Source organism: Trichomycterus rosablanca, chromosome 7, assembly GCF_030014385.1.
Source record: "Trichomycterus rosablanca isolate fTriRos1 chromosome 7, fTriRos1.hap1, whole genome shotgun sequence".
Lineage (NCBI taxonomy): Eukaryota > Metazoa > Chordata > Actinopteri > Siluriformes > Trichomycteridae > Trichomycterus > Trichomycterus rosablanca.
The window spans coordinates 29,829,944-29,974,122 of NC_085994.1; the positions used below are offsets into that span (position 1 = coordinate 29,829,944).

Below are 144,179 nucleotides of genomic sequence, written 5' to 3' on the forward strand. Positions count from 1 at the left end.
GCTATACGGCACACCAGGAAAGAAGTTTCACAAAATTTCTGAACTCCCCGTTTTAATATGTGCAAGCAACGGAATATCCATGCCTTCCTAAACTCAGACCAGCTCATGCCAAGCAAAACTCTTAGCTAACCACTACCAACAAGCTAGCTAACGCTAACTAACCTTATCCCGCGCGTTATCACGCCACCAGCGTTACATAACGCAAAATATAAAACTTGCCGTAAAGCACGTTGAGTATTTACCAGAACTATAAATAATTAGCTGACTGTGTGGATCTGAAGAACTTTGGATGCACTTTCCTCATTGGGATTTATTTCTCCTCCACAGACATGAACGCAGGTGAGGCAGCGCTGTGATTGGTTAAATGCTGCGTTCGATCGCTCTGGAAAGTTTACTTTTCCTGGGAAACTCGGATGTTTCACCTCAAGCTTGAATTCGTATTTTTGAGATTTGAATCTGAGAGATCTGAATTTTTTTTATCTGAATTTTTAAAATCTGAAAATTGCAAGTTGTAATTTTGAAATGAAATTTTTTCAACAGCAAATTTCACCACCTCACAAGTTCAAATCACAAAAAAAGCATTGTTAAAATTAAAATTTATAAATTACGCCATTAAATATTTCAAATTTATAAAATTCAGATTGAAATATTTCAAATTTATAAATTACGCCATTAAATATTTCAAATTTATAAAATTCAGATTGAAATATTTCAAATGTATAAATTACGCCATTAAATATTTCAAATTTATAAAATTCAGATTCAGATACTTATGGCAGCGTTTGAGCTCCATAGAGGACTTACTGTTATTGATTTCAAATATGCTTCTATAAAGTACTGAGTAAAAGGTCTGAACAATTGGTATGAAAAATATCAGAATTTAAACCTGTGAAATCATGTTTTTACTTCTGAGATAATTGGTGTATCTATTCAAAAGCAAATACACAACACAAAGTTTGCAAAAAGTCAGGAGGTCTAAATGCTTGTTTAAGATCACTGTTTTTAAATTCATGCTTCAGAGGTGTTTAGGGATTTCACCAGATACAGCCCATTGTTATTATTAAAGAATCTGTGACTAAATGGCACAGCTGTAAACCAATATTTGATGTCTGCATTATAAATTGGCATGTTTCTGTAATGAATATACCTACAATGGCTTATGCGTAGTTCACACTACACGATTTTTCGCTCACCGACAGGCCGCCGCTAGATGTGCCGGCTCGGAAGCAACTCGGCGTTCGCTTGGGGATCGAAACTTGGCTCTCGATCGCTATGTGTGAACTGCTCACCGACTTCGATCCAAGTGGCTCGCCGAGCGCTCGCAGACTCATCTGGACCAGTCGGTGAGTCAAAATCCTGTAGTATGAAAAGCATTGCGAGCAGGTTGCGAGTGGCAGCGAGTGCTATGTCGAACTACAGCCAATGAGAATGCAAGATACGGGGTGAGGGGAAATCGGGGGAGGAGTTGTATAACGTGGGACAGGCATAATATGATTTCTATCAGAATACATCGGCACACACACAAGCTTTACAGTATTTGTGATCTTATCGTCCACGCCAAACCATAACACCAATAATGCATTGCAAAAATATTTATTAACCTCCAACTCACTACAGAACAGGCAATCCCTGCTGGTTGCGTAGCCCAATCCACTCTGATTCATTTATTTTTCCTACTTGCTTTTTACTCTGCACATCAGCGCACAAACAACTTTGATCATTTCTTGCGTGTGTTTTTGTGACAATACGTAGTTTGGGAGACCAGACAGACTCATCTGCGATTTCTCCAGATGGTAGATCGTGTAAGTCGTGGAAAATCCTTGTCAATAAATGTTAGTTGCTTTGTATGGTAATATCATGGGTAAATTGAACATCTGTAAAGGCACCATTAATAGTGAGGGATATATCTTCATTGTTGAGCACCATTTGCTGCCATCTAGTTGTTTGTTTTATGGACATCTTTGCTTGTTTAAGACAATATCAAGCCACACTCTACACATCACAGCTTGGCTTTGAAGTAAAAGACTGCTAGACTGGCTTGCTTGCATTCTCTAACAACTTTAGAATAATTATGTATGTACAAGATTTAAATTTTTTTTTTTTTTACTCTTAACATTTTGGAATTGGATTTGTAAATAAAACAGCTAATTTACATTATTATTATTAGCCGTAGCCTAGTGGTAAAGGTACAGGACTAGTAATCAAAAGGTTGCTGGTTCAAGCCCCACCACTGCCAGGCAAGGACGGATTAAGGATAGTCTGGGCCCCTGGGCAAAGAGTTGCCCAGGGCCCCACCCCCCCATAGGCACAGTCAAAAAAAGTCTAAGTGCTATGTAGACATTTGGAAAGGTTGACTGTAAATTCAAATTTATCATGGTTTTGAGCATTTTACTACGACATTTTTCTTTTTCTGTTATGAATGATTTGTATTGTATCAATTCATCTGCCAGGCTCATGTTCAGATCTGAAGGATATGCTGCAGCGAGTGAGTTAGCCTTTAAAGTGAGCTCACTGTTGGACATATTGTCAGGCATGAAAAGAACATCAAATAACTCAGTTAAGTGTGTGTATGCATTCAAACTGCTTGAAATTGCTTGTCTTAAACTTAAATAATTGCTAAATTGCTAAATTAATTTGTGTCTCTGCGCTTAAGAGAAATTGAACATAATAATTTTGAAACAATACAAATTCAGAAACATTAAGTAAGGGCCTGAATCGCATATTTGCAACAAAACGTCTGTTATGAAATATGGTAGCTTGCCTGGCAATTTGTAGGTCCCTAGAAAGTCAAGGAGCCATGGTAAACGACTTCTATGGAAGTCAAGGGCCCCATAGCAGGGGCCCTTGTGATCAAGGGCCCTCTAATGGTATGCCATGCTCTTCTCTAGGGCCCCCTGGTAGGGGCTCTCATAACCAGGGCCCTCTAAAAATATGCCCCCCTCTTTCCTAGGACCCCTAATAGCCAGAAGTCGAAGTCAGAGCAGTGCCACAACGCCTCATCCATTTTCATAAGGGGCCCAAAAGCATGGCTAGGGCCCCCAAAAGCATGGCTAGGGCCCAAAAGCATGGCTAGGGGCCCCAAAAGCATGGCTAGGGCCCCCAAGAGGCCCTGGGGTCAAAGTCCCTAATAGTCAGAGGATCCTTAAAATGGAGGGCCCTCGGAAATAAAAATATATTGTATCATAAATGTTGATAGGCATCGCAAAATGTTTTGGGCCAGGGCCTCAAGGGCCCCTGGGCGCTGGCCCCACTGGCCCGGTCAGTAATCCAGCCATGCTGCCAGGTTGCTGCTGTTGAGCCCTTGAGCAAGGCCCTTAACCCTCAGTTGCTCAGACTGTATACTGTAACTGTAATATAAGTCCCTTTGGATAAAGGCGTCTGCTAAATGCCAAAAATGTAAATGTATTATTATTATTATTATACCTTGTGGTGAAAGACTTGGGTTTGGGAAATCCCAAAGAGCAAGAATTTGACTCATTATTAGAAATAGCACATGACCAAAGCTGGATGACATGCTGGCACAGCGGGTAGTGTGGGTGTTGCACAGCACCAAATTTGTGGCATAGTAAGTTGAAATCTCACCTCTAGGTCACTGTCTGTAAAACGTTTGATTTAAGTTAAAATTTCCTGCAGGTATAAGTAAATAAGTAAATAGGTATGCATGTTTTGTCCTGCGATAATCGGACATCCTGTGTATTCCTTACAGACTGTTTAAAAATTTCTGCTCAGATTAAGTGGTTATTGAAAATAAATAAAATAATTATTTAGAAGAGCTGAATTATTTGCTAAAGGAGAAGGAACCAGGAGTCAGGTTTATGCTATGAAATCACTGGGCAAAGACTGAACAACCTACCCTTTATTGAGTGTCAATTAAGTTTTTGTTGATTCATGTTCTGCTCAAGTTTTTTATGTTATCGTTTAAAATACAATACAATGAAAAGGAATCTGCCCTTCCTGATTTTGTCACACTAAATAGTTTATCTTCATAAAACAAGGAGTAACAAGGACACATCTCATTTAAAAGATTATATTATGAAATAAAAAAACAGAAAAAATCTAACAGCTTCTATAGACTGGATGTCTTAAACCTAAATGAAACATGTCCTACTATTTCATGTTAAAATGACTGCTGTGAAAAAGGTCTATTGCATCATGTTTGTGCAAGACATGCTTGAGCATTACATAAACCTGTTGTATGAGTTTAATTAATTGGAAGCTTGTTAATATGTTTAAGACCAACTTTCATTCACATAGTTCATTCAAAATGCCAAAGATCACAAAATTTGACATAAAGTCATAATTTTGCATCAGCAAAGCTAAATAATCATATTTCATTTATAAGAAAAAATATCAAAATCAAAAATTATTAAAATGGTGTGGCGTACAGATGTTTTAATTATGTTTGCTTGAAGTCAAAGTGGCACCTCTGCACAAGTAACTCCTAATTTATGGTAGACTTGTCTTTTGTGGTGCTTGCATTATATGTGATTATCTCAGAGTAAATTTGTCTGAATTAAGTGAGAGTTTGGGGTTTGTTTTTGACTGTGACCATTGTATGTACAAGTATTTAGAACGCCTTTATTTGTCATATATAGATATACAGGTGTACAGTACAACGTAATTCTTTCTTTGCGTATCCCAGCTTGTTTTGGAAGCTGGGGTCAGAGCGCATGGTCAGCCATCGTACGGCGCCCCTGGAGCATAGAGGGTTAAGAGCCTTACTCAAGGGCCCAACAGTGGCTGGGATTCGAACTCTCAGCCTTTCAGTTGATAGCCCAGTGGATGGAGCTTTGGACTAACACTGTCCCAATTGTATTTTTTATAAAAAAAATTTTAGAACGCCTTTCTTTCTTTGTCATATATACAGTGTATCACAAAAGTGAGTACACCCCTCACATTTCTGCAGATATTTAAGTATATCTTTTCATGGGACAACACTGACAAAATGACACTTTGACACAATGAAAAGTAATCTGTGTGCAGCTTATATAACAGTGTAAATTTATTCTTCCCTCAAAATAACTCAATATACAGCCATTAATGTCTAAACCACCGGCAACAAAAGTGAGTACACCCCTTAGTGAAAGTTCCTGAAGTGTCAATATTTTGTGTGGCCACCATTATTTCCCAGAACTGCCTTAACTCTCCTGGGCATGGAGTTTACCAGAGCTTCACAGGTTGCCACTGGAATGCTTTTCCACTCCTCCATGACGACATCACGGAGCTGGCGGATATTCGAGACTTTGCGCTCCTCCACCTTCCGCTTGAGGATGCCCCAAAGATGTTCTATTGGGTTTAGGTCTGGAGACATGCTTGGCCAGTCCATCACCTTTACCCTCAGCCTCTTCAATAAAGCAGTGGTCGTCTTAGAGGTGTGTTTGGGGTCATTATCATGCTGGAACACTGCCTTGCGACCCAGTTTCCGGAGGGAGGGGATCATGCTCTGCTTCAGTATTTCACAGTACATATTGGAGTTCATGTGTCCCTCAATGAAATGTAACTCCCCAACACCTGCTGCACTCATGCAGCCCCAGACCATGGCATTCCCACCACCATGCTTGACTGTAGGCATGACACACTTATCTTTGTACTCCTCACCTGATTGCCGCCACACATGCTTGAGACCATCTGAACCAAACAAATTAATCTTGGTCTCATCAGACCATAGGACATGGTTCCAGTAATCCATGTCCTTTGTTGACATGTCTTCAGCAAACTGTTTGCGGGCTTTCTTGTGTAGAGACTTCAGAAGAGGCTTCCTTCTGGGGTGACAGCCATGCAGACCAATTTGATGTAGTGTGCGGCGTATGGTCTGAGCACTGACAGGCTGACCCCCCACCTTTTCAATCTCTGCAGCAATGCTGACAGCACTCCTGCGCCTATCTTTCAAAGACAGCAGTTGGATGTGATGCTGAGCACGTGCACTCAGCTTCTTTGAACGACCAACGCGAGGTCTGTTCTGAGTGGACCCTGCTCTTTTAAAACGCTGGATGATCTTGGCCACTGTGCTGCAGCTCAGTTTTAGGGTGTTGGCAATCTTCTTGTAGCCTTGGCCATCTTCATGTAGCGCAACAATTCGTCTTTTAAGATCCTCAGAGAGTTCTTTGCCATGAGGTGCCATGTTGGAACTTTCAGTGACCAGTATGAGAGAGTGTGAGAGCTGTACTACTAAATTGAACACACCTGCTCCCTATGCACACCTGAGACCTAGTAACACTAACAAATCACATGACATTTTGGAGGGAAAATGACAAGCAGTGCTCAATTTGGACATTTAGGGGTGTAGTCTCTTAGGGGTGTACTCACTTTTGTTGCCGGTGGTTTAGACATTAATGGCTGTATATTGAGTTATTTTGAGGGAAGAATAAATTTACACTGTTATATAAGCTGCACACAGACTACTTTTCATTGTGTCAAAGTGTCATTTTGTCAGTGTTGTCCCATGAAAAGATATACTTAAATATCTGCAGAAATGTGAGGGGTGTACTCACTTTTGTGATACACTGTACATATACAGATGTGTGTATATGTATATATATATATATACTACAGTATATTTAAAGCAGGACCCACTTCTTAAAATCAGTAAACTAAAAACATTATGATGTTGAAATGATGTAATGTATGAATGTGTCGCTTCTATCTATCATAGATATTACATTATATAATCATTTTAATAATCTTTATACATAGTAAATAATCTATATACATACAGTACATATGCAACTTTTATTAGTTATAGTTAGGGCACTAGTAACAATCATGAAAAATCATTCTAAAAATGATAACTTTAGCATTTTTTAAAACTTTATTTTTTTATAAATGTTTATGATAGTTTTTGTTAGGGGAGGTAACATAATTTTTTTGTCTCTTACTGGGTGCGACTAGGGTAGGGTGGGGGTAGCAATGAGAGCCACCATTTATGTACTAGAGAAGACCGAACTATATCAAAGAACCAGGCCTATTGCTGCATACGCTCTATCTCTCTCTCTCCCTCCATCAAAATGCCTCAGCCATATGCGGCACATTAGAGTAATTGAGGAGCAATGGGAACAGGCGTGAGGTGATATCTCTCTTTTTTTCTTTTGCTTGCTGTTCTGTCTGTATTTCTGGGTCTCTTGCTCTTTCTCCCTTTTTTGACTTATACTCAAGGGGATAGGAACTAACTCACGAACTCTGTTAGTCATTCATCCACTTCCTCACAGATGTTTCATCATTTTCAGATTACATTTTTCCCCGATATAACTTTTTCATTATTTCCTTTTCTTTTCTTTTAACTGAATTGCCAGGCTTGAGTGGAACAAAGCGATCAATTAGCTCCTTTCAAGTTAGATCAAAGCAGTTTGGCCCCATGTCCAGACATTTACACAAAGTTTGCACCAATTAAAATACTGAGGATTCTGCCCCCACTATCCCTCCACCCCTGCACACATGCCATGCACATAAATAGAAATGGTAAACAAAATATTTTTTGTTTATTTATTACACACCGCGTAGTAACAATTGTTTTATTAACCCAGTTTTTTTCTTGTAAGACTCTTCTATAACACTAAAGGGGGGATATGAGATTATATGGGATTGTATTTTAAATGGGACTTCAATGGAAGAATATGGCAAGGTTGGATTGAGGAAAGGATGTGGGGCAAAATCTCAGGCTACAGACAGGTGCAGTGACCTTGTCCACCTCTGGAGGTGCCACTTGCAGTTTATTGGACATTTATGGCCGGCCAGTGCTTTTTAACTTGGCCACCTGGATGCAATAAGTGTATGGCTGCTAAGCTCAGTTTCTTCATAGGAAACGCTCTGCAATTCCCAAGTGTGCTGGGTCTTGTTAAGATGTTTATTATGCTGAAAGTGGTCCGGAGGGAATGTATTGACAGGTACACAGGATTGTTTTAAAGGGAGCTTGTTTTCTTGTTCCTTGTAACATTTCCCCTGAGAATATTATCTTTTTTTATTTGAATGAAACCACAGTAAGTATAAAATGGAATCATTTCTTATGCCTTAATTGTTTATTTTTTATTGCATTATTTGATCTTTAGTTTCAGTATGTGTTGGCTTTGGAGAAAAAGTAAATAAGTTTAATTACTTTAGTGGGCCAGGGCAGTTTTACAATTATAATGATCATTTTATTAATGTAGGGTATTAAACCTTAATATCACATAAAGAGGAGTATGTTTTGTATGCATATAAAAACATAATTACAACAATGTAACTAAGCTATTTAAATGTACATGTATATTGTACCTGTGTACATGTTAACATCATGTTCAGAATATTTGTTTATTATAATTGACACTGAATTAATTAATAAGGTTATGGTACAAAATGAATCAGGTCATCCTGATCAGAGTTTTGCTTGCTCTAGGGCCCATCCCAGAAACACTAGACACAACCAGAGATGAGACCCTGGAGAAGGTACCAATCAATGGTAGGGTTTCACTAAGGACTATGGTAGACTAAGGAACAGCTTCTTTCCAGAGCTGTGGCCTCCATCACACACCACAGAACTGAAAAAGACTGAGCACACACACAAACACAGGACTATGGGTCACACACGGACTATGCAGCATTTGCTCACACAGTCAGTATTTAATATTTAAAGCTACAAATGTAAATTTACTTAAGAGTGTAAGGATTTTTATTTTTATCTTATTTTTTAGAGTGTAAATAATTTTTGTGATTTTACTACTACTGTCTTTTCTCTACTGCTGCTACTCTATTGGAAAGTTGCCATTCGAAACTTCATTGTACCTGTGTATGGTGACAATAACGATTCTATTCTATTCACACTCAAACTTAAGAAAAAGTCCCTTAGTTTGTACAAATGCATTAATTACTAAGAACATATAAGACGACTCTCTGTGACTCTCTATACATTATAACAAGACATATCGATCACTGTTTGGACAGTAATGACCTTGGGAGCCTTTTTTATTGAATACACTGGGACCACCAGGTCAGCAGATGTAGGGAGCAGTGTGTTTGATGATGGGAATCTCTATCACTCTGTGTATTGTTCAGGCTTGCCTTCGACAACTGTTGTTGTATAGACCTTTAGCTGTAACCAGCCGAGCAGCATCTGGGTTAATGGTACTTGGATACAAATAGTGTGTTCAACCTTTTGTTTATAGCACCAGAATAATTAAGCAATTTCTTAGCATTTATACAGTGTATCACAAAAGTGAGTACACCCCTCACATTTCTGCAGATATTTAAGTATATCTTTTCATGTGACAACACTGACAAAATGACACTTTGACACAATGAAAAGTCGTCTGTGTGCAGCTTATATAACAGTGTAAATTCATTCTTCCCTCAAAATAACTCAATATACAGCCATTAATGTCTAAACCACCGGCAACAAAAGTGAGTACACCCCTTAGTGAAAGTTCCTGAAGTGTCAATATTTTGTGTGGCCACCATTATTTCCCAGAACTGCCTTAACTCTCCTGGGCATGGAGTTTATCAGAGCTTCACAGGTTGCCACTGGAATGCTTTTCCACTCCTCCATGACGACATCACGGAGCTGGCGGATATTCGAGACTTTGCGCTCCTCCACCTTCCGCTTGAGGATGCCCCAAAGATGTTCTATTGGGTTTAGGTCTGGAGACATGCTTGGCCAGTCCATCACCTTTACCCTCAGCCTCTTCAATAAAGCAGTGGTCGTCTTAGAGGTGTGTTTGGGGTCATTATCATGCTGGAACACTGCCCTGCGACCCAGTTTCCGGAGGGAGGGGATCATGCTCTGCTTCAGTATTTCACAGTACATATTGGAGTTCATGTGTCCCTCAATGAAATGTAACTCCCCAACACCTGCTGCACTCATGCAGCCCCAGACCATGGCATTCCCACCACCATGCTTGACTGTAGGCATGACACACTTATCTTTGTACTCCTCACCTGATTGCCGCCACACATGCTTGAGACCATCTGAACCAAACAAATTAATCTTGGTCTCATCAGACCATAGGACATGGTTCCAGTAATCCATGTCCTTTGTTGACATGTCTTCAGCAAACTGTTTGCGGGCTTTCTTGTGTAGAGACTTCAGAAGAGGCTTCCTTCTGGGGTGACAGCCATGCAGACCAATTTGATGTAGTGTGCGGCGTATGGTCTGAGCACTGACAGGCTGACCCCCCACCTTTTCAATCTCTGCAGCAATGCTGACAGCACTCCTGCGCCTATCTTTCAAAGACAGCAGTTGGATGTGACGCTGAGCACGTGCACTCAGCTTCTTTGGACGACCAACGCGAGGTCTGTTCTGAGTGGACCCTGCTCTTTTAAAACGCTGGATGATCTTGGCCACTGTGCTGCAGCTCAGTTTCAGGGTGTTGGCAATCTTCTTGTAGCCTTGGCCATCTTCATGTAGCGCAACAATTCGTCTTTTAAGATCCTCAGAGAGTTCTTTGCCATGAGGTGCCATGTTGGAACTTTCAGTGACCAGTATGAGAGAGTGTGAGAGCTGTACTACTAAATTGAACACACCTGCTCCCTATGCACACCTGAGACCTAGTAACACTAACGAGTCACATGACATTTTGGAGGGAAAATGACAAGCAGTGCTCAATTTGGACATTTAGGGGTGTAGTCTCTTAGGGGTGTACTCACTTTTGTTGCCGGTGGTTTAGACATTAATGGCTGTATATTGAGTTATTTTGAGGGAAGAATAAATTTACACTGTTATATAAGCTGCACACAGACTACTTTTCATTGTGTCAAAGTGTCATTTTGTCAGTGTTGTCCCATGAAAAGATATACTTAAATATCTGCAGAAATGTGAGGGGTGTACTCACTTTTGTGATACACTGTATGTGTTATATAACATGCACTTCACACACACACACACACACACACACACACACACTCACACGCACTCACTCTCACACACACACACATTATACAATAACTATATCTAGCCAGCACTGCATATGAATCAAGCTGGGTCTAATATCTACTGGAATAGTCTCCTTCTATAGAATTTCTATTATCTTTACTACAGTATAATTTTCCACCATAGCTTATCATGTCTTAAACATTTTTGAAAACAGTGTGGATTTTTAGTGTACTTGTAAAATACTGTAAAACTAAAAGAGGAGGATTTATGCTATGCTAGGTTTATGCTATGAAATTAATTTGTCAATTAATTTCTTGTTTCATATTCTGCTCAAGTTTTTTATGTTATAATTTAAAATACAATACATGTTTTGTATAAGTTTAATTAATTGGAAGCTTGCTAATATGTTTAAGACCAACTTTCAGTCACGTATTTCCATTCAAAAGATCACAAAATTTGACAAACACAAAGTCAAGGCCCCTCTCAAAGTGAAATCGGCAAACAAACTGGATACTCAACATCTGGTATTCAAGCTGTTAAAAAGAAACTTCAAGAATCAGGAGAGGCCTTTTTTTGATTAGAGACCAAGTCCAGCAAGGACAGTCGGCAAGTGGACTCTTCTACAGTCCAAAGAAGCTGGATTAGGAATGGTGTTTTTGGAAGGGGTGGCTGCCAGGGAACTACTTTTACAGAAAGGGAACAGGGTGAAAAGAAATGAAACATGAAAAAAAAAAACATGAAGGCTAGAACAGGATGTCTTAGGATAGATTGTTCAACAATTCAGAATGACACAAATTATTTATAAATAGAGAAATTTTATTGTGTAATTTTAACCTGCAAAATTTCCCCAGAATCTGTGAAAATGACTAGTCCAGTTCACTCATGCACATTTGTAATTAAAGTTTGAAAATGGATCTGGAGATTTTACTCAATTGTCCATAATCAAAGGTACATACAGTATTTTAATAAATATATAAAATAAATAAAATGCATACAATCAGCAGCTCATGGTAAACAATGCACCTTATATCTCTGTATAGAGTGCTATAAGGCCAACACTAATAAGAAAATTCATTAAAATGCACATTTATTATGTATCTATTTATTTATAGTTTATATCTATTTATTTTATGTATTTTATTGTGGTAAACATATCACTTCTCTTGTTTTAATCAATAGCTGTTCTGTAAAAACGTACATAGTTTGGCATATTTTCTACACAGCTCTATAGCTATTCGCATAATATAGTTAGCTTTATAAAATACATTTGTATGTAGAAACGGCTTTTCTCATGACATATAATCTTCAGAATTTAATCTTTAAAATTATGCTGGAATAAAAAAAACACCTGAAGGCTGCAACAGGATGTATTTAAATCAGGTTGTTCATCAATACTAAATGTCACAAATTATCTATAAATAGAGAAATTTTATTGTGTAATTTTAACCTGCAAAGATTACACCAAAATAATATGCAAAACTAACAAAATGGGAAAATAACCCAAGTGTGACAAACACATCTGTATATGTATTTCTCAAGGAAAACTGTACAATAAGAAACAATGTAAATTGTGTTAATAGAAAAACAACTGAGAACACATGCACACTCATTTCCCGTTCTTCGAAAATAATGAAAAAGCACAATTCTGATTAGCAAACCTGGATGTTTTTCACTTGAACAAATTATTAATTAGACCATCTTTTAACTAATTACAAAATGCAATAACGAATACTCTGCAAACATTTGAGCATTCCTCACTGGAAGTGTTTTTCAGCTCTTTTAGCTTCAAAAGGAAAACAGACATTTGCCAAAACTCTGTAACTTTTTCCATATGATAAATTCAAGAAAAACTTTTGAACTGTTACATAAAGTTACAAATGTTACATTATAACCAATGGTTAAAAACAACATAAATACATAAGAAACTGATGTAGCTCATTTATTTTATTTATTTATTTTTCTTTAATGAAAAGGGTAAAACTAGAGAAAGAACTATCAAGATGCATACATGGTCACAGTATTCTTTGTGAACTATGAAAAATATTACTAAAATGTATCTCAAATGTGCAGATATTTTAAAGCTATATTGTGTCTTGCATTAAAGCTGCTATCACTTTGCCACTTCATCAACATTGCCTTTTTTAAAGCATTAATAATTTTATTAGCTGAAAAGAACTAAAGGTATAAACTATAAAACGTTTGCTTTTATTCTGCTTTATGCATTTATTTAGTTATGCATTAATTTATTCATTCATTTATTCATTCACTCTTGGGTTATATTAAATCACACAGACCTTGTCAGAAACACAAAATCTGTAAAAATGACTAGTACAGTTCACTCATGCACATTTGTAATTAATGTTTGAAAATGAATCAGGAGATTTTCCTCAGTTATCCATAATCACAAGTACATATTTTAATAAATATATAAAATAAATAAAATGCATACAATCAGCAGCTCATGGTAAACAATGCACCTTATATCTCTGTATAGAGTGCTATAAGGCCAACACTAATAGGAAAATACCATTAAAAATTAACATTTATTATGTATCTATTTATTTATTGTTTATCTATTTATTGTACAGTATATTTAGACTGTAATGTAATGTAATATTTTATAAAAATGCTTATTTATACTTTAATTTTGTTTAATTTTTGGCATACATTTAAAAATTAAAAGATATAGGCATTTTAGGCAACTTTAAAAGTTATTGTTCACAAAATTTGTTTATGCATTTTATATTTATCAAACACAGATTATGCAAATAGCTATAGAGCTGTGTAAAAAAATATGCCAAACTGTACGTTTTTACAAACCGCTTACTGAATAAAATAAGAGAAGTGGTATGTTTATTTACTTATGATAGAATTTAAAGTTAAAACTACAATTCCCAATTTCCATCTTACTGACACAAAGACTTTATAGACTACAGACTATACAGTATTTATAGACTAAATACGATAGTAAAAATGCAGTTGTATGCTTGTTGATTTTAAAAGGTTACAGTTTAAACTGTGGTTTATTACTTATAGATGTGAGGAGGATTATTATATAATAATAAAAGCTGACTAATGGCTCATGCAGTTTATGAGATTTATTTGACAACTGTTGGTCAGAAGGTCTATGAACTTTCAAGCAGTAATCCAGTTGACTCCATTGGGATATATACAGAGGGGGCCAAAAATGTATACACACTTTAATAGATCTTATCTATGGACTTTTTCAAAGTAGAATTATGGTAGCAGATGCTGATGCATGTCTTACCAAAAAAAGGCTAGCAAGGCCTGCAGCCCTCTTGGATGTTTAAATGAGTTCTTTTTTTAACTTTCTGAAATTTTGGTATTTTCCCAAAGCCTTAGAACTAGCTATTTTAATGACTTTGTTTCTTATTTGTTTTTATTTTCATGTAGTGTGCTGCTAGTTAAGACATTTTAGCCTACACATTGCTGTATTTCTATTTAAGTGAGGTTTAGATTAATTACAGCTGGTGGTAATCAAGACCTTGGTGTGCCTTGTCTTTTTGAACCCACTTATCATTAAATGGGTATTTGGTTGATAAATAACCCAAGGGAGCATATTTTTACAGTCGTACATGGATAACCTTTTTTTCTTTAATAATTTAAGGATAATTGCATTAGTTGAGAAAATGTCATTTAACATTTACTTGGGTTATTTTTATTTGTTTGTTGTTTCATTTTCATGTTTTACAACCATTTTTTCGTGGTTAGGGTTGCAGTGGATCCTGTTTCCCCAGAATTACTGGGAGCAATTTAACACACACCGGACAGGATGTCAATCCATCGCAGGGTCATGGCCAGCACCTTAGACATAGCCAGTCATGTCTGTATAGATGCCTGCCTGATTGGCCCCTGCAGTAGTGGGCTAGTTTATAAATTCCTTGCCAGGTCTTGCTTAATTCAAGAGTTCAGCTGCTGAACAGTCTGTGGTGGCCAGTGTCTGATTCTCCTCTTTATGCACCATACATTTTCAATAGGAGACAGATCTGGGCTGCATACACACATTTGTTTATATTTACAAAATATAGTTGTTAGTCCGTGGAACATTTGGAAATGTTTTCATTGTGACGTGATGTTAAACAGTTATATAACTGAAAAAGACCAGTCACTCACTTTTATTGCTTTTTACAAAATGTCCCAACAAAAGAAATGGGGATTGTAGTTTTTTGCTTTTGTTTGTTTGCTTTTACACTAAAAAAAACAGTGCATAATCAAAAGCTGACCCAATTAAGCCCTATATTGAACATATAATGTGTGTTATTTGCTGTAATTAATAGCTGTATTTTTTAATGTATATCATGAGAAAATTAATCACAAAAAATGTAGTTTCATGACATTTTATATTTTTTACCAAGTGTTTGTTTATGCATTTTATATTTATCAAACAAATTATGCGAATAACTATAGAGCTGTGTGAAAAATGGCACACTATGTACATTTTTACAAAAGAACTATTGATTAAAACAAGAGAAATTTAACCTAAAACTACAATTCCCAATTTCCATCTTACTGACAAATACTATAGACTACAGTATTTATAAACTAAGTATGATGGTAAAAAAACAGTTGTATGCTTGTTGATTTTAAAAGGTTACAGTTTAAATTGCGGTTTATTATAAAGTTAAGAATTATTATTATTATTGTATAATAATAAAATCTGACTAATGAGATTTACTTGACAACTGTTGGTCAGAAGGTCTATGAACTTTTAAGCAGTAATCCAAGTGACTCCATTGGGATATGTATACACACTGTAATAGATGTTATCTCTCTCTCTCTCTCTCTCTTTTTCTCTCTCTCTCTCTCTCTCTCTCTCTCTCTCTCTCTCTCTCTCTCTCTCTCTCTCTATATATATATATATATATATATATATATACACACACACATATATATATATATATATATATATATATACATATATATAATATATATGATAACTGTTCATTATTTAACTATTAACAATTACATTTTAAAAGATAATACAAAAAATATTATTTATTATCATGTATTTGGTCAACTCGTGTGCTTTATCTTAATTTATTCATGTATTTATTTTTTAGTTAGTGGTAATATTTTAAGTGTGTAGAACTATAGTATGACGTAGTTGTTCGTCGTGGTAAGCACATCACTACCCACAAGGTGGCGACATTTACTCTTATCTAACCGTGATCTTTAGAGACGGAACATATTTTTCCTTGATTTTAAAATTGTACCAACGACGTCCTGAATATAGAATAAAGATAAAGATTTGCCTTATATACTACTAAATTCATCACTGTCTACAAAACAAATACTAAAAAAGGAAAAGAAAAGCGACATTAAATTAAAACTACATCTAAATAACAGCCATATAAATAATTTGAGTAACAAAGAAAACAGCAAAGTAAATATTTGACGATCGCAGGAGAATCTGGGGAGAACTGGGTGTAAGTCTTTATGTGGTTTAAGCTAGATGAAGTGCACTGCGCTTTTGTGTTGGAGAAATCGTTGACAAACGCAAAGCTTCACAGAAACGGTCATTAAAAGATCAAAGTGCATTTAGACATCAAAGTTAGCTGCTAGCGCAAATGACTGTAGGTGTGTTCTGGCCACTATTATTCAACAAGACTTGAAGTCTCAACCTGTTCCTTTTTCTACAAGCTGCGTTTTCCTAAAATGTTTTTTAATGTTTTAGTGTTGGCAACGGTCTTACAGAGTTAATATAAACACACAATATTCATCATGTTAGTACGAATTATGAAATAAATCAATAAAAGTTGTGATTATTTGCATATCAGTATCGAATATTAAACTATAAACATGTAATACGTCAGCAAAAAATATCGAGTATATTGTCCAGTGGTAAGTGGTAAGTGTTGTTAGCACGATAGACTGGTCGTTTTCTCCTATAATATATATGTATATATATATATTTATATATATATATATAGGAGAAAACTATCTATCTATCTATCTATCTATCTATCTATCTATCTATCTATCTATCTATCTATCTATCTATCTATCTATCTATCTATATTGTATGAATAAATTAGGCTACTAAAGACATCGTCGCCTTGCCAAAAGTTACTATCAATCTAGAATTTAGCCTTAAATTATACTTAATCACGCGCAATTGTGCAATAATAATAATTATTATTATTAAAAAGAATAAAATATTACAAAAACAAATAATATAAATAATAATAAAAACAATTAATATTATTAATTATATTATTATTGTTGTTATTGTTGGTATAATTATTATTTACATTATTACGATTGCGGTCCGGCACCACTCGGTTAAGAAGAAATAATAATAAACAACAAAACAGTTGGTATGAATAAGTTAATTAATTAAGCGTGCGTGTTTTTTTGTTTGTTTGTTTTTGTTGTTTTTGGGGGTTTTTTATTTATTAAAGTTGGCCCCATGCGATGTTTATTTGTGGAAAAGGGAGGTGCCCACGTGCCAAACACCTGTGGCATAGGTTCACACATAAAATGTGTTCTCTTGAATTTTGAAGTTTCATCGTAGGTATTTTGCGCAATTGTATGAAAAAATGCGCGCAAGAGCGTCTATGTTTTAATGCCATCGCTTTTTAAGCCAATGTGTTACAAATGACGAATCCTAACTTTCCATTTAAAAAATCTCAAGCTATTGTGAAGTATTTGCATTGATTGTTTTAATGTCTATCCACTGAGGCCTGTCTTTATGAAACACTTCGTAAACCATTGAGTGTTCCAAAACCCAGGCCAAATCCCTCTACACTGCTAAATACAAGTCGCATTGCACAATGTCTGACCTAATTCAACACGGCTTGTAACAATGATTTTTCCCGGCCCTTTTTTGTGTTGTTTTTGGTGAAGAATTTTGAATAGGCTTGGAAAACTGTAAGCGAAACCTTGCCTGTGCTTTCCTGACACATTGCTTTTTCTCAGACATTATTATTATTATTATTATTATTATTATTATAATAATAATAATTATTATTATTATAGCAATATGTTTCTATATACCTAGTATAGTTTCTATAGCCACTGAGGTCACTACAGTAAGCACAGTATGTTAATTGTAACCTACATTAACGCTTCGCATTAATAGTGTATAATTTAAACGCCAGGGGGCGTCTTAAACAACCCGAAGCCAAAGCGGCTTTTGAAAAATGGAGCGACTCCGTGTTTCATCCAGATACAATATCATCCAGATAAGAAGACTTATAACATCAAGGCGAATTTTCACTCTGTTTACTAATGCACTAGTGCATGAGTATAATTATTTTTTGTTTATTTGGATTCTGATTATTAATATTATACTTGTTATCAGTTTGTATTTTTATAGTTGTTTTTGCTATTGTTGTTGCTGCTCTTGCTGCCGATGCTACTGTTGTTGTTTGTGTTTTCGTTGTTGCTTTTGTTGTCCTATTTCAAATATTATTTATTCGTTCCAGTTTTTGCTCTAATTTTGCCCACCCTTTTTATATGACGTCTAAAGAATAATAAACTAATATTAACTTATACTAACGAACTAAATAACAATCTATAGTAATAATAATAACAATAATAATAATAAGCAATGTTATTTAAAATGTTATATACGCTTATCTTCCATACCCTTAGCTGATTTTTGATCATTGATTTAATGACCTACAGTACAGTATTTGCATTTTGTGGGTCGGATTGTCCGTTTATAGCATATCAAATAGAGTAGCTGAACTGTGAAAGGGAGACTAACATGGATGTATTGGGGAGACGTGTTGTGATGGGCCGTGTGTGATGGTTGTAATGGTAGTATGTATGTAAGGAATAGAGTACAATGGGAAGAGTGTTGGTATAAGTGCGATCTGTAGAAAGTTTGATCGTATTGTGCGATGATTATCGGAGTTTGATGGATAGAGAGTGTGCTAAATTTTGTTGTTTTCTTCATTTATTATGTGTAGGGTAAATTAACAGGGTAATAAGGTAATGGTTTAATTAGAACCCAGTAGTTCCTTTTTATTTGAGGTAGTTGAGTCGAAATTGAACTTTGCTATTTGGGCTTTAATTAAGTTACTTAAATAATTTAACTAATTATAGCAATTAACCCTACATATTTATTTTTATTGGATCAATTTAAAATAATTGTTCTACTGTATGAAATCAGTAAGTGACAATATTTCTATCTTTAGATGAAAACGTAAATTTTTAAGCTTAATTTTTTGTTGCTTTTGTCTGTTTGTTTTAATTTACAAGTCTATTTAGAAATGCGTTACGAATTGTTACATAATTAATTATATAACGAATAAACTAATTATAATGAGTTGATACACATGCGCGTGGAAAAATACTAAATACTTTTATGATAGCTAATGTATATTTAACCTGTACATAAACATTTATAACGCGTTTATTGTCATGTTATTTAGCAGTAACAACAGAAGACCAAGCGCCGATCCATTTTTCTTGTACCCTCATTTAGAAGACCTGATTGGCAGGTGCATCGGATACAGGAGGTCAGAAGGATCGAGGCTTCCTATCGCACACAAAGGCTGAAAGCTATAGCGAATAGTCCAGGCGATGCTCCACTACCTTATATCAAAGCGTGTCTCCAGAGCAGAAAAGATACAGCCTTCTCAGTGCTTCAAATAAATCTTATCATCTTATTAAATACTTCTTCTTATTAATAATAATAATAATAGTAATTATAATAATATTAATAATAATAATAATAGATGTTATTTTTATAATATGATGATTATTATTGTTATTGATATCAGTAGTAGAAGTAGTAGGAGGAGGAGTACGACTACTACTACTGATAATAATAACAGTAATAATAATAATAATAATAATAATAATAATAGATGTTATTTTTATAATACGATGATTATTATTGTTATTGATATCAGTAGTAGAAGTAGTAGGAGGAGAAAGGAGTACGACTACTACTGATAATAACAACAACAGTAATAATAATAATAATAATAATAATATAGATGTTATTTTTATAATATGATGATTATTATTGTTATTGATATCAGTAGTAGAAGTAGTAGGAGGAGAAAGGAGTACGACTACTACTACTGATAATAACAACAACAACAGTAATAATAATAATAATAATAATATAGATGTTATTTTTATAATATGATGATTATTATTGTTATTGATATCAGTAGTAGAAGTAGGAGGAGAAGGAGGAGTACGACTACTACTACTGATAATAATAACAACAACAAGAACAGTAATAATAATAATAATATTAATAATAATAATAGTAATATTTCATTAATTTATTTAAATGTTTTGGTTTTTCCAAAGTTGTTTTGCAGAGCTTTTTTTTTTTAATACACGCACTGTTTTTTTAACTTGAGAGAGGGGGTTTTATAAATATATTACAATGTATTTGGCATATGATGACAAAGAATAAAAACACACTTGGTTATTTCCCTTTAGCGTGTATGTACCAATTAGTTTATTTTCTTTTTCTTTCTCATTCTAGTTTAATTTTTTCGTGTGTATATCATTTTATTTTCTTTCTTGCTTTAAAGTTTTATAATTGTATTAAGTACCCATCATGTATTTATTTATTCATTCATTTATTTATTCGTTTATTTATTCATTCAAAAAACAAACGTTTTACCTGTACCACTTTAGCGCACTTTCCGTCTTCTGTTCGGTCTGCGCGTTTGGAGGCGGACCGGCTGTCGTTTTAACTCGGCACCAATCCCGTGCTGAAGACAGTAAATAGGCTGAGGAGTGACGCGGCCACAAAGGGGAGGGCGTATTCCTTCACTTCTCTCGCGGTTTAGGGCTTTCCTCAGCGCCAGGGGTCTGAATTGCACACAGTTCGCATTGTGGCATATCAAAAACATTTCTTTGGATTTACTTATTTCTTTCATGCTTTTTTGGCGTGTCGAGACAACTTTGCGTGCGCAGTACAGAACGGGAAGTTCCCTCATTTGCAGCTTACGAGAACGCGGCCGGGATTCAAACTCGTGCAGAAAGCGTCTCGTCTCCCTCAGCCAAAATTAACAGGTGATTATCAACGCGTGCTTTTTAAGGCTCACCTTTCTGGCTCTGCCTTTTTTGCCCGAGTCAGATTTTGATGGAGCAGATATCAACAATGGCGTGTCTACTATGCTGAGAAGTTTTAAAAGTTGGCAATTTAGCTACATGCACGTTGAGATTATCTGTGCTAACCATTGACATTGTGGGCTTTTTTGGAAATTTGAAGCTAGGAAAGGACTGATAGTATTTTATGGATATTGCAACAGGTCCTGAAACACTGGAGAGACGCATCTCTGCGGGAAAAGTGTATGAACGTCCAAATATGCTGGACGGTATCAAAATTGAAGACCATCCGCTCCGGGCGAGACCAGCCACACTTGGAGTTATGCTAGGTGAGTGTTCGCAGGCTGTTACGTGGAAAAGGTTATCCCTGATGCATGGTTATGGGATCTGCTTTGCAGAAGAAGTGCAGTTTATTTATATTTCAGTGCTGTCATTTTTTTGCCGTATATTCAGAGCGTTCTTTAGCATCACACAGCCGATAATAAAAATGCATGGAGCTTTTAACTATCCTAATAAGCCTAATACACGCATCGCTGATAGAATTAAATCAATTGAAATAACCACATACTTTTACTGCACTACAGTTGACACACATCGTACCTGTAATATACAAAACGAGTTATGACATATTCATACCTGAATATTTTAGATAATGTAGCCAAATCATACACACCAAACTTTTTGGAACAGTGTACGTAAACTAATTAAAATTCAAATATATTTTTTTATTTTAAAAGTTTTTGATGTTGCTCTTTTTTTAAGATATTTTTGGTTATGTATCTTTAAACGCCATCTTTATTTAGAAATTGAATGTAGATTTGTTTTATATTAATTGCAACGTTTCATTGTTATTAGTATTAGTATTATTGTTGTTAGTAGTAGTATTGTTATTATTATTGTTGCTGTTGTTATTGTTATTATTAGTAGTAGTAATATTAGTGTTACTGTTGTTGTTAGTATTGTTATTATTATTGTTATTATTATTATCAGTAGTAGTAGTAGCAGGGTTTAATATTGGTTGTTATTACACTTAAAACATGTTGCATGCATTTTCCGTTTTTAGATTTTTCTCCTAATCGATGGACTGACGAATAAATTTAAAACAATAAAATTCTGTTTTTTGCACATGCAGGCTCAGACTGCCTCCAGCAAGCGTTATGTGAGGGCTGCCAGCGGCCCATTGCCGACCGTTTTCTGATGCGCGTCAACGAGTCGTCGTGGCACGAAGAGTGTTTGCAGTGCGCCGTGTGTCAGCAGCCGCTCACCACCAGCTGCTACTCTCGAGACAGAAAACTCTATTGCAAACACGACTACCAACAGTAAGCACAAATGGTTATCATATTGATAGAAATATCATACCATAACTTGCATAGTGTTTTACTCCTATCTTGATTTATTCTATCTTGATGTTTTCCTCCGCATTTAGTGATCTGTATATAATTTATTGTTTATGTATCTGGGTGTTTTCACTACATGCCTACATGCCTTAATTTAATAAAAGTAATTACTACGAATCAGACGTACTGATACAGAGCTAAAGTTGTTGATTCTTCTTGGCTGACAAAGCTCAGGCCTAATTTCTAGTCAATTTGTTATTTATTTTATTTTAGTCATGTGCTATTTATTCATTCATTATTATTATTATTATTAATCATTTTATTTTATTATTCATATATTTTCACGTGTGGTGATTTCTTTTTCCACGTGTGTGTATTTATGCAAACAAACAGAAGGCTTATGTTTTAATTTTAAATGGAAGACTTGAGGTTTTGTGTCAGGGGACAACTGCCCTTAAAACGCAGAAGTCCCATTTAATCAAGTTTTTTCTTACTAAGTAGGTCTTAACTAGTTTGGGACCATTTTAAAAAGCAGTGATTAGATTATATATTGTTTTTAAAATAAAAAATAAACATGAATTCTAATTTAATAACATTGGTTGAATTTTGTTATATTATGTAAAGAAAAACTATTATTGACATTTATCAAAACTTGTTTTTGTACAGAAATTATATAGCTATAGAGTACTAAATTATTGGACGATGTTGCACTTTTATTTTTTTTTGTCACCATTCCAGTCATTTAGAAACACAGATTGCAACTTTAGAATTTGCTCATTTGAAAACCATTTCTTGCCTGCCTCAGGTAATCTTGAACAATCACGTATTTGGTTTTTGAAATCCTATAAATCTGTTTATTTTGTGCAGGCCAACAACCTCCCATACTGCTACTACGGCTACTACTATACTACTACTAATCCTAATAATAATAATAATTCTATGTCGGCATAGAAAGTTTTGAAAGTCCCTTTGATTAGTGTTTTTTTTATAATAAATGCATAAGTTATAAGTGATTAAGTAACCAAAACAGCTCCTATTTTATATAAAATTAATAACGGCTTACTGACAACTTAGTCGAAATCTGTTTTGCCTGCTAGCATTTTAGCACATTAGGTGTCTCTGCAATGTCAATGAATTTTTAATAGTTGTAGTTGTACAGTGTATTTATAGATTTTGGTATAATTTTTAATTACTCTATATATATATAATAAGTGTGTCGTTGGAGAAAGTATCATATAACCTATACAATGCCATTCTTTCTAAAACTAGGGTGACAACAAACGGTACATCCACAAAACTGGTTTTGGTTAGGTTTAAATTTTCGCGTTGGGTCGTGAAATACTGTAAGAGAGAGCTGCAATTAAACATCTAAAATAATAATAATTGTTATTATTATTATAATAATGATAATTTTTTTAATTATTATAATTATAATCGCGCTGGTATCCAATGCTATGAACCTGTCGGTCTGGCGTCTACCTACAGGCATGATTGGCTATGTTTGAGGAGGGGAAACGCATTTCTGCGTTGAATTGGCGTCCTGTTTGGGGCGTGTTACCGCATTGTGCCTAGTAATTACGGGAAACAGGACCCAATTTATCAGGATAAAAGCGGTAGTAAAAGATGAAAATTAGACGGAAAATGTAAATAAAATAATAACAATAATAACAATAATGCAGTGGTAGCTTGCCGGTTAAGGTAGTGATGTATTAATTGGAAGGTCGCTTGTTTTAGCCTCATCACCACCATCGTTGGTCTTTTAAACAAGGTCCTTAACCATCAGTTGTTTAGATTATATCTAGTCACAATTATAAGTCGCTATGAATAAAAAATGCCGAAAATTAATTAATGAGAAACGTAAATGATAAGGCAAAAATATTTAGTTAAAAAAGAGACGTATGTTAAAAAGTTTTTCTTTTTAATGTTAATTAATTGCAAACATTTTAAAATATTTGAATCAATATGTATATGAATCGTGTTTTGTATTAAATTTAAAAAGAGAAATAAATTAACAGAAAAAATGAAAAAATGACGAGTAAGAAAATTATTGAACATAATAAAGAGAAACATATGACAAACATTTATTGCTTAATACAATAATACATACTTATTTTAAGTATCGATTCTTTGATTTCCGACATATTTCAGCACAACCCCAAATTCGTGCCATGCACCTTACTTTGCTGTTTATTTCTCTTGAAGTTGTGGGTTAAATTGTTAGGAATTTCCAGTTGTGACCCAGTATCACGTTATTTGACATTGCATTCTAGATGTTCGACAATATATTTTATAATGTAGTTTTGCTGTATGTTAGGCATCATGTAAAAAGATAATTATAACAAGTGTGATGGGCAGTCTGGAAAAAAAAAGATTAATGAATTATGGGGATTGCAGGGTGCATAATCTGTGGATTTTCGTTACATGCAGGTTGCCACATTTATTAGATTTTAATTTATGTCTGTCACGGATTTACCTGGAACTTTTTTTTAAATATCAGGCAACATGCATTGGACTATATTTTGTATATCCTGTAAATTTGTAGTTAGCCATCCTCCCAGCATTGCGAGTGAGAATCTAAGAGCTAAATATTTTATCCAGGTAATACTAGCAGTGTGTGAATATATCCAGTTTTGCTCCTGAACCGTACGAATTTGGATTGGAAGCCTTTTTTGGTGCTCTACGCCGTGTTTGCTATATATTTCCATGAACATGCGTATAAAAACGACTTGCACTGTTTACCGAATAGTTGGTTTGTCATTTAAGTTGGGCCCGCATAAAAAAAATAGAATGATTAAGTTTATTAAAAACAGATTTTTGAAAAGTACACATCATTACGCTTTCTGTAACCAGCCATTAATACAGTTTCATAATCTGTCTGTCGGGCTGGTTGCTAATTGTCGTTCAGGCAGAACACGCTACAGGTGTGGTCTCATAAGCTTCTATCATTTATAGCCGCAGCTTATTTGTTTATTCTATCCGCGCTGATGGACTACTTAGTGATGTAATTGGCACCTTTTTGACTTTTATTACATTCATTTAGGTTGTAGGCTTGTCAGCCGGCAGAGCGCCTGTGGCTCAGAGAAATGCGTCCTGGCCGTAATGACATACCAGCATCAAACTGATTCCCACCCTTTAATCATCAAGCCATAAATCACAACAGTGAGCAAAGGTTCATATTTATATTTCTGTAACTGCTCTTTAAAACACCGAGCCGAGATTCACACTCTGGGAATTTTGCAGACAGCTTACACATCAGCTCAACTGTTAAAAGGGCGCATTTTTTAAAAAGAAGAGATTTGGATATGTCACAAATTTCCATATTTTTTTCAAATGGTTTCTATTATTATTATTATTATTATTATTATTATTATTGATGTCAAGCGTCACTACACAGAGCCTGCTGATCACTGATCATTAGCATCTACCATGAACCTTCAGATTTACTCCTCCAGTCTTTGTTACACCTGCATACTGAATTATTATTATTATTATTATTATGTTGTTTTATTATTGTATTATATTATTATATATTGTTATTATTATAATTGTTATTCTTATTCTTATTGTTGTTATTTTATTATTATTATTATTATTATTGTTATTATTATGATTATTATTACTTTATTTGTTTTACAATTAAAATAAATAAATACAATAGGAAAGAAATATGTCTCCAATAATAAAATACATTATAACTACTACTACAACTACTAATAATAATTACAATAATTTGTAGTCTATATTAGCTTTTTATATGGCATAACCTGGTACTGTTTGGTGTTGGTGTAGTTGGAGTGAACTTGTGAGATTCAGAAGCAATTTTGCTAAAAGTGTAAAGTTGTAAATGTGGTTCCCTGGTGTGCTGATGGGTATGTTTTAATGCTGAGGGAGTGTCCTCCTGCCATGTGTTGTTTTTTAATTAGCCCTGCTTGGCACGAGGGATGCGCCGTTTGCGCTGACAAGAGTGGATTTAGGAGCTGTATTTGTTGGATCACCACAGCTCTGGATCCTCCCAAATCACCAGGACCCAGTGTGTGTTAAACACAACATTTTACCCACAATTCCTTTACTGCCTAGTGATATGACAAGCCTATTTTTGAGTATTTTTCAATGCATGCTGTTAGTGAATACGTTCTTTGATATACAGTATGAGATACTTTTAATACTAGTACCATTTACCACCAGTGATGTTAAACAAAGTTTTACAATGAAAGTGGTTGTGGGGGGCTGTGGCTGAATGAATATGCATAAAGATTTTCAGCAGATATGCTTTAATGAACAAACCTAGTGTAAGTAATGCAAGTAAGTTGCTGTAGCTTGTCTTAGCTCAATGCTCTGCTTTAAGCTATGGTTGAGGCTCAGTCTGTTTCACTCTTTCTATTTCCACATCAGCCCAGTTTGTCCTAGCTGCATTAAAATAATGCAGTCATCTTGCAGCATTCGACTGATGTGGCTGACTGATTTGGCCTAAATAAGATTTTATTTTTCATGGAGATGGAGGGTAGTGCTAGATATATTCATGAGATTTGGCAGTTATAACCCCCCATACATTACAGAACTAGTGTTTGCCTGAGTGTTTATGGAATGGGTCTTCTGAAAGATATTGTTATTGTATTATTTTTAAGTTAGTTTGCTAGTAAATATTGGTCACGTAGATTAAGTGGAATTTTGTTTTATGCATGTACAGACATGCTGGTTTTAAATTTTCTTTCTAAATGTAGTATAATGTATTGTTAAAATATTATACAATGAATTCTCTTATAATTTAAAACTGATTGACATGCTATAGTTTGGTAAAACAATCAATTGCCAAATCTTCTTACAATTATTTTTCTTCATCATGTCCTCATATGACTGTAAACTTGAGCACCTTCCAAAACTTGAGCACCTTCCTTTTTTTCATAAGGTACTGTAAAATGTACAGGGTATCTGGCAAGTGAGGCCCAGCATTCCAACTCTAGCTGAGGTTTTGGTTGGTGCAGTGCTAATGGTGTCGTCTACTCCAAGGCTTTTCACAGGGACACTAGAAAGAACTTACACGTGGGTGTCAAGTGGTGCCAAGGCCATGTAAACTGGCCAGGGCTCACTCTAGCACCCAACTCCAAAATTTTGCCAGCATGCACATGCAGGTGCCGCTCATCGGGATGTGTTTCAATTCCAAATAGAGTCTCATTGTTTGGCACCTCAGGAGAATGACCTGTGGCATTCTCACACTGTACTTAACAGCTTTGATGTACAAACATGCTCAAAGACACATGAAAGAGTCGATACAAAATCTTAAACAGCAAATGACACATTTACTTTTTATCAAATAGTTGATAAATCCAGTTCTTAAAAAGTTTTAGTTTCCTTTTTAACCCATTTTGAACAGGCTATTCAAAATATTTGTGAGCTTTGAATTGCAAAAGTAATCTGGACACTGCCTTAGGTGTAAATTATGAACTTCGTGACTGACTGAATTAGAACAGATCAAACAAGTGTTTTTACTCTTTTGTCTTTTGCCCTCTTCTTCGGTCTGTCCATATCATAATAAGATTAGATTCTCAGCAGTAGAAGTGACTGGCCTGAGTGACAGAGATCTGCCCCTGTATCCTAGGCTGTCTCACTAAGCCCTTGGCTGCTTTGTGTTGAGTGGAGGGTCTGGCGGAAGCTGTATACCCTAATCCCTTTAGTTGTGTCCGAGGAGAAAAGAGGCAAGAATGAGCTGGAATGGCAAAGTCTTCTGGAATGGCACTGTACTGGTTCTGCCTTCTGAGCCCTCTCATAGCCAAGTAAGCATGAAAGGGATCTAATTAGACACACACACACACAAACACACACACACACACACATACATACATTACATAACATTTTGCCTACAATTTATAACTAAAATGAGCAAATCCTTTCTATAGTTATTGTCTGAGAAGTTTTACTTATTTATCCTGCATTCATATGCTTTTGTCTGCATACACTGGGGTGAGTATGTGATGGTTCTGTAGTTTTTCCAAGTTTGTCTTAGATTTACCATGATCTTGATTAGGGTAAGTCCATTACTAAACAATAATAAATCGAATACGGATATTTGTTGCATACACTTTTCATTAAGAAAATTATTCTAAGCATACAGTGCTGGCCAAAAGTATTGGCACCCCTGCAATTCTGTCAGATAATACTCAATTTCTTCCAGAAAATGATTGCAATTACAAATGCTTTGATATTAAAATGTTCATTTAATTTGTCTTCAATGGAAAACCACAAAAAGAATTGTCAAAAAGCCAAATTGGATATAATTCCACACCAAACATAAAAAAGGGGGTGGACAAAAGTATTGGCACCCTTTGAAAAATCATGTGATGCTTCTCTAATTTGTGTAATTAACAGCACCTGTTACTTACCTGTGGCACATAACAGGTGGTGGCAATAACTAAATCACACTTGCAGCCAGTTAAAATGGATTAAAGTTGACTCAACCTCTGTCCTGTGTCCTTGTGTGTACCACATTGAGCATGGAGAAAAGAAAGAAGACCAAAGAACTGTCTGAGGACTTGAGAAGCAAAATTGTGAGGAAGCATGGGCAATCTCAAGGCTACAAGTCCATCTCCAAAGACCTGAATGTTCCTGTGTCTACCGTGCGCAGTGTCATCAAGAAGTTTAAAGCCCATGGCACTGTGGCTAACCTCCCTAGATGTGGACGGAAAAGAAAAATTGACGTCAGATTTCAACGAAAGATTGTGCGGATGGTGGATAAAGAACCTCGACTAACATCCAAACAAGTTCAAGCTGCCCTGCAGTCCGAGGGTACAACAGTGTCAACCCGTACTATCCGTCGGCGTCTGAATGAAAAGGGACTCTATGGTAGGATACCCAGGAAGACCCCACTTCTGACCCAGAGACATAAAAAAGCCAGGCTGGAGTTTGCCAAAACTTACCTGAGAAAGCCAAAAACGTTTTGGAAGAATGTTCTCTGGTCAGATGAGACAAAAGTAGAGGCATCAACATAGAGTTTACAGGAAAAAAAACGAGGCCTTCAAAGAAAAGAACACGGTCCCTACAGTCAAACATGGCGGAGGTTCCCTGATGTTTTGGGGTTGCTTTGCTGCCTCTGGCACTGGACTGCTTGACCGTGTGCATGGCATTATGAAGTCTGAAGACTACCAACAAATTTTGCAGCATAATGTAGGGCCCAGTGTGAGAAAGCTGGGTCTCCCTCAGAGGTCATGGGTCTTCCAGCAGGACAATGACCCAAAACACACTTCAAAAAGCACTAGAAAATGGTTTGAGAGAAAGCACTGGAGACTTCTAAAGTGGCCAGCAATGAGTCCAGACCTGAATCCCGTAGAACACCTGTGGAGAGATCTCAAAATTGCAGTTTGGAGAAGGCACCCTTCAAATCTCAGGGACCTGGAGCAGTTTGCCAAAGAAGAATGGTCTAAAATTCCAGCAGGGCATTGTAAGACACTCATTGATGGTTACCGGAAGCGGTTGTTCGCAGTTATTTTGTCTAAAGGTTGTGCTACCAAGTATTAGGCTGAGGGTGCCAATACTTTTGTCCGGCCCATTTTTGGAGTTTTGTGTAAAATGATAATTGATTTGACTTTTTTTTCATTCTCTTTTGTGTTTTTTCATTGCAAGCAAAATAAATGAAGATATTAATACCAAAGCATTTGTGATTGCAATCATTTTCTGGAAGAAATTGAGTATTATCTGACAGAATTGCAGGGGTGCCAATACTTTTGGCCAGCACTGTATATGTAGTCGTGTATGGCCTGAAAAGAGCAGTGTCCCTGACTGGAATAACTGGAATAACACTTTTTCTGCTTTGTGGATTCGGGGGTTCCTTTGCCAGGTACTTTACTACTGCTGAAGGCAATTCTGATTCAAAAGCACCAAAAAAGTTGGGACGGTAAAGCATTTTCTGTTTCAAAATTCACCCCACCACAAAATTTGTCTCTACTGGGGACAGGTCAGGGACTGCAGACAGGTCATCCAGTACCCATTAACCACTTCTTCTGCAGCCATTCCTTTGTAATGTGTGCAGCATGTGGTCTTGCAGAAAAATGCATGGACGTCGCTGGAGAAGATCTTGTCTTGAAGGCAGCATGTGTGGCTCTAAAATGTTAATGTTCTTTTCTGCATTAATGCTGCCATCACAGAAGTGTAAATGACCTTTGCCAAGGGCACTGACAAAACCCCATACCATGACAGACCCTGACTTTTGGACTTGTTGCTGATAGCAGTCGGGATGGTCCTTTCCGTCATTCGTTCAGAGCACAGGGCATTCATTTTTTCTGAAATACTGATTCATTTAACCACAATACACATTTTCACTGTGTGATGGTCCATCCTAGATGCCTCTGTGCCCAGAAAACTCAACGCGTCTTCTTGACTCGGTTAACATAAGGCTTCTTACGTGCACAGTAAAGTTTTTAAGTGGCATTTGTGAATTTAACTTAACTTTGTGTTGTAGTATGTTGTGTTGACAAAGGTTTGCGTGGAGATTCCTCCAGATTCCTTGAATTGTTCAATGATATTATGCATTGTAGAGGGAGAAATTCTGAAGTCCATTTCAATCTTTCTTTGAGAAACATTTAATAATTAATTTAAACATTAATAATTTTCTCTTGCTCCTCGAAGACTTTTGTGGATACTGCTTTTGTTTCTAATTTTTGTTTTTTAAAAAGTTAATTATAATCACCTGTTTGAAAGGCAAAAATGGGTGCATATTAACAAATGAAATTAAGTTGCCCAGAGAAAACATGTAATATCTTGAGTCAAAGTAAATGAAAGAAGCATTTTCTAATTTGGGGTTGTAAAACAAAAAACAAAAAAAACTTTTTTATTATGTGCTGATGCTAAGTAACTGTAGGTCTCTTTTACACACATTGTTTAAAACATTAATATGTTATATGTTGTTCACACATTTTTAAAAGAATACAGGTGTAGACTGCAAGCAGGCTAGTCTAGAATCATTGGTCACTGACACCGTCATTCCATGCCATGATAGTGTTGGATGTTGGATTTTGAGCTTAACATTGGTAAGCAATCAGGCTTGGCTTTTTTTTATTAGGGATGCATAGAATACGACATCTATTATTATGAATAACAGAATAAAAGGTGAATTTATAAAACCACAGCACACTTTTTAGTTTGGACAACTGTTTTGAATGTCTTTTCAGGTGAACAGGTAAAAGGTGATGCTATTATGAGTGGGTACAAAAAAAAGCTTTAAAAGAAGATGATCATCAAGGACTGTTAAGCAATTCAAAGCATATCAAAAGCACAAATGTGAAAAAAAAAAATCTATTTTCACAACTACAACAGCTGGTGTCCTTAGTTTCCAATGAATTACAAAGAAAGGTCTTGTGTATTATGTAGTTATTATTTCATACAAAGACAGATATACTTCAACATTCTGTTGTAGTTACTTGTTCTGTTGTAGCTGCTAAAAATAATGCAATGTTAATAGTTATGAAAATATGCCAAATAACCGTTGGTTTTAATCTATTATGGTTATTGTTACATCCCTATACAACAAACCTTAACTACAACCAAAGGCATAGTAATTCTTGTTAGTAAAAACAAGACATCTAAGAAGTGCCAAAAAGTCATGCACTGTCCATTCGAAAAAACATCAGTTCCCAGCATGCATGTATCCAGGGCCAAATCCTGAACCTTAACCTCAACAGGCCATCAAGATATCTAACTTTACCCCCATCTCAGCCTGGGGAAGTGGAGGTGGTAGGAGGTTTAATAACTGAAAGAACAACATTTGGATCAGTGAGAATCCTGCAACCCCCAACCCCTCTAACCCTAACTCGCCTCTTCTTTACTTGGCGGGATTTAGGGGATCACTGCCAATCGACCCATCACTAACTGACCTAGGAAAAACAAACGCGAGCGCAAGAACGAAGTGGATTGTGTTTCAGCGTCTCCTGGTCTCAGCGGGACAGGGCACCCCCCTGTGAGTGACTAACATGATTTGTACTGTGGATCGGCCAACCCGTGGCAGCTTCAAAAAGCAGGAAAGGGAAATACTCTGAAAATAGAGAGTTTGGGAGGAGTGGAGGAGTCAACAGGAGGCAGAGTGATGGGAGGAGAAAAGCAGGATGAGTAAGAGAGGGATGAGATGAGGCCATACACCAGTGATGAGCAGTTTTACAACAATACAGATGTTGGATTTACCTAAGCTCTTGGCTGGAGATTTAGAAGAACAAAACAGACCAGTAAAAGATAACACACTCATGATTAAAGTCATGGTTTAAACCTAGATTTTTTTTGTTTTGTTTTGCAGTAAATTAAAGAATTTGTCAAATAAAAAAAAAAGCTTGATGTTTTATCACTTGCTGTATTTTTCACGGTGATCAAAATAATAGGAAGGAATAAAGGTAGATGAGTGTCCGTCCTGCCTGTTTGTCAATATATTTCCAAAACAGCCGCTATAAATCTTCCAGTAGTGACTGGCAATGCAAATGATCTGCTTGTCTCAGGTTAAAACTGGATGCAAAGATGGGATATTGAATACACCTGATTGTAAGAAAAAAAAAAAGAAAAATTTGTAATGCCATATTAGTAATTAACTAATTATTTTTTGAAGTGGCAAATCTACAGTAAGTCTGTAACCACAGGATTAGACAAACACAAATAAATGTGTTGGCTCCTTAACATGCTTAACTAACTTAATAATGAATAATTTTTTTGCTCATAGTTGCTTGTTGTTTTTTCAGGATTTTCACTTTTTAAAATGTATGTTAAATATTTTCAGTCTTGATCTTATAAAAGAGGCATAATATTTACTCATTTTTAGTGCCAAAGTGTTAGGGCCAGATAATTTATTGCAGGTATACTGGTGGCTGATTTTGTTAGAAAATTTACATTTACTTACACTGATCAGTCATAACATTAAAACCACCTCCTTGTTTCTACACACACTGTCCATTTTATCAGCTCCACTTACCATATAGAAGCACTTTGTAGTTCTACAATTACTGACTGTAGTCCATCTATTTCTCTGCATGCTTTGTTAGCCCCCTTTCATGCTGTTCTTCAATGGTCATGACCCCCACAGGACCTACACAGAGTAGGTATTATTTGGGTGGTGGATGATTCTCAGCACTGCAGTGACAATGACATGGTGGTGGTGTGTTAGTGTGTGTTGTGCTGGAATGAAGTAGATCAGACACAGCAGCGCTGCTGGAGTTTTTAAATACTGTGTCCACTCACTGTCCACTCTATTAGACACTCCTACCTAGTTGGTCCACCTTGTAGATGTAAAGTCAGAGACAATCGCTCATCTATTGTGGCTGTTTGAGTTGGTCATCTTCTAGACCTTCATCAGTGGTCACAGGACGCTGCCCACAGGGCACTGTTGGCTGGATATTTTTGGTTGGTGGACTATTCTCAGTCCAGCAGTGACAGTGAGGTGTTTAAAAAGTCCATCAGCGCTGCCAGTGTCTACAGCGCTGCCAGCGCTACCACCACCATGTTAGTGTCGCTGCAGTGCTGAGTACTACAAAGTGCTTCTATATGGTAAGTGGAGCTGATAAAATGGACAATGTGTGTAGAAACAAGGAGGTGGTTTTAATGTTATGACTGATCAGTGTATTTCTCATGTCAATAGACGAGAATATGTAAGTATGACATTGAACAGTATACTAATATATTTCAGTTTGAATGAATTAAATGGTTAAAACACTCAAAACTCACTACATAAAATCATCATCTAGAAAAAAATTTCAAAGAATTTCCAAATGGCACCATGATGTCGGAATGGCTTTTAAATGGCTGCTGTGTACAGAGACTGAGCCAACTCCCCTCAGCATGGCTGTCTCACTCCTGCTGTTTCTGTGGAGTGTCTAAGCATACCCTCCTCTCGAGGTGGGCCTCTGTGTGTTTTCAGGCATGAGGAGTGTTCCTTTAGTAGGCAGAAAGCCACGCTGACCCCCGTAGACCCTGAACATGAAACCAGATCCGTTGTGTGTCGTTCCAAGCTCAGCTGGAACGGCGGTTGTGCCGTGACCCAAGCTGCTTAGCGTGGCGTGTGGCAGGCTCCTCTCAGTCCACTATTCAGTTCAATTCAAAGAGCTTTGTAAGAATGACTGTTACAGTAGTTACAGTATTACCAAAGCATTGAAAAGCAAATATTTTAAAGAAAATATAAAGGAAGAGAAAGCAGGTGTGCATAACCAGTAAACACTATCTCTGTAAAGATCCATCAGGGCTGTGTCTGTGTTTGGATGTATTAGTCAGTGTCTCTTAGATTGTTGCAGGGATATACATACTATGCTGCCAGAGTGCTGCTTTCCTTCTTTAATCCCAACACAATGGTTAGTTTCTCAGTGTTGCTGAGAGAGTACAATTTAGGATGAATTTAAAAAGTAGATTTCCTGCATGTGAGTGTATTTTGGACGCTTTTAAGTGCAGCTTTGTCTCTGTAGTGTCGTACATAATGTACACACTGTTTGCTCTGTAGGACGCCAGGATTTCTTATAGCATCCTGTCTCGATGGCCAGCTTGTGTGCACAGACTTTGTGTTTTGTCAGTGGGATTCTGTGTATAATATTAGTCACTGTACTCAGGTAATCTGCTACCGTGTACTGTCACATTGTATTTTACTCTGTGCTGGGGTTTGAGTTCTCCACAGGCTGATGTACCTTTTTAAGGTGCTATAATTTGGTTGATTCTGATTGATTTAAGTGGAGGCTGGTTCTGATGCAGTGCGATGTCAGTGTTTGTTTATTTGGTGTTGGTTTGTGATTGTGTGTTTCTGGTGTGTGTGTGTGTGTGTGTGCACTGTATCTGTATGGTTGTGCGGCGTCTTTGTGTATTTGTGTTGTGTCTGTGTGTTCATAGATTGGTGGTATGCGTTTGTGTAGTGTCTGTGTATTGTGCAGTGTCTGTGTGTTTGTAGATTGTATGTGTCTATGTAGTGTCTCTCTGTGTTTGTGTAGTGTGTGTGCTTGTGTAGTGTATGTGTGTGTTTGTGTAGTGTCTGTCAGTGTGTAGTGTATGTGTGTGTTTGTGTAGTGTCTGGCAGTGTGTAGTGTCTGTCTGTATGTGTCATGTCCTTGTGCTTCTGCAGTGTGTGTTTGTGTAGTCTGTGAGTGTGTAGTGTATGTGCATGTCTGTGTGTGTCATATCCTTGTTTTTGCAGTGTGTTTGTGTAGTGTCTGTGACTGTAGTGCCTCTGTTTTATGTACTGTCTGTGTGTGTTTGTGTATTCTGTATGTGTGTAGTGCCTGTGTGTGTTTGTGTATTCTGTATGTGTGTAGTGACTGTGTGTGTCTGTGCAGTGTTTGTGTAGTGTCTGTGAGTGTGTAGTGCCTCTGTTTTATGTAGTGACTGTGTGTGTATGTGCAGTGTCTGTGTTTGTGTAGTGTCTGTGACTGTGTAGTACCTCTGTTTATGTAGTGTCTGTGTGTGTTTGTGTATTATGTATGTGCGTAGTGTCTGTGTGTGTCTGTGTTTGTGTAGGGTCTGTGAGTGTGTAGTGCCTCTGTTTTTATGTAGTGTCTGTGACTGTGTAGTACCTCTGTTTTTATGTAGTGTATGTGTGTGTTTGTGTATTCTGTATTTGTGTAGTGTCTGTGTGTGTCTGTGCACTGTGTGTTTGTGTAGGGTCTGTGATTGTGTAGTACCTCTGTTTTTTATGTAGTGTCTGTGACTGTGTAGTAGGGGTGGGCGATATTGCCCTAAAATAATATCACGATATTTCAGGTTATTTTTGCGATAACGATATTTTTGGCGATATAACAAAACACTGAAAACTATTTTATTTATTTCAAGAAAACACTATTGCAAAAATTTATTAAGAATTATTTATTTATTTAGAATTAATATAAGTTTCAAACACTTCGTAGAAAAATGTAAGAAGTATGTAAGAATTACGCACACTTTTCTGTATTTTGTCTTTCCAATAAAAATAATGTAACATAATGTAGTGGCGGAGTCAGACAATTTTCATAGTGCTGGCCAGACTGAGACCATTGCTCACACACAGGGGTGGCACAGAAACGGACACCTTCTTATGTGGTCACTCACTCATTTACCTATACAGGCAGTGAGTGCCATGTAGAATTACATCACGAAGACCCGCATAATAATAATAATACGCTTTTTTTCTTTTCATTTTCCCTGACAAGTGAAAAACCAAAATATAGCAACCTTAACATAATGAGGAAGAAAGATATTCCTTTGCAATACTTGATCATTTGGCTGCCAACTTGTGTGTAATGATGACACTCGGTTGAACCCCAGAACATGCCAGTGTGAATGCATGGAGAACTAATTTTAATTTTCTTTCAACAATATGATACAGACTGACCAACACTATTAAGCCAAATCAGCATTGAAAATTGACTTTACTTGTAAAAACATTCTTCAATGCTGGAGCTTCTTAAAACGGAATATTTTCTTTTAAATAGAAGTGTTATTTAACTGCTATTAAATTGTTTTCCAACAAAAGCCGCCCAATATGGCGGATAACCGCCCAATCTGGCAACACTGGAACGCGCAGAGCCAGGTGGCGCCTTTACTCATAGCGCGCCACAATTACTACTAAGTACAGTAATAGTATTAGTACTAAGTAATAGTAGTACTACTTCTGTGTTGGTGGTTGATATTAATGTTGAGAGTATTCTTGCACTGTTTGGTGGAGGTGCGCTGTTGAATTGCGTCCCTGTGTGAACCTGCGTGCAGAAATACTTCCGCAAAAAGTTGCCAGCAAAGCGGTGGTTGGGGTTTGGGTTGCCAAAGATTAATTTATTATGGAGTTGGTGTTTTTGGAACGAGCTCCTCCACTGCAGAGCCGCTTTCCGCCATACTCGTTACTGTACCCAAATGACCCACGTAACGAACGTACGCCATTTGCGTAGCTGCGTGACGTAATTACGTAAACAACGCAGAATATCTCTATTATCACGATATGGGATTTTTTTATCGTTTTAAAAATTATACCGGTATTATCGTAAACGATACGATATAGCACACCCCTACTGTGTAGTACCTCTGTTTTTATGTAGTGTATGTTTGTGTATTCTGTATTTGTGTAGTGTCTGTGTGTGTCTGTGCACTGTGTGTGTTTGTGTAGGGTCTGTGACTAGTACCTCTGTTTTTTATGTAGTGTCTGTGACTGTGCAGTACCTCTGTTTTTATGTAGTGTATGTGTGTGTTTGTGTATGTGTGTAGTGTCTGTGTGTCAGTGCAGTGTCTGTGTGTTTGTGTGACTGTGAGTGTGTAGTGCCTCTGTTTTATGTAGTGACTGTGTGTGTCTGTGCAGTGTCTGTGTGATTGTGTAGTGTCTGAGTGTGTGGTGCCTCTGTTTTTATGTAGAGCCTGTGTGTGTCTGTGCAGGGAATGTGTTTGTGTAGTGAACCTGCTTTTTAAATGAAACCAGTATTTAATAGATCTTTTCTGATTTTTGATTATTAGCGGGTATCTGCCTTATTCTGCTCTGTGCGTTGTGTTTTTGTGCACTGGAATACTTACAGAATTTCTTGTGCATAGTTTCAGAAGGGTGTTTGTCCCCTATTCAGTCTGCCTGTGTAAGTGCAAAAAAGAAAGGACACTGAGCCAAATCACCTGCAGCATTATGTACATCTAAAAGAAAAAAAACTCTAACTGCACACTAAGCAGGATGCTGACAGGACGCTGTAAACTACCTTATTGTAATACTCCCTTTACACACTATTGTGAGCTATGTTTACAGAAAAAAGTAAGGATTTTACCATACAATTTTTTTCTTTTTATACCAGTATTTACTAACAAAAAACAAACATCAGCTTGACTATAAAGAAAAAAGTATATGTTTCTGTAGAATATGTAAGTTAGAATAACATTTCTGTATACATTTAACTGATATTTCTTTTTTATATACCTAAAATAATTCAATCAGGGACAAATTATAACATAAATTGACCTACCAAAAGCCCTAGAATAGCTTTAGTGCATTTTGGCATATACACTATATGGACAAAAATATTCGGACATGCCTTTTAATTTTGGAATTCATGTGTCTCAGCTACAGCAATTACTAAGAAGTGGAATAAATCAATTATATAAAGGAAATTGTATGCCTTCAACTTTACAAGAGTTTATGAAATGCCTTTTCCTGTCCCAGCATTACTGTGCCCCATGCACAAAGCAAGGTCAAAAAACACATGAAGAAAAGCTTGGATTAAAGCAGTGGTCTGCACAGAGATCTGACCACAGCCCAACTGGCCAGCTTTGGAATTAACTGGAACATCAATTTAGGCTTTCTTGACCAACATCTATGCCCAGCCATAAAAATGCTCTTTTGACTGAATGGGCACAAATTCCCACAGACATAATTCAACATTTGTGGAAGGTGGCATTGTCATTATGGAAGCGACCATCAGAATAAGGGACTTGGGTGGCACAGTGGTCTTTTGTGCTAGAACATCGGCTGGCAGGCAGGGCATACATAAACTTGAAGTGACCTGTGATGGATTGGCTCCCTGTCCATGTGATTTTTACCTTGAGTCCAATGTTTTGTGGTGGAACCAGACCATTCACGACCCTGACCAGGAAAAAACATTTCTCATATCTACTCAGTCGGAATAGATTTTTATTTTATTTTCGATTTTAAAAGGCACTGAATCCTCTTACTATAAGTGGTCATGCATTTGGACCTATAACGTTCATATAATATGTGCCACATATGAACCTAACCATGCAGTTGTGGAATATGGTGCACTATTAAAACATTATCCATTTGAGCAGCAGACATGTCAGTAAATTTTCAGCAGTAAATAGTCACACAGATTTTTTTCTCTTGCCATTTTGATATAAAATTAAGGTAAACTTGGCAGCACAACTGTATATCATTGTGCGTGTGTGAGTGCTATTACGTCAGTTTTGCAGTCACTGAACAGAACGCTGGTACATACTGTCTGTAGTGTTCGTCTTAGAGTAGTGTGATGACAGGGTAGTGTGACACAAAAAAACACCACCACCACCACAAAAGTACCCACTACCTAAATCTGTGTTTCTGTTACTCTTTGAATAAGAACTGCATTCTGATTGTGATGTTTGACAATCACATTATCAAATAAAGCTTGGCTATACACATTAAATACCCTGGTTCCTTAAAGATGTCAAGGAATACGGAGCCTATAACAGGAGTAAAGATCTGTACTGTTTCAGTAGTACATTTAAGCTTTATGCTATAAGATAGTGGGGTAAAGCTTAAAAGTAAGTTAAGATTTTACCTCGTATATCCTTTTAATGTATTTTTGCTATTGCTATTTGGGCGCCTCTCTTTGACTCCACCTCTTTGTTTCGGAAACATGAGTAAAAATCTGTCTTGCACCCCCCCCTAGGGAAAAGAACATTAGTTGAAGTATGTTTCTAATCCTTATAAACATTCTCCATAGTCAGCCATGAAATATAAGTTTTGTACCACACTATTCACCATATGTTTTTCTTTTTCTCCACAAGCATTTTTCAAACATGGATTCACTATGTTCACTGCTGTGCATTATAATATTATAGGGTTCAAATTTACCACATCACTGAGACACTATGACTAGAATACCCCTGCCATCTCTCTCTCGCTCTCTCTCTCTCTCTCTCTCTGTGTGTGTGTGTGTGTGTGTGTTCTGTAATAATGAAATATTGTACCAGTTCTGTATTAGTAGATGCATCAGTATTGGAACTATACTTACTTAACTTAGATAAAATGACTTTTGGCAATATAGGATGCTATTGTCATCAAGCTGACTATCAGAATGCAGTGTGAGATCAGCATCGTATGGGTGTATTAAAAATTAAGTAAGGTTGCTAATCTCTAGATGTTGGCTCTGTCTGCCTTTTTAAGTTCCAACGTTTCTGCGTGACCAATCCAAACTCTTTCCTTTTTCCACAAGGCATTTATTTTTACTTCTTTTTTTGGCCGCTACCGTTAGAGGTTGCCACAGCAGATCATTCATCTCCATCTTCACCTGTCCTGAACATCCTCCTCTGTCACACCAACCACCTGCATTTCCTCCCACACCACATTCATAAATCTCCTTTTTGGCCTTCCTCTCCTCTTTCCTTCTCCCCTTTCAGTTTCAATATATCGCATGTGATGCAGAAACTAAGGATTCTGCTTCATGCAATTCAGTAAAAAGTAAGTTGGCAACATGGGTATGAACTCCTGTTAGTGATGGTCATTAATTGAAAGTTAGGTCTGTGTACAACTTTGGTTATATGCAATACATTCTTGACCGCAAAACCAGAACTTCTTAGACGTCATATTGACAACGGTGTAGCAATGACCCAGTTGTTGTGTTGCCTGATTTTCTCTGCACTGGAGCCAAAATATTTTAGAGCATGAGGTCAGCACAGTTCACGAGTTGTTCTGCTTATTGTTATATGTCATTCTCCCATCAGCAGTGACCAGCAGCCCCTGATGTGCCCATAACATTTAATAGTGCTTTGGCAACCGCAAATGGAAAATCTTACTTTGCCCCTGCAATCAATGATTGTGCGCATATCAAGTTGCATTTCTTGGAAGTTTTTTTTTTTTTTTTTTATTATTTATGCTTCTATGTTATTTATTGTAATTATTTACCCCTTTTGGCTTTGATATGTGGCTTTAAACAGAAAATTAAGTGACTACATATTCAATCTATGGAAAATTTGAGAAAAGGCACAGTGTCTCTGGTTGGTTAGTGAGAACGTTGTATTGTCACTTATGTGTCTGAAGATTTAGAGAATAGTCCCTGTGCATACACAAGTCTGTTTACATATATTTCAACAGGTTTTAGATTTAAAATTTGCTTTACATCACTCACTGAGATACTCAGATTGCAATTAGTTGTATCATTGTGTCATCTTTATGGCAGAGTATTTGGCAATATGCCCACTAGTTTTTGATGACAGTTGTACTGTTGTTTATGTACAACGTTGCAGAGTGTGTTGGTTGCTAGCCCGAATACGCAAGTCTCATGTCAAAGCTGTCTTCCTCCCAGGAGAAGGTTGCCCTGCAGTGGTGAACTGCCAGAGGCTGGTGAGTAATTGCAAAAGCGGTTGACATTTCAAAGCCATGGTTGAATCACAGGGCTGCAAAATGCAGCCTGGTAATTCTGCCACGCTGATGACATTTTAGAATGCTAGGGGAGCCATTTTAAATACTGTTGCGCTGATCACAAATGGCACAGACATAGAAAAATAGAGAAAACAATTTCATCATGATTTTCTCAATATTGGAAACCGAAATTAAAGGTGTTCATCATCGCTTCTGGAACAGGTGACAAACTGCTAGCAGTTTGATGTAAAGAGCAAGCCATGTGATTTGTCTGATTCATGATTTGATCGGGATCCTCTGTGATTTTTCACACAGACGTCTTGCTTCAAAACCAGGAGGTGCTAAAGTTAGGAGAAGGTCTGTGTTTGTGTAAGACTAATAAGACCAGCAGAATTAACGAGCCACAAAAAGCAAATGTATGGATACATTCAAACCAAACAGTGATTTTATTTGGTTGGTTGTTTTACTTCCTCACTGTGGGTAATCAGGTGGTCTTAAGCTTTATGACTTGTGCCAGAGGATGATTGGTGAAGAGCATCCATTTCTAATATATCACTTTTAATTTCTGTCCAGAGGTGGACAGAATGACAAACAAGGTAAATCAGATAAAAGTATCCAATAAGAACAATAATTAAGTATTACAATCCTGAACAGAAAGAGAATACAATAATCATAATTTAGGCATTACATTTATTGTTTCCATTGTATTTATTTACTGTAATTCAGCATGTCTACTATACCAGTGTGCATTTTTAAACACTCGTTGAATCAACATGCCCAAGAGAACACCACTTACAATTCTACCAAAGAGAAAAACAATAAGGAGCAACATTTATTATTAAAGTAAATAATTGTTTTCATAAATGTAAGAGTAAAAGGTATCCTAATAAAAAATACACTAACAAGTACAATTAAAGAAACCTATTTAGTAAGTTCTTGTAATTTGGTAACTCTAGCACAATACCCATCAACCCATGTACCCATATATGGCTGTAAGTAAACAGCTCTGATTGGCTAATAAATAAAACTTGAATAAATGTGTGATATATAAAAAGTGAGCTTTGTTTAGGCTGTTAAATTAAGCATGAGTGGGAGGAGAGATGTTCAGATGAATGGTTGTGAAGCCCTTTAAAACCTTCGGTTCATGTGCAGTAATTCATCAGGAACACTCTCAGTTTTAAATGATATTTATTACTTTGGAGATAAGTGTGGAAACAAGCCAGCTCTCTACTGATCTATGAGGTGTGTGAATGTTGCCGGGTTGTGTGGTAACGTGTTATAAGGCCTTAGAAGTGACCCACGGGTCACGCCTCAGTTCTGACACTTGCTATCTGCATTCCTAAGGTCGTGATCTCTCGCACCTTATTTTGTTCCACGGGATTTCTTTTTCTTGATAAAACTTACAATGACTTGATTCATTGCATTGAATGAAAGTATGCTTCACATTATGCAATTACACTCATTACAGATCACTGTAAGTATTAGAGCAGGTCCCCACCCAAAACATTCATTAGGTGTTACCTGAGAACTTGTATACTGAAAAGGTATTAGTAGGGTCTTCCCCATGCTGATGATACACACATGGGTGTGTGGTGCCTGAACATTCCAGAACCAAGTATGTTCATTCCTAGCCCGAGGGGGGTGCAGAAGAAGAGCTGCTTTGATGTTTGTGATGATTTTCCTTTTATTTTCTCTTTTTTTGCACGCTCTGCCCTATCTCCTGTTTTTCTTTTCTTCTCATGTTATTTTTGGCCCTACCCATTTGTCACCTGTACTAAAATGATGAGGATGACAGATTACTGTTCTTTATGCTCACATGGCTTTGTTTTGTAAGGATTAATGGCACGACAAGTGCTTTGCTTTATCCAAGCAAAAAAAAAGACAAATTGTGGCATAAATTAGACGCAACTGACTTGCCAAAGTTATTTTGGAGCATCGCCAAATTTTTTATATGAATTTTAAAATTACATTTGATTTACCGTATGGAACAAGGAATTATGCAAACAGGAATATGCCGATACACTGGTTGTATGTTCAAGAATATGCTGATAAAGAGGCTACAAAGACTTAGTCTGGGTAATCTGAGCTGTATACCAGCAATTAAATAAACATAGTGCCACAGCCTTTATTGCTTCATTTTAACTATTATATTTGTTAATTCAAAGGTTAAAACACTTTTTTTCTTGCTGTGTCTTTTTGATTGACATGCCCATACACACACACACACACACACACACACGCACACACACTCCTTTGTATTATTCATTTGACCTGTGCTAAGATGCTCTGGTGGGACACTGAGCCACGTTTAGCCACATCTGCGTCTCCAGAGCCACAGGCTGGCTCCCTCAGTGCCCACACCAGAGCCTCCATTATTAGCTTTGGATCTGGGTAGAGTGAAGGCCGTCTTTTTTCACCCCGAGGGAGATCTGGAGCAGAAATGAGAGATGAAGACAGGCAGGAGTGGTGGGAAGATGGTGGCTGCATGTTCTGTAATTACTCCATTGATATTCATTCCACAATAATGCTGTCAACGCTCATTTGCATAAAGAAACGCTACCCCCTCTCCCAGGGGCAGATGAGCTGGGGCATATGAACCAAAAGCCACAAGACTTCCATGTGGGTGTGTTCTCTGCTCTTTTTCGTCTTGTATGTCGTCAGAAAAATTGTATCCTGAATGGTCTATAAAGTCCTATATTGGAACATTCCGGTAGCTTAGTATGTTTTAAAATGTGTTTTAAAATCTCTTATCCAAGTAAGGATTGGTGCACAGTATAGGACCAATGTATATCTGCACTGAAGAAGTTTTGCCATTTGTAAGATCTAAAAAGGTAAAGCAGTGTATGTGTTAGAATTAGAATATTTCTTTCATTGTGCAAGGCTTTAAGGATGTTTATTTAATATCACTGATTTTTTGCTTGGTGCTGATGTGATGAGTACTGGTCATTTGCTGTCTCTGCAGTATTGAGACAGGCCTCGGAGCCAGGCCCTCTGTTTTCACATCATTTATTGCTGTCAGAAGTTAGACTTGGGGACAAAAAGAGAAAGTGTGATGATTAGAGGGTAAAGAGAGACAAACAGAAAACAAGGGAAACTAGAGAAAGTGTTCTGGTGTGCTGTGGAGAGAATAAAATAGAGAATAGAGAAAAGTCCTCAGGGACCTACAGAAGCGAAACATAGACAGTTTAGTCAAATCTGAGCTCCTGAATATTTAATAGAGCCGGGGGTGTTTATTTAGTCAGCCTGTCGATTTTTAGTGCTCTGTCAATACCAGGTTCATACACCGAGCCCTGATGATATTTAGTGTCTCTGTTCCCTAGGGTCCAGACGCTAAATGCAATTATGGACCCCCTCTCTCCCCTTTCCACCAGTGCAATGTGTTTGATATTTTTACTGATCTAATTTGCAATCTGGTAGTTTATTGTTTGGCATTTTAGTGGCGCTCAAGTGGTGAGGCAAATTTGATTTTACCTCATAATTCTTTATAACGCCATTAAAGCAGTTAGCAGGCTGAAGTAGGTCTTAAATAAAAATGTGGAGAATCTGTCTGTAGATGGGCACATTTTTGCTTTTATTGCCCTACCCCGACTTTAATTTTAGTCATTCAATTTTTAATTCAATTGTCTTTTTTTAATGTGAATATTGCACAATTCTAAAACTGCAAATAGATGAGAATAAATATAAAAATAAAACAGTTAATTTGGCAAACTGTATCGTACTGTATTGAATTGTACTTTATACCACAGGAAGAACCTTAAAATTCTAGCCTAATCATGATTTCCATTACATAACAGTTTGTGTAATGCTGGCTAGCCATGCTAGCTCTCATCACACTAGGGTCATTTAGCAGAAGCGTTATATAGCTAATATGCAGGGCTCTTGTAATGGATCAGTTAGCTGATGATGGATGAGAGGCAAGCTCTCTGAGCCTGGGCCATTTCTCACAAGAGTCTGTCAGATTTTTAAATTGATGAGCATGATTAGCATTGAAACCAGAGATCAGGTTGATGTGGTGGCTTGCTCAAATAGCAGACAGACAGACAGACAGAGACAGATAATCTATCTTATTTAAGATAACTTTATATTTAATGCAACATTGTACATATTAAAACTGTAGCCATTTATTTTAAAGATAATATAAACCCTCTTTTTAACCACATAGAATTCTATATTAGATAGGATTTTAAGTTTTAAAACATAAAACCTGAGATTTTGTAAAACTCATCAGATCATTAAGGAAAGTGAATTGAAACCTTTTTAATCTGCATGCAACACAACTAATAAAAATCATGCTTTAATATAATACTTATTTTGGTATGATTTAAAATTCCATAATAAAGAATACACTTTAATATACTGCATGGTCAGTAGCCACTTCACATATACTGTTGTTTGTATGCAATTTCTGACCATAGTCCATCTGTTTCTTTACGTACTTTTTAACCTTCTTTAACTCTGTTCTTCAATGGTCAGGACCACCACAGAGCAGGTATTATTTAGGTGGTGGATTATTCTCAGCACTGCAGTGACACTGACATGGTGGTGGTGTGTTAGTGTGTGTTGTGCTGGTATGAGTGGATCAGACACAGCAGCGCTGCTGGAGTTTTTAAATACCATGTCCACTCTATTAGACACTCCTACCTAGTTGGTCCACCTTGTAGATGTAAAGTCGGAGACGATCACTCATCTATTGCTGCTGTTTAAGTTGGTCATCTTCTAGACCTTCATCAGTGGTCACAGGACGCTGCCCACAGGGCGCTATTGGCTGGATATTTTACGTGGGCCACATCACAGCAGTACAAGTGCATTTTTCAAAACATCTACACATCAGTGCTGGTGTGTGTTTGTGTGTGTGTGTACATGTGTGTGACTTAACCTGTTCTCACCTGATACATACCTGCCATTGCTTGAAGGATTAACTAGGTGTAATTGAAGGCCTCTTTGTTTATGGCTATTTTAACACCTTGAGGTAAGAGTCAGCCTTTGGAACTCTGTGTTCAGATGTATTGTGAGCGTGGCTTTTCAAAAGCTTTTTTAAGCACCTACCACATGATGCTGCCATTCATCGCTATAACACTGAAATACAATGAAAGGTGGGGAGAGTAAAAAGATAGTATAACGGCTGCCAAAACAACAAAAGCACCACAAAATTGTACAAATATTATATGTCAATGCACCTTTTTGTTGTATTTTAGCCTCCAGTCCTTACGTTTTCATTCTTGGATTTTCAGAGACACTGTAAATCATTTGAAAGGATTATCCAATAAAACTGCTAAAGCTCTGTTTTGTTATGACAATCAGCACAAAAATATGGTTGGTCTGTTTGAGTTCCAGACAGGGAGGAACACAAATGGGTGTTCCTGCTTAAGTTTTATGAGGGCAAAATAGTGCTTGTCTTTTAAATATAGTAAAATAATCTAGAAACCGCATTTCCGGAAACGTTGGGACGTTTTGTGAAATGCAGTTAAAGCAAGAATCTGTGAGTTGTTCATTCTATTTACCTTTTATTTAACTCACAAAATACAAAGAAAAGATTTACAGTGTTTTTACTGACCAACTTGATTTGTAATTTTAAACAGAATGTGATGCATGCTACACTGGAAAAAGCTGGGACAGAGGCATGTTTACTACTGTGTTACATCACCTTTCTATTAATTAAATTTTTGTATTGTTTGAGAATTGAGGCTATTGTCAAAATTTGACACTTGATACAAGACTTCATATAACATTTCTCCTATGTGATGTACCATACATTTTCAATAATAGAGAAATATGGACTGCAGGCAGGCCAGTTAAGCACATGCACTCTGTCTCTGTCTGCCATGGTTGAAGCATGTGCAGATTGAGACATGGCATTTTCTCACACAGCACAAGCATTCATCCACTGTCTTTCCATTTGAAATAAGTTTGGGCACAAAGAGATCTCTTGGTGTTTGTACATAGAATTAATGTATGGCTTTTTTATGGCATACAATTCCTGATGCAGCAGCAGTTGCTTGATAGAGGGCTCTAAGGTCACAGACTGTAGTTTCTGGCCTTGCACCTACATGGACTGAGAGTTCTCTGGAGTTCCTGGATCTATTCACAATATTATGTACGGTTAATAGTGATTATGGTTATTATTATTTGGAATTGTGAATTGTTCTTTTTAAACCCTCACTAAGTGTGCAAGGTTTTGGTGTATCTAATCATGATACTGTACCTTTACCTGTTATCCATTCATCTGCTTATTTTAGACTGTTTGAAAATACTGTAACACACATTTCATTCATATTTTGCCCTTGTCACAACTTGTTTCAGGCATTATGTTTAAAATACATATTTATTGGAACAGTGGTAGCCTAGTTGGTAGGGCTTTGAACTATCAACTAAAAGGTATGTGTATATATGACAAAAAAGGCATTCTATTCTCTTCTATTATAAAAACACAATTTAATTGGTCAGGCAAAACAATAAAAGTCATTTCTTTGTACATTTGACAATTAATTAAAGTTTTAAAAGATAAAGTTTAAAAACAAAGTACAGATTTTACAGACATAATAAAATTTAATAAAAAGAGCTTAGCAATTGTTACTGCTTAGAAATTATACCACCTCTATTACTTTTATTAACTTTTATTATAGTAGCAAAGGTTAACAGCATCTACAATCACTATAACAATTTTGTGCTGTTTAATTACTTTAATTACTAAAGTATTAAAGTCAGATTTATTTCTTATTAGCATCAAACTCAACTAAAAGCAGCAAGGAAGGACAAAAGAAAGAAAGCAATGTTTATTGTGATTTACCTTCCATACTGTCACATACTTATTTACTTCCTTCTGTCCATAGCTTTTCATTTTACCTAATATTTTTAGCCCCAACCAGCACTTTTGACTTCTTAAACAGGGATGACAATTAGAACAAGCCAAGATCCAGAAAAGCAGAGGCCCAGGTTTCCTTTTGGCAGAGCGTCTCCTTGTCGGAGCAAGCTGACGGCAAAATGGAAGCAGATGTTGGCTTGCGCGTCTCCCAGCGGGGCCTCCGGTGCCCAGTGCCATGCCCACATCTCTTTCTTTACACAGTGACACACGCCATGCTGGGATGTCACTCGTGCTGGGAGCTTTGGTTTCCTGCAAAATGAGAAATATTTAGCTTCATTCTGGGGTTTCGGAGCCCGACAGCTGTTTTAGAATTAGGAACATGCAAGGATTTGTCTGATTCTTGTTTTCTGTCTTGACTCATATTGTGAAACCTCCCAGGTCATTGCGGTCTGTACCTCTATTCTATAACTTGGATTCCTTGATTATGGGTATACCCCTTATGATTTCTGTTATTTTTTCTGCACATCTTCTCATTTATTCCAGTATTTTTCTTCTATCTAAACCACTCTCCGAAAGCTACTTTTAGCACTAATTTTATCTTACTGCTATTTCTAAGGAATATGATCACATTAGTGAAAGGGAAACTGTCATGTACAAAGAAACAAATAAATAATCAGGGCAAGTTACCCTGGTCCTTTCAGATGTATTCTGAATTTGTTGTTAAGCTAGCTGTGATATGAACAATTGCTGTTATTATACATTATTATATTGTTTTGGCCATTATATAAAATTTCTTTTCTGCTAGTAGCCTATGACTTTTTCTGGACATTTGTTCTGTCTCCTGATAGTACATATTGACAGCGAAAACAAATAAAGGAAGGAGGACAGTGTGAAGGGAGAAATAAGTGGGAAAGAATGAAGGACATGGGGAGGAATCATGAGCCAGTAGAGCTCTATTGATTTGTTTAACAAATTAGCAATGATGATGGCAGGTGCGGTCGCTGTGGCTGGCTGATGGGGTCAGTACGTCGTATGGTTGCTAACAGACAGAATATTGTTCTGAGCTCTGATCTCTTCATACCCACACAATGGCTTTGGGGGGACCCCTGGGAAATAAGCAGTGTCTCTGAGTCCCTCTTGCGCACACACACACACACACACACACACACACACGCACACGCTACTCATCGGTATCACTTTTAAAATTAACTCCCGGTAAGCTTAAGTGCTCTTGCTTTGTAATTATTCTGCTCCACCCTCTTATTACTTCACGCCTATAATCTTTCTGCCCCCTGACGATCCCTTTGCTCTGTCACTTTTTCTGACTGACATTTGCCTTTTGAACTGGGAATTAAATTAGCTTCACTGACCTGAGAGCTGTGTAGACATGATGGACATGGGGAATACAACTTGATTTCTGTGTTGCTGTCCCTCTCCCTAATCTAGCTGTCCGTCAAATACAGTGGTGCCAATAACCATGCATGTTACTGTTGCTCAACATGAATGGAGATGTCTGAATCATAAACTAATTGCCCTTTTGACCAGGATTTATTAAAGTGGATCGGTTAAAACACTTATACAAACTATATTTAAGTATCCACAGTACAAACACAACTATTACTTATGCATTATTATTTCAGTAATAGTAATACAATTTTTTTACTTATTGACAATGTTGTCCAAATAGTTATAACAAGGAAGTTGCTGAATAAATTAAGTACACTGAATTCAAGTTGCTGATCTGCAGTTCAGGCCCCAAATTTGTGAATCAAATGTCAAATTCATCTGACATATTTAAACTAAATTCCAATGAACTGGTTTGTTAATTAAATAGAATGTAGAACATTTGTTATCTTGTGTTATTTAAAATGGTCTGTGTACTCTAACTGATCATATTGAGTTTATATAATAGGGTTTGTAAACGATTTGGATCCCCTCAAAGAATCAATAAAATTAATTGTATGTAAAGGAAATGAAAAATTGCATGTTTTTTTTGTATTAATTAATACAAATATATAAAAAAATCTACAAATGTTATTTATCACAAAATAGTCATATCCCAAATCCTATGTAAAAACATTACCTACTATGAGCTTTTTTTTTTCTTTTTTTTACAAAAGAAACCAGTGAAAACAACCCCACAGTGGGAAGGCTGCTTAAATGTGTGATGTTTCTTTTTTTAAGAGCTTTTATCTTTGCATGATATATAGGGCTGTCTGGACTAGCTGGCTCAAAATGCTGCAATAATATATATATATATCCACCTCTTTGTTTCCACACTTAATGTCCATTTTATCAGCTCCACTTACCATATAGAAGCACTTTGTAGTTCTACAATTACTGTCTGTAGTTCATCTGTTTCTCTACATACCTTTTTAGACTGCTTTCACCCTGTTCTTCAATGGTCAGGACCCCCACAGGACCACCACAGAGCATGTATTATTTAAGTGGTGAATGATTCTCAGCACTGCAGTGACAATGACATGGTGGTGGTGTGTTAGTGTGTGTTGTGCTGGTATGAGGTAGATCACACACAGCAGTGCTGCTGGAGTTTTTAAATACTGTGTCCACTCTATTAGACACTCCTACCTAGTTGGTCCACCTTGTAGAAGTAAAGTCAGAGATGATCGCTCATCTATTGCTGCTGTTTGAGTTGGTCATCTTCTAGACCTTCATCAGTGGTCACAGGACGCTGCCCATGGAGCGCTGTTGGCTGGATATGTTTTTGGTTGGTGGACTATTCTCAGTCCAGCAGTGACCCATCAGCATGCTGTGACCATTGAAGAACAGGGTGAAATCAGGCTAAAAAATTATGTAGAGAAATAGGTGGACTACAGTCAGTAATTGTAGAACTACAAAGTGCTTCTATATGGTAAGTGGAGCTGATAAAATGGACAGTGTGTATAGAAACAAGAAGGTGGTTTTAATGTTATGGCTGATCAGTGTTCCTTCAGTGTTACACTGTTAAATGATTAGAATTCAGTTACCCCAACAAAATGTTGATTCATCTTCAATACCCAGACATGCCCTCAGTCCATCATAGGCAATTACACATTCAGCAACTCATTCAAACTCACTCAAAACTAGAGGCAGTATGCGTCCAATTTACTGGTGAACATGAAAATTAAATTCCACATAAAAAAATAACTGGTGGTGAAGACCATCTACACCATCTACTGGCTTAAGGAAAACAAACAAACAAACAGAGCTAATAATGTATTCTAAAATTACATTTTTAATTGTATTAAATACTTCTATCGCTATATTCACACTGCTATACAAATATGTTTGTTATATTACAGATAAAATAGTTTATTGCCCCTTTGTAATTATTATTTTTGTTATTCATTATAAGTCTGTGTAAGTTGTGGTCTCAAAAATATCCAACACAGTGATGTGATACTGTGGGACCATTTCTTGTCTCTAGGTAGGCCAATTTACTTTTTGCCTAAGCTGCATAAACAGTATGTTCAAACGTTACATCTTGTATTGTTAAAATGGTTACTAACCCATTCCAATATGGTCTATAGAGGGCTAATCACCCCAACAGCTTTCTCCCTTTGGGCCCTATTAGAAAGTAAACACACGAACGTACACCGATATAAAAATACACACAGCCAGAAACCCTAATGATATGTCAGCAATTTAGATCATTACCAGTGGAGAGATAAACCAAAGTGTGAATTTCAGGTAATTGGATCTGCAGTGTGGCAGCACTTCCCTTAACATAAGCAGCGCTGGGTTACGTTTCGTTTCCTCTTGACTCCAATGGGCAATCAATGATAGAATGAGTGACATTACAAGAGGTTTCTTAAGTGCTCCTCTTCAAACCCTTAGGGTGATGAGTAGATGGTTGAAAAGGGCTTTTCAACACAGGTTTAAAAGCTTAGCATAACCCCAATGCAAATCAGATATAAGTAAAAAAATTACATTGGGAATACATAGGATACAGACCGTGTCGCAAAAAGACCAACTCTCCAGATTAGACAGAGTGAGTCAGGTCATAGAATGGATGATATGCACCATTTTTTTGTTCTTTTTATTGCCATGAGAATCTCATGAAGGTCAGATTAATTTTAATTGTGTAAAGTTAATATACCTGATTCTGGCAGGCTGACCCATGATTTTTTTTACTGTTTGTTTATTTGCATGTTTTTACAATCCAGTAAAGTTGGAACACTTTCTAAAAATGCAATAAAAACTAAAAACTGTTATATGTTAAACTGCTTGAACTTTTGAAGTACAGTGATAAAAGTATAAAGAAAATATTTTCCCTGTTTTCACTGACAAACCTAATTGTATTTTGTATATATAAAAAGTAGAAACATGTTCTGTGATCAGACCAGTCCACATTTCTGCTTGTTTTTAGTAAAAACAGACATTGAATTCTATGTGCCAAACATAAAAGACCATACAGACATCCAACAAAAGTGCAAAAAATAGCATCTGTAATGGCATGGGGTCGTATCAGTGCCCATTGCATGGGAGATCAGCATATATATGAAGATAAGATAAGATAAAATTCCTTTACTGGTCATCATGGAGGAAATTCGAATGTTACAGCAGCTCAAGTACAGTGCAAGTGCAGTAAATAGAGTAAATAAAATAGAGTAGAATAAAATAAAAAAAATAAGGAAATTACTATTATACAACAGTATGGTAATTACTACAATATAATAAAAATGCTATATATTCTATATGTAAATATATACATATGTGTGAATAATGAAGCATAGAGTCCAGTGCTGGGAAAAAGGTTAGGGGAGATCTTTTATTGTAGGGGGGGGGGCTGGCTCATCAGTGTGAGGACAGCCTGTGTATTCTAAAATTAAGGTGTCATTGATGCAAAGGCTTATATTTTGGAGAGACATGCTGCTCGTCTTTTCCTAGAAACTCCATGTGTATTTTAGCAGGACAATTCCAGGCCATATTCTACATGACTTACAACAGCGTGGTTTTGTAGACAAAGCTGACTGAAGTCCAGATCTATCTCCAATTAAAAATGTATGCCACATCATAAAGAGGAGAATCAAACAATGGCGAGCACTGATTGTTGAGCTGCTCAAGTCTTGTATACAGCAAGAATGGGCAAAAATTTCACCTGCAAAACTGCAACAGTTAGTATCTTCAATTCCTTTATGATGGGAACAGTGTAAATAAGAGAAAATATAATGTAACCCAGTGGTAAACATGTCTTTTACCAGCGTTTTGTGTGTTGCAGGCATTGGTTTCTAAATTTGCTCATAATTAATAAACAAATAATTGAATAATATCCATCTCTGAAAATACTAAAAATCTTTTATTTGTCTTTATGTCTGGTAAATAAATGGTCAAGTGAATTAACAAATCACAGGTTTCCATTCTTAATGCATTTTTAGAAAGTGTGGGTTCACACTTCTGTGTGCCAGATAAAATAGAACATATTAGCTGTCAAGCAAAAACATCACTCAGCTTGAAACACTGCCAGTACAATCACACATTTAATGTTGCTTTGTTTATTTACAATAGTTCCTGCCTTTTTATTGGAGGCTGTAACTACAATCAAGGTCAGATTTTTTAGCTTTTTAATTAGATGAGCGGGAGGCTAATTGAATCAATTTCATTATCCGCAGGTCTAAAAATCAAGAGGCACTGTTGAAAATAAGGTTAGTCTGCCTCTCATCCATCATGCTCCTAACCGACCAATTTACAGCCCTGACTTTTGCATGCCACATTATTAGCTTGTCATAAATGTTTAGTTTAGGAATCCTTGAACGCATGCGTGCTTTTATCACATTAGTTTCTAGCTTCATGTCAGCCTTTTTTGGCCCAAGATAAAGCACGTCAGTAATAATTATATTACCACACCATAGATATACTGTTAAAATGACCTCTATTTATACCTAGCTGCAAATTCAACCTAATTAAGAATACTTGTATGTTTTCCGAACAAAGCCTTTTTAAATGGGACCATTTAAAAATTTTACTAAGGGCTTTAGGGCATGTCATTTTTGTTGGTTAATTTATTATTAGATGAGACTATTATGTTACTATGTTATTTGATTCCAAAATTTTGCATACACTTTTTATACCTAGATCTTAACTGTTACATAGTCCATACATGTAATGTCCATACAACACACACATTATTATTATTATTACTATTTTTATTATTATTATTACTACTATTATTATTATTATTATTATTATTATTATTATTATTATTACTAATAATACTATTATTATTATTATTACTAATAATACTATTATTATTACTAATAATACTATTATTATTATTATTATTACTGTTTTCATTATTATTATTATTACTACTACTATTATTATTATTATTATTATTATTATTATTATTATTATTTTATTGCTTATATCCACTATATAATTTTCTTATAGAGGCACATTCAAGGCCATTAGATTTACAGACATTTACAGATATTATTTATATTAATTCATATTACTACTCCACATTCCCAAAAGCATTTGGAAACAATTTCACATTAATGGTCTACTTAGCAACACATGGCTCTTGTCCTCCACATTCGCCTTAAAGTGAATTAGCAAGCAGGAATTGCAGAGTGGGTGATCAAGAGTGAAGAAAAGTGGTGATTTGTTGCTGGCATAAATTACAGCCTGTGGTCAGAGACAGAGAGTAAGAGAGAGGGCACAAGAGAAATCCACATTTGAGGCATGGCTGTATCACTCAAAGTTTACTCACACTAAATTGAGTTAAAATAATGGCCTCTTTTTCATTGAGGTCTCCACAAAATACATGGAGGCAGGTCATTTCAAAGACTGGCCAAGGGGCAAAAGACAGTGCACATGACAGTGCATTCAGTGGTGTCTCTGTGCAGCAGTATCTACAGACAGACACCGGTGGATGAGTTCTGGATTTGGGGTTATGGACAAGGCCTTAAGGCACTGTCATTCCACTGTTTTTCGCCATTTTAAAGGATGATGATAGCCCTGGGTCAGCTGTTGGTATGTGTAAAGGCTTTTATCCGCCCTCTTTAAATCTCTCTACTAGAGCTGTAGCTGGGTCTTCTGCAGTGGTGCATTAATTATTAGATATGTGTATATCTTCAATCCAGTTTTTGCACCAGCAGAAACCAAAGAAGCAAAGTAAGTGTATAACATCAACCATGACGACATCCATGGGCATGTCATGTTGAAAAGGAAGGAGAATATTTTCTTATTACTAATAGTTCATCCATGCTTGCTTTTTTGATAAACACAAACTGCACAAATTCCTGAAGGTTTTGTATGCACTTCACCAGCTTCTTACTACTGGTGCATTGTGTAACACCCTCCATTGATGATGCATCTTTGGTTCTACTAAAAACTGATGCAAACATGGGCCAGTTCTCTAAATAGCACCAAGATTCTAAGAAACCCTAATGAAACTATTTCAAGATCCAAAGCATTATTTTGGTAGAAAGAGGCTATGTCTGATGCAAATGTTTGGGCATGTGTAGCCACTTTTATGAGTGTGCTTGTGTGTGTCTGTGTGTGTGTTTTGTATGTGTGTGAGAGGGGAATGTTTTCCCTGTCCTCTAAATCCCTCGTCATTACTCATTGTGTGTCCTGGAGTACTGCCTCTGCATTGTACCAGCAGCTGCTTTTAACACCGGCTGCGCGTGTGAATAAAAGCCCACTCCTGTGCACACAATACACAGCCAGAGTGTGTAAAATTGCCCTGTGAATGCACACTCCCTCACCCAAAGGGTGTCTAATCATACAATGAATATGCACACACTCCCTCGCTCGGAGTCAGTGAAGTCAGGAAAGGTAGCGTGCTTTCTGTTTAACAATAAATAAAAGATGGCATATCTGAAGAGTGTACACACACACACACACACACACACACACAGTGTGCTGTGGATGCACAATGTGCTTTAGCCAGCTGGTGGGATGTCACAGGGTCTACAACACTCAGTTGTTAAATAACAAATTAACATGTGGCTGTTAAGTCTTAAAGCTATAGTGCATACTACAAACTACTGGTATGTTCCAAACACTGCAAACATTATTTTATCAAGCTTCATGAAGTTTTATAGTTGTGATATGATTATTAATAATTATATTGAAATTTAATGATCCCTAGTAAATATACCATAAATATGAATATAGATATTTATACAATATAAATTCACAATACACATTTGAATTTGTAAAAACTGATAAGCAGAAAAGCATCTTAGAATGCACTTAATGACAAACCTTGAGGCGGATGGGGTTTAAGAAGAGAATGCCACTTTAGGTTTTACTTTTGCCTCTACTCTTGTTTTTGTCTGTGACTTGCAAATAGTAAGGTCAGAATTTTGTCTGACTTTAGTTAAACCACTGTAGCCCATCTACCTAAATTTTTAATGTGTATTCATTAGAAGCTTTTATGTTCACCTACGTTGTAGAAAATGTTAATAGGAATTGCAGTAGTGTTCCAGTACCAGTCTGCCCATTCTTCCCTGACCTCTGGCATTCTCTCATGCAGAATTGATGCTTACTTGATATGATTTGTTTTTTTATTATTTTTTTATTTTTTGAAAAATCTAACTAAATAATTATATGACTAAGCAGGTGTACAGATGTTATGCACCATCTGTACTTCTACTTTATTTTTTTTATTGTATTAACAATGAGACGAAGTGACAAAAGAGAGGACATCGTGAGCTGCCTTAAGGCAAGCAATGCTTTTAGACGTGTAGATGTGGTTAATTGTAAATAGACTTGAAGTCACATTGGATGAATACAAATGTGTAAATAAGTCCCAGTATTATGGGGATCATCATGTTCTGGAAAATAAATATAGAATCTTTGAGATAAAACATGTTGTGCAGGTTTTAACAAGCAGGTTACATCTCATTTTTGGTTGCGCTTACAGAACAATGTCTAGACATCGGCCCATATTTTGTGAGGTCTACCACAGAGATGAAAAGATATTCAAGTATTTAAAAGAAAGTATATATATATATATATATATAAACATAAACAATGTATATAATACAATAATATAATAAATTATATATATAAATAAATAAATAAATTAGTAGGTTTTATTTTGGCTTCTTAGTTAACATTTACATTTAGAGTACTTTTCATTGGGATTACACTTAAAAACCTAAACATATTATGTATTAGTAAACTTCTAAAGGTTTATAAAAGATTTAGTTTAGACAATAAAGTGTTAAACAACATTTATGTAGAATTTTGTGAGTTAAGCATTGCAAAAATGATTGAGCTAGATATTTGCTACTCTTTCTACTGTGTGTGTGTGTGTGTGTGTGTGTGTGTGTGTGTGTGTGTGTGTGTGTGTGTGTGTGTGTGTGTGTGTGTGTGTGTTATGGATTCACTTTTTGGGATGAAACAGAAAGCCTCTGGTGTAGAGTAGACTGGACGGGTGGTCTTTTCTTTTGGCACGTGCCCCATCCCAAGAGACATGTGATAGCCATGTTTTCTTGCTTTCTTGCCAGTTTGTGCCAGGGGGGGGCTTTCATCTTGCCTTACCAGAGCCAACTAGGAGGCATTTTTCTACAAGATTCCATAAAAAGTCATGACAAGATTATTATTTTTTTTAATAAGTAAATGTGGCATATTGTTAAGGAATTTCTTACATGCTGGATTACATTAATTATTCACTTGGTATTTGCTACAGTACTAACTTTTCAGGCCATTTTCTATTGCAGGCCATTTTTCTGGCTTTTGCGGCTTTGGACTATTGTTCTAACTTATTATTACAATATGGTTGCTTATGTCCAAAATTATGAACATTGAGCCAAAAAGTAACAAAATATCTTAAACTAAAAATGGTTAGAAATGTTGCTGTTAAACTGACATCTTATCGTGGAGTTCGCATGTTATTGGAGCTCAAAACATTAACATGTCTATTGCTTTCTTTACCTAATGTATTACAGGGCGTAAGCTAATTTTCTGGAGTTGGACTATGTAGAATTAATGCAAAGAGACTTCCCCTCATACATCAGTTACTGGTGAATTTACCCATTTTTGGACCATTTCAGTACTGCTTACTGCTACTGTTTAAACAGTATACCGAGATAAACCATAAACAGACAGCTTTGGTAGTAATGGCTGCATTATTGAAGTGATCAGAGAAGTGTTTTCAGTGTGTGTGGGCAAGTTCTTATCTTTTCCCCATGTGCATTCCAGCATCCGTCCACTTTTCATTTTTTTTTTTTTACCAGTGTTGCCATGGTGACATGCCCACATTTTTGCACCAGCTCCACAGACATCCGCAGACATCTTTATTTGGCTAGTGTAACTTCATTGCACAATGAAACACGCTATTCAGCACAACACCTTCTAATCTGGTACTGAGCTCTATCCAGAGCGACTGATCACTAATTCAAATATAGTTTAGGTATGCTAATCTTGATGTTAATTCCAAGTCTTTGGGTTTAAAACATCTTGTGAACAAAAAAGCCTTGTTTGTTTTTCACTTTCTTTGTCAGTTCTCCCCCTTGCACATTCCTTTACGGTGTCCTCTATGATGTTTAAAAAGGGATTTTTTGCAGCTAAATGACCTAGGAAGACTTTAATATCTTATAATGAAGAAACGGCATTGTCGTGTATTTTTTATTCCTTTACATAGTATTGACAAATTAATGTAAACTCAAAATAATTGACAGTAATTAATGTTTTATTATGGGCAAAATGTGGACAAAATATTTCAATTACTTTTGTTTTTATAATTTGAAATACTTTAATGCATATACTTATTTAAAACTATAAAAATAAGCAAAACACTAGAAGCAGCCAGAATTACAGTTAGACAAAAAGAGCTGCTCTAGAATCATCTTTGTTCTTACATCCCTCACAAAACTTTATTGCTAAAAAGAAGCTTTAAAATTTTAAAATCTGTCTGATGGATTGTAATAACCTTGTGAAATTAAATACATTTAAAAAACTTCATAATTGCTACCTCAGATTTTTGAAGGTGTAATTGCCAGCAGCAGTTTTGTTAAAAGTACCGTTTTGCAAAAAAATACAAAAATGCTTTGCAGTATCTGTAAATGTTTCCCCTATCAATTTATTTTTAAACATATTTTGCATATGGTTAGAAATACAATAATGTGTGTAAATTGGAATTGGATATATGCAATGAACGAAAAGAAAAGAAACCATGAGTACATGTTTTGCCTGTATATAAGTAAGTAAGTCAACTGCATAGGACACCGCTATGCTCTGAGTGCCACGGGGGTCATTGTGACATTGCATTTTATGGTTTTAAAACAAAGCTTTTCTTTCTTTTTCTTTAAATATTAAGATCACCTAATCAGCCACAGCCATCAGTGTCTATTTTAATATCACCAGTTTAATATCCACAGTAGCTATAGGCTTTGACCTGAACCCCTGTGCTAGCTTTCCTTACCCTGTGCCTATGACCATTGAAACCTAGTTTCCCAGACACCATCATGACAATTTGTGCTTGCTAAGTCTGGTACATCCGTCATAGAGCAATGTGTGCTCTCCCCACACTGGGATGCAAGGAGGTCTACTTGTTTAACTCATTTATCTCCAGTCTGCCTGATGGTGCTGCTATGGCAACAAGGCTTTGCGCAAATTAATCTTAAACCGATCTAAGAGCATTGATTTAGGAACACCATTCAAAATAAAGATATTTAAGATGTATTTTGTTCAGGTGCTATTAAAAAATATGGATTGTTGTCGATTTATGAGATATTTTTAATTATATGCAAGTTCCTTTTTTCTTAAATTTTATGGAATATTTCAGTCTTAAATTGTCTAGATTTGGTATGGCCATGCCACATATGTGGGTGCATAATTTAAGTTCACAATGTTATGTCAAGTAGTGCAAAAAAATAAAATAAAATAAATATTAAATAAATAAAAACTAAAATAAATATTGTTACTAAAATATGACAACCCTATTTTTTTTTCTTGTAGGGACTGGGTCCCACAGACTGCAGTATCCCTACTAAAGTATAATACAGTACCAAACAAAATTATTTAACCCCAGTTGCAAATTAGGTTTATTAGGAAAATGTACTTTCAGTTGTTTGCAATAAAGAAGTACAATTGGAATAGCTCAACACAACTAATATAACAAGTGGTTTCTCCAAATTAAACACAACCTACCACTTTTACTGACCAGAATTATTCATCCATGTGAATAGAATTCTTTATAAGAGCACACATTTGCAAATCTGGTGATTTGAGGGAGGTGATTGCCACATGTAAACCCAAGAAGAAGTTAACTGGGGCTAGAATTCTACAGGAAAGCTGCCCAAAGCTGGTGTCTGACTATCCATCATGTTTGCAACAGGTCCTAACCTTAAAAGGGTGCTCTAGTAGGTACTAAAGAAGCTTGTAATGGAGGTTGAATAATTCTGAGACTGAAGTAGTGATCGAAAGTGCCAGTTTGTGGTGAAATTGGAGAAATTGTTATATTAGTTTAAATTGTTCATTTTGAATGGTTGCAAACAGCTGACAGTTTGGAATTTTGCTAATAAACCTAATTTGCTACAGGGTTAAACATTTTTGATTGCAACTGTATAAGTCCATTTCAGACCTTACATAGGGCACCACCTTAGATTAGATAGATAGATAGATGGATGGACGGACGGACGGACGGACGGACGGATATATGATAGATAGATACTTTATTTATCCCGAGGAAATTAAAGGTCTCCAGTAGTTTAACAAGCAAAAGAAGAGAAACTAATACAAATAAAGTAAGTAAATAGGGTGTAGCAAATGTACAACACCCTATAATAGATAAAGCCAAACACAAATGTAATGAGAGAGTAAAATGAATAATATATAAAAAATATAAAAAAGTATATTTTTGTTATTACAAATTGACCAAGGTAAAAAGTAAATGTATTCTTCTAAGAATAACATGAAAACAAAAGTTTAGCACACTGTGTGCCCCCTTTTTTTCTTGTCCTCTTTCTGCCTTTCTCCACCTCTGTCTACCTCCTGTGCTCGAAACTACCATGGGCCTCTTCAGCAGTTCTTCACGGGTCAAGAGTCCGACTGTTGACTTTATAACTCTACCGAGCCTGCCATTTCACAGCTAGCTACCGACTTTTAACAGGTCTATTAAATGAGAATTTGCCACTTCTTAGCCAGACGATGACAAGACAGCGAAGGAAGGGGGTCCACCAGTTTGGGATGTACTTGTCAAGGTTGCTGAAATATACTACGTTAAATGGGGCTGCTATTGCATAGCTGAAAGATGGGGGAGTGCAAACTGACTTTTACAGCCACATATTCTTTCTGCCTGTGCTGGTTTCTTATTAATAGTCGTCTTGTATGTCGTCCTTCTATTACAGCTTATATTGAAGTTATATGGAGTGAGAACTAAATGTCAAACTTGAGGAATGAGACTGAGTGTGGGGAGATATCTGTAAATAATTTTGCCTTGCCATATAGGCTAATAGTATCATCAAATTAATTATACTGGAGACCCAAACACTAATCCAAACCCATATTACCTGTGTAATAATTTATAGCGTCACTAGAAGCATACGCATCAAATCTCACAGTGTCATCCATAACTCTGTAACTCCATACAAAATCCATTTCCAAAAAGTTGGGACATTTTGTAAAATGCAGTACAAAAGAATCTGTGATTTGTTAATTCTGATGAATCTGAATTAAACTGATGAAAAGAAGAGAAGAATATATATATATATATATATATATTCTTATTTTAAAAAATGTTCTACTCTTCTCAATCAGTCAATTAAGTGAGTTTTAAAAGCAGCAAAGCAAACAGATGCAGCTGAGCTGAGGTTATCTTTACATTGGTTAAGCCTACAACACAGAGACCGACTCTTGATTTTAAGATTAGCTTAAATCTCTGTTAGATAAACAGAACCTCCAACCTTAGTGTACTAGCTTCCAAATAATGATGGGTCATCCCTGCTAATTAAAAATTTTGGTAAACACTCGTCTCTTTCACACATCACTAAAGACTCTGAGGAACAGAGATGGTGGAAGCTTACTTATACACCTACAAACACAGCAAAGCTTTTCTCCAGCCTCTTCTCCACATTTTTCCCTCTGTAATCCACAACCTATTTATCCTGGGTAAACTTCTCAAGATGGACAGGGTATGGCTGTGGGTGATGAGGGGCAATCTCCTATTGCTCCTGTATGGAGCTAAGGAATTTTTCATTAGTGAACAGCTGGGTCACAAGTGGCCCCAAAGCCATCTTAATATTGTGCGGGGCCACAGATTAGGCCCTGCTGAAAAGGATGTTCTTTACCGGATCTGCCTTTGCATATTTAAAGAGCCTTTACTTAAGAACACCATATACTGCTTTTTTTACTTTTATTATATATATTTTTAAATATCTATATGAGTTAAACCAGTGTAATATAAAAGAATGTTATTTAACATATGTATGTACAGTATCATTACACTTAAGTAAGTGTTGAATGCACGGCCATATAGAGTACATCTGATGGTTATTAGTCTCACTTTAAACATATCTAGCTAGTTCAAAGGGCTAAGTTAGGGATGGAAATCTGCTTGATGTTCTACTTGTCACCGAAAGCCAAACGTCTGTTAGATATCATTCAGATTGGCCTTGAAGGCTGTAGAGTTATTAGCATTATTAAACAGGTATGGTACTGTGATTTAATAGTGTTCTCTCTCTCTCTCTCGCCCTCTCTTTCTTTCTCTTTAGTATCTATATAGCTATCTCCTTCTCTATTTGGTGTTGACTCATTATATTATATATATTTTTTATATTTTCAACCATATTGTGACCTTATGCTGTTTTACTAAAGTATGCTTAGCCAAAAAGTAATTTTCACTCCCTCGCTTTTTACCTCTGTCTCGGGTCCTCTCTTATATGAAGTGCACATGCATGTAAAGATGTCTAGTCTCCAGCAGGGCAGCAGAGGAGATGGGTATTACTACAGGCTTAGGTGACAGGGCCGGAGGAGGGTGATGAAAAGCAGAGTAGATGGCTGAAAAGCAGCCTCAGCCTCAACTCAACCTCCTCTGTCTTTTACACACAAGCTCACTCATCTATGTTATAATAAAAATGTTACTGATTTGTAGTTCATACAGGAAATGCCATAAATAAAAACATTATAAATAGAAAGAATATAATTTTGATATTGGGATTCTTAAGTTCAATGCACTTTCTAAGGTATTAATAATAATAATAATAAGTTTTTTATATAGCACCTTCCACAGTCTCAAGGTCGCTTTACAGGAGAGGAGGAACAAGTCTTTAGTAGAGACCTAAAAGAAGAGATAGAAGTAAAGTATTCTCAGTAATAGTTGTGATTAATTATGGAAAATAAAGGTAGTTCCTAGGTAAATATGGTGTAAATATATATATATATATATACAGTATATATATATATATATATATATATACATTTTTTATGTTATTTAAAGTATTTATAAGAGCTAACATGGAGACACTTGATGAACATGATTTAGTAATAATGTCCTGAAAGTAAATAAATGAAAAATGCAGTTATAATGGTAATAATGCTGGTATTGTTTTACTGACGTGGAAAGGGACGATGAATGCGGTAATGCAGGTAAAAGGTCGTCTGCTCCAACAAAAGTGAAACTAGGGTCGTTCAGCACTATTAAATGTGAGTGCAAGTGGAAAACAAATTAGGACATGTTGTTCTTTTCAAAACAAAAGTTACACATCTGCGTCACACTTTTCTATTGTTATTATTTCTATTATTATTAGTATTTATAATTTCTAAATCGAATTGTATTATGTGTTATTTGAGTATGTTATTTTTTTTTTTTTACTTTTTAATATAGTGTATTTTTTAATTTATTTGTATACAAGTTTTTAGACTTTCTTTACATATATATATATTAGGGCTGTCGAAGTTAACGCGATAATAACGCATTAACGCGACCTCAATTTAACGCGATTAAAAAAATTAGTGCCATTAACGCAAATTCTAGTTCATGTTGACACTTGACTGGTAGAACAAACGTTTTAATGTCGGACTTGCCACCGTTTTTCATTTGCGGTTTGTTAACATAATGTAACCGATCGTGGTAGTGATGCACTTGCATAATAAAGAAATAAATACACGCTATATTCACAAGTTGTCGGGAGCAGAACACTTTATTACACTTAATTAACTTCTTCTTCTGTACCGAATACCGGAAAGCTGAGTCGAGCACGTTAGTTCATGAACTATGGAAGCCCCAAAGGGTCAAAACACACTCACTTCGTGTAGAAACGTCCATCAAACCATCGTCACGATACAACCACAGACAAGTCTGATACAATAACTACGCCTTATCCCACCTAAAGCACCGCTGATCTACAATGTTTGCTGATGGAGAAATTCTAACCTACAATCTGACATTTACTGCCTAGTATGTGAGTAAATAAAACTCCCTTACAGTTTTCTCTTGTCCCAGCAGTTTTTAACATCAGTACATTTAGCATAAAATGTGTTCACCATTTTAATTGTAACATTTCACTTAAAAATCCTTGTTTTCTATAACATTTACACAGATTTTTTTTAATGCGATTAATTGCGATTAACTATATGAAATTCTGAGATTAATCGCGATTAAAAATTTTAATCGTTTGACAGCCCTAATATATACAGTGTATCACAAAAGTGAGTACACCCCTCACATTTCTGCAGATATTTAAGTATATCTTTTCATGGGACAACACTGACAAAATGACACTTTGACACAATGAAAAGTAGTCTGTGTGCAGCTTATATAACAGTGTAAATTTATTCTTCCCTCAAAATAACTCAATATACAGCCATTAATGTCTAAACCACCGGCAACAAAAGTGAGTACACCCCTAAGAGACTACACCCCTAAATGTCCAAATTGAGCACTGCTTGTCATTTTCCCTCCAAAATGTCATGTGATTTGTTAGTGTTACTAGGTCTCAGGTGTGCATAGGGAGCAGGTGTGTTCAATTTAGTAGTACAGCTCTCACACTCTCTCATACTGGTCACTGAAAGTTCCAACATGGCACCTCATGGCAAAGAACTCTCTGAGGATCTTAAAAGACGAATTGTTGCACTACATGAAGATGGCCAAGGCTACAAGAAGATTGCCAACACCCTGAAACTGAGCTGCAGCACAGTGGCCAAGATCATCCAGCGTTTTAAAAGAGCAGGGTCCACTCAGAACAGACCTCGCGTTGGTCGTCCAAAGAAGCTGAGTGCACGTGCTCAGCGTCACATCCAACTGCTGTCTTTGAAAGATAGGTGCAGGAGTGCTGTCAGCATTGCTGCAGAGATTGAAAAGGTGGGGGGTCAGCCTGGCAGTGCTCAGACCATACGCCGCACACTACATCAAATTGGTCTGCATTGCTGTCACCCCAGAAGGAAGCCTTTTCTGAAGTCTCTACACAAGAAAGCCCGCAAACAGTTTGCTAAAGACATGTCAACAAAGGACATGGATTACTGGAACCATGTCCTATGGTCTGATGAGACCAAGATTAATTTGTTTGGTTCAGATGGTCTCAAGCATGAGTGGTGGCAATCAGGTGAGGAGTACAAAGATAAGTGTGTCATGCCTACAGTCAAGCATGGTGGTGGGAATGCCATGGTCTGGGGCTGCATGAGTGCAGCAGGTGTTGGGGAGTTACATTTCATTGAGGGACACATGAACTAAATATATATATATACAGTGTATCACAAAAGTGAGTACACCCCTCACATTTCTGCAGATATTTAAGTATATCTTTTCATGGGACAACACTGACAAAATGACACTTTGACACAATGAAAAGTAGTCTGTGTGCAGCTTATATAACAGTGTAACTTTATTCTTCCCTCAAAATAACTAAATATACAGCCATTAATGTCTAAACCACCGGCAACAAAAGTGAGTACACCCCTTAGTGAAAGTTCCTGAAGTGTCAATATTTTGTGTGGCCACCATTATTTCCCAGAACTGCCTTAACTCTCCTGGGCATGGAGTTTACCAGAGCTTCACAGGTTGCCACTGGAATGCTTTTCCACTCCTCCATGACGACATCACGGAGCTGGCGGATATTCGAGACTTTGCGCTTCTCCACCTTCCGCTTGAGGATGCCCCAAATATGTTCTATTGGGTTTAGGTCTGGAGACATGCTTGGCCAGTCCATCACCTTTACCCTCAGCCTCTTCAATAAAGCAGTGGTCGTCTTAGAGGTGTGTTTGGGGTCATTATCATGCTGGAACACTGCCCTGCGACCCAGTTTCCGGAGGGAGGGGATCATGCTCTGCTTCAGTATTTCACAGTACATATTGGAGTTCATGTGTCTTTCAATGAAATGTAACTCCCCAACACCTGCTGCACTCATGCAGCCCCAGACCATGGCATTCCCACCACCATGCTTGACTGTAGGCATGACACACTTATCTTTGTACTCCTCACCTGATTGCCGCCACACATGCTTGAGACCATCTGAACCAAACAAATTAATCTTGGTCTCATCAGACCATAGGACATGGTTCCAGTAATCCATGTCCTTTGTTGACATGTCTTCAGCAAACTGTTTGCGGGCTTTCTTGTGTAGAGACTTCAGAAGAGGCTTCCTTCTGGGGTGAAAGCCATGCAGACCAATTTGATGTAGGAGTGGCTCCGTAAAAAGCATTTCAAGGTCCTGGAGTGGCCTAGCCAGTCTCCAGACCCAACCCATAGAAAATTTGTGGAGTCCGTGTTGCCCAGCGACAGCCCCAAAACATCACTGCTCTAGAGGAGATCTGCATGGAGGAAAGAGGCCAAAATACCAGCTACAGTGTGTGCAAACCTGGTGAAGACTTACAGGAAACGTTTGACCTCTGTCATTGCCAACAAAGGTTATGTTACAAAGTATTGAGTTGAACTTTTGTTATTGACCAAATACTTATTTTCCACCATAATTTACAAATAAATTCTTTAAAAATCCTACAATGTGATTTCCTGGATTTTTTTTTTCTCATTTTGTCTCTCATAGTTGAAGTGTACCTATGATGAAAATTACAGACCTCTCTCATCTTTCTAAGTAAGAGAACCTGCACAATCAGTGGCTGACTAAATACTTTTTGGCCCCACTGTATATATATATATATATATATATATACAGTGTATCACAAAAGTGAGTACACCCCTTACATTTCTGCAAATATTTCATTATATCTTTTCATGGGACAACACTATAGACATGAAACTTGGATATAACTTAGAGTAGTCAGTGTACAGCTTGTATAGCAGTGTAGATTTACTGTCTTCTGAAAATAACTCAACACACAGCCATTAATGTCTAAATAGCTGGCAACATAAGTGAGTACACCCCACAGTGAACATGTCCAAATTGTGCCCAAATGTGTCGTTGTCCCTCCCTGGTGTCATGTGTCAAGGTCCCAGGTGTAAATGGGGAGCAGGGCTGTTAAATTTGGTGTTTTGGGTACAATTCTCTCATACTGGCCACTGGATATTCAACATGGCACCTCATGGCAAAGAACTCTCTGAGGATGTGAGAAATAGAATTGTTGCTCTCCACAAAGATGGCCTGGGCTATAAGAAGATTGCTAACACCCTGAAACTGAGCTACAGCATGGTGGCCAAGGTCATACAGCGGTTTTCCAGGACAGGTTCCACTCGGAACAGGCTTCGCCAGGGTCGACCAAAGAAGTCGAGTCCACGTGTTTGGCGTCATATCCAGAGGTTGGCTTTAAAAAATAGACACATGAGTGCTGCCAGCATTGCTGCAGAGGTTGAAGACGTGGGAGGTCAGCCTGTCAGTGCTCAGACCATACGCCGCACACTGCATCAACTCGGTCTGCATGGTCGTCATCCCAGAAGGAAGCTGACGCACAAGAAAGCCAGCAAACAGTTTGCTGAAGACAAGCAGTCCAAGAACATGGATTACTGGAATGCCCTGTGGTCTGACGAGACCAAGATGAACTTGTTTGGCTCAGATGGTGTCCAGCATGTGTGGCGGCGCCCTGGTGAGAAGTACCAAGACAACTGTATCTTGCCTACAGTCAAGCATGGTGGTGGTAGCATCATGGTCTTGGGCTGCATGAGTGTTGCTGGCACTGGGGAGCTGCAGTTCATTGAGGGAAACATGAATTCCAACATGTACTGTGACATTCTGAAACAGAGCATGATCCCCTCCCTTCGAAAACTGGGCCTCATGGCAGTTTTCCAACAGGATAACGACCCCAAACACAACCTCCAAGATGACAACTGCCTTGCTGAGGAAGCTGAAGGTAAAGGTGATGGACTAAACCCAATTGAGCACCTGTGGCGCATCCTCAAGTGGAAGGTGGAGGAGTTCAAGGTGTCTAACATCCACCAGCTCCGTGATGTCATCATGGAGGAGTGGAAGAGGATTCCAGTAGCAACCTGTGCAGCTCTGGTGAATTCCATGCCCATGAGGGTTAAGGCAGTGATAATAATGGTGGTCACACAAAATATTGACACTTTGGGCACAATTTGGACATGTTCACTGTGGGGTGTACTCACTTATGTTGCCAGTTATTTAGACATTAATGGCTGTATGTTGAGTTATTTTCAGAAGACAGTAAATCTACACTGCTATACAAGTTGTACACTGACTACTCTAAGTTATATCCAAGTTTTATTTCTATAGTGTTGTCCCATGAAAATATATAATAAAATATTTGCAGAAGTGTGAGGGGTGTACTCACTTTTGTGATACACTGTATATATATATATATACAGTGTATCACAAAAGTGAGTACACCCCTCACATTTCTGCAGATATTTAAGTATATCTTTTCATGGGACAACACTGACAAAATGACACTTTCACACAATGAAAAGTAGTCTGTGTGCAGCTTATATAACAGTGTAAATGTATTCTTCCCTCAAAATAACGCAATATACAGCCATTAATGTCTAAACCACCGGCAACAAAAGTGAGTACACCCCTAAGAGACTACACCCCTAAATGTCCAAATTGAGCACTGCTTGTCATTTTCCCTCCAAAATGTCATGTGATTTGTTAGTGTTACTAGGTCTCAGGTGTGCATAGGGAGCAGGTGTGTTCAATTTAGTAGTACAGCTCTCACACTCTCTCATACTGGTCACTGAAAGTTCCAATATGGCGCCTCATGGCAAAGAACTCTCTGAGGATCTTAAAAGACGAATTGTTGCGCTACATGAAGATGGCCAAGGCTACAAGAAGATTGCCAACACCCTGAAACTGAGCTGCAGCACAGTGGCCAAGATCATCCAGCGTTTTAAAAGAGCAGGGTCCACTCAGAACAGACCTCGCGTTGGTCGTCCAAAGAAGCTGAGTGCACGTGCTCAGCGTCACATCCAACTGCTGTCTTTGAAAGATAGGCGCAGGAGTGCTGTCAGCATTGCTGCAGAGATTGAAAAGGTGGGGGGTCAGCCTGTCAGTGCTCAGACCATACGCCACACACTACATCAAATTGGTCTGCATGGCTGTCACCCCAGAAGGAAGCCTCTTCTGAAGTCTCTACACAAGAAAGCCCGCAAACAGTTTGCTGAAGACATGTCAACAAAGGACATGGATTACTGGAACCATGTCCTATGGTCTGATGAGACCAAGATTAATTTGTTTGGTTCAGATGGTCTCAAGCATGTGTGGCGGCAATCAGGTGAGGATTACAAAGATAAGTGTGTCATGCCTACAGTCAAGCATGGTGGTGGGAATGCCATGGTCTGGGGCTGCATGAGTGCAGCAGGTGTTGGGGAGTTACATTTCATTGAGGGACACATGAACTCCAATATGTACTGTGAAATACTGAAGCAGAGCATGATCCCCTCCCTCCGGAAACTGGGTCGCAGGGCAGTGTTCCAGCATGATAATGACCCCAAACACACCTCTAAGACGACCACTGCTTTATTGAAGAGGCTGAGGGTAAAGGTGATGGACTGGCCAAGCATGTCTCCAGACCTAAACCCAATAGAACATCTTTGGGGCATCCTCAAGCGGAAGGTGGAGGAGCGCAAAGTCTCGAATATCCGCCAGCTCCGTGATGTCGTCATGGAGGAGTGGAAAAGCATTCCAGTGGCAACCTGTGAAGCTCTGGTAAACTCCATGCCCAGGAGAGTTAAGGCAGTTCTGGGAAATAATGGTGGCCACACAAAATATTGACACTTCAGGAACTTTCACTAAGGGGTGTACTCACTTTTGTTGCTGGTGGTTTAGACATTAATGGCTGTATATTGAGTTATTTTGAGGGAAGAATAAATTTACACTGTTATATAAGCTGCACACAGACTACTTTTCATTGTGTCAAAGTGTCATTTTGTCAGTGTTGTCACATGAAAAGATATACTTAAATATCTGCAGAAATGTGAGGGGTGTACTCACTTTTGTGATACACTGTATCTTATGCTTGACCATTATACATGACCAGACCATTTACATGGAATTTGAGTCTGCCAGTAAAGCACTGTTATAATAAAAATGAACTTTAAATTAGTTCAACTAAGGCAGTAATAATTTACACAAACTATATGTTTATTCAAAGAGATTAAAATAAATCATTTGTCACTGCAAATATTAATCCCACTTTTTAATATAGGGAATTTAAAATGCAGTTGAAAATATCAAATTTCTCTTAAATCCATGTTCGTACAATAATCTCCCTACATCCACACACAGTCTCTTTCACTCTATGTATACCTATCTGTGTTTCTTTTATCTGGAGTGAGTGGCATCACTGTCATCTAGTATACAGGGACTGATGTGCGACATTGGGCATGCTTGCTGGAGAGGTCCAGCTGATCAAACACATTCTGTGTACCTGTCTGTCTGTCTCATCTCCCTATTCAGCTGTGTTCTCACTCCCCACCACTGGTCAACCCACTATCCTTTCAGCTCTTATTTAATTGTCTCTGTGAGTGTAAGCAGCCTATTTTTCCATTTGTGTGATTACATGAAATGTTGTTGCCACATTCTGAGACCTGCTGTTTGTTTTGATGGACATACTGTACTAAAGATACCCCAGTACAAATGTGTGGACTCTTTATGTGACCTCTATTCTTGAGGGTTTTTTTTTTACTTTTACTTTTTTTTCTTTTTTTGATCTGTCCCCACTGAACTGTTCTTAGTCATTTTGAAAAGGTGTTTCAGTGTGGAGCAAAGGCATGTTCAAACTAAATCTCATTCCTATTATGAGTAATAATATGGTATACTAGTTTAATGGGGCCATAAGAATAGCATGGCTTTATAATGCTTTAATGATTTTTTTTTCTTTTTCTTTTTTTCTTCTTCCTCAACTATCACTAATAAAAACTTAAGTAAATAAAAAATAAGACCTGCATTTTGGAATGTCCTGAACTCTTAAAAAAAGGGTCACAATTGCAATTGACTTTTCTTTTGCTGTATGATCAAATGACAAAGCAGCAGACAGCCTTTAATGTTTAATAGCTATAAATTAGCCTTGACAGTTCTATAGCTATTATTGTGAAATTGGCACATTCCACTTTACACACACATATGAAAAAATATAAAGTGCAATATAAAGCATCATTCATAGACAGGAAATACCCATTATAAAAATGACTATACTGTAACAAACGATAAATGATAAAGTCCTTGATATCAACCAAAATATGACCGTCACTGTACCATGCACCTACTTGCATTAATATATACAAGGATTTTAAAACAAAGAAGACAATGGTGTTTTAGAAGAGGCAGACCTGTAGAGACATATCTACTGTATCCACGACAGGATGGTTGAAGAATATTCCCCCCTGAGACATTTTGTGAGACTCAAGGGACCTGACTGTCATCCCACAGCCGTGGGTAAATGTGGAAACGTAATTTGGTAGATATTTCTTAGATGCACAAAGAGTGACAGAGTGAGGGATTCAAACTGTCTGCTAAGACTTTGTGTTTCTCAGGAAAGAGTGCCACAGGAGAGCCAAAAGGTCTCTTATCTGACAGAGATGGCAAGACTGGACCATTAGTGATGGTGCACATTTTCCTCTCTAATGTATTTTACTTTTACCTGCTGGGAGTTTAATTAAAAAACAAAGTGCCTCAATTTAAAGCTCATTACTATGCTAATTTTGTAAAGACGGGAAGGTGATTAAGCCGCTCTTAAAGCTGACTTGAGCTTACCCCTGGGACTGTAGGGAAGACATGGCAACTCTTTATTTGGCTTCATTATTTTACACTGTAATCGCCCTCCACCAAAGAGAAATGCTGATACTAAGCATTAATGGATGCACATTTTCCTTATGGATTATTAAACTGAAGTTTTGCTGTAATTAATATAGTGTCTTTAGACTTTAATGAAACAGCATTATTTAGACTGTGGTTAAACTTTAAAGATTTTAGTTATTAACCACCCTACTACATTTATAATACAGCATCCAAAATGGATCTGAAAAAGAAATACTAAAGGCTTAGCTTATATATTCCATTCATGGTACCTGTTTCGTACATTTACTTTGACTTTTATTTCATTGCAGACAATATAAACCCAAGATATTTCATGTTTTGTCTGGTCATCTTAATTGTATTTGTTAATATACATCCATTCCTGCATTCCAGGCCTACAACACATTCTAAAAACCCCTTTATAATGTTGTCATTTCTTCTCACAAGACTTAAAACACATTTTGGAACCAAGGATACCAAGGAAGAGTATTAGGTCTTTTGTCCCATTCTTCCAGCAAACGTGTCATAAGGCGTGCAACAGTACAGGTTGTTGCTGTCATTTTTTTAGTTTTAAAATTCTCCACACATTATCTACTGGGGACAGGTCAGGTCCAGTCCAGTACCAGTACTTTTTTATTCTGCAGCCAAGGCTTTTGTAATGTGTGCAGAATTAGGTTTTTGCTTTGTATTGGTAAAAAATGCATGTAGGTCCATGGATAAAAGTCCAAGTAAATTTAAGAAACATACATCCAATGTGAAATGTATACACCGATCAGCCATAACATTATGACCTGCAGTGTTTCTGCACTCACTGTAAATTTTCAGCTTTACTTACCATATAGTTAATAATTACTGACTGTAGTCTATTTATTTCTCTATATTCCTTTTAAGCCTGCTTTCACCCTGTTCTTCAATGGTCAGGACTCTCCACAGAGCAGGTATTATTTAGGTGGTGGATCATTCTCAGCACTGCAGTGACAATGACATGGTGGTGGTGTGTTAGTGTGTGTTGTGCTGGTATGAGTGGATCAGACACAGCAGCACTGCTGGAGTTTTTAAATACCGTGTCCACTCACTGTCCACTCTATTAGACACTCCTACCTAGTTGGTTCACCTAGTAGATGTAAAGTCAGAGACAATCGCTCATCTACTGCTGCTGTTTGAGTCGGTCATCTTCTAGACCTTCATCAGTGGTCACAGGACGCTGCCCGCAGGGCGCTGTTGGCTGGATATTTTTGGTTGGTGGACTATTCTCAGTCCAGCAGTGACAGTGAGGTGTTTAAAAACTCCATCAGTGCTGCTGTGTCGATCCACTCATACCAGCACAACACACACTAACAAACTACCACCACCATGTCAGTGTGACTGCAGTGCTGAGACTGATCCACCATCCAAATAATACCTGCTCTGTAGTGGTTCTGGGAGAGTCCTGACCATTGAAGAACAGCATGAAAGTGTGCTAACAAAGCATGCAAAGAAACAGATGGACTACAGTCAGTATTTGTAGAACTGCAAAATGCTTCTATATGGTAAGTGGAGCTGATAACATGGGAAGTGAGTGAAGAAACAGGGAGGTGGTTTTAATGTTATGGTTGATTGGTGTATATTGAAGTGGTAAAGAAAAATAAATGAATTAAACTATTACTAATCAACTAAAATTGTAAAGAAATATACAGTATATGCATTTGGTTTATCTTGTTTCATTGTAAACCACTAGAAATAAAAAATATATATACAGTATATTAAAAATTTAGATAATTTTAACATATTATACAAATGTTACCTCAAGTCCTGCATATATTGCATAAGTTAATAAAGACTTGTATATAAACAAAACATACTTTTCTAATATTTTGACACAGTTGGTAGATCTCATACATGTTCAGCAGAAAGCGAAAGGAGAATGGGTGGAGAGGAGAACATGTGTTGCTAAATGTACGGCAATTATCCAGACTTGCATTCCCCAGTCCGCTCCCCCTCCTCAAGACTAGCCTTTTTATCTCCCTCTGTTCTGTGATCCTTATCACCAAGGCAGAGGCATTGAGAGAAAGATCTTTTGTGGTGGGGAAATCATTGGCAACATGTGGTGAAACCTTTAAGATGTTGTCACACTTTAAGTTGCTCATAATCTGTTCAAAGTAAAGACCACATACTCCTATGAGGAGGCTGCTTTATGGTTCAAAGGAAAGTAGAAAGAGTAACTGGAAGGTGAGGGCCTGGGCTTGGTGAGACTGAAACTATGGAGTCGCATTGAGCTTAGACTTTGCTGGATGCTTTTTTATTATCCAGAAATATCTTTATTCACTATGACCTGTTTAATAAGAAAAAAAGAATAGTTGCATAGGTCCCACAGTTATCCTAAAACACGTTTTATCCAAGATTTTATTAAACAATTCAACATGACAAAAGGAGAAAAAAACAACCTGCACACAAGTAGTTTTATAATCTGAATGGGTCGTCCAGAAAATAAACTTGCATGTATGAATGTCATAAATCCGAACACAAAAAACATCACTCACATATCTGTTAACATACCTATTGGACTTAAACTTAAATTAATCTCTTAATACAGCTCTCAGCATTCCAAAATATATGTTGCACATAGAGGATCCCTCTGGGAAAGCTTTTAAGTCCCTCTGTGTGTGAGCACAGATTCTCCAAATGACAAGTTTTTGTGTGTGCGGCTGAGTGATTGGAAGCAGATAATGATCTCCTGGGGAGCGTTCTGGGGATTATCTCAGATTCTACTCGTGGTGTCCAGGAGTAGAAGCATCTAATTCAATATTGGCACTGCACTGACTGAATCATGGCTGTTGATCCAAATGCGAGAGTCATCACTGTTAATCTGTGCGCTCAGGTGTTGGAAGAAGAGCATACATTCCCAAAAGCAAACAAATGGAATATCGTGGTCCATTTACCTCCACCATCTCTCTTTTCATCCATTTATCTACTTCTTCCATGGGCAGCTCGTTCCTTAGGGTGATTGGGCGACGCACCACCAAAGGGCGAAATGGAAGATTTTTTTCTATCACATTCAACCAGTGTTAAACTAGCTTTGAATGTTCTGGACAGTCTGTCTTGCCTCTGAATATTGTAGTCCAATCAGCGTCAAGCCCCTTTTGGGCGATTTCAGTCTGATTGAAAATCGCCCGGATTGCTCTGATAGACTCTCATATTAAGGCACTTTTTTTCGAACTGTAGGCACTGCAATACAATCTGTATGGGTTCCGGGAGGGCTAGCACTTGCGTGCTTGCGTCATACGTAACCTGGTAGTTGGAGCAGCTAGCGATCTCTTCATTGTTAGTGTGAAGGCTTTACTTCATTTTATGATTAATGGTAAAGCTGGTCTCTCTCCATGTTCAAAGTTATTTGTGAGGGCAAACTGACAGATGACTTAAAATGTTAATTATTTAAGCTTTAATTTACCCATTGAACGGGTCACCTTCACCCCCCCAGGAGCCCACCACTGACTTCTTCTAACTTTTATTTTTAACTTCATTCTGCTAAACAAATATAATGTCCAGACTTTTGCTGGACTTGTCATTAAATGGGTTACAATTTGCTAAACATATTTAACACATTCATAATAGTTTATTAAATAAATACACAATAAAATAAACAAAAGGTACAATGTATGACACAGGGATACAAATTTTGTGATAACCGATTATCCAAATCATGACTTTTTATTGGTTATTGTTTAACTGATTAATCAATGAGGTCCCTGAGGTATGATAGCTTCAATTTGAATTTTAGAATCAAAAAGACTTCAAGCATCCTGAGGCTGAACTGAAACTCATCTCCTAAATATGATCTTATGTTGTGTGTCCAGTAGCAGCATGTGCACTTATTGAGTTTGTAGAGTGGAACAGCTTAAAAAGGGCCAGATGTGGACCTGTGTCCATAACCAGATTGGAGCAGCTCTATTGGAGTTCTCTCTTTATTCTTTCCTTTCTGGCTTTCATCTTCGACCACAGGACAGAAATGCTCTCCAGACCAAGCATGGCATATAAGACCCCACTAACATTGTTTATGTGGTTGTTTACAGCATTAGCTTTACAGCTATGCTTGTAGCAGCAATGCTAACAGGAGGTCTGGTTTCACCTTTTGTGGGTGCGCTCTGTTGTTGATATGGGCCTCGGGCTGTTAATCAGGTAATGTTACGGGGGATTGAAAGCAGTCACTCCCCCCAGATGGTCTTCTCCAGCTCACACTGTGGCGTTGTTTTATAGAACATTCTTTTGGTGCTGAACTTGGAAAAGTATTAAAATGGGATTAGGAGTTCCTCCACAATCCAGTGCTGGTGTCATTCATTGGCCCTCGCTTTCCACTTCTCTCTCTCTCTCTCTCTCTCTCTCTCGCTCTCTGACCCCCTGCCTTTGCCCTGTTTGATTGTATGACTAGCAATGGGAGTTGAAGTGATTGTGCCTTTCAAAGAAAAAAAAGGATAGGGTTAAATCCCTACTCCACTGCTCCCTGCTAATTCCTCTTGTTCCTCCAAGAAGGATTTACTTCTACTGCCAGCCTTGTGAAAAGCTTTCTCTGGCCAACCTGAAAGTTAGCCATCGTCTTCCTGCCAGGGTGTGGTTGCTATAGCAGGGGCGTCATGCATGCCGATTTCATCGGGAGTCCTGCTGAGAATGTCAACCTTGGGGGGGGGGGGAGTCAGGATTAGATTCCAGGACAAAGCCAGACAGGAAGATTTCAGAAGTACGAATGGGAATTACAGCAGCAAAAATAATGCAAGGTGACAGAAAGGGGAAATGGAAAAATAATGGCTTACAAGATTAGTAAGGGAGAGGAAGAAAAGAGGTGAAGGACGAAAAGAAAAGGATGAAAAAGAATGTTTTCATTTGAATGAGATGTATCTGTAGAGCAGGAGAGCAGTGAAGTGAACAGGAAAATCCAGGAAGGGCCGCAGCGGCTTAAAAAGCTTTTTCTTACTTATCTTGTTTTTCAAGCTTGATCTTGTGAGTGAGGATTTGCATCATTAAATAAACATTTAAATTGGACATGTGGAGTGGAACACAAAAGATTCATCATGTCGGGGTCTGACAGATCCAACATGCAGTGGGATGATTTCACAATCGTAGTTTTTAATGCACTTAATCAGTCCAATGGAAAAAGAATGTATTTTGGATAGACGGAAAACCTGTAAGTCCAAATATGATGGAGTTATATTTGTAGGGGCAGAAACTAAAAGATTAACCCTGTTTTTACCAGATGGTTTATATCCTTTACTGATACATATATTTATATCAGGATATTAACATTGTTGACAACTTGTAAACATTTGTTTACTTTGCAATGAATTTAAATAAATATATGCGTACTTATTAATTTGGTATTGTATAGCTTAACATTTGTATTGAACTGCAAGAAATATAATCTTCATAATATTTTGCAGTAAATTAAAGATCAATTTTTCTAAAGCCAGACATTGCAGTTTTTATATTGTTATTCTTTTCATGAATTTAGAATGCAGATAACAACCTAGTGTCTTATATGAAGGGAGTTTATTCATTTTTGTATTTTTTATTTAACGCATTTTATATAAATATTGAGTCAATTTAGAATCGCAAGGCATGTTTAATCTAAACAAAACTGATAATTACACATGTTTAATTACCTTAAATGACACAAAAGACAACAGACCACAGACCACAGCTATTCTCTCGCAAACATCAATACAGCTGCCCACCAAACCCCATGCTCGACTTATATCTATATCCATATCACCATTTTACAAAGCCATTATCATAACAAAAGCTGCCATTGCTGCCCCATGGCCTCATATTTACCCATATTTATCACTGCCAGCCCTGTCCAGTATCAGCACCCAATGCCGATTGGCTTCCTCTAGTAGTGCACAATGGCATCAATGTAAAGCATTGATATAGACAAGCATTGGAGCAGCTGTCCCTCTAGTCCGAGCAAACAAAAGAGTCGGTGATAATAAATCAGCTCTGATGACCTGGACAGTATCGCACTCATTCATTTATTTTTAGCAGGGAGGCACAGCTGCCCGTCTGCAGCCGTAGGCTTATAGTTGGACCATGTCTTGGGTGCAAATGTAACAAAAAGATATCAATTGAAAAGGGTTAACGGAAATTAAAGCCATGATGATGACTAGATTTTATGGATGCATTTAACAAACATATCTGTTGCACTTGCTTTATGATCAGTAACATAGTTTATAAACAGCAAGACAACTTTACCTAGCAAGAGGTGATGCTAGAGCGGTTATAGAAGTGGCATCTAATATTATTTCACATAAGAAGTTAAATGTCAGTTTAGTGCATACCGTACAGCTTTTATTACTTACAGATATTATTCACTCACTTTCTTAACTGCTTATCCAATTAGGGTTGCGAGGAGGTGCTGGAGCCTATCCCAGCTTTTCAATGGGCTCAAGGCACACAGTAACACCCTGAACGGGGCGCCAGTCCATCGCAGGGCAGACACACATACACACACACACCCATTCACCTATAGGGCAATTCAGTGTCTCCAATTAACCTGACTGCATGTTTTTGGACTGTGGGAGGAAACCCACGCAGACACAGGGAGAACATCGAACCCAGGACCTTCTTGCTGTAAGGTGGCAGTGCTACCCACCGAGCCACAGTGCCGCCCTTATAGATATTATTGCCTATTATTTTGGTTTCAATTGTAAAATATTGGGCATCTGAGTACTACAGATTATGTAACATCAACCATCTTAACTCACTACAGCAAAAGTCAGGTTGCGGCTCCCAAAGTTGCAGTAGTAAAGCATTTATACTGCTATCCAGGGATCTTGCCACTGCCAAGAAAGCATAATTGGCCCTGCTGCTAAGTGGCAGAGATAGTATTCATTTCTCCACTGTCATTAACAAATGATTTTCAATTATCTCAAATGTTTATGAGCTTATGTTTACAGTAATGTGTTAATCTGCCTTGTGGTAGTTTTAGTTTAATGAGACACTGGTTGGTGTCACATGTCTTAAAAGAACTTTGTGATTTTACTTTCCCAGGTTCATCACTGTTGTGCTAGTACAATGCATTTTTTTATCCTTCGATTAAATCAGATAATTTAATGTTGGTATGTTCATTTCATTTTTATCAACCGCTTCTGGTCAGGGTCGTGGCAGGTCTTGTTTCCTCGGGAAACACTGGGCGCAAGGCACAAATACCCTGGACAGGGTGGCTATCCATTGCAGGGCTTGGAAAAGAAAAAAAAACTTTAAGCCACCCTGTTTGAAAGCTGGCAGGACTGATTGAATGACTTCATGGAACGTGGTAAAGCGAGTGATTTGAGCTGTTGATTGAGGTTTGTTGGTGCATTCGGAGCTGAGCAACAAGCATGCATTTCCTCTGATTAGGCTCTGCTGAGGCATTGAGGAGTTATCCAGGGTGCTTTAACAGATGAGCCACTGTCAAAAGAAATCACCCAGGAGCCTAGCCACACACCCTCTGCCCCCTTAATCACTGTGCTGTGATGGACAACCACATGCTGTGAACCACAATCCCCAACACTTCTAACCTAACACAAACTGTTTATATGCTGTATTATTTTGTTTTCTTTAGTACTGACTGTGCTGACAAAGTAAAGTTTAGTAGTAGCCCTATTTTTAAACCAATCATATATAAAATCATACATTTCATGTTCGTTTTAACCACTTGTATCCATCTTTCTTGTTTTTCTCAGATTATTTGCCACCAAATGCAGCGGATGCTTGGAGAAGATTGCACCAACCGAGTTTGTGATGCGGGCGCTGGAGTGTGTGTACCATCTTAACTGCTTTTGTTGCTGTGTTTGTGACCGGCAACTGCGCAAAGGAGATGAATTCGTACTGAAGGATGGGCAGTTGCTGTGTAAAAATGACTATGAGAAGGAAAAGGATTTTCTTGGATCCGTCAGCCCAGATGACTCTGACTCAGGTAAGCTACAGATAATTGTTGTGCAGTGTCTTAAGTCAGTATGACAGCATATATTGTCATTCAGTCTTTATGTGCAGTCAAAATAGACTGCAAAGTCTAATTTAAATATAAGAGCGCTATATACACAGCTACATCCAACATTTGATTTTTTTTTGCTTAATAGAGTGCTTTTGACAATTTTCACACTAAAGGTTAAAAGGTCAACCTTTGTTACTTGTGACAAAGTTCAGCTTTGGCTAATTTAATTATGGTTTATATATAGCTTCACATTTGATTACTATTAACTAAATCATATAAATAATACTGATGTAAATTAAGACTCCAAGGCTCACTTTTTTGTATTTGTTGCTAATGCAAATTTTTAGCCATCACAATTTGGCCCTTGTCAAACTCACTCGAATCCTTACGCTTCGCATTTTGTTAGCTTCTAACACATCAACTTTGAGGATAAAATGTTCACTGGCTCCCTAATATGTCCCACCCACTAACAGGTGCTGTGATGAAGAGCTAATCAGTGTTAATCACTTCACCCTTCAGTGGTCATAATGTTATGTCTGGTTAGTGTATATTTGATAGACTCAGACTCTTCAATATATGCTAACTCATTGTGAAATAAATAATTATTCTATATTTTAGTTGTTCAGCTACTACGTAATCAAATGCAAAGAATGTATGTAACTTGAGTCAGTAAGTAAGCTACTTGCTTTCATGGGAGGTCATCTATAAATTCCCATACTGATAGACATAGCTTTACTAATAATCACACTAATACACTAACTATACATACATTTTTTTTACAATTGTAATACATTATTTGCAGTTGAACTGACCTGATATATCTGCTAAAGATAAATATGCCAATATATTAACAATAATTGATTTTTAAATGAATGTAAAACATGCATCTACAATAAATAAATACATACTACAAAAATATACAATGCCCTACAATTGGCTTTATTATACTGTACTTTTTATCTTTATAAAAACTGGTAAATAATCCAGCTATCTTCTTTCTAAGAATGTATTGAAAGAGCCAATTGTGGTATTTGCACGCCATCCTCACAGCACATGGACTCAATGAGCACAGACATGCAGATAGATGAGCATGAATGTATAGTCTGGCAGCCATATTTTAGTGGGTGAAGCAAATCTGTGACAGAGAGAAGCCACAGTATATTGATGGCGTGCTCTGAAACGGGCTGCTGTAAAAAATTAGAGCTGCAGATCCCTGTGAGTGATGGGGTGGGTCGTGAAGCTTTTCAGCGGTAAACTTATGCTTTTTATCAGTCCTCAGTTATAATACCAGCAAAGCACACTCCATTTCCCAGTGAACTGTTAAACGGTCAAAGTGTTTACTAGCCTAATTGGCACTTAGTGCTGATGCTGCGGAGGCCACTAGCACAAATTGCAGCAGCCCTTTATCTCAGAAAACTATCTCTCGGGGACTGTAGCCATTACTCTGGTTTTTAACTTTTGAACTCTGCCATGTCATACAGTTTGGCCCCTTTTCTAATTATGCTTATCAAACATAAACTGCTTTGTCTTATTAGATGAAATCTCCATCCACTGAACAATAAAGACAATCTCCCGCTTGGCTATTATAATTACAGTAGGGGAGCCAGGAGCCATTTCATATAGATGGCACATTAGTACGGCTAGGAGATTATCATGACAGAGGAAGGGATTTGATTGACCGCCGGAGGATCACACATATTATCACTGTCTAATTGAGACACTGGGATTAGTACATATGATAGAATAACATCATAAGAAATGTCCTTTAAGAAGATCTTATGAGAACAGGGATATTAGATACTTGGTATCACACTGGGGTAAAGATTTTTTATCACCTAGTAAAGTTAGGTTACAAAGTTTAACTTTCATTCCGAGCATATTAAATAATAATGTACTTGAATATTAGTACATCTCTCTTGTGCCTAATTCATCAAAATGTGGCTATTGTTTCCTAATCATTTTGTTTTTACAAGCCACATGTATACATGGGTATTGATTGAAAACTCTTCTTCTAATATTCAGACTTTTCCCAAACGTACAATATACAAAAGTACCTTATTCACCCCATAGCATAGCAAGTTATGTGCAGGAGTCTTATCAAAGATTTATTCAAGGCGAAACAGCCAAAGCTGCATGTTATTAATTATAAATGACGCATTGTTTAGTCCAGTGACAAATGTGCATACTTCATAGTGCTGTGCAAAGCATGGCTGCCGCCTTGTAACTGGAAGTGGCCTGTTCCTACAGCAATAAATTGATAAAAGTACTGGAACCACATGTGTCTTTTATCATTATCAATGTACTATGCCTAAATCTCCAAAAATTTAACAGAATAAAAACATCTATGTATCAATAGCCTGTCTGAAAAATTGCAGAGAAATGTGCTGATTCCCGTGAATGATGCATCTCTCCCCAGAAAAGAGCGAGGACGAGGAGTTGGATATCAAAACAGAGAAGTGCTCTGGAGGCCCAGGAAAAGGGGATGATGGGAAAGATCCAAGAAGACCTAAACGACCACGCACTATCCTCACCACACAGCAGAGAAGGGCCTTTAAGGCTTCGTTTGAGGTGTCATCAAAGCCCTGCCGGAAGGTAAATTGCTGGAAATTACTTTTAACATTTTAAGAGTTAGTTACATCTACAATGGTAGTTACAAAAAAGGAAAAATACAAAAATACAATTAAATAAAACAAAGTACAAAGTGCTTAGCTCAATTTTTAATATGCATGTACATTATAAACTTATTGGCTACATTTGCAACATACCCAATATTATTATGTCATTAAAAGCTTGGTAAAAGTGATGCCCATAGTAGTACTACTGGATACCCAAGACCCAGATTTGACTACCCTATGCCAGAACCAAATCTATTTTATTTATCCAACTGATTAGAAATTGTTACCATGTACCACATTTAATTACAATGAATCTCCGAATAAAGTCAGTATATTTTACCTGGAACTTAATTACAAGCTACTATGAAGTAATTACAAGTACAGACGTATTAAGTAGAGTAGATGAAAATCTGGACCCAGCCTTTAATTTAAGATCTAAAAGCAAGTGAGCAGTTTTAGTGAGTAGCATGTATGGCCTCACACACAGTTAGCAGTACACAGTTAACAAAAATGTGGTCGGTCAGCAAAGACAGGTTTGGCGTCCAGACATGTCTGGTCTTCAGTTGGTATTTTAAATTTGTAATGAAGCCTGCAGCTAATGTTGTTAACCTACTAGTTTACCATCATGCAAACTATATATTTAAATTTAGAGTATAGAGTCAGTTTGCATTATGCTAAACCAGTACTTGTTTAAAACATCTGGGTTGTAGCCCCATCACAGAAACAAAATAGGGCAACTCTGGACACAAATACTTTAAAGCTGATGTACTACACCTAAATGGAAGTAACTAACAATGTAGATACTCCAAATACTTTAAACAGAACTAGTTATACACACACATATACAGTATATATATATTATTTTTAAATTGTTTAAAAAGTAACATTTTTTGTCATTTGGTTAACTAAATGCAAATCAACCTTCCACTTGTAGTTGAAATTTTTTTTCTTATGCATTGTCCGGCATAACAATTGTAAACAGCAAGTTTTGTAAATAAAAATAAGACAATACAAATACAAACATATACAAAATCTATACGAATATACATTATAAATGAGCTGTTCAGATGGCACAGCGGTAAGAACACACTCCAGAGCTGGGATCTCGAATACATCATATCGAATCTCGGCTCTGCCATCCGGCTGGGCTGAGCGGCCACATGAACAACGATTGGCCTGTTGTTCATATGGGGTATTAAGCCAGATAGGGACTGCTCGTATCTGATGCACTACGACCCCTGCTGGCTGATTGATGACGCCTGCACAGAGGCGGGGAATGAGTGTGGATCAGGGTGTGTCTCTCCGTACACAAGGCTGATTCGCATATATGCATAGTGTGGGTGACAAAATGCATACGGCTGCTGCCCATGTGTCGGAGGGGGCGTGGGTTAGCTTCGTTCTATATATATATATATTAAAAATTACAAAATACAATCCCTAGGCAACAACTACAACTCAAATTATTACTGTATTTACTGTGACAGAGAGAAAATTCTTTTACTATTAATCAGAAACTGTGCCAGTGGCCTACCATGCCCTTGTGAGGAGAGGTGGTAGAAGCCGGGAGAGGCCTAAGCATGGACTGCCAAATTCCTCATTCATTTGGTGTTCTAATGGAGCGTATTCATAAAGAGCTATCAAGTCCCTAGTGGGTGGCAGCCACAAAAACATACACTTGCTTATAAGAAAATGCCCAAGCAACGAGTATTCGTCTATTTATTTCATTAAAAAAATTGCTTATAATGCCAACAAAGTTTAGAGCTATTGTGTATATTAAAACACTGTTAAGATTTATTTATTTGAGGTTATAATTTTGATGTTTTGATATCTAGGTAAGAGAAACCCTTGCTGCTGAGACCGGCCTGAGTGTACGTGTCGTCCAAGTGTGGTTTCAGAACCAAAGAGCTAAGGTGAGCCCTGAAAGCTGTATTTATTCATCATACATCATTACTCACATGCACCCAGTGATGTACAGTCAGGTAACAGATTACAGCAACCTGTGAGTAATCCACTGAACACGGCAGTGCCAAATAGGAGCACACTTACCGAAATAGAGAGAGCAAATCTCAAACGCTATCTGCCTCAGGCTTAACCTCTTGCTGCATTCCACAAAAAACTCCCTGCAAGGAAAGAGTAATGCACACAAATCTATTGCATTCTTACATTAATGTCTGAAACCCACCTTTGAGCACTGATGCTATCTTCAAAAGCCGCAGAATAATGTAATGTACTCAGATAGATGGTTATGTAGTTCATGCAGGGGTGAACAACAAGGATCATCATATTTTTAGTTCAAATAATAGAAACAATGTAAGATGTATTTATGTTTTTTAATTGTGGCTTCATTAATTTTTTATTTTATTTTTTATTATTATTTATTTCAGATGAAGAAGTTAGCACGAAGACAGCAGCAGCAACAGGAGCAGCAGAACTCACAAAGGCTGGGCCAAGGTACAGTTTTCTATAATAAATTTCTTTATTTTTTTGGGTGGAGTTTTTTTGGGCGTCATTTGATTAGTCACTATTCAAAAGTATACTCTTTAACAGACAGGGACCACCATAAAACACAGTATGTTCACATGACATGAAATTAGAATCTTTCCAACTCTCCCTTTGTAACCTGCCATGCTAAATCAGCCATGTCTTTCCTGAAACAGAGCAGACGCTAAACTCTCTGAGCTGAGAATTAAACAGCAAAATGTGTGCAACCAGGAGTGTGTGTAAGCAGGGAGATAAATTTACAATGCAAGCACACTAAAAGTTCTGGTATCTTGACCCACCTGCCCACCCTCTTTTCTTTATGCTTGAGGCAACCCGGCATCTCTTTTTTTTTTTTTGACAGAATGGCAGGTCAGGTTTCCATGCAGCCAAGCATGGACTGCAGCCTATTCCGCATCTCTGATCTGTACAGTGATCGCACCAGTAGTTGAGGATTAACTTGTCTCACTGTCCTCACACTATAATTCTAGATAGACTTGTTTAAAGCCTTACAGAAGTTGTGGTAGATGTGTGTAATTCAATACTATAAATAATATAATATAATTACATTACATTTTAATTAAAATGATGGTCAATCCCCATCTTTGTTATTGTATCTGTGAGGTTTAGCATGTTTTTACAACATGATCTCCTAGGGTAATGGGACAATGGGTACTCCATTAGCTTCCCACATTCTGAAAACATGGCACTAGGCAAATTCAACTTGCCTCTAAATGTAAATGAGTTTAAATGGGTGTAAATGTAATAAATCGTCATACTGGAAAAGACCACTCACATCAGGACATAGATTTTCCATTATACTGAAGCGATCAGTGATATATTGAATTGAAGTGATTATATTCTTTCTAAATGGAACAGGTGTACCCAAACCAGGCCTGTAAAATGCCCCCTTACCAAACACACAGCATAACAGAGGCACCAGGCGCTCTCACTTTATTGGTCATTGATTTAGTCCTGTACGGTTCTCTTGTATGCCACACATGCTCACTTATCTGACCGTTTTTCCCCTATATCATCCTTGTAGTCAACTGCTTATGTTTTTTGCACCTCTGAACTATTTATCAGGTCTATTTTCTGTTCAAAAATGAAAATATCGATATAAGTTTAGTCACTATTTCTATTACAACACTTGCTGATATCTGTGCCCCAATAAAAAAAACTACAAACTTCCAAGTCATTTACAGCAAGGTTAGCTTGACTACTTTGCATTTTTATGTGACACAAAATGATGGTACACTAAAGGTCTAATTGAACAATGTAATTGTTTTTTTTATTATTATTTAAATAATTGTGGCTAAATAATTTTAGTAACACATCTTTTCTCTATTGTTTCTGTGACTTACCATTATTACTGTTATGTCTTCTGGACCGTTAAATCTTTTTAGATTCAAATTTAGAGCCTGATTTGGGATATAAAAGTGCCATTGTTACAATAAATCTAATATATAGATCAAGATATCAAATGTGTTTTACTTTAATGGAATACATACTTAATGGTATTAGCATCAAGTAAAATTATATTCACAGTCTTCAGTGAGATAAGGTGGAAAACATGCATTTGTGCTGTACAACATGAGTGCCTTTGTTCCTCACTTTACTTTGGGGAAATCCCAAAGCTAATATTGACATTTTACTGCTGAGCAGATCCCTTTGTACCTTCACCATTGGAAACTCATAATCTTCAGATCATTGAATCATCTTCAGCGATAAACCAAGAGTAATAATGCTTTTATTTTATAGAGCAGTGTTGTAACTGTCTTTGTAGTGCCTTCAGTTATGGGGCTTTTTGTAAAAAAGGAAAGAAGAAAATAGAAGAAATAGGGCCTGGATTTCTGTAGAGCACCAGAACTATATCACAACAACACAAGTTTATGGGTTAATTCGCTTTAACGGATGTAATATCATCAACAGTTCTGTGGACTCCCAAAATCTGCTCTGCCACTGTAAGTGTATAGTTGTTGTACATCGATCAGCCATAACATTAAAACCACCTCCTGTTCATTTTATCAGCTCCACTCACCATATAGAAGCACTTTGTAGTTCTACAATTACTGACTGTAGTCCATCTCTTTCTCTACATACCTTTTAAGCCTGCTTTTACCCTGTTCTTCAATGGTCAGGACCCCCACAGGACCACCACAGAGCAGGTATTATTCAGGTGGTGGATGATTCTCAGCACTGCAGTGACACTAACATGGTGGTGGTGTGTTAGTGTGTGTTGTGCTGGTATGAGTGGATCAGACACAGCAATGCTGCTGGAGTTTTTAAATACCATGTCCACTCACTGTCCACTCTATTAGACACTCCTACCTAGTTGGTCCACCTTGTAGATGTAAAGTCAGAGATGATCGCTCATCTGTTGCTGCTGTTTGAGTTGGTCATCTTCTAGACCTTCATCAGTGGTCACAGGGCGCTGCCCACAGGGCACTGTTGGCTGGATATTTTTGGTTGGTGGACTATTCTCAGTTCATCACCACCATGTCAGTGTCACTGCAGTGCTGAGAATGATCCACCACCCAAATAATACCTGCTCTGTAATGGTCCTGACCATTGAAGAACAGGGTGAAAGAACAGTGAGTGTAGAAACAAGGAGGTGGTCATAATGTTATGCCTAACGGTGTATGTTGTTTCAGTAGATAGCAATATCTTATTGATCATGAACCCATTTCTTTATCCAGTAGGAGTGGTTTTAAAGACATAGGGAGACATTAACTAATAATGCTTGTTAAGAGATATTAAAAATGTTACTTAAATCTGAAAAATAATATACAGAAACATTTACAGTAGTCTTCATAACAGTGCTTTTGCTACCTTGAGTACATCATGACAGCACAAGTAGTCACATGTTATATGTATACTGTCATTCTAATTAGGTAAACCTCCAACATCAAACATTATTGCACCAGATTTAGGAAACATGTAATGGAAAATTTGGGGACCTTTAAGAAATGAATATCAGACGTTTTTGCAAACGCTCAGAACTCTAAAGCAGAGAATAAAGATTGGGGCTCTAGTCTAAAAGCCACAAGACTCCTAGCCCTCAGCTTTTAGACGCATAAAGAATTAACCGGCAGGGTTGTATAGGAGAACCTTGCTGCATTTCTGTACGAGTATGTTTCTTGTTTGGTGTTTCATGGAGCTCAGCTTGATTTGAGGGCAGATACTGTCCTAATGCATAATTTGGTTGAAACTTAATCTTCATGTTCTGAGAATCATTTTTAACCAATAAACCAACAATAAATGGTTTGCATTATCTTTAGTTACGTAACTGGGCATGTCTTTAAAATTATACCTACAGGGGAACATTTAAACAAAAAAGAGTAGGTCTTATGGTTTGGATGATCAATCTCAGATTTTTCTTTGCCCGCTACCAGAAGGAAATTGTTCATTCGCAGCAGTATTGCTAATGATTTCCATGTTTACCAGTTGTTCTTAAATTTGTTTCCTATTTGATTTCAGATGTGATGTCCAGTAGGATGGAGAACATGATTAACTCATACACATCACTAGCCCCTGCTCAACAGCAGATGGTTGCCATGGAAAATGGCTATACGACTGATGCCTTTCAGCAAGGCCTTACCCCTCCTCAGATGCCTGGTGACCACATGAACCCGTATGGTGAGTACCAGCGCTTTTGGGTTAAAAGAAATATAGATAGATTGGGTCCTGGGAAATGTACCAACACTACAGAAGTTTTTAATCATTTAGGTTATTTTTTTCCCCCTAATTTCCCCCCCCCTAATCTAGTCATGCTCAATTGCCCTGATTGCGTCCTCTATACTGATTCGACCCTTCACCGCTGACTGAGGACGCCTCTCAACTGACATACGCCCCCTCTGGCACGTACAGTCAGTACAGACTGCATTTTTCACCTGCACAAGTCGAGTTCATACACTTGACGGGCACTGTGTATGGAGGGCCACACCCCCATCAGCATTATTTCTCAGCCCTGTGCAGGCGCCATCAGTCAGCCAGCAGGGGCCACAGTTGCACCAGTTATGATCTGACTTTCTTACCCTCTAACCCTGAACAACAGCCAATCATTGTTCATGCTGCCGCCCAGCCAAGTTGGAAAGGCAGAGCTGAGATTCGATACGATGTATTCAAAACCCCAACTCTGGTGCGCTAGCGTACTTTACCGCTGCGCCACCTGAGCGGCTTAATTTTGGTTATTTTAATCTGTATAGTGTGTCATAGTCAGGAACTGTATCCTGGTCAGGGTTCCAGTGGACCTGGTTACACCAGGAAAATGCTGGACACAAGGCAAGAAAACTCTGGACAGGGCACCAATCCATCTCAAGGATTTGGCCACCTTCCTGTTAGACACAGCCACACATGTCTGTGTGGATACCTGGTCGACCAGTAGCACAGCTGAGATTTACACCCATGCTGGGTTAGCGTAATAGACCCCTGCACAATTCAGTAAAAGGAGTACCCCACACTGTGTGGTATAATGGTGCATAATTTTAAATTATTGTCAGCTAAATTGCAATACAAATCCAATTCCAAATGTACTACTAAAAATCCAGCCCACAGCAATATTATACAAATATATCTGCAATCCTACCAGTTTCTTTTCAAGTTTTTATTGTCAGATTTAACAATCAAGTACGCCGAATGCTTTCCACCTGGTGCTTTTCTTCAGTTCCCACATCAGTAATTATCTGCTCTATTTGCCTGTGCTTAAGGTCTGATGCCATTATTTGTTACATTTAGTAAAAGTGTTTACTGGGTAGTATATGAAACACTAAAGGATGATAAGCACAAAATTGTTTAATTATGATAGGTGGCAGTATAGCCCCCTTGGGAAAGTGTATAAAGTGTAGATACACTAGCAGAGCATCATGCAATAAGAAATCCTCGTCATTTAGAAAATTATAAGCATTTTAAATCTGTTGGCTTTTTGTCAGTCCAAACAAATCTTAAATGATCCCACTGAGACATGGTTTGTGTAATACTCTTAAGAGCAATATTCTCAATATTATTAACTCCATGATAAAGATTGCTTGTGTATATTGTTTGGTCACATATAAGCAATAAAGAGGTCCCGGTTGACTTGTCATCCATTCCCTGTAATGGCAGGGCCCCAATCCCCAGTTTCATCACAACCCTGCTCAAAGTTTATGGCAAAACCACAGGAAACAGAAAGCCTTGCCAGCTCATTAAAAATCCATGGCCCATCAACCTGTCACTGTCTTGTGTAATGATGTCATTAAGATTGGTACCGAGTATTAAACTGGGCCCACAAGGAAAACGGCTGAAGCAGAAGCTAGGCACATAAGCAGTCATTAACTTGTGCATTTTTTAGACCCTCTTCTTGTTTAACCACATCTGATTGACATTTAAATAAATTATTTAATACACCCTGTCTAACAAATGTATCACAAGAATTACTATTAGGTAGCAGTCTGACCACAGACGTGTTGTCCACACCAACTAGTGAAATATTCCACCATTGTGGCATAGTTGGCAATTTTTTGCTATGGCTAACATGCAGGTTTATAAATTATTGGTTTACCATTTGAGGGGTGTAATCGAATCCTTTAATACTATAATACTATAATACAAGAATCCTATTAGGGCGGCACGGTGGCTCAGTGGGTAGCACTGTCGCCTCACAGCAAGAAGGTCCTGGGTTTGATCCCCATGTGGCAAGGTCTGGGTCCTTATTGTGTTGAGTTTGCGTAGGTTTTCTCCAGGAGCTCGGGTTTTCTCCCACAGTCCAAAGACATGCCAGTGAGGTGAATTGGAGATACCAAATTGTCCATGACTGTGTTTGACAATAAACTTGTGAACTGATGAATCTTGTGTAATGAGTAACTACCGTTTCTTTTATGAATATAACCAAGAGTGTAAAACATGATGTTAAAACCCTAATAAATAAATAGGAATCCTATTAAAATAATCTTTTGCTTATACAATTTTGCCAGAACTGTATCTCTGTAAATCTTGAAAGGTTTGGCAAAGAACAGGTTGTGATATACAAAGAGCATCTTTTGTTAGAAAAAAAATCAGAGCATGATTATATTTTTCTTACATCTAAATAAACCTTTCATTTCTTTCCACAGGAAATGACTCTATATTCCATGATATTGACAGCGACACCTCCTTGACCAGCCTTAGCGACTGCTTCATGACTTCATCTGAAGCAGGCTCACTTCAGGCTCGCGTGGGAAATCCCATCGACCGACTGTACTCCATGCAGAGCTCTTATTTTGCCTCATGAATACCAGCATAAATAGGGACAAGCAAACATGGGCTTGCTTACCACAACCCACTGGTCCATGCCTCGAACTCAAGAACCAGAAAACACCTCTTCTATGGACAAAGGGCCAGAAGTCCAGAAATGGGAATGGCGTTGAAGTACGAAAAGCATAGGACTTCGTGACAAGTGGTCAGTGACGTGTAGTACTGCAAGAACAGCTCAGGATGCCCGGTTTTCTGAGACTTTTTCTAAGTATCTATAGATTGTTTGTACAATTCTTTCTCATAAATGTCCACCTACAAAAGAAAACAGCTTTGATCTACGGTTAAAGACCCTGCAGGAGCAAACCTCAGTCTGAAGCAGCCTGTCAAGAAAGGCGGAAGATCAAGATGCATCAGTCATAATGCATGAACTCATATTCTTTGTGAAAATGGCATTGAAAGAAAAAATCTTTAGAAAACAGAAATATTGTGTTGAGATGTTTATATGTAATGTTTGGACTCTAATAATTGCCCTTTTATTAGCTTACACATTGCAGTTTTATCACTTTTATTAGGTTTAGCTAAGTGGTATTAGACATAGTAGAGAAGAGAACTGGATAGTGTAGGTGTACTTGATACTGTGTGGGTGTGAGGAAGAGAAAGAAATATAGTGGTGTGTGTCTGCGTGTGTGTATGCATGTGGTCACCTCTCTGTATGTGCATACGTGTGTCCGTGTGCTTTAGTTTAAAGGACTAAAAGACAGAGTGCTAGCTCTATCCTTGTGTAAATACATTTCCTGAACAAATCAGTTGTGCATGTTCAAATGGAGATCATTCTATTTATTTAACTAAGACATGCTTTTGAAGGTACTTAAGTAAGTGAAAAGCTTTATTTAAAAAGGAGAAAGTAGTTCAAGCATTATTATCATAGCTTACGTGTATGTCTTTTAATTGTGAGATATATCTTCCTTTCAAGCTTTGTTGTACATTAGCAAATGTGTGCTATTTATTTGTTACAAGCTCCAGTCCTGGGGATGCATTGATCAAGGATTCCTGACTTTGATTTAGCTCATCGTCAACTCAGTAAGCCCTTTACATGCTGGGTTAGGTGTATCGGATGCTAGCAAATCTTGGAATGCTGCGGATCAGTTGGTCTCCAGGACCGAGCTTGAGAAACCTCTGCCCTAAACATTGTCAAAAATGCATTGCAAATGTGAAGACTGCTAAATTACCAAAGTTTGTTGGTATTATAAATAAACTGTTTCTCCAACTGTTTCTTTATTTTTAATCTTGTTTCTTTATTTTTAATCTTTGAAGCAGACTACAGTGCCTATAACAAATATTGGCACCCTGGAATTTTGAAAGTTGGGAGAGAGTTAGGTTTAACACTGCTGTCCTGATAGTGTTATAATAGAAACACTGTTTATATTAATTACCTGGTTTCTAGTGGTTTGGGATCTAAGGAAACTAACTGTTGCAGTTTTGCAAGTGGATTCTTGCTGGATACAATACTTACAATACAGTTGCACAAAAGTCCGTTGTCACTGTTGTCTGATTCTCCTCTTTTTAATGCCCAAAGATTGTAAATAGGAGACAGATCTGGACTGTTGTAGTGCACATAGAATATGGCCTGGCATTGCATTGCTGAGATAACCATGGACTTACCAGGAAAAGACGTCATCTTGAAGGCAGTATACACAGATCAGCCATAACATTAAAACCACCTCCTTGTTTCTATATTCACTGTTCCTTTTATCAGCTCCACTTACCATATAGAAGCACTTTGTTGTTCTACAATTACTGACTGTAGTCAGTAGTTTCTCTGCATGCTTTGTTAGCCCCTTTTCATGCTGTTCTTCAATGGTCAGGACTCTCCCAGGACCACTACAGAGTAGGTATTATTTGGGTAGTGGATCATTCTCAGCACTGCAGTGACACTGACATGGTGGTGGTGTGTTAGTGTGTATTGTGCTGGTATGAGTGGATCAGACACAGGAGCGCTGATGGAGTTTTTAAACACCTCACTGTCACTGCTGGACTGAGAATAGTCCACCAACCAAAAATATCCAGCCAACAGTGCCCTGTGGGCAGCGCCCTGTGACCACTGATGAAGGTTTAGAAGATGACCAACTTAAACAGCAGCAATAGATGAGCGATCGTCTCCGACTTTACATCTACAAGGTGGACCAACTAGGTAGGAGTGTCTTTTAGAGTGGACAGTGAGTGGACATGGTATTTAAAAACTCCAGCAGCGCTGCTGTGTCTGATCCACTCATACCAGCACAGAACACATAAACACACCACCACCATGTCAGTGTCACTGTAGCGCTGAGAATGATCCACCACCTGAATAATACCTGCTCTGTGGTGGTCCTGTGGGGGTCCCGACCATTGAAGAACAGGGTAAAAGCAGGCTAAAAAGTATGTAGAGAAAGAGATGGACTACAGTCAGTAATTGTAGAACTACAAAGTGCTTCTATATGGTAAGTGGAGATGATAAAATGGACAGTGAGCGTAGAAACGAGGTGATTTTAATGTTATGGCTGATCAGTGTATGTATCTCTAAAATGGCAACAGACATCCCCACCTTCACACCTCAAGTCACCCATGCCTTCTGACTTCTGGCTTGGTTTCTGCACCTTTTGCTAAAAACAGGTTGGATGGCCCTTGTCACCTTGTCCAAACACAAGCTAAAATGTAGATTTATTTGAACAGAGCCCACTATCTTTTAATATATCTGCGATGGACTTTGGCCCAAGGAGAATTCAGGTATAGCTTTCTCTTTGCATAACAGAGTATTAAGTTGCATTTTTGGATGCAGTTCTTGAGTTAAATGACAATGATTTTACTTCCAAGTTCATGTGGCTATACAGCTGGGGTCAACATGATTGGCACCCCTGAATATTAATTACACCACGTAAGATAGCAGTCTAAAGTGACAAGAATTGCTATAATCACCAAGCACAAGACTGTCTCCAAAACCTTGGCATTCCAGCATCAACAGTTTATCAAGAGTTTTGCTTCTCATTAAACAGTCAGGATCCCTTCAGGATGTGGTATAAAGTTGAAGAATTGAATAGAGAACCCTGCGACAGGTGTTTTGAACCCTGCAAATGTGGCAAAGAAATAACATACAACATCCAAATACCTTCAGGCTGAGTTGGAGACATCTGGAATGATGGTTTCAACCTGTACCGTACACCGTAAAGAGCAACTAAACTGTGCAAAAACATTTGCAAACAAATTACAGTCCAGCTTGGAAAATGTTCTATGGACAGATCCAAACTAGACCTCTTTGGCAATGCTTACCTTTTTCATAGTAAAACAAAAAGGAGGAACCATAATGTTTTGGAACTGCCTTGCTGCCTCTGGGACTGGATGCCTTGAACATGTTACACGAACAATGAAAAGAAGATTATCAGATCATTTTAGAGTCTAAAAGTAAGATAATGACACAAAGTACACATCCAAAATCTTAACCCAATTGAAAGTATTTGGAGAGAGCAGAACTCTGCTCTGCTATTTGGAAAAGGGACTTTGCAAACATTCAAGAACTACAGTGAAATTACCAGCAGACGGGTGCAAGCTTACAGATGGCTATGAAAAACATTTGAAGGTAGTCACAGTGTTGCCAAAGGTTGTGCAATCAAGTATTAGATAAGAGTAGCTGTAATGCTGTCCATGTCATATACTATATTATGCCATTATTATTAATATCTCAATGTCTGCATTTATGTTAAAAGTTAAAAATTTATTTAGAAATGCTATTAAAATCTTGTAATGATACATTAGTTGGTATATATCCATTTATTTATAAAGATATAGATTTTATACTAAACAATCAGGGGTTCCAATAAATCGACCTGAACTATATTTATTACAGTAGCATGACCACTCTCCTGCAGTGCCATCTGAGGCTTGAAGGTCTTACAAATTCACCAGTGGTTGGAATTCTTCAGATTTCTTGAATATTTCCACAATATTATTTATGGTAGATGCTGAAACATGTAAAGTATGTGTAATCTTGTATTGATGTTCTTTTTGAACTGATTGGTAATTCTCTGACAAAGTGGTGGGCCCTGACCAATCTTTGCTTGCAAAGTCTTTGGTGTTCCCTCCTTGTATACTCAATCATGATCCCCTTTACTGTTACCAGTTCATTTGCTTAATGTGAATTGTTTCAAATCTGTGCAACTTTGATATTATATAAACGTTTCACTTTTCATAACTGCCCCAACTTTCTTGAATGTGTTTCAGGCATCAAGTTTAATTCTGTTTATATTAACAAAATACAATCAAGTTAAAATTAAAATATTTTATTTGTACTTCTGTGTATTTGATATATGTTCGAGTACATTAACAAATGAAAAATTTTAGTTTTTCTTGTATTGCACAAATGTTTTCTAAAAATGATGTTTGTAAATGGTTGGCCATGACTTTCTGTGTCACTGGGGAATACACCGTTAAGCAAAACATTAGGACTCTATGCCTAGTATGCTATCAAAACAGCTGTGACTTGCCCAGACATGGTCTTCACAAGACATCTAATGTAGTCTTGTGATATCTGGTACCACAACATTACCAGCAAGCCCATTAATTTTCCATCAGAAGTTATGTGTGGCTTTCTCTTTGTTTAATTTTCAGGTTGCATTTATGTACAAATCTAGTTCGGAAGCCAGTATGGGGGGAAAAAACATGTTTCTTACATTTATTTTGACTTTAATTATATTGCAGATTTTCTAAACCCAATATATTTGTTTACATTTGTTTAAAAAAATAACATTTGCACATCATGACACACAGGCATATCAGGCCTGCAACATATTTCAAAACAGATAAGGGGCAAATGAAGGCTAGTAAGAAAGAATGCAGAAAGAATGGGGACGAATAAACACCTAAAACATTTTATTACTTGGTATTCTCAGCCGGAAAGTCTGCACACCCCTTTCACCTTCTCCACGTTTTATTAAATTACAGACTCATTCTATAATAGATTGAGTTTATTTTTTGTCATAAAATTGTACACAAAATAGCCCACAATGACAAAGTGAAAGCAGGTTTTTAGACATTTGTGCTAATTTATTACAAATCAAAATGTAAAATATCATATGTACACAAGTGTGCACACCCTTTGATATGACACCCAAGAGTGAGCTGAGGTGCATTTTGTTTTCACTGATACTGCTTGAGATGTTTCTACAATTTAATTGGAGTCCACCTGTGGTAAATTCAATTGATTGGACATAATTGGGGATTGCCAACACCTGCCTATATAAGGTCTCACAGTTAACAGTGCATATCAGAGCAAACAGACAGCACTCCACAAATCAAGCTTTTATGATAGAGTGGCCAGACGGAAGCCACTCCTCAGTAAAAGGTACATGACAGCCCGCTTGGAGTTTGCCAAAAGGCACCTAGAGGACTCTCAAACTTTCATCTGATGAAACCAAAATTGAACTTTTTGGCCTGAATACCAAGTGTCACATCTGGAGAAAACCAGGCACCGCTCATCACCTGGCTAATGCTATCCCTACAGTGAAGCATGGCGGTGGCAGCATCATGATGTGGGGATGTTTTTTCAGCAGCGGGACTGGGGCGACTAGTCCTGATAGAGGGAAAGATGAATGCAGCTAAGTACACCGAGATCCTTGAAGAAAACCTGCTCCAGAGCGCTCTGGACCTCAGACTGGGGTAAAGGTTTACCTTCCAACATGACAACGACTTGAAACACACAGCCAAGAGAACAAAGGAGTGGCTTCGGAGAAAGTCTGTGAATGTCCTTGAGTGGCCCAGCCAGAGCCCAGACCTAAATCCAATCAAAAATCTGTGGAAGGATCTGCAAATAGCTGTGTACCGATGCTCCCCATCCAACCTGATGGAGCTTGCAGGTGCATCAACCAAGTATTAGGCTAAGGTAACATATTAGTCTACTGTAACATATTTATCACTGTTCAAAGTCCACTAAACCTATACTTTCCATGTAATTAGCAACTAATATAAGTCAAGCTTAAAAATCCCAATGAGATCAGTCAATGCCAGTTTAAATATGTTAAACTACCACTCCAAACACCAATGTGCTCAAACAGGCAAAACACATATAAATCACTCTAGTAACCTGAGTCCAAGCCACTTCATGGAATTTATTTGTTTGTGGCTAAAACCAAACAACGGACAACATTGCAAATCACTTGGTATGTATTGCCTCATTCGTTTTCGTGTGCACACAATCACACATGATGTAAATTTGCTCCCTGACCACATGATCAGCAAATTTAAACTGCAAAACATTATACTGCTATATCTTACTGTAATAGTAAGAACATTGTACATTGGCTTATTTTTTTTAATAAAAGTGCTACTAAAGAGTGTAATCTGTAAGCCACATTCTGACACGTTTATCGATTAAGTGTACAGACAAAACCCCTTAAGAAAGCTTGTTATTATAATGTACCCATAAGGTCGCAAAAGAAAGAATTTGGCCCCCATTGAGTAAAAAAAGACACGTCTGAGCACAAAGAAGCAAATAAAAAAATGATACAATGATTAAGGTGAACAATACAAAGTAACTAAAACCACCCAGGCTGTTGACATTGAAGCTGTGATATGAAGCAGGCAGGGTGTGGTGGGTACAATTATGAGACAACCATCCAACCAGTTCTCTACAAAAAGACGTGGCATGCTACCAAAGTGCTAACATGTGCTAACTTGTTCAGTAAAATTATAAACTTTGCAAAACTATTATATTTGGAATCAGTGGCTTATGCCAGAGAGTCTGGTTCATGAGGAGATAAGACATTTGCTTGTGGCTGTGCATTAAGACTGGCTTATACTAACAATGCATAAAACCTACAATAAATTAGGATGGTCAATAGAGTAAATGCTTAGCAAGCCAACTGAGCACTATTATTTAATTATGTGGATTTTAATACAATATATTTTCATTTTCCCCCTTTTATATTAAAGTGGTCCTACAAATTTACGATTCTGAGAACAGACTGAAAGTGCCAGAAAATTACAGAAAGATTCAGGCCATCTAACATACCCAGTAATGTCATACTGTACACAAGTGTAAACGCCTTATATTGGGATTACAAGTCAGCAAGATACACAGTGGAAAAAATACAGTGGAGTTAGTAAAATCTCTATGCAGCCATTACCAGGACCAAAATCCTTCCACTGGTTGAGCACATAAAACATTTACAGTTAATAATAAAGATCATAACACTGAGATTTCCAAAATGACAACCCGCTGTTATTCACTGCGGAGCCTAGAGCTACAGTTCTTGAGACTAGTAGAGAACAGTGACTCTACCCCCTCCTCAACTGTAATGTGAAGCATTTTTCTATTTTAATTAACACTGATCAGGCATAACATTATGACCACCTTCCTAATATTGTGTTGGTCCCCCTTTTGCTGCCCGATATGCAACAAACTGTGATACACTGTGTATTCTGACACCTTTTATCAGAACCAGCATTTGAGCTACAGTAGCTCGTCTGACCACACGGGCCAGCCTTCGCTCCCCACGTGCATCAATGAGTCGTCGGTTTACCACTGTTCCTTCCTTGGACCACTATTGATAGATACTGACCACTGCAGACTGGGAACACCCCACAAGAGTTGCAGTTTTGGAGATGCTCTAGCCATCACAATTAGGTCCTTGTCAAACTCGCTCAAATCATTTTTCCTGCTTCCAACGCATCAACTTTGAGGATAAAATTTTCACTTGCTGCCTAATATATCCCACCCACTAACAGGTGCCGTGATGAAAAGATGATCAGTGTTATTCACTTCACCTGTCAGTGGTCATAATGTTATACCTAGTCAGTGTATATTATCTTAAAAGTACCTTTTGATAAATTATGGCATTTATGTTTTTGATATTTTAGTATTACAAGACAGCAGATCTGCAAGCGTTCTTTATATATAGTCCACGTGGCTCTGCAGAAAGTAATTATTACAGCTGGCATAGCAGGTGGAACCTGTCATAAAGTTAGCAATAACAAAGCCCACCCATTTAGAGGGACGATATGATTGGTCAATTTTACTGTCATTTGAAATTGGTCTTTCATAACATTTCTATTGGTTGGCCCTCTGAATATCTATAGCTCGACCACCAATCACGGCACAGCATTTTTTTTAAATGCATTTTCTCCTCGTTTTTCCTCACGATTCAGCACACTCAATTTGTCTTCTGCTGCTGAGGAATACCCGACTGCATCAGAAGTGAGCGCGTTGCTGTACACGCCTCTTCCGACACGTGCACAGCCCTCCTCTTCTCGCCCCTGCATTCTGCACAGGCGTCTCTTCTGCCAATCAGGGTCCTTACACAGTGTATGAAGATCCACCCCACACATAAGCTGCGTCCGGAATCGCATACTTCCATACTCAATAGTACGCGAAATGAGGACGCGAGAGCGGTTAGTATGTCCGAGTACACAGTATACACAAAGAGGTACGCGAGAAGTACCCGGATGACCTACTTATTGGGCAGCCATGTTTGAGTATGCAAGTGATGCACACTTGCGGTCCGTTAATGTATCCCATAATGCAACAGGAGCTGCGTAGGCGTTCGAAGCGTAATAAGAAACAAGAAAGATAGCGGTCCTCTGTTAACAAGTGTAAGTAAGATAAATAAAATAAAACATTTTAAAGACGAATTAATAACAAAAACACGATAAATATCCAAACGTTTGGCGAGTGGAGTTTGTAATGAGTCTGTAATCATGGTTATATTACGTCATCACGTCGCACGTCATCACTTGACGTTGGAAAGATGGCGGATGTAGTGCGTAGCAGTGTTGAGTGCATACTGCATACTTCTGTACTGAAAGTATGTACTTTTTTACCGGCAGAGTAGTGCATACTTCCTCCAATCTAGTACGTACTCTCTAAGTATGCGATTCCGGACGCAGCTATAGTCCGGCCCCCACCCTGCAGATACGGTGGCCAATTCAGAACCTCTGCATTGGTGTGCTAGCGAAATATCCCGCTGCTCCACCTGGGCGCCTGGCATTTTTCTAGCAACAAAAGATTGTGACAGTGGGGCCTCTTTAATGTATTCCTTTACATTTCAGTAATTGAATAGGCAGGTATAAAGGATTAATTTGCTTAGATTTGTATTTGTATGGTAATTCTCTAATTATAAGTAGAATAAAATATTTTATAGTATATTATAGACTACTCCCATCTGCCTGACACTTCAAATGACAAGGACTAGGAGTTTTGTGTAGATTACTACAAAATGGAACTTTTTATTTTTATTTTATTTTTATTCAGCTAGCCAGCTGGAATCGATAGTCAAGCAGCTTGCTTGAATGGAATTTGTGATTATTGTTGCCTGGCTAACAGTATTTTTTTTTCTTTTGGCAAAATACTTTTGTACAGTGTGCCTCTCTGGAGTTTTTGTTGTTGTTGTTGTTGTTTTTTGGTGGCTTTGAGTATAACAATTATTTTCCAAGTAGTGGGTAACTAGAGGTTAGCAAACGATCATTCTTTTCTCTCATTGGTGCAATAGCATTGCTTTCTCATATCTAATTGCTCAGATGACTACTTACAGTGTCGGTTGACTAGATATTTCGTACGTTCATAGCTAAATTTAGTAGGTATGAGAAAGCCTCTTTAGTCATGTCTGTATTACAGTAGAGATTATATTGATTGCATCTGATAATTATCTCCTCTAAGTACTTAAATCTTTCCGAAATGTGCATTGACTTGCCACTTGCAACCATCAGATTAATCCACAAAGGAGAGGGGGCGTACATCAAAACTCACATTTCAAAATATCGTTGTGGGAGCTGTTGGCAATTACACATCTTCTGGAAAATACTCCAAATCCATTTGCTTTTAAAGGGGCAACTTTGTGCACTAAGCATGTCTTGGCTGATCAGGTACACAGGTGGATTAAAGGGTATTTTGTAAATTGAAATGTATTACTTTTAATCCTCTGCCACCCTAAAAGACAAAGGTAAAAACAAGCATCAGGACTCTGCAGTGCACTGGTGCACGAATGGTGAAAAATAAGTTTATACAGCTGCAGTAGAATGAGGTCCACCTCAACACTCAACACCAGAGGTGGTAGACCTAAGTTACTGTACTTATTATTTTTTACTTTATTTTTACTTTACTTAATTACTTCTGAAACTTAATACTTTTTACTTTTACTTACTATATTTAAATCTGTAGTTTTTACTTACTACATGTCAAAACAGGCGTGTTACTTTAACTTTTATGAATCTATTTATTTATCTATTTTATTAATCTATTTAGTTTTTCATTTTTATTTAGGCAGTTCTAGTCAGGCAATGAAGAGCAAATAGAAATCTGTGAAACAAAGGAGGGGTGAAGAAGTAAACCTGCGTTGGCTTACCCCACACAGTGCTCTGGCAGTGCATCACAAATAAAAACTCATCTGTGGCTTTACATGTGTTGACACATACATCTTGGCAAATGCAGTGCATTTTGTGTCTTTCACTTAAACCCGAGCTCATAACATTTAAGAATTCGCCGACAAATTTGAAAAAAAAAAAGCAGATTGAAGTACTTGGGTACATTCCTACAATTCGGTGCCTTTTTGCATTTATTATGTAAAAATCTTTCTAACACTTTTAATGTTCAGCACAAAGCATTCTACTTGTTTACACTGTTTTTATTCATTATACACTTAAGGTTTTTCCTTGTTCCTGGGCCAGTAAATTCTATTTCTGTTATTAATATAAGAGGTACACTTTATGGCCAAAGGTTTTACTAGTCTGAATCAAATTTTCAGAATCATCTTGAATGAAAATGTACACATTTACAGTTTAATTGCTAAATGAGTGTCCATTACAGGGCACGCACATGCACACACACACACACACACACACACACACACACACACACACATTTACACACACTTAATGTAATTTTAGTAGCTCCAATTGGCCTGGCTGGATGAGCCCTTTAAGCCCTCAGGCGGCATTGGGTCAGCCAGACCAAGGTGGGTTGAGACTACTTATTGATGGCTTTGGCAGCGTCCATGTAAAAGCTAGGCCTGGAAGCCACAAAGCCAAAAAGGGCTATTATGAAACTATGACTTTACCAGTTTTAGTCTAACCATAAAGAAGTACGACAGGCAACCTCAACCGCTCAGTGAGGAAACATGAAGGATAGAGCTTAAATGCAAGCAGGAACCCCCGACATTGTCCCAGTTCTCCACCGTAGTGTTCTGGGGCTGGTAGATGGGGCTCAAGACAGTAAAGGGTGGAGGGTTACTCAAAAAGTTTATTGATGGGTGGAACCACAGGTTGGTCAGGAACCTTGGTCTGAATCAGGAAATGTAGCTGGTCCAGGATCTGTCTAGGAACCAGTTTGTGCTGACTCAATGTAGCACACTCAGAAGCGAAAGGTAGCCAAAAAAGTAATACATGTCATTCTACAGAAAGTAGCTGAGTACGAAAAAGAAAAAAATGATGAATGACTGAAACACAGACCATCCCTGTTATTGACTGGGTCTGGTAACGCAAAGATTCAGTACTAATCTGAACATGCTTATATAGCACTCAGTTCAGCTAGCACAGATGAAGCTGAAAGCCCCTGGGATACTATGCTACTACGACTTGCACTACTTCCTACAAGTAGAAGTGGTTGTTGTAGGCCAGCCTGTTGTATTAATTTATTTATTTATTGTCTGTTTTACCACCTTTTTATCACCCAGGATTTATCCAGGATCACAGTAAGTACGATTCACTGGGTGAAGGGTAGGGAACACCTCAGACAGGTCACCAGTTCATATCAGGGCAAACACAATTTTGGTAGCTTCAGTCAATTGGTTCTGGGAGTGGCGTTAAGTTTAAAAGGCGTTGAGTTTCAAGGTATTTTTTCCAGTAAGGATGTATGGGAAACCTGTTAATGCGTTCCATTGTCCTGTGGAACTGCATATATTTAATGATATGAATATTATATTATATATATTAATAACAGTATGATAATATCATATTCCATTACCAACAATTTATTCCTGTGGCAAATGTTGTTTAAAATCACCATACCAAATTTTTAGCTTTTAACTAATTCTGATCTGGAGTTACTTTCCAACACAAAAAACTGATTATTTTACAGAAATAAATATGTAAGATGAATTATTTGTACTTTATAGTGTCATTATTTAATACATTTGTGCCTTTTTGGCTCCATCAGACTATACACATAACATTTACCCCTCCCCCATTTCTTCATGTCAGTCTGTGCAAAAGAAAACTGAATCACTGAGTAAGAACAAGTCAAAAACGACTCGTTTCAAATGAATTATTCATTGGAATCGATTCAGTGAACTGTGCTTGTATCTGTGGTAAAGATTCATTCGTTTTGATCACTCTATTTCATTATGGTGTCGACTCCATGAATCAGTGCAGATTTGTTTCAGAGATTCATTCGTGGTTCAAGCTTTGAAAAACAGCTGTATAGACCAATCAGGGCTTCCGAATTCAGATTTTGGGCATATTTTCCATTGTTTCTCTTATCCAAAGCAATACATGCTATTTCTTTGTTTCTCTAATGTGTGTCATGTAGGTGAGCTGGTGATGATTTATTGGTTTTAAAAGTACCAATTTTCAGCTTTTTATCAAGAAAGCTGAGAGAATAAATGATCTAAGACTAAGACTTTTTTGTTTGTTAGGTGGACAAACACAGTTGGAAATGGATTCATATATTCTGGAAATATTCTGGAAACATACAAGATGGCCACCAAGAAGAAAAATAGTAAACTCAGGTAAGGAGCGGTTATGATTTTATGTTGCTGTGAGGTTGATCTTCTGTTTACCACGTGCATTCATTTTGCAATGATAGCAAAGTATTAGCAAATATTAAACTTTCTGGGATTTTTTAATGCTCATTTATAATTATGTCCATAAAACGGACAGCATTAATGTGATTGTGAAATTCTGCTGGTTTGTTTGATGTAAATATTGTCAATATTAATACTTTGATGACGTTTTACCGCTCAAGCTGAGCGACAATTGAACACACGTCAACTTTAAGGTAAATGGCGAGGTTAAGGGTACAAATTTCTCAACAAAGGGTGTCGAGTTTCAAAGATTTCGAGTTTGGGGGACGTCGAGTTTCAAAGATTTCGAGTTTGGGGGACGTCGAGTTACAAGGTACCCCGCTTCACTTGGGAATCAAACACAGGTCCTTCTTGCTGTGAGGCCACAGTGCTACCCACTGATCCACTGTGCCGCATTACAGTTCTTCCTTATTGGTTAAACAGTCTCTTTTCTGCTAGATTTTGGAACGTGACTACAGAACCACCTTGTTTCTTCATAGACCTGGTATAACCATTGTCACAAAGTTAATAACTCACAGTTCTGTAAAATGCCAGTGTATGCTGTAGCCTTACGTTACATCTTCACTAGAACCAAGGGGGCTACTTAACAGCTCTAGACTATTTCTTTCTTACATGCATCTGAGCAAGTAACATTCCTCTGGCTACCTGGTGGAAAATCGTTTTTCACTTGCTTTACTAATGATAGTGCTCTTTGCATTACTTGTAAAGATACTTAATGACAGCTCTGTGCATGGTGATCTTTTGTGTATGGCATATTAGCCCTCAAAACATAATTTTTGATTAATCCGGTAGTTTAGAAATCACTAGTGAATTTGCCAGGTCTAATAGAAGTGACAGGCAATTTTTCACTACATGCACATCAGCACTTGGCAGTTTTCTTCTTGTGTGGCCTGTTGCTTGGTGACTAAGCTGTTTTTGTACAGGGCAGCTCTAAAAATCAAGGCATTTACCAAACCATTTATTTTATTATGTATAATCCATTAGTGTCACTTGTCTGTTAAATGGTTAGCAATATACACCGATTAGGCATAAAATTATGACCACCACCTTGTTTCTACACTCACTGTCCATTTTATCAGCTCCACTTACCATATAGGAGCACTTTGTAGTTATATTTCTCTAGATACTGTTTTAGCCTGCTTTCACCCTGTTCTTTAATAGTCAGGAGCCCGACAGAGTAGGTATTATTTGGGTGGTGGATCATTCTCAGCACTGCAGTGACACTGACATGGTGGAGGTGTGTTAGTGTGTGTTGTGCTGGTATGAGTGGATAAGACAGCAGCGCTGATGGAGTTTTTAAACACCTCACTGTCACTGCTGGACTGAGAATAGTCCACCAACCAAATATATCCAGCCAACAGTGCCCCATGGGCAGTGTCCTGTGACCACTGATGAAGGTCTAGAAGATGACTAACTCAAACAGCAGCAATAGATGAGCGATCGTCTCTGACTTTACATCTACAAGGTGGACCAACAAGGTAGGACTGTCTAATAGTGTGGACAGTGAGTGGACACGGAATTTAAAAACTCCAGCAGCGCTGCTGTGTCTGATCCACCACACCACAACCAAGTCAGTGTCACTGCAGTGCTGAGAATGATCCACCACCTAAATAATACCTGCTCTGTGGTGGTCCTGTGGGGGTCCTGACCATTGAAGAACAGCATGAAAGGTGGCTAACAAAGCATGCAGAGAAACAGATGGACTACAGTCAGTAATTGTAGAACTACAAAGTCCATTAGACACTCCTACCTAGCTGGTCCACCTTGTAGACAAAAATTCAGAGATGATCGCTCATCTATTACTGCTGTTTGAGTTGGTCATCTTCTAGATCGTCATCAGTGGTCACGGGGTGCTGTTGGCTGGATATTTTTGGTTGGTGGACTATTCTCAGTCCAGCAGTGACAGTGAGGTGTTTAAAAACTTCATCAGCATTGCTGTGTCTTATCCACTCATACCAGCACAACACACACTAACACACCACCACCATGTCAGTGTCACTGCAGTGCTGAGTATGACCCACCACCTAAATAATACCTGCTCTGTGGTGGTCCTGTGGGGGTCCTGACCATTGAAGAACATGGACAGAAAGGTGGATAACAAAGCATGCAGATAAACAGATGGACTACAGTCAGTAATTGTAGAACTACAAAGTGCTTCTGTATGGTAAGTGGAGCTGATAAAATGGACAGTGAGTGTAGAAAAAAGGAGGTGGTTTTAATGTTATGGCTGATCGGTGTATATGTTATAAAGTGATACTAAAAATTTATGTTTAAAACATTCAGACTCTATACAAGAACAATTGCAATATTACAAATAATGTTAAAATCACTGTATAATATTAAAATAACTTAAGAGGCTAGTGAAAGGAATGACAAATCTGGGGCAAGAAACTGGCTGCAGGTTAGGTTTAAAAATTATTAATGTATTTAATACAATTAACAGTATGGATAATCAGACAGCATTAAACAACATACTTTCAACATGTTAAATACTGTTAAAAACAGTTAAAAATGTACTTTTTAACACTGCCAGGGTTTGGCTGTGGCCCATAGCCAAAATGATCCACAGTAATTACCAGTCTGTGCCAAGTCAGTTACTTTTTTTCAGTATAGCCTTGTTTGTTATTGAACAGCAGTTAGGGTGTGCCAAGTTTGCATTGTTTATAAATGTTGTGCATCTTTAACATAAAAGCATGAATGTTCTAGTCAGTTAGAATGACTTGCTTAGCTGTTAAAGTTAGAGTAATTGATAATACATACACCAATCAGCCATAACATTAAAACCACCTCCTTGTTTCGACACACACTGTCCATTTTATCATCTCCACTTACCATATAGAAGCCAATTGTAGTTTTACAGTTACTGACTGTAGTCCATCTGTTTCTCTGCATGCTTTGTTAGCCCCCTTTTATGCTGTTCTTCAATGGTCAGGACCCCCACAGGACCACTACAGAGTAGGTATTATTTGGGTGATGGATCATTCTCAGCACTGCAGTGACACTGACATGGTGGTGGTGTGTTAGTGTGTGTTGTGCTGGTATGAGTGGATCAGACACAGCAGCGCTGCTGAAGTTTTTAAACACCTCACTGTCACTGCTGGACTGAGAATAGTCCACCAACCAAAAATATATCCAGCCAACAGAGCCCCGTGAGCAGCGTCCTGTGACCACTGATTAAGGTCTAGAAGATGACCAACTCAAACAGCAGCAATAGATGAGCGATCGTCTCTGACATTACATCTACAAGGTGGACCAACTAGGTAGGAGTTTCTAATAGAGTGGACAGTGAGTGGACACGACATTTAAAAACTCCAGCAGCGCTGCTGTGTCTGATCCACTCATACCAGCACAACACACACTAACACCTAACCACCTAAATAATACCTGCTCTGTGGGGGTCCTGACCATTGAGGAACAGGGTGAAAGCAGGCTAAAAAGTATGTAGAGAAACAGATGGACTACAGTCAGTGTTTCTATATGGTAAGTGGAGCTGATAAAATGGACAGTGTGTGTAGAAACAAGGAGGTGGTTTTAATGTTATGGCTGATCAGTGTATAGTTAATAGTCAGTAGATAATTACCTGCTCTTAAGGATCTTCAGAATCTTACTGTTTGTAGAAATAGTCAGACCTTCTCTTGCTGGGCAAGCAAAATACCAGTAGTAATAAGTAATATTTATTGACCAACTGAAAAAATGCAAGCACAAACAAGTTATGTAAATTTAAAAGCTGTAGTGGAAGAGGTGAACTCCATTATGTGGCTATAATGAAACAACGATGTAGTCAAGGACATTAAAGTACTAGCAAAGAGGTATTTGACTGATGACAATGTGCTTTTACCATGTAGGGTTTTTAAAAGCAAATAACCTGTGCATATTACATAGGGCAAAGGGAAATCCAACAGAAAGACCCACAGGGTGCAGTCACACTAGCCAAAATGCTGAAAAACACAATAACAAGCAGTAAATCTGTGTAATATTAAAACATCCAGCAAACAATGGCAGATCAAAGGTAGGGAGAAAAAAGAGACTTACTAACCGCCACTTAGACTCAGCACAGCATTGGGCTTGTACCATATAGGCTTGCGGCTAGAAGATGAAATTAGCTTACAAGGTACATTAACGTACAATCTTATGAATATAGAAAGACAGAGACTACTGTTCCATATAGGTTGAAAATTATTTGTAGGAACAACCCTAAGACTGGATCTATAAAATACACTGATCAGCCATAACATTAAAACCACCTCCTTGTTTCTACACTCACTGTCCATTTTATCAGCTCCACTTACCATATGAGAGCACTTTGTAGTTCTACACTTTCTGACTGTAGTCCATCTGTTTCTCTGCATATCTTTTTAACCTGCTTTCACCCTGTTCTTCAATGGTCAGGACCCCCACAGGACCACCACAGAGTAGGTATAATTTAGGTGGTGGATGATTCTCAGCACTGCAGTGACACTGACATGGTGGTTGTGTGTTAGTGTGTGTGGTGCTGGTATAAATGGATCAAACACAGCAGCGCTGCTGGAGTTTTTAAATACCGTGTCCACTCTATTAGACACACCTATCTAGTTGGTTCACCTTGTAGATGTAAAGTCAGAGACGATCGCTTATCTGTTGCTGCTGTTTGAGTTGGTCATCTTCTAGACCTTCATCAGTGGTCACAGGACGCTGCCCACGGGCGCTGTTGGCTGGATGTTTTTGGTTGGTGGACTATTCTCAGTCCAGCAGTGACAGTGAGGTATTTAAAAACTCCATCAGTGCTGCTGTGTCTGATCCACTCATACCAGCACAACACACACTAACACACGACCACCATGTCATTGTCACTGCAGTGCTGAGAATGATCCACCACCCAAATAATACCTACTCTGTCGTGGTCCTGGGAGAGTCCTGACTATTGAAGAACAGGGTGAAAGGGGGCTAACAAAGCATGCAGAGAAACGGATGGACTACAGTCAGTAATCGTAGAACTAAAAAATGCTTCTATATCGTAAGTGGAGCTGATAAAATGGACAGTGAGTGTAGAAACTAGGAGGTGGTTTTAATATTATGGCTGATCAGTGTTTCATACCTATAAAAATCTATGATCCACTTTCTGTGGTGGTTCAGAGCTTCCAGGACTGTCCTGTTGTAATGCTTGTGGTTTGGCCTAATTAATCTAAAAATGTTGCAGATATCATTAATATCTGGAGGGTGCCATAATACAAAAGTGTGTATGTACATTTATTAGCTAAACTGTAGCACATTTAGTGGTGTTCTAAATGGCACTGTAAATAGTAAGGTACTACGTAGACACAGCTGAGGATTTTGTGTTTTGATATTATTTAAGCTGATGCTGTTTTTTTCAGCCTTTTTTAAAGATGGTATCCTCTCCTTTTTTAATGCTGTGGCACAATTTGTATCTGCAATTGATTAGAGAGTGATTAGAAAATTTGTTGCTGAGCAGGCATAAAAGCACACATTAAACCAGACACTTGAATTATTTATTCATTAGGATTTTAATGTCATGTTTTACACACTTTGCTTACCTTCATGGCAGGACAGATAATCACTGGTTACACAAGAGTCCTCAGTTCTAGTTTAATGTCAAACACAGTCATGGACAATTTTGTATCTCCAATTCACCTCACTTGCATGTCTTTGGAATGTGGGAGGAAACCGGAGCACCCAGAGGAAACCCACGCAGATACGGGTCAGAAATTCCAAAAAATGGGTCTGAGATCTTACAGTATGCAGTAGTCATTGGGAGTTGGGTGTCACTGCAACTAAATAATCTAGGCTTGTTGTATCATAACACACCTACTCATTTATATCCTAGCCTAGTCTGTAAACCCTATTTCTCTTGAAAGAGCACGTCACCCACAAACCAGTTTTGACTGTTTTAGTATCACTTACAGTCACCACATCAGGTCTAAGCTAATGTGTATGTACACTATATGAACAAAAGTATTGGGGGCACCCCTTTCAGCCACAGCAATCAATTATACACTGATCAGCCATAACATTAAAACCACCTCCTTGTTTCTACACTTACTGTCCATTTTATCGGCTCCACTTACCATATATGTAGTTCTACAATTACAATTACAATTACAATCACAGACTGTAGTCCATCTGTTTTTCTGCATACCATTTTATCCTGCTTTTGCCCTGTTCTTCAATGGTCAGGACCCCCACTGGACCCCCACAGAGCAGGTATTATTTAGGTGGTGGATCATTTTCAGCACTGCAGTGACAATGACATGGTGGTGGTGTGTTAGTGTGTGTTGTGCTCGTATGAGTGGATCAGACACAGCAGCTCTGCTGGAGTTTTTAAATACCGTGTCCACTCACTGTCCACTCTATTAGACACTCCTACCTAGTTGGTCCATCTTGTAGATGTAAAGTCAGAGAAGATCGCTCATCTATTGCTGCTGTTTGAGTTGCTTATCTTCTAGACCTTCATCAGTGGTCACAGGATGCTGCCCATGGCGTGCTTTTGGCTGGATGTTTTTGGTTGGTGGTCTATTCTCCATCAGCGCTGCTGTGTCTGATCCACTCATACCAGCACAACACACACTAACACACCACCACCATGTCATTGTCACTGCAGTGCTGAGAATGATCCACCACCCAAATTATACCTGCTCTGTGGTGGTCCTGGGAGAGTCCTGATCATTGAAGAACAGCATAAAAGTGGGCTAACAAAGCATGCAAAGTAACAGATGGACTACAGTCAGTAATTGTAGAACTACAAAGTGCTTCTATATGGTAAGTGGAGCTGATAACATGGACAGTGAGTGTAGAAACAAAGAGGTAGTTTTAATGTTATGGCTGATTGGTGCTTCCAACAGTTGCAGCAACAGAGCACCTGTGCACAAAGCAAGTTTTATGGAGACATAAAAAAAATGTTTAAAGACACTTTAGTGGCCTGCACAGAGCTCTGACCTCAGCCCCACTGACCAGCTTTGGAATGAACTGGAACATCAATCGAGGCTTTATTGACCAACATCAGTGTGCAGCCATATACATGCTCTTTTGACTGAATATGCACAAGTTTCCACTGACATACTTCATGTGAGAAGCCTTCTCAGAAGAGTGGCTGTTGTTATAGTTGAAAAGATCACATAGAGGTCACTCTCTTTAAAATGGGATTTCCAACAAGCTCTTGGCCAGGTGTGTAAATACTTTTGGCTATTTAATGCATTTGTCACAGGAATAAAAGCCGCTAGTTCTTGCCTTTAATGTCTAATAGACCATAAATTAATTAGGCTGTCTCAAATTCCTTTGTAAGAGGTAGAGATGAGCTTCAGAGTTCCAGCAGCGATTGCTGTCGGCCCTGTCTGATCAGATGGTAATATATCTTCCCTCTTATCTTCTCTTCATCTGCCATTGCAGGTGTTAGTAGGTGTGGTTGTCTATCTTGTCCATGTCAGAGCAGGTCTTATCTGCACATTCTGTACAGGAACACCTTCACTGTGACTGGATGGGGAGGAAGTCAGCACTTCAAAGTCAACCAGTGGCACTCGGTTTGACTGACTGACCTCAGTGTGACCCTCCAGGTGCATCACTTGCATGACTGGTGTGACAGAGGACATGTTTTGGAACACTACACACATCACTACTTTTTTTCTTATCCTTTTTCCCATAGTATTAAGTCAACAGGAAAAACAACCTATTAAGCTTTAGGGGACAGAATGTGTGTGTGTGTGCGTGTGTGTGTTCTACCGAATGCAAACGTCTATTCACAGGTAAAGTAACGGACTATACTTTATTACCTGAGCATCTATTTTACAGATCATTACATATTGTTAAGCAAAATGGAAAACCTACTTAAAAACATCAACTCAAAAAAATTTAATAAAAATAAAATATTCAGCAGGAGGACGCAAATTACAGAATCATGCCCACATTCCATGTCACTAAGAGCCAACAGGGGGTCATGTAGGCACGAATGACTGACGATGGTGTTTTTTTTTTAATCTTTATCGACAGTCTCTGTGCCTCATTAGGTGTTTATTTGCTGCATCTGGAGGAGTTCCTTTAAATGCATGGCTTTATGACCAGATACTCGCTGGCTTTTATGTGAGGCCATCATGCCAGGCTTGGAATGGCCAGCATTTCCGATAGTATGTAGGTCAGTACTCTTTATATTCTTTCCAGGGACATCAGCCACCCCTATTAGCAGAACCCACACATAAATCCCAGCTGGCATGAGTTGGTGGAGTGGCTGCTCTGCTTTTATTCATGCCATGTTTATAGTCACTGCCGGCTTTTCGGCTGTTGAGTTTTCTTTCTATATTGTTTTTTCAAGAACTTGAATTGTTACACGTTGGTGGATCGAGCTGCTGGCACATTTGTGTCCGACTGTCCCTTCTTTCAGACTGCAGATCATGGTTTAATATTGTTTTTGTTCATTTAATATTTTAAATGTTTCCCCTTTTTTATTTTTATGACTTTTTAGCAACATTATTTTTCTGCTTTAGTTAAGTTTTCTACAGTTGGAGTGGGACTTAATCTGACAACTCCATAACGAGGTGTGACCTGCCCTATTACAACTATAGTGTATGTTAGTGTGATGATATTGCATGCATGAATTTATTAATTTGTTTAGTTATTTATTTATTTAGGATAAAGCACTTATGTGAGGCATTTAAGCATAAGTATTTACTTAAGATAAATCAGGCAGGGTACAATTAATTATTTCTGTACCTGTGAGGTCTGGGTCAAAACATTTTGCTATATTTTGAAATACATTGGATTATACACTGATCAGCCATAACATTAAAACCACCTCCTTGTTTCTACACTCACTGTCCATTTTATCAGCTCCACTTACCATATAGAAGCACTTTGTAGTTCTACAATTACTGACTGTAGTCCATCTGTTTATTTGCATGCTTTGTTAGCCCCCTTTCATGCTGTTCTTCAATGGTCAGGACTCTTCCAGGACCACGACAGAGCAGGTATTATTTGGGTGGTGGATCATTCTCAGCACTGCAGTGACACTGACATGGTGGTGGTGTGTTAGTGTGTGTTGTGCTGGTATGAGTGGATAAGACACAGCAGCGCTGCTGAAGTTTTTAAATACCATGTCCATGTCTCACTGTCCAGTCTATTAGACACTCCTACCTAGTTGTTCCACCTTGTAGATGTAAAGTCAGAGACGATCGCTCATATATTATTGCTGTTTGAGTTGGTCACAGTGGTCAGAGGACGATATTTTTGGTTGGTGGACTATTCTCAGTCCAGCAGTGACAGTGAGGTGTTTAAAACCTCCATCAGCGCTGCTGTGTTTTATCTACTCATACCAGCACAACACACACTAACACACCACCACTATGTCAGTGTCACTGCAGTGCTGAGAATGATCCACCACCCAAATAATACCTACTCTGTAGTGGTCCTGTGGGGGTCCTGACCATTAAAGAACAGCATGACAGGAGCTAACAAACCATGCAAAAAAACAGATGGACTACAGTCAATAATTGTAGAACTACAAAGTGCTTCTATATGGTAAGAGGAGCTGATAAAATGGACAGTGAGTGTAGAAACAAGGAGGTGGATTTAATGTTACGGCTGATCGGTGTAGTTTAGTAAAATGTGTTCTGCAGATAATTGTGTATTGTTTTAAACATTGTGATTAATATGTTCTGTGCAATTTTAGTAGTCTTATAAAATTATTACTAGTTACACAATATATTATTCACAATATTTTGTCTTCATTTGCATATTATTTAACTGTCCCACTGTGTGAATATGTACTCAGTATTAGTTTATACCGTAAGATTCTATTATGACACCAAAATCAAGCCAAATATTGCACAATATAATGTCGCCTCATAACAAAGGCTCATGGTTTGACAGTTTTGATTAAAGACTATGTATTTCAGTTTTATTTAAGATTGTCTGTTTGTCTTAATGAAAGTGGTGCAGCAGGTAGTGTTGATTCACAGCTTCAGGGTATTGGTTTAAGACCTCCAACTTCTGTTCACTTTGGATGCAAATGGGTTCTCTGATTTCCCCCCACCTACAAACACAAAAGCCTCTACAAACTGTGCACAGTATTTTAAGTATTTTATGAACTCTTGACTCTTTGCAACCATGATCAGTGTAAAACAGTTATTGACTCTGTTATTGAGTTATTGCTTAAACAAATTTTGGAGTCTGTGTCTTTACTCAAGTGCATGGAAACCTTTCTCAAAACATACACACATCATAAACTGTCTTCAACACTTTCTAATTGTACTTGGCAATTGAAAACACAGTTGTGAGAGTTTATGTTGGTTTGTTTATGTTAGTGTTCCTGTTTGGTGGTATATGAACACTGCCTCTTGAGAAAGGTATCAGTGTAAAATTACAGTTGTAAGAAATTGCAACATGATTACACATGACTAGCAATTTTTAATATTACAAGGCTATATATATATAAATATATATACAGTACAGGCCAAAAGTTTGGACACACCTTCTCATTCAATGCGTTTTCTGTATTTTCATGACTATTTACATTGTAGATTCTCACTGAAGGCAACAAAACTATGAATGAACACATGTGGAGTTATGTACTTACCAAAAAAAGGTGAAATAACTGAAAACATGTTTTATATTCTAGTTTCTTCAAAATAGCCACCCTTTGCTCTGATTACTGCTTTGCACACTCTTGGCATTCTCTCAATGAGCTTCAAGAGGTAGTCACCTGAAATGGTTTTCCAACAGTCTTGAAGGAGTTCCCAGAGGTGTTTAGCACTTGTTGGCCCCTTTGCCTTCACTCTGCGGTCCAGCTCACCCCAAACCATCTCGATTGGGTTCAGGTCCGGTGACTGTGGAGGCCAAGTCATCTGCCGCAGCACTCCATCACTCTCCTTCTTGGTCAAATAGCCCTTACACAACCTGGAGGTGTGTTTGGGGTCATTGTCCTGTTGAAAAATAAATGATGGTCCAACTAAACGCAAACCAGATGGGATGGCATGTCGCTGCAGGATGCTGTGGTAGCCATGCTGGTTCAGTGTGCCTTCAATTTTGAATAAATCCCCAACAGTGTCACCAGCAAAACACCCCCACACCATCACAGCTCCTCCTCCATGCTTCACAGTGGGAACCAGGCATGTGGAATCCATCCGTTCACCTTTTCTGCGTCTCACAAAGACACGGCGGTTGGAACCAAAGATCTCAAATTTGGACTCATCAGACCAAAGCACAGATTTCCACTGGTCTAATGTCCATTCCTTGTGTTTTTTGGCCCAAACAAATCTCTTCTGCTTGTTGCCTCTCCTTAGCAGTGGTTTCCTAGCAGCTATTTGACCATGAAGGCCTGATTTGCGCAGTCTCCTCTTAACAGTTGTTCTAGAGATGGGTCTGCTGCTAGAACTCTGTGTGGCATTCAACTGGTCTGTGATCTGAGCTGCTGTTAACTTGCGATTTCTGAGGCTGGTGACTCGGATGAACTTGACCTGAGAAGCAGAGGTGACTCTTGGTCTTCCTTTCCTGGGTCGGTCCTCGTGTGTGCCAGTTTCGCTGTAGCGCTTGATGGTTTTTGTGACTCCACTTGGGGACACATTTAAAGTTTTTGCAATTTTCCGGACTGACTGACCTTCATTTCTTAAAGTAATGATGGCCACTCGTTTTTCTTTAGTTAGCTGATTGGTTCTTGCCATAATATGAATTTTAACAGTTGTCCAATAGGGCTGTCGGCTGTGTAGTAACCTGTCTTCTGCACAACACAACTGATGGTCCCAACCCCATTGATAAAGCAAGAAATTCCACTAATTAACCCTGATAAGGCACACCTGAAAACCATTTCAGGTGACTACCTCTTGAAGCTCATTGAGAGAATGCCAAGAGTGTGCAAAGCAGTAATCAGAGCAAAGGGTGGCTATTTTGAAGAAACTAGAATATAAAACATGTTTTCAGTTATTTCACCTTTTTTTGTTAAGTACATAACTCCACATGTGTTCATTCATAGTTTTGATGCCTTCAGTGAGAATCTACAATGTAAATAGTCATGAAAATACAGAAAACGCATTGAATGAGAAGGTGTGTCCAAACTTTTGGCCTGTACTGTATATATTGGCCATTTATATATTATTACATTTATACAGGCAGCACAGTCGCCTCACAGCAAAAAGGTCCTGGGTTCGATCCCCAAGTGGGGCGGTCCGGGTCCTGTCTGTGGAGTTTGCATGTTCTCCCCGTGTCTGCGTGGGTTTACTCCGTTTGCTCAGGTTTCCTCCCTCAGTCCAAAGACATGCCAGTGAGGTGAATTGGAGATACTAAATTGTCCATGACTGTGCTCGATATAACCTTGTGTGAACTGATCATGAATACAACTGATACATTCATGACTGTTCCTGTCATGAATATAACCAAAGTGTAAAACATGATGTTAAAATCCTAATAAACAAACAAACAAAACATTTATACTGGTCATTTTGCTTCAAATACATAAGCATCTAAAGCTTAATTTAGGCTGTGTTCTTTAAAATGTAACTGTGTCGTTCCATTAGGAATATAAAGAAACAAAAATGAAAGTTTAGCTTTAAAAATGCATTTCTAGTAAAAAATAAAAAATTACCTTAAACAAACATTTAATGTCAGTTTTGATTATGGATAAAATATGTAGTGAGCAGCTCATAAAACAACAAAGCTGCAACAGTCCTCTTTTAATCATTTTTTCTTATAATAAGTGATAGATTTTTGCTAAACTTTTGAATGAAAAAGATGAAAAAACTAGCAACAAAACATGTTTGCAATATTATTTAGCAGTATATATTTGAATAGTTTACTTAATTTCAATATATTGTCATTACCCAGGAAATGCACATGGTATATTGTCTGTATAAGTCACCCATGGCTTAAAAAAGGAAATGCTGTGTACCTTCACCACTGACATTATTTGAATACGCACATGCATATCTTGCATTCAGACATTTTAACTGATTGGCATTCCTTTCCTGAAGTTTGGCACAAAGTGGTGAGCCACAAACCATTATTGCTTTAAAAGACTGGTCCATTGGTGGTTCTTCCATTATACCTTATTATGATGATATGATGCGTGTTAAGGAATGCTGTAACTTGAATATTCTATAAACTTTTTACTTTTTTTTCCCCCCAATTCCAACTCCAAAACTAAGTTCGCAGTGTTGCACGAAGCCAAACGCGCCTTTTGCGAGCTTACAAGCTGGCATTGCCTGTCGCTTCTGCTCCACAGCTGCAGGTGACGCTGTGACATTTATGATGTTAAGTTCCATGACTACTTAAACGGTACGTACTAAATTAGAGGCAGTGTGCACTGCTCGGCCGATACAGAAGTAAGCTCTTTCAGTACGCAAGTGTGCTGTGCTGTGTTGCAAGCATCAAATTCTAAATGTGTTTCTATTCACAAAATCCAGTGATCAGTGAAAACATCGGAAATCTTTTGTTCTACTTTCATCAGTTAAAAAAAAAGAGTCCAAGAGTTCCAACTTTTTCGTAAATAGGAATTGTATTCTAATGAAACAGAAGAAGAAAGTCATCCTGAACTCCAGCCCAACATTCTCAGAGTTTCCACTCTCTTCCTTTACAGTCTCATACTCACTCTTCATTCACTACAGTTGAAGGTGTGGCCTGTGGTAAGTATTTGGTCATTTTAAATTACTTAATTTTGTGATTGGGTGGATGGGTACAATTGGTGTTTTCATATGGTGTATTTCTGCTTTATGTACAGTGTTTCTGGTTGGGCTTGGAAACCGGCAACACTGCTTTGAGAGAAGCAAGAAGTGAATATATAACAGAGAAATGCTCATAAGCTATAACAATAGTTATTAGGGATGAGGTATCTCTCAAACAGTCTGTAATGTGTTAACCGCCAAAGCTTGGCTGGCAGTCCTTGTCCTATTTACTTAAGACTGAGTTCTACCCACGGTCATTCCAACTCATGGCGAGTTTAAAAGGCGTTGAGTTTTGAGGTATTTTTCCCATAAGGATGTATGGGAAGCCTGTTAATGCGTTCCATTGGAACTGTGTATATTTTAGGCTCATGAAAAATAATTGGGTTGTTTTTGACACTTATACACTCAAAATAACACATATAATATAAAAAAAACTTCTGAAATACAATAAGAAACAGGTAAAAATCAATTAAAAATACAAAAAAAACCTGCTTTTTACCTTGACTTCTTTATTCATATGCATCTTAATTAGTGGAAAGAACGAATAAGCAGCAATAATTAAGAGAGGTTTAGTGTTTCTATGTCGTTTGTTTAATACATTAAGTCACAATTTTTTTTTAATGATAATCATTTTAGATTCTCTCGGAAAAGCTGATTCTTACAATTTCTCAGAACCCCGAGCTATAACACAAGTTTAAAAGTGAAACAGGAGCAAAATCCAGCTAAACAGAAATACATGTGGAGCTTTCAGAGTAAATGTGATGGTTATTCCACACAAATGCAGATTTGTCTCATGTTGGCATGTCGAGCGCTGAGCACAGCAGCAGTCACACACACAATGAGTTTAAGGGAAACGTTGAGTTTAGGGGTACAAATGTCTTGACGAAGGACGTTGAGTTTCAAAGATTTTGAGTTTAGGGGACGTTGAGTTGCAAGGTACCACTGTATAACATTTTCACCCATTAAACCTCTCCAGACAGAAGCTTTTTTTTTTTGCATGTAGTGAGGTTGTCAATACCACTTTTTATAGTAAAGGGTTCATGTGTCAGAAATGAGAGTGTATCTAATTTTGCACAAACCGAGAGTATAAATTTAGACTGTAGACTTGTTAACCAGTTATCAAGTCACCTTTATTCTCCTGTCCTAAAAATACATTGGATATATTAAAACGGTCAGTCTGAAAGCCAAACATATTTTGTTAGCACACACTGACCTTTTGACATTTCACACATTCTCAATTCAAGTCATCTGTCGCTATGATACCTCATAGGAAATTAGTCCAGTGAAAATATTTTGGTAGACTTATTTGGCTCATTTTCCACATGCAGGATACAGAGACCTGTCCATTTAACCCCCTACCATTCTGAATGCCATTTTGATTCCTACCCTAAAGACAGCTCTGTATATAGGCCAGATTGTTTATTGTACTTATTAAATGAGTGGCTGGGTAAATTCTCAGCAGTGGTCTCTTAGGCGCTCAGCTTGATAGCTTACAATCAATGCTGTTCACGACTAAACTTTACTCTTCACTATAAAAAGTTCTTTAAATTTGTGATGGTATTCTATACCATTCTGTCCTGCCTGGAATGTTAAATAATTCAGATCAGAAGACACAGAAGGAATAAAAAATGACTTTGCTTATATTATTACTTGACAAGTCCTACTCAAACATGTTTTTGTATCTGCTGTGCCACATACTTTAATTATACAGCCCCTCGGCTCGTATTTCATTGATGCTATTTTTCCAGTCCTTCAATAATCTGGAGCACTGCAAAACCACATATTATTTGGCCCAATTAATTACAGTCTGGGTGAGAGAGAGTCAGGGCCTCGCTTGGGTTTGGCTCAGTCAAGTTTCTACAGCCATGCTGAGCCCTTTGAGTTCACGGCAAGTCCAAATGAGATGCAAAAGACTGTAGTGCTGTTTTTGTCTGCATGAATTTTATTGCCTGTGGTTTACTGTAAGTTAAAGTTTCCAACCAATGACACTTTTTAGTCAGTTGTTGTTTTTTTGTATGTCTCACTTGTCTGTCTCTCTGTTCTTAACCCATTCAGTATTCTTATGTTTTAAAACTGAGGACACTAACTAATGCAGTTCTGCAAGTGGAATATTTCCCAGTTCTTTCTTGAAACATGATTTCAGCTGCTCAACAGCCCACAGTTTCCATTGTCTAATTCTCCTCTTCACGATGCGCCATACATTTCCATAGGAGACAGATTTAGGCTGCAGGCCAGTCAAGCAAAGGTACTCTGTGTCTACAAATCTACAGTATGCTGCTGGTGTGTATGCAGAATGAGGCCTGTCATTGTCTTGCTAAAATATCCATGGACTTCCCAGGAAAAGAGATCGCCCTAGTGGCATCATATTTTATTCTAAAATCTCAATTTATGCCTTTGTGTCAATGGTACTCTCACACGTGCACTGATGTACCCCTATTCCATGGCTTTTGCACTTTTCCCTTATAGGTCTAGATGGTCTCTGAGCTTGGTTTCAGGTAAAACAGACGTCAGGTCCTCTGTGCCAAATATAACAGTCATTGACTCATCTGACCACAAGGGAAGCTAACCAGTGAGAGATTCTACATCAATGAAAAACCAATACCTGAGGAAGCCGTACAACTCTGACCTTAAAGACAGTCAACTCTGGATACAATTAGGATACAATCAACGGGCTTATGAAAATTAACACTGTTCTTCTAGGGGAGCTGAAGCTGTGGTGTTTACAATACTGTTGGCCCATCTCATGTAGCCAATTACTATATAACGAAGAGACTAGTGAGCACACAAGTAAGGAAGTGGTTGACCTACCAAGATACTTTAGCAGCATAGGATTGCCATTTTTAAGCTTGGTGGAGCAGTACAAATGTGCAAAGGTAAGGCTGGAAATGACATTTACATACTGTAGGTCTCGCCATACTGTGGTAAGATGTACCCTGGCAATAAGAACAAAAAGGAATCCAGCTGCAACAGTAGCAGAGACAAAGACCACCCTTGGGACATGGGGGATAAGGCTCAGGAGCAACAACATCCAGATGGCAAACGGCAATTTCAAAGAAGTGCCAGTATCTGGTAGTGGAAGAGGTGCGTCACCAGGAGGAAGCAGCCAGGTATGCCAGAGCAGTCTCCCAAGCCCAGCAAGGTTGTTGGATAAGGTGGGAAGGCATAGAGAGAAGAAAAATCACAGAGTGAGCTGTGGAATAAGGAAACCAATGGGAAGTTTTACTGTCAGACACACATACAATGTCCTGCCCTCTCCAACAAACCTTCATCTCTGGCTTGGTGAAAACCCAGCCTGTCTCCAGTGTGCAGCCCAACCATTCCTCCAACACAATCTGGGTAACTGGTGCCATAACTAAGTGCTTAGGTGCTTGGCCTTAGCACCTGAGCAAAAGAGAGTCCACATCCTTTATTCAGAAAGGGGAAAACAGTGGACCAACCCCTCACCTTAGTCCCACGTCCACTGAACATCGCTAGAAATTGTGAAATGTGAGTCGACCTAAGTCAAAGACTCATCTTCCCATCTAAGATCGCAGAGATCAATCTGCGTCCCAGTCTTGTCCTCTGGTTCAACTCCAGCCGGTGTGTCTTAATAGTACAGCTGATGGTTCTGTGGGGGAATGTTTTCAATAAGTCATGAAAGAAAAAGCTGCAGTATGTCAACCTGGCAGCTTAAGCAGAGCATTTAGCTTAGCTGTAGTGTATGATTACTTTAGTCTGTTGTGACATTAGTGGTTAGTCGTAGTGTAGCCCTTAGTTTAGTCTCTAGAAAGTAGTTTAGTCCTTATTCTGTGTTGCATTAGAGCACTTGTCACTAGTATAAGCACTGTCTCTCACCTTAGTCATGTTAGCTTATCTTTGTGCTGCCAGTTACAGTGTTTTGATATGTTGTATAAAGGAGGATCATAGATTTAGACTAAATGAGTGTAGATACGAAGAAACTCTTAAACTCATTACATTTTGAAGGTTTTCTTGGCCTTCCAGTCGTTCTTTATTACAGCTTGAATGAAATTATGATTTAGGTCTGTCAAATTCTGTGATCTTTGTTTTTTTTTTAATGAAATTATGTGATTTAAAGTTGGTCTTAAACATATTAGCCAGTTTTCAATTAATTAAACTCATACAAGATGTTTATGTAATGCTCAAGCATGGCTTGCACAAACCTGGTGTAACAGACCTTTTTCACAGCAGTAATTTTTATATGAAATAGTTCCATTCTATTTCAGTTTAGGAGAACCAGGTCCTTACTATTGCTCAAGTGTAAGGGGAGGTCACACTAAAGGACGCCACTTCTTTGTTTAATATGTTTTGTTTGACAGTGTGACAAATACGAACTAACAAAAGCAATTAGAAAAAGGGCAGTTCCATATTTACATCAATGTAAAATGCACTGTAAAGATAAATTATTATTATTTCTAAACTTTGGACAGTTCCTACTTAATCTCTTACTAATTTGTCCTTTTCCCATAAGAGCTGTTACACAAAGTATAAGAACTTGATTATGTTTTATTAATTTAATTAAATATCATGTACATGAAATACATTCTAGATATATGTTAAATCTTTATATTTTTTACACATAGCAGTCTCACAAGTACTTCAGAAAGAGACATTGTCAAAAAAATGATCATATTATTTGATAATAATAAGCACTGTTTGTATTTAGGGTGGCACGGCGGCTCGGTGGGTAGCACTGTCGCCTCACAGCAAGAAGGTCCTGGGTTTGATCCCCAGGCGGGGTGGTCCAGGTCCTTTCTGTGTGGAGTTTGCATGTTCTCCCCGTGTCTGTGTGGGTTTCCTTCGGGAGCTCCGGTTTTGTCCCACAGTCCAAAAAGATGCAGTCAGGTTAACTGGAGACACTGAGTTTCCCTGTAGGTGAATGGGTGTGTGTGTGTATGTGTAGCCCTGCGATGGACTGGCACCCTGTCCAGGGTGTTACTGTGTGCCTTGCGCCCATTGGAAAAAAGCTGGGATAGGCTCCAGCGGTTAAGAAAATGAGTGAGTGTTTGTATTTATGTATTAATTTATGAACATATGCATGCGCATATATGCATTGTTCATGTATGTATGTACTGTATGTATGTTATACATTTTAGACATTATGAAACCAAAAAGACAATGAGCGCAATTACAGCTAAAAACTATTCTTTGGTCTCTATGGGTTAACCCCTGCATTCTCAGTTTGTTTGTTTTTTTGGGGGGTTTTTTCCCTTCTTTTTACAATTATCAGCACTGTGGAGGAATTTGAGCAGATGGTTTGATGTAGGGAACTGGACACTAGGGCCAGAGGCCACTTGTTTAGCACCGGTGACCTCAAAGGCTAACACATGCCAGCACCTTAACCCTGTATAATAGCCTACAGCTAATGCAGCTCACTCACCTCACCTTACTGTCCTGTTGCATGGAAGATTTTGTAGTCTACGCATAATTGTACATCTGAGCTTATCAGAAAAAAGTCCCCAACCCCAAATCAGAAAAAGTTGGGACAGCACAGAAAATGCAAATAAAAAATCTTACATTTTAGGCCTGCAACACATCCTGTACCCTCTTCTTTTGAAGCAATGCCTTTGTACTGTGTGTAGCATGTGGTTTTGCATTGTCTTGTTGAAAAACGCATAGACATTCCTGGGAAATGTTGCTCTAAAATCTCAAAGTACTTTTCTGCATTAATCTCAATGTACTTGTCTGTATCAACCTCATACCATGACAGACCCTGGCTTTCGGACTTGTTTTTGATAAGTTTTGAAACTTTGATAAGTTTGAATGGTCCTTTTTGTTTTTTGTATGGAGCACATGCCATCTATTTCTTCCAAAAAATTCCTAAATACTTATTAGTTTGACCACAATACACATTTTCACTGTGTGATGGTCCATCCCAGATACCTTAGAGCCCAGAGAACTCAACATGGCTTCTTGACATGGTTAACATAAGGCTTCTTCTTTGCACCGTAAAGTTTAAGATGGCATTTGTGAATGTAACATTGTGAATGAATGTAATGTAGTGCTTGACAAAAGTTTGCTAATGTAATTCTTTGTTCATGTGTTTATATCAGCTATTGTTGAATGATGGTTCTTGATGTAGGGCACCTGAGGGATCAGGGATCACAGGTGTTAAGCTTAGGCTTGTGCCCTTGCTCTTTACGTTTTAAAATTCCTCTGGATTCTTTGAATCGTTTAATAATATTTTGCACTGTAGAAGGAGAACCCTACAAATCGCTTCCAGTCTTACTTTGAGGAATATTGTTTTTGAACATTTTAATAATTTACTTTTACATTTTCAACATTTAGCAGACGCTCTTATCAAAAGCGACTTACAGAAGTGCTTTTCTTACCTAATTGTTGACAAACTGGAGATCCTTTGACCATCCCCAGCCTTTCATGGACCCTGCTTTTGTATCAAATCATGATTGCAATAACCTATTGACATCACCTGTTTAAAATAATATAATCTCACTACTAGCCCTAAATTGCCCCAGTTCCAACTTTTTTGGAATTTGTTGCATGCTGGAGTGGTTGTATAATAACAAATGAAATAAAGTTGAACAGACAACACATGAAATATCTCAGGTTCATACTGTCAGCAATGAAATAATAGTCAAAGTAAATGTAAGAAACTCTGCAGTTTTTGTTTTCATAATAACAATATAGGTCCGTAGCCATGTCCCAGTTTAAGGGATAGGAGCAACACACTTTTGATGCTTTGATTTTATCTATTCTCCAATCTTTTTTAAAATAAATTAATGACTAATGAAACAGTCCCTCTGTTACATCATGAAGATTCAAGTGTAGCAGCTAACCATGCCTGACCTTTGAACACATGAGCTCCTAAACCCTCAGGTAATCTTTAAATGAAGGCTTTTGTTTAGTTTCATAATTGTGAGATATAAAGATTTACATTTAAAAGCATTTGCCCATTAAAATGCAGTGACAGAATGTTCAGTATTCAAATTTCAACTGTCACTTGTGCACTCACCCAATCCCTCCTTCTTTCTGTGGCTACAGTCACATTACACATACATCCTGACACTTCTCATCCTCACTAACACACACAATTACATACCTTATCAAAAGTGTTTAAGCCCATACATTTGGAACATGCTAAGAACCCTTTTGCCTTTTCATACCAAGCACCAAGCCATACCCATGCAATTAGCTGGAACAACATAGGCTGCATCCGAAATCGCATGCTTCCATACTGAACAGTATGCCAAAGCAGTACGCGAGAGCGGATAGTGTGTCAGAATACGTAGTATTTATTGAAAAGTATGCGAAAAGTACCCAGATGACCTACTGCATTGGTGGCCATTTTTGAGTAAGCACACACAGCTATCTAACTGGAGCTGCAAAGGCGTTTTAAGCAGAAGAAGAAAGATGACGGAAAACGGAGAGTCTGAGAAAGACAAAAATGTAAAATGTTCAGATTAAGTACAGCCTTGAATAACGTTATGAGTAGCTTTGTGGAGAATGACAGAATAAATTTTGTTTGATTTAAAAATTTTTATAACTGTGGTGATGTGATGTCATGCATCACGTGACATTGGTAAGATGGGGAACTGACACCACCTACCAGTAACTAACAACCAGCTGGAATACCATAGTAATCACATGAAACACTATACCAACCACTTAACATCCTAGTAACCATTTGGAATACCATAGCAACCACCTAATAACACCTGTTAGCCCCACCCTAGCCTTAGCATTATCTTAGCAACCAACTAGCATCACCCTAGCAACCACCTAGAAGACTATAGCAACCACTTACCAACACCACAGAAACCCCCTGGAAAACCATAGCAATTACCCACGAACAACATAATTTTTAATAAGGGTTTATTTTGTAATACATTAGGTTTTATTAAACCTAAACAAAATAAAGGTTTTAATACACCATTATATTTGTTTTACCAATGATATAATGACCATGCAACTAAAAAATACAGGAAATTTGTATGCAGTAATAAAAACTAAGAGTAAATTAGAAAAACAGTTTCTATAGGGTAAAGTGGAAAGTATTTAGTGTGACCTTCCCCAATACTTGAGCAATAGCATGAACCTGGCTCTTTTAAACCTGAAAGGAATGGATCCCTATTAATGCCATGGCCAACAGCTGTATTTGTCCTATTTTATATTCACAGACTGCTGTGAAAAAAAGACTATTACACCAGGTTCGTGCATGCTTACATATTAAATATGCATGTTATATAAGTTTAATTCATTGAAAGCATGCTAACATGTATATGACCAATTTTTATTCAGATAATTCCATTCAAAATGCCAAATATTATTTGACATATCTAAATCATAATTTTGCATCAGCAAGGCCCCTCTCAAAGGGAAATCAAACAAACTGGATACTTAAAATGTGGTATATATGCTGTTATAAAGTATAACAGTATAAAAAGTATAAAAAAAATTGAAAGGCCATAAAAACTTTTGAAATCTGATGAAACATTTCTCAGAGTTTCTTCTTTAAAATACTAGAACAAGTCCAGCAAGGACCTGACTCAGCATCTGGCAGCTTCATCGGGATGCCAAGTTGACCCGTATACAGTTCAAAAAATCTTGATTGAGAATGGTCTTTTTGGAGGGGTAGCAGCCAAGAAACCACTTCATGGAAGAAGAACAGAATGAAAGGCCTAATAAATACTAAAGTTCACATTATTTGGAAGAAGGATAAGTGGACTAAAGTATAACAAAGTGATGAATCCACATTTGAAATTGTCCAATTGTTGTCAGTATGTGTAAAGAAGAGTTAGAGAGAGAGGAAAGAATGAAAGCCCATAGTCCAATGACCTGAAGTACTGCACCACCCAGAAAAATTTACTTCTAAACCCAGAAGGGACAACAAGCCTTATCAGAATATACTGTTAAAGTGCTACGTCAGGGGTACATCTGTCCATCTACATCACCAGTCCTGGCTAGGTTCTGCTTTGTTGAGAAGAAGGGAGGATGCCTTAGACCATGCATTGACTACCATGGACTCAGTGAAGTCACCTTAAAATACTCATATCCACTACCACTCATCCCAGTGGCATTAGAACAGCTGTCCACCGCTACCATCTTCACAAAATTGGATTTGCGGCGCACCCACAATTTAGTGAGGATTTGTCAGGGTGATGAGTGGAATACCGTGTTTAGTACCGCCTCTGGGCTCTACGAATATAGAGTCATGCCCTATGGTCTGTCCTTTGCCCCCAGTGTATTACAGAATTTGATAAATAACGTGCTACAGGACATGTTAGGGAGGTTCTTCATTGCTTACATTGACGACATATTGATGTACTCCCCAACAAAAGAATAACACACCCAGCATGTTCATTAGATGCTTTAAATCTTTCTTTGATAGAGTGGTGACACTGGCTTAATTTATCATGTTTTCCGACCACAAGAACTTAAAATACTACAAAGCCGCCAAACGCCTCAACACCAGTTTTTTAATTGGTTTTAATTCATTATTTTTATATCGTTGTGGTACCAAGAATCATAAAGCTTAGCACATTATCAAAGCAATACCCAACCGGACCTAATAACCCATGCCCGGCTCCAGTTCTCTATCCCAACTGCTTTGTCCACACCACAGAATGTGACTTTGACAAACACTTGAAATCCCAGCCAAATATGAAAGAAGAAATCCACTGCTACATGTCCTCTTGTACTGTGTCCTCCGGGAAGCTCATGCCACTGCCCATACCCCAGCTACCCTGATCACATCTTGCCATAGGTGTCATTACAGACCTCACTGCAGCTACAAATAACAGTTATCATGGTCGTAATGGACTGTTTTTTATTATTATTAATTGCATTGCCCAAACTACTCTCCACTTTCAAAACTGCCAAAATCATACTCTCACATGTGTTTCGGTTGTTCAGAATCCAGTAGGACATTAAATTAGTGACAGTTTGTATGGGGGAGCATCATGAGAAAGCTGGGACTCTCAGTGAGTCTGACTTTTAGTATCTCCAAAGCAATGGACAGGTGGAGTGGGTAAACCAATATATACATTTAATTATTTTGCCTGTTCTGCACTACAAGTTAGACTGACTGGCATTACTTCCGCTCCTGGGCTGGGGATACCCAAAATTCTCTAAAGCACTTCCAACCTCACTTTCTAGGGTACCAGCCTCCTCTGCATCCCTGGAACACAACCCCCAAAGAAGCCCTGGCGGTGGACATATAATTCAAGAGCAAGCAAATATGGGAGCAAGCCCATCCCAATCTGCGAAAGCTGTGCGCGCAAATAATGAAACATGCCAACCGCAAATGCATACAGGGATTTAAGGAACATCTTTGTCGGCAAAGAACTGAACCAACGCTACCTGAGGCCATTTAAAAGGAAGAAACAAGTAAATTACGTTACTTACAGATTAGACGTACCTCTGTCTTTGACTTATCAGGTGTCTTTGATGAAACCTGCATTTAGCGAACGCTTTTATCCAAAGTGAATTATGATGACTGAACAAGACTTTTGCAATTGAGCTTTAAGAGCCTTGCTCAAGGACCCAACAGTGGCATCTTGGCGGCGATGGGGCTTGAACCAGCAACCGATTACAAGTCCAGTACCTTAACCACTGAGCTACCACTGCTTCGAGGTCCCCTAGCCCAAGTTGTCACAGCTACAGAGCCCCCAGAATCCTAAGAGACTGATTCCCCTTGCTTAGTAAGATGAGTACCTTGTTGAGTGGGAAGGCTATGGCCTTCTCTCCACATAAGGTACCCTAACAAACATGCTGCTAGACCTAAGTGTCGGCCAAGGATCAGAGGTGAGTTCTCTGTTAGTGCCTGCACCGGTTTGAGCCCGATTTTGTTTCCTACCCGATTTCTGCCTTTGATGTTTTAGTCTTGTTTTTTTACACCTGTATTTAGTCCCTGTGATTACTTTGATGCCATGCACCTGTTGTGTGTTAACCTTGCCTTGTTTGGTCTGCGAACACAAAAGGGCTTACATACACAGCAGTGTGAGGTATCAGTGTGTATCCAGAATCTGTACCAAGTATTTTTGCCTAGATCTTCTGATTATGGTGTTTTTGACCATTGCCATTGTTCCACGACCACAAGATTTGCCTTGTCCTTATTATTTTGTTTGCTGATTAACCGACCCATTCTTTTGACCTCAACTATGACTTTGAATTTGCCTTGCTTGTTCATTGTGTCCCCATGACACAATAATAAAAAAAAAACTCAAACTGTACTTGCACCCTAAACACTTCTGCGAGTCATTGTAACACACACACACACACACACACACACAAGCTCAAACACATATGTTAAGCCAATAATGTATGATGTCATCTTTTCTATTTAACATCATTATATTAGCTGTATATAATGTCTTGGCCTAGCACAAAAATGCATTCCATCGTTTTCCATTTCACACACATGCACCTTTGCAAATTTACAACTAAACAACTTAAAATTAAATACGTATATAAATGTTAACTTGTTAATTTATTTATACATGTATTTATTATTTTTAGTAATGACATCATGCTTGTAAGGATTTTGGTGGTAGCAAGGCAAGAATACACACTGGACATGGCATGAATTCATTAAAGGCCAACTCAGTCAGTCTCCCATTCCACACTGTGTTTGCATTGGAAAAAAACCATGCAAACACAGGAAAACATGCCACTTACACAGACCACAGACAGTGCCCAGAAAACAAAGAGCTAAATTAGGACTCTGGTAAATTTTGCTGTGCAGCAGTCATAACACTTGCTATCAATAAAGGATGCTACAGGTTCAATACGACTCTGAAGGTCTAATTCCTATTTTTCTTGAATGTACACAAAGTAATTACTATAACAAAAAAAATCTCATGTAATAATAAACTAAATCAAATTAATAATACTTTAATCTAACATTACATTTTATTTACTGAAGACAGTATGTTTATTGCAGACAGTATGAACACAAGATATATCATGTTTTGTCTGGCCAACTTCATTTCACAATATACAATAATATACATCCTTACGGTTTGCAACAAAACAAAGTTGTTGTTGTCACATTTTTCATTTAAAAAAATGTCCACACATTCTGTATTGGGGACAGGTCAGGACTGCAAGCAGGCCAGTCCAGTACCCATACCCTCTTTTTTATCACAGCCATGCCCTTACAATGTGTTCAGCATGTGGTTTTGCATTGTCTTGTTAAAAAATGTGTAATGGTCCATCCCAGATGCCTCTTAGCCCAGAGAAGTTGACGCCGCTTCTGGACATGGTTAACATAAGGCTTCTTTTTTTTGCACAGTGAAGTTTTAAGTGGCATTTGTGCTTGTAACTCCGTATTATAGTGTTTGACAAAGGTTTGCCAAAGTAATCCCTTGCACATGTGGTTATATCAGCTATTGTTGAGTGGCGGTTCTTGATGCAGTGCCATCTGAGGGATCGAAGATCACGGGCGTTCACCTTAAGCTTACACCCCTGGCCTTTATGCCAAATTGAAATTCCTCCAGATTCCTTGAATGGTTTAATGATATTGTGCACTGTAGAGGGAGAAATGCAAATCCCTTCCGATCTTTCTATGAGGTACATTGTTTTTAAACATTTCAATCATTTTCTTTCACATTTGTTGACAAACTGGAGATCTTCTGTGCATCTTTGCTTATCAAAGACTCAGCCTTTCCTGGATGCTGCTTTTGTACCAAACCATGATTACAATCACCTGTTGACATCACCTGTTTGCAATCACATCATTATTTATTTTTTTCACCTCATTACTAGCCCTAAATTACTAGGGCTTTTGTCATGCATTTGTTGACAAAGTGGAGATCTTCTGCCCATATGTGCTCCTGAAAGAGCCTCTAATGGATGCTCCTTTTGCTCCAAATTATGATTACAATCATTCGTTGATCACCTGCTTTAAATCACATAATTATTTAGTTTTTTACCTTATTACTAGCCCTAAATTGCCCCTGTCCCATTTTTTTAGAAAGTTTTGCAGGCCTGAAATGCAGGAATAAATGTATTTTAACAAATAAAATGAAGTTGATCAGACAAAACATGAAATATTTTGGGTTCATATTAAGTACAATAAAGTAAATGTAAAAAATTACAGTTTTTTATTTGCATTTTTAATACTGCACCAACTGTAAGCTGTAAGCCAACATCACTACCCACTAAGCTACCATGCTGCACTTAATAAACAATCATTTTAATAAAATTTCATCTCATGTCATGTCAGGAACTTCATTGTGTAGCATTGTCCCCCACTGTCCATGTGCTTGTTTATCTTTTAGATCACAGACTGCATTGAAACGGACCCTGTATTGTCCCCTCATACAACTGAAGAATAAAAGCCTGTAAATGTGTAATTATGAAGTCCTGTGCTACTGCTAATTCTTATATGTGTAATTATGAGTTTGTGGAACAATGCAGATGTTTATGTTTGCCATACAATAGAATGTAATAGCAGTAGTTAATGTTTAATTAAGAAACGCAGTGAAAAGTGATACTGGTAAACAAACTAAACTATATGGTCTGCCTAATCTGTCTGCAAATATTGGAACAGCAATAATGAGTAAGCTCCCTTTTTATGAAATCCATTAATGCTAATCTACCTCATTTTAATTTGTCAGGATTGTATGTCACTTTGTGTGCATTAATAAATAAATTAAATCAGAGGCGTGAACTTCTGCGTGGCTCTCTTCAGCTGTCAGAGGGGGCACACAGTCCCATGGGTGGCTTGTCTTTCTCTTAGTGACAGCCACCTGTGACTCATGAGCACTGATGCACTCCAGGTGCCATGGCCTTCTATTTGTATTGTGGTTTCATCCTGTCTACTTTGTCAGCGCATTAGCATGCACATCTTTTCTATTGAGGTTGTGATGCCGGACCATGGGGTTTGCTTCGGTTTTTATTGATAAGGGATGTCAGCACTTTTGGTGGTTAAGGGCCTCACAGAATGCCCCAGTAGTAGCCTTGAGGTAAGGCATGCCCATAAAAACCCCATATAAGTGTAAGCAGCGCTGCTGGAGTCCACTCTATTAGACACTCCTACCTAGTTGGTCCACCTTGTAGATGTAAAGTCAGAGACGATCGCTCATCTATTGCTGCTGTTTGAGTTGGTCATCTTCTAGACCTTCATCAGTGTTCACAGGATGCTGCCTACAGGGCGTTGTTGGCTGGATATTTTTGGTTGGTGGACTATTCTCAGTCCAGCAGTGACAGTGAGGTGTTTAAAAACTCCATCAGCGCTGCTGTGTCTTATCCACTCATGCCAGCACAACACACACTAACACACCACCACCATGTCAGTGTCACTGCAGTGCTGAGAATGACCCACCACCCAAATAATACCTACTCTGTAGTGGTGCTGGGAGAGTCTTGACCATTGAAGAACAGCACGAAAGGGGGCTAACAAAGCATGCAGAGAAACAGATGGACTACAGTCAGTAATTGTAGAACTACAAAGTGCTTCTATATGGTAAGTGGAGCTGATAAAATGGACAGTGATTGTAGAAACAAGGAGGTGATCGTAATGTTACGGCTGATCGGTGTAGGTTCCATTAGCCATAAAAGTGTTTTTTACCCAATATTATTCTCTGTTACTATAGATTGTTTCTCACAGTGAAACAGTTATAGACTTTATTTTTTAATATTACTGGTAAAATATAACAAATCAGGGCTTGAAATGCCACTAACTGTGTAGCTGCTGATGTAGTTGCAAAACTCTGCTACTGAAAACTGTGTGTGAAATGCAGAGAAAATGTACAGAACACTTTACAAGTACACATTAAACCACAAGTCTACTATTGCCTACTAAAAGTCTGAGTTCACTGGTTAGGTAAGGTAAAGAGGTTATAAGCCTGCTTTTGAAGTCCCTAAGAGACATGTACATGGGCCTGTGTAAAATTACACAGGCCATTGCATAAGCCTCAAACATTGTAGAACACTGAGCTTCCATCCTGTTGTATATCATCCTCGATAATCTTGACAGCACCCACCACAGTCTGTAAATCTCAGGTACTGCAAGCTTTAATACATTGGTCCACAGTAAATATTTAAGTCAACAGGCAATAACCGCACAGCCAGCCTGGCAGAAGTCTGGAATCAGCAAACTCTGTCATGTACTTTCTATTTATTGCACAGGTCTAAAACCACCAATAAGGGGTCTTTTTTCCACTCAAAAAAAAAATCCACTGCTGTCTTGTACTGCTTGTACTGCTTACCTTAGCTCTCCAAATGTCATCCTGGTTAAACCTTTCATTAATGATACAGCACAGTAAGAAATAATAAAATTTTATTGTTTGGAACTAAAAACCTTGCCTGTGGTTTTGAGTCTCTACATGTAAATGTATACTGGTTTCTTTTGGGAAAATAATCTTAAAGATATACGTCCAAAAATGCACTTCATCATCTTTTAGTGAAAAAAAAAGTATATGTATATATACTCTTATCAGCCATAACATTAAAACCACCTCCTCATTTTATCAGCTCCACTTACCATATAGAAGCACTTTGTAGTCCTACAATTACTGACTGTAGTCCATCTGTTTCTCTGCATGCTGTGTTAGCCTCCTTTCATGCTGTTCTTCAATGGTCAGGACCCCCCACAGGACCACTACAGAGTAGGTATTATTTGGGTGGTGGATCATTCTCAGCACTGCAGTGACACTGACATGGTGGTGGTGTGTTAGTGTGTGTTGTGCTGGTATGAGTGGATAAGACACAGCAGCGCTGCTGGAGTTTTTAAACACCTCACTGTCACTGCTGGACTGAGAATAGGCCACCAACCAAAAATATATCCACCCAACAGCGCCCCATGGGCAGCGTTTTGTGACCACGGATGAAAGTCTAGAAGATGACCAACTCAAACAGCATAAATAGATGAGCGATCGTCTCTGACTTTACATCTACAAGGTGGACCAACTAGGTTGGAGTGTCTAATAGAGTGGACAGTGAGTGGACATGGTATTTAAAAACTCCAGCAGTGCTGCTGTTTCTGATACACTTATACCAGCACAACATACACTAACACACAACCTCCATGTCAGTGTCACTGCAGCGCTGAGAATGATCCACCACCTAAATAATACCTACTCTGTGGGGGTCCTGACCATTGAAAAACAGGGTGAAAGCAGGCTAAGAAAGCATGTAGAGAAACAGATGGACTACAGTCAGTAATTGTAGAACTACAAAGTGCTTCTATATGGTAAGTGGAGCTGATAAAATGGAGAGTGAGTGTAAAAACAAGGAGGTGGTTTAAATGTTATGGCTAATCAGTATATATACTGTATATATATACAGTGTATCACAAAAGTGAGTACACCCCTCACATTTCTGCAAATATTTTATTATATCTTTTCATGGGACAACACTATAGAAATAAAACTTGGATATAACTTAGAGTAGTCAGTGTACAGCTTGTATAGCAGTGTAGATTTACTGTCTTCTGAAAATAACTCAACACACAGCCATTAATGTCTAAATGGCTGCAACATAAGTGAGTACACCCCACAGTGAACATGTCCAAATTGTGCCCAAAGTGTCAATATTTTGTGTGACCACCATTATTATCCAGCACTGCCTTAACCCTCCTGGGCATGGAATTCACCAGAGCTGCACAGGTTGCTACTGGAATCCTCTTCCACTCCTCCATGATGACATCACGGAGCTGGTGGATGTTAGACACCTTGAAGTCCTCCACCTTCCACTTGAGGATGCGCCACAGGTGCTCAATTAAGTTTAGTCCATCACCTTTACCTTCAGCTTCCTCAGCAAGGCAGTTGTCATCTTGGAGGTTGTGTTTGGGGTCGTTATCCTGTTGGAAAACTGCCATGAGGCCCAGTTTTCGAAGGGAGGGGATCATGCTCTGTTTCAGAATGTCACAGTACATGTTGGAATTCATGTTTCCCTCAATGAACTGCAGCTCCTCAGTGCCAGCAACACTCATGCAGCCCAAGACCATGATGCTACCACCACCATGCTTGACTGTAGGCAAGATACAGTTGTCTTGGTACTTCTCACCAGGGCGCCGCCACACATGCTGGACACCATCTGAGCCAAACAAGTTTATCTTGGTCTCGTCAGACCACAGGGCATTCCAGTAATCCATGTTCTTGGACTGCTTGTCTTCAGCAAACTGTTTGCGGGCTTTCTTGTGCATCAGCTTCCTTCTGGGATGACGACCATGCAGACCGAGTTGATGCAGTGTGCGGCGTATGGTCTGAGCACTGACAGGCTGACCTCCCACGTCTTCAACCTCTGCAGCAATGCTGGCAGCACTCATGTGTCTATTTTTTAAAGCCAACCTCTGGATATGACGCCGAACAGGTGGACTCAACTTCTTTGGTCGACCCTGGCGAAGCCTGTTCCGAGTGGAACCTGTCCTGGAAAACCGCTGTATGACCTTGGCCACCATGCTGTAGCTCAGTTTCAGGGTGTTAGCAATCTTCTTATAGCCCAGGCCATCTTTGTGAAGAGCAACAATTCTATTTCTCACATCCTCAGAGAGTTCTTTGCCATGAGGTGCCATGTTGAATATCCAGTGGCCAGTATGAGAGAATTGTACCCAAAACACCAAATTTAACAGCCCTGCTCCCCATTCACACCTGGGACCTTGACACATGACACCAGGGAGGGACAACGACACATTTGGGCACAATTTGGACATGTTCACTGTGGGGTGTACTCACTTATGTTGCCAGCCATTTAGACATTAATGGCTGTGTGTTGAGTTATTTTCAGAAGACAGTAAATCTACACTGCTATACAAGTTGTACACTGACCACTCTAAGTTATATCCAAGTTTCATGTCTATAGTGTTGTCCCATGAAAAGATATAATAAAATATTTGCAGAAATGTGAGGGGTGTACTCACTTTTGTGATACACTGTATATATATACAGTGTATCACAAAAGTGAGTACACCCCTAACATTTCTGCAAATATTTCATTATATCTTTTCATGGGACAACACTATAGAAATAAAACTTAGAGTAGTCAGTGTACAGCTTGTATAGCAGTGTGGATTTACTGTCTTCTGAAAATAACTCAACACACAGCCATTAATGTCTAAATAGCTGGCAACATAAGTGAGTACACCCCACAGTGAACATGTCCAAATTGTGTCCAAATTGTGCCCAAATGTGTCGTTGTCCCTCCCTGGTGTCATGTGTCAAGGTCCCAGATGTAAATGGGGAGCAGGGCTGTTAAATTTGGTGTTTTGGGTACAATTCTCTCATACTGGCCACTGGATATTCAACATGGCACCTCATGGCAAAGAACTCTCTGAGGATGTGAGAAATAGAATTGTTGCTCTCCACAAAGATGGCCTGGGCTATAAGAACATTGCTAACACCCTGAAACTGAGCTACAACATGGTGGCCAAGGTCATACAGCGGTTTTCCAGGACAGGTTCCACTCGGAACAGGCTTCGCCAGGGTCGACCAAAGAAGTTGAGTCCACGTGTTCGGCGTCATATCCAGAGGTTGGCTTTAAAAAATAGACACATGAGTGCTGCCAGCATTGCTGCAGAGGTTGAAGACGTGGGAGGTCAGCCTGTCAGTGCTCAGACCATACACCGCACACTGCATCAACTCGGTCTGCATGGTCGTCATCCCAGAACGAAGCTGACGCACAAGAAAGCCAGCAAACAGTTTGCTGAAGACAAGCACTCCAAGAACATGGATTACTGGAATGCCCTGTGGTCTGACGAGACCAAGATAAACTTGTTTGGCTCAGATGGTGTCCAGCATGTGTGGCGGCGCCCTGGTAAGAAGTACCAAGACAACTGTATCTTGCCTACAGTCAAGCATGGTGGTGATAGCATCATGGTCTTGGGCTGCATGAGTGTTGCTGGCACTGGGGAGCTGCAGTTCATTGAGGGAAACATGAATTCCAACATGTACTGTGACATTCTGAAACAGTCGAAGAACACAACTCTGCTAAAACCTGTTAGAACCAAAGTGCCCTTTTTTTTTTTGTTTTTTTTTGTTTTTTTTAATGGAAAAGATTGGAATAAAGTGTTAGTAAATAAGTACAAATTAGCCTAAGTGTTTAGTAAAAAGGTGTGTTTTTAATCGTTTTTTAAAGACAGCAAGAGACTCAGCTGTTCGGACAGACAGAGGAAGTTCGTTCCACAATTTGGGCGCTAGAACAGAGAACAGCCTTGATGCTTGTCTTCCTTTAGTCCTGGATGGATGCTCAAGTCGAGCTAGACTAGAGGCTCGGAGGTTGCGTGGTACAGAGCGGGGTTTGATTAGACCCCGAAGGTAGCTTGGGGCTGGTCCATTTTTGGCTTTGTAGGCGAGCGTCAGTGTTTTAAACTGAATGCGTGCAGCTACAGGAAGCCAGTGAAGAGAACGCAGCAGTGGGGTGATGTGGCAGTGTTTAGGTTGGTTAAAGACCAGACGGGCAGCTGCATTTTGAATGAGCTGTAAGGGTTTAATAGTGGCCATGGGAGCTCTTGCCAGGAGGGAGTTGCAGTAGTCCAACCGAGAGATTACAAGTGATTGCACCAGAATCTGGGTAGCTTCTCTGGAGAGAAATGGCCGAATCTTCCTGATGTTGTACAGGAGGAACCGGCACGATCTCGTCATGTTGGCTATATAAGGAGAAAAGGTCAGCTGTTTATCCAGGACAACACCAAGACTTCTTACCTTATCAGATGGTCTAATCTGGAAGTCATCCAGAGAAATGACTAGGTCCTGGGTTGGAGACAGATCTCCAGGAATGAGCAACATCTCTGTCTTGCTGGGATTAAGTTTTAGATGATGAGCCGACATCCATTGTGAGATATCTCGCAGACATGCTGAGATGCGAGCTGAGACTTGCGTGTCTGAAGAAGGAAATGACAGAACAAGCTGAGTGTCATCTGCATAGGAGTGGTAGGAGAAGCCATGGGAGGCTATGACCTTACCCAGAGAGCGGGTGTAGATAGAGAAGAGAAGTGGGCCAAGTACAGAGCCCTGAGGAACACCGGTTGAGAGAGTGCATGGGGTAGATATGGATCCCCTCCATGACACTTGGTAGGAGCGCCCTTCCAGGTAGGAGGCCATCCATTGCCATGCTGAACCTGTTACTCCAAGGTTGGAGAGAGTGGTCAGGAGAATGCCGTGATTCACTGTGTCGAAGGCTGCAGAAAGGTCAAGAAGAATAAGAACAGATGACAGTTTGGCTGCTTTGGCTGCATGAAGCTTCTCAGTAACAGCTACAAGTGCTGTTTCTGTAGAATGTGCTGCCTTGAAGCCAGACTGGTACGGATCGTGGAGGTCATTCTGAGTAAGAAAGGCAGATAGTTGGTTATAGACAGCACGTTCAAGAATTTTGGATAGAAAAGAGAGGAGTGAGACAGGTCTGTAGTTGTTAATGTCTGTAGTGTCTAGTGTAGGTTTCTTAAGAAGGGGAATGACCTGAGCCTTCTTAAAAGCAGTAGGGACAACACCTGATGTCAGGGAGTTGTTGATGATGGGTGTGATGAAGGGGATTAGGTCCTGCGAGATGTCTTTGAGGATGGTGGATGGTATAGGGTCAAGTGTGCATGTAGTGGGATTGCTGGATGAGAGGAGCTGTGTAACCTCATCCATGGTGAGTGGGGTGAAGCTGGTGAGTGTGTTGGTGGGTTGAGGGTCAGTTGAAAGTGGGTCAGTCAGAGACAAGGATTGATTGATTTTGTCAATCTTGTCCTGGAAGAATGTTGCAAAGTCAGTAGCAGTGAGAGAGGCAGAAGGGGGAGGAGGAGGAGGGTTCAGAAGAGAGGAAAATATAGCATGAAGCTTACGTGGGTCAGCAGAAGATTGTTCAAGCTTGGCTTTGTAAAAATATGTTTTTGCAGCAGTCACGTCAGATGAGAACCTGACGTTCTCCCAAACGACCCCAAACACAACCTCCAAGATGACAACTGCCTTGCTGAAGAAGCTAAAGGTAAAGGTGATGGACTAAACCCAATTGAGCACCTGTGGCGCATCCTCAAGTGGAAGGTGGAGGAGTTCAAGGTGTCTAACATCCACCAGCTCCGTGATGTCATCATGGAGGAGTGGAAGAGGATTCCAGTAGCAACCTGTGCAGCTCTGGTGAATTCCATGCCCAGGAGGGTTAAGGCAGTGCTGGATAATAATGGTGGTCACACAAAATATTGACACTTTGGGCACAATTTGGACATGTTCACTGTGGGGTGTACTCACTTATGTTGCCAGCCATTTAGACATTAATGGCTGTGTGTTGAGTTATTTTCAGAAGACAGTAAATCTACACTGCTATACAAGTTGTACACTGACTACTCTAAGTTATATCCAAGTTTTATTTCTATAGTGTTGTCCCATGAAAAGATATAATAAAATATTTGCAGAAATGTGAGGGGTGTACTCACTTTTGTGATACACTGTATATATACTGTATATATATATATATATATATATATACTGTGTATATATATATATGCAGAGTTTACCGGTCAATTGTCCAGTGTTCTTTTACTGCCTCATTAGTTACATGACACAGGGTTGGGATTTGTTTTCCCAGTGGAAGGACCTGAGCATGTCCAGGCCAGACTCTGAAATGGATTAACTTCACACAATCAATGCAAAACAATGAATCTGCCAAAATCCAATCTGCTGACTTCTCAATTATTTAAGCCGCTCTGCCTTCTTTATTGACCACAGTTTAGCCCTGCTCTCCCAGCCGGGCAATTACATACTTTTTTATTGGAGATAACTAAATGACAACGTGGCTAGCTTTGGGAAGCGATGTAGCCCACTGACCCTGGGTGTTTGACCTGATAATGACTTGTTATCACTGCGCTGAAACACAGAAGGCTCTAACCATGTCACCTGCTTGACCCCGCCTGACCCTTAATGAAATATTCTAGCACAACAATGGTTGTAAAAGTAGATGTGCTTGGTCATGCATGTTGTAAAATCTGCATCTGTGGTTTAATAATGCTAATATAAATGTATGATGTATTTTCACCCATCCTGCTACAAATGTACTGATAACCAGAGCTAATAAATCCCCATCTAAGGATACAACAATAATAATTGCATATTTTTGCTGCACTGGGTGATGCCAGACATCTTAGTGATGAATGTCTGTTTACCCATTTCTTCCCTCGACTTCTCACTTTTGAACCACTTACATCCACCTATTGACAGTTTTCCTATAAGCTTTTAAATGTATCAAATAAACTCTACATTAATAAACTCCACTTTCGACTATTTTTAAAGGTTATTCTTCTGTTCATGTCCCGGTGTCCCCTTTCAAATGTCAGAGTTAACAATTAACTACCCTGGCAAAAAGGGAAAAATTAGGCCTTTTAAAAAATCTGATAGAAGGTTAATTGTGACATTTACTGTGTAGCCCATCTTTCTTGATTCTGCTTAACAAGGACAGATTGTGAATTTATCTTGTTACGATGAGTTTATTTGACCTTTTTTTACCTTGTCTTAATCACAAGGTAAAATGAGCAGCTTTTGTTCAAATGGCTTTTGTTATTGCATCAGATTTGTAAACAAATTTTTCCTTTAAGCATCACTGAATCTAACTGATTAAGCACCTACACAATGCTTACTTACTGATTTAAAATAGTTAAAAAATAAACAAATAGTTAAATAAATCAACAAAATGTACCTCTATTTGTACACCAATCAGTAGGGATGTCCCGATCACGTTTTTTTGTTCCCGATCATTAATTTTGATCCCGATCCGATACCGAGTCTCAAACCGATTTTCTAGATATTGTCTAGATAAGAACTAGATAATACTGTTCACACAGTGCACACTTCAGGTACATTACAGTTATTCAAATTAATCCAATGTATATTTTTAACAACTGAATAGCTCTGCAGTGCTGTAGGAAAAGAATTGGCTGCATCCAAGCTATTGCTTAATGTTCTTTTATTTTTACAAAATAAAAGTAATCAAAATTAGTGCAGCATTGTAGTAGTAAAACTTGAACGATCTAAATGAAGTGAAGCTTCTTTTTGAGGAAAATCAGCATCTCTGGTGTTTTAGCGGACAGTCGGTTCGACTAAGTGTTTATTTTTTAGGTGCCGTATCAAATTGGTAGTAATTGTAGGTTTTGTGTTTGGTTAAATGATATCTGGTTTGTTTCTTATGAGCCACCATACTTGTATGCGTGTTGTAACTGTAACAAACTCTTCTGTGGTTGTATTGTGACAATGGTTTGATGGACGTTTCTACGCGAAGTGAGTGTGTTTTGACCCTTTGGGGCTTCCATAGTGCATGGAAAAGCGTGCTTGGCTAACGCGATGACTCTAGCTGTCCGCTATTCGGTACCGTAACAGAAGAAGTCAATAAAGTGTTTTGCTCCTGACAATTTGTGAATATACCGTGTGTTTATTTCTTTATTAAGCAAGTGCATCACTACGACGCTCGGTTACATAACTAAGCCAATCAGAGTGCTTGATACGTCTTGTAACACGTAAACTCGTAAAAGCTGAATGTTATGGTACTGAAGTTTTCATACTCGGATTAAAAGTTATTGTTTTGTAAATCGGAGTGATCCTTGACTCACACACCATATAAATAGTAAAATTCTACAGTAATGAACGCAGCTCTGCTCCTACCGCCTCGTGAAACGCTCGCATTACTAACATTACACCGCTGTTGTTTCACTTTCCAGTTTAAAGTATTTCCACACAGCGGACATGCTGACGTAAAACGAAGGATCGGCATTAGGATCGGCCTTAGTAAAGCCGATACCGATCAGTTAAAGAATGCCTTGATAGGCCCCGATTCCGATCTTTGAGATCGGATAGGGACATCCCTACCAATTAGGCATAACATTATGACCACCTTCCTAATATTGTGTTGGTCCCTCTTTTGCTGCCAAAACAGCCCTGACCTGTCGAGGCATGAACTCCACTAGATCCCTGAAGGTGTGCTGTAGTATCTGGCACCAAGATGTTAGAAGCAGATCCTTTAACTCCTGTAAGTTGCGAGGTGGGGCCTCCATGGATCGGACTTGTTTGTCCAGAATATCCCACAGATGCTGGATTGTATTGAGATCTGGGGGATTTGGAGGCCAAGTCAACACCTCAAACTCATTGTTGTGCTCCTCAAACCATTCCTGAACTATTTTTGCTTTGTGGCAGGGTGCATTATCCTGCTGAAAGAGGCCACAGCCATCAGGTAATACCATTTCCATGAAAGGGTGTACATGGTCTGCAACAATGCTTAGGTAGATGGTACGTGTCAAATTAACGCCCATATAAATGGCAGGACCCAAGGTTTCCCAGCAGAACATTGCCCAAAGCATCACACTGCCTCCGCCGACTTGCCTTCTTCTCATAGTGCATCCTGGTGCCGTGTGTTCCCCAGGTAAGTGACGCACACGCACCCGGCCATCCACGTGATGTAAAAGAAAACGTGTTTCATCAGACCAGGCCACCTTCTTCCATTGCTTCGTGATCCAGTTCCGATGCTCACGTGCCCATTGTTGGTGCTTTCAGAGGTGGACAGGGGTCAACATGGGCACCCTGACTGGTCTGCGGCTATGCAGCCCCATACACAACAAACTATGATGCGCTGTGTATTCTGACACCTTTCTATCAGAACCAGCATTAACTTCTTCAGCAATTTGAGCTACAGCTCGTCTGTTGAATCAGCCTTTGCTCCCCACGTGCATCAATGAGCCTTGGCCACCCATGACCCTGTCGCTAGTTTACCACTGTTCCTTCCTTGAACCACTTTTGATAGATACTGACCACTGCAGACCGCGAACACCTCACAAAAGCTGCAGTTTTGGAGATGCTCTGACCCAGTTGTCTAGCCATCACAATTTGGCCCTTGTCAAACTAACTCAAATCCTTACACTTGCCCATTTTTCCTGCTTCTAACATCAACTTTTGGGATAAAATGTTCACTTGCTGCCTAATATATCCCACCCACTAACAGGTGCCGTGATGAAGAGATTATCAGTGTTATTCACTTTACCTGTCAGTGTTCATAATGTTATGCCTGGTCGGTGTAAAACTACAGTAAAATAATGAATGAGTGCTAGTGAATGGTAGTAACTGATTAGTTATTGTCAAGTTGCTAATTCACAATCCACGCTGAATTGCAAAATAGATTTTGAACCCAATGGACATTGATATTTTAAAGTAATATATGCTGCCTTCAAGACGTCATCTTTTCCATGGACGTTCATACATTTTTGAAGATGCTGTACACATTACAAAGGCATGGCTCAGGGAGAAGAGAGTAAGGGTACTGGACTGACCTGCCTGCAGTTTTTACCTGTCAAATTTGTAGGAAGAATGGGACAAAATAAAACCTGAAACACTAAATCGCTTGGTATCGTCTGTGTTGTAAGAAAGAATGTCAACATTACAAAGTGGTAAATGCTTTACTGTCCTAACTTTTTTTGGAATAAATATTTATTGAGAAAGGAAATTAAGTTGACTAGACAAAGCATGAAATATCTTGGGTTCTGCAGTTCTGTCTGCGATAAGATAAAGTCAAAGTAAATGTAAGAAACACTGCATTATTATTTGCATTTTCCATACTCTCCCAACTTTTTCTGATTTAGAGTTGTGGTAAAAGACATAATAACAATAATAATAATCTTCTTGTTCTTGTTCCTCAGCCTTTGTCCCGTTGTTCGGTTACGGGGTCGGCATTTCCGGCTTCTTCACATTATGCCCTTCCTGACACAACCCTCCCTATTTATCCAGGCTTGGGACAGGCACTACAATGCACTGGTCTGTGCATCCCAGCGGCTAGGTAACTATGGGACAATTCAGTGTCTCCAATTAGCCTAGCGGCATGTCTTTGGACTGTGGGAGGAAACCGGAGCACCCGGAGGAAACCCACGCAGACACGGGGAGAACATGCAAACTCCGCACAGAAAGGACCCGGACCGCCCCACCCGGGTATCGAACCCAGGACCTTCTCGCTGTGAGGCGACAGTGCTACCCACTTAGCCACCGTGCCGCCCAATAATAATAATGATAATAATAATGTCAGTAATGCAGTCTATGCTCTCTGCTTAAATACTTCCAATACCATTACAACTACACTAACTACTGTAGACACTTAACCCTGTGCTTAGTAGACATCCCATTTTAAAACCATAGACATTATTGCAGAGTTTAAAATGACTAATTAATTGATTGATTAATGTATAATTATCATTATTCTATAATAACAATAATAATAATAATAATGATTTTACTATTATTATTATTATAGGTATTACCTGTAGTTAATACCCATTACTATAATTATAATGTTGTTGTTATAATATGCTAAATTAACTGACATGCATTATTTCTTGACAGGTTGAACACATAAATGCTTTTTCTTCATCTTTGATCCATCATCTTTCCTGGCTGTCAATTATCCTGGCAGCATTACCTTGATGGATTAGTACTTAATCCTAGGATTACAGTG

General features: G+C 38.2%; 1 protein-coding gene across 4 annotated transcripts; it reads left to right on the plus strand.

The window, feature by feature from the left end:
* The first annotated feature begins 21,074 nt into the window (after nucleotides 1-21,074).
* On the plus strand, nucleotides 21,075-91,412 carry lmx1bb (LIM homeobox transcription factor 1, beta b). Of its 4 annotated transcripts, none has more exons than XM_062998572.1 (8): nucleotides 21,075-21,222; nucleotides 22,020-22,206; nucleotides 79,822-80,054; nucleotides 82,489-82,664; nucleotides 84,520-84,597; nucleotides 85,072-85,138; nucleotides 88,646-88,804; nucleotides 91,255-91,412. In XM_062998572.1, exons 1-8 carry the CDS (start codon nucleotides 21,075-21,077, stop codon nucleotides 91,410-91,412), a joined length of 1,206 nt encoding a protein of 401 aa, XP_062854642.1. The 4 variants fall into 4 exon arrangements, with proteins under 4 accessions (XP_062854642.1, XP_062854641.1, XP_062854643.1 ...); XM_062998571.1 differs by having other exon boundaries at nucleotides 21,075-21,216; XM_062998573.1 differs by having other exon boundaries at nucleotides 21,075-21,216; nucleotides 88,646-88,783.
* Nucleotides 91,413-144,179: the final 52,767 nt, after the last annotated feature.

Bases quoted from the DNA above. Each gene is read 5' to 3' on its own strand.
- lmx1bb (XM_062998572.1), top strand. From the start codon at position 21,075: ATGGATATTGCAACAGGTCCTGAAACACTGGAGAGACGCATCTCTGCG. The intron at 80,055-82,488 runs GTAAGCTACAGA...ATCTCTCCCCAG, and splicing joins CCCAGATGACTCTGACTCAG to AAAAGAGCGAGGACGAGGAG. The intron at 88,805-91,254 runs GTGAGTACCAGC...TTCTTTCCACAG, and splicing joins TGACCACATGAACCCGTATG to GAAATGACTCTATATTCCAT.